The following is a 118,741-nucleotide window of genomic DNA, read 5'->3' as shown; positions in this document are numbered from 1 at the left end:
AGTCACTTGACTACACTTAGTAACACGATACGGGGCAATTGGTCGTGGGAAGGGTACATGAATTAGAGGCAACAGTGCCCGTAAAGTAAAAGGAACCACGGAACAAAAGGAACCGACTGATCTTTCAGCCTGATGAAGCGTCCCGGAGAGGGCGTGAAACGTCGCTATTCCGAATTACAAGTAAATCCAATTGACTAGATTTACTGATAGTTCATGAGATACTTTACCTGGATGACTGAGAACATTCACAGACATGTCTTTTTATCATCTTTGAGTCACTATTTATATAATTGACTTAATGTATGAGTAAGGCAAACTGACTTTAAGCGAAGTCTTAATTGTTGACTCAATAATAATATCAATATTGCAAAACGTGAAGCGATGGATACATTATACACTGTATGCTGCACCAGTCCTTGGAAGGCCGCACAAGCTGCACAAGACAACCAAGAATAAATTCCAAACGCTCGTGCCATTGCCTATTGCATGATGAGACTGGCGACTACTAAAGCTTCTTTGAAAAATCCTGGAGTCTAATACCGAAAAGGGGTGGATATTAAATTGAGGGGTCAAAAAGTACTACATTTTTAGGGTAAGCATGCATTAAAATTAGGGTTGTCTCTGGTTATTAGAGTTTACTCGATTATTACACTTAGCATAAAATGTATTATTTGTTTAGGGGTGTTATTACATTTTAATAGGGTAAAGGTGTATTAAACTTCGGGTGAATTGCATTTAGGGTCGATATTACATTAAGGGTTAAAAATTTATTTCGTATATGGTCGATATTACATTTAGGGTTGTTATTACATTTAGGGTTAAGGCGTGTGACATTTAGGGTCGTTGTTACATTTAGATATTACAAGTCGATATTACAAGGGTCGATATAAGATTTAGGTTTAAAAGTTATTACATTTAGGGATAAAACACGGGTAACCGCTAGTGTCCAGCCGTGCACATTAAATAATATTGATAATAATAATAATTATAATAATAATTTTAACAACAATAGTGATGATAATATTAATAACATTAAATAATATCAATAATAATAATAATAATAATAATAACAATAACAACAACAATAATGATGATAATATTAATAACAATAATTAAAAAAATAATAATAATAAGGTCTACCCGGGGTAGCCTCTTTAGTGTTGCCACTGCTATACCAGAGGACCCTGTAATCATTATTACCCTAGCGACACATTATGATATTTCATGACATTTCACCTCCTTGTAAACATCGATTATGCTACTTTGCAATTATTTTGTATTATTTGGATATGGAAACACATCACTTTTTGTAATTCAGTATTGACTTTTTGAACAAGAAAATTAACATCATTGTGGGCAAAAAATACACTGGTATCGTCAGCAAAATGGATAAAGGACAGTACATCAGATGCCTGACAAAAATCATTAATATAAGCAATAAATAATAGTGGCCCTAATAAACTTCCTGTTGATAGAAAAGACATCGTTCTACGATATCCATATTGTCAAAAGGGCTAACATTAAAAGACCATCCCTTGGGAATGGTCCAAAATTACACCTACGCTCACGCCCCCTTAAGACAAAACACAGATATAAGCAATGCAAACACCGTTGTTCTAGCGTGGACGGTTTTAAAAGTAGTCCCGGCAATACAGCAAATACACTTTTTATCAATGAAAAGTCATGGAAATGATAGAAGAGGCCTAACTTTACAAGATCTATACATTGAAGAGGATGCACATCAAATGGCAACCCTGTGGGATGTGCCAAAAAATATTCCACCTTCACGGCAATATAAAAAACATATAATATCATATAACGCGATTATTATGTCCCAAACGTACATGTTTCAAAATTCCATCGTGCCGTATAGCAAAGGCACTTTTGTTTCCAAGAAATACAACTAATCAATAGAGGAGACATTGCTCTACATAGCTATATTGTCAAGAGGGTGAACATTCAAAAGTAATCCCTTGGGAAGTGCCCAAATTCACACCTACGCTCACGCCCCCTTATTACAAAACACAGATATTAGCAACGAAAATACAGTTGTTCTAGCGTGAATGGTTTCAAAAGTAGGTCCGGCAATACAGCAAATTCACTCTTATATAAATGAAAAGTCATGAAATGATAGAAGAAGACTTGCTTTAAAAGATATACACAATAAAGAGGGTGATTATTGAAGGGCGATTCTGTGGCGTGTGCCCCCCGAAATGCCCTATATCCTCTTGGCAATATAGAAAACATATAATATCATATAACCACGATAACGCGAATACATATGTTCCAAACGTATACATGCTGTCAAAATTCGATCGTGCCTTATAGCAAGGGTACTTTTGTTTCCAAGAAATGCAATGTAATCATTACAGGAGACATTGGTTTGGTAGATACTTTATTTTCTGCAAATCAATATATACATAGATTGAATAATCGTGAACATGGGAAACATACAAAGTATATTTGAAACAAGAGTCGTTTGACTTGCATAAACAACGATATAAAAGGAAATTAATGATATTACAGTATGCATGTCTATGCAGCTGGAATTACAATTAAAATATTATATTTAAGAAGTGATAATGCAGAGGGCCGCCATTGTAAGCATTGCTTGAAAAGATGGCCGGCCCGAGGAAAAGGTAGGTATATAGGTAAATTGGTAACAATACAAATTCTGCTGCGAAGATAGCAGGGGAAAATAAACTCTGATGTGTGATGGTGGTGAATGTGCGTGCGAGTGCTTGAAAGTGCACAGGGGCAGATAGGCTGGGATTTAGAATAATAAAATTGGTTTGCTGGAAGAGGGAATGACTTACGATGTTGCTACTATCGGGAGACCAACATGAGTCATATAAATTATTCGTGCTTAATTCGTATTTGAAGTATACTGTGATAAACATTGGTTTACAATACTTATATAGTAAAAAGGGGTGTACATTTAAAGCGGCCCCTTGGGAGGCGCCCAAAGTTACCCCCTCAACCCCGCGTCCCCATATGCAAAACGTGCATTATGCCAACGTGAATACTGTTTTTATAAATGTACTCTTACAGTTATCGCTAATTTGCGTTTTATATAAATTATTTTTATATGACCAATTCAAAAAGGCATCCATCGTGTTCAATGACCTACAAAATATAAGCTTATACATTTAAATCTTTAAAATTGGATAACGGAAAGCTGAGATCTGTCAGTGTTCTCTCATTACAGGTGCTAATTTGCATATTATGCAAATTTTACTATTTTGCCCCACTGGATTTTTTTGGACTTTTAAGTATGATGTTCAGGAGGCCTCAACGACTTGTACTGCAGTGAAATTCTTACTGTTGCAATTAGTGGTAGGTTACCCCCTAAAAAGCGCTAGATTGACTGGACTATATTATTGATATCCCACCCCCGCAGCACAGGACCGATAGAAAAGCATTACTTAAAACCCTGTGCTGAGCGATCACCTGTGTATCCGATCCTGCCAGCTGTTACCAAAAATATATGAAATATACTTTAAAAATAATGTTTATAGCTGTCACATCAGACCCATACGGTAACGCGTCCGGGTCCTTAAATTCAGCTGTTCTGTTTTGCAGCTGTGCTGATTATATGCATGAGGATTGAGCAGCTATTGTGGAAACCATCGCGAAGGACAAGTTTTATAGAAAGAGCACTCCGCGATGAGAAAGCAACAGAGGATCGACCCAGGCACACCATCTTCAAAGCCGTGGCATACCGTCAAAAAAGTTTACTACCTCATGAAGAATCAACATCTAAAGTTCTAGCGAAGGAGGCATATTACCTGACGGATGACCACACACACTGAGAAATGAAAGTGGTCCGCAGCCGTTTAGGAGCTTTCAAAGATCGGGATGGAGCTTAACCTCGTTTCTTAGATGATAAACAATAAATGGACGAAAACAGAGCTCCGCACAAATTCTTTTACTCAAGTTAGATCACCGTGGTATGCGTATTAGGCCTACATGCAAATTATCATGATCTACGGTTTCGCCATTCGTTTTTAACGAAATAGTAAATGAAATCTGGTAATTGCAAATTCAGTGAGAGCGTAGTAACAGTGTCAAGATGTACTACAGCGCTATTGGAAGACTGATGACAGTAATAATAATAATAATTATTATAATAATAATAATAATAATAATAGTAATAATAATAATAATACGCTATCACATAATCATAATTAATGGGATAGCGTACCTGCCGCCATAGAGCCATTTGTAGTTTATGTAATAATGTCTATCATTACTATCATGGAAACGAGTGACTGTAATGTGATTTGTTTTTACGCAATAATTAAAAAAAGTAAAAAAAAAAACAACCAAAAATTGTATGTTCTATAATATACCAGTAAAGTTGACTTTGAATCTGGATATCTATTCCGTATACATGGACATGATTTGATGTATCTTAAACACGGCAACAAGATTCTTCCAATAATAGTTCAAAAAATGAATACATCCAAGTGTATCAGACACACTGGACCTGATATTTGGAACTCTCTTTCTTCAGAAATTCGAACTTTAAAGTCTATGTATTCTTTCAAGAAAGCTGTAAAGACAATGCTGCTTTCTGGATATCAGTGATCTTATAATGTCATTGCAATTGTATTGTATATGAAATTCCCTCGTGGAATTATCGCCGTTCTGAATTTCTTGCGTAATGTTATGTAACCGACCATGACCTGTAACTGTTCACCTGTACCTCGGTAAGAAAATACTTTACTATTCAGTTATCCAGGTGATCTAATTTTGTGTATTTGCGAAAGCAGACAGACCTCTCCCCTCTCCTTTCTCCTATCCTATCTCTATGCAAGTCATCCCTCCCCTATTTTCCTATATATTATGTATTATGTACGAGGGCTGCATGCAAATCAAGCATTGCTTAAGCTGTAGCCCTTCTGCGTTATTCATTGCATCGCTGATATGTTCTTTTGTACATTGTAAAGGCAATGAAGAAACTGTATTGCTGTATAGGTAATGAAGAAACTTACTATGTTAGCAACTAATGTTTATGTATATCCATTTATATGTATGGTACCATCAATGTATATGATATATATGTGCATGTATCTGCATGAGCAATGATATAATGCAGGAACCAATAAAATCAAATCAAATCAAATCAAATCAAATCAAATCAAGTGTCTTTCCAAGCACACGGATCCTATCATCGAATTTTGAGTTTACCTTGAATTGAATGATTTTATGTATTATTGATTACATCTCTGTTTTGTTTTCGCTTTTGTTTTTCACTAAGGAAACATGAGATGTGCTGAAACGTGCTGCCTAGTTTCAACGAAGTTCAAAACCCAAATCACGAGGCATGGTGGTGGGTTTAACTTGCCTATCATAATTTGCATGGTAATTAGCGTGATGCATGTATTATCTTTGGTGTTTAACTGTATAAAACACATATTAGTAAGAACAGTGATGGCAATAAATCGAGTGCACACAGTATATGCAAGGGGGATCGATGGAGACGAAGGTGAACGACATAACGGTGGACATACACAGTCAGTCCGCAGCACGTATGCTAATGAGCCGATCCGGCAAGATTTATTCAGCACTCTCGTTGACGATCTTTGCGTTCCGAAGGTGTCTCTTGAGTGCGAGATTTTGCGAGAGTTTGACAGGGCTTTGGTTTTCACAGTGCAGCGACTTTTACATGTATTCATTATGGTTACAAGTCACGATAAGTTGTTCCCCAGACTTTGATTTTTATTTTGAAACCAAATATGCGTATAATATCGGTTCTTGTCATGACGTTATAATCAGTTGAATTTGCGTAAATTTCACCTGCTTTGCACGGAAGATATTGTTATCTACAGTTCGTTTTTGGTTCCTGACCGGATTAAGAAACCGTGGATTCTGATTTTGGCTTTTTAGTAGAGAGGAAATTTAGATGCTCATCATATATTGGAGTCAAGGAGACGCAAGCATGATTTATACTATTTTTTCCGTTTTGAAATGTCTGTAAAATTCACTCCTAAGCCGGAAGTATGCTCCACACAAATTGTACAGTGGCGCGAAAGAGCTCTCTCATTGGACAGCGCTTGCATTCGCGCGCGCTGTACCTAGCTTCTAGCTTCTGTCCGAAGCACAGATATCTACACGCGTGCCTATTGACCGATTCGGGTTCGTTGAGGGCAGCAGACAATTTGTGGCACTGGGCGCAGCCATTAGCTTCAATTGCGGTATCCCAGCCGACCCCCCACCCTCCTCTCCCCCACCCCCGAGCAACATGTTTATTGCGCACTTAGTAGCAGGAGTACACGCACTTGTAACAAAGGTTCGCGCACTAAGCAAGCATTCGCGCACTCAGTACGAGACGCCTATTGGCTATTAAAAACAACCATGCATCAGTTTTTCATTCTGTGCGCGTGAGAGGGGCGGGGGAGAGGGAGGGGGGGGGGGGGGGGAGGGTCGGTGGGACACAGCAGTAATGTCGCTGCCCATAGACCGGGGGCCCAGAGCATTTATTCAGCTGAAAAGGGTCACACTTTTTGATGGTCTCATCATGTAAGGATGTGGCCAAGGATCAATAAAATGAATTGCTGGCAAGTCACATCCTGTACCGTAAGCCTAGGGGCCACAAAAAGGGACCCCGAAAAATGGATTTATTCAGCCGAAGGGGGTCACGGACAAACGTTGGTGGATATTGTTCCTTTGGGTGTACTTATCATGAAAACAGCAATGCCAGCTATTTTATCCTGTACGGGGCCCCAGACAGTAGCCCCAAAGGGCCCCACATATATGGTGTTACTCAGCTAAAAAGGGTCACGGCTAATTTCTTTTGCAATGGAAGTAGTTCCCATCAGAGATATCCAAAACACCAAAGCCAGCTATTTTATCCTGTACGGGGCCCCAGACAGTAGCCCCAAAGGGCCCCACCCCCCATAGGCCTACGTACAAACACACACAAACATTGCTTTTATTCAGTTGAAAAGAGTCACGGCTAATTTCTTTTGCAATGTAAGGAGTACCAATCAGAGATATCCAAAACACCAAAGCCAGCTATTTTATCCTGCACGGGGCCCCAGACAGTAGACCCAAAGTGCCCCATCCCCTATAAGCCCTACGTACAAACACACACACACACACACACACACACACATTGACTTTATTCAGCTGATAAGAGTAACGGCTAATTTCATTTGCAATGGAAGTAGTACCCATCAGAGACATACAAAACACCAAAGCCAGTTATTTTGTCCTGTACGGGGCCCCAGACAGTGGTCCCAATGTGCCCCCCTTCCCCCCCCCCCCCCCAACACAGATATACTCACACAATAGTTTCATTCAGCTGAAAAGGGTTAATATATTATAGAAAATGATTTTATCCTTTACATCGATACTTATCGGAATGATTTCGCATCCAAAACTAATGTAGACGAAAATTATGATAATGAATGTTGTGAGGATGACTATTATATGACTATTATATAATCTTAAAGCTAAATCCAACAATTGTGATACGTTACTCAATTTCAGCCATCTTGAACATAATTTCAAATTTGCCCTTATGTCTGTTCCGTTTTTTTCCATATCCTCGTTGCCCAGGTGATAAGAAATACTCCAAAAAAAAAAAGCAATACATTTGACAATACCGTATGTCCGTAAAAGCAAAATCACAACGAGACCCTCCGGAATGGTAACTTCAGAAATAGTCAATCAATGCAAATAAAATTTCAGGGGACGAAACTAGACACATTTTACCCACATCTTATTGAAAACCCCATCTGATTTACTTAAGAGAAATGAGAACATTTGTATAGAGCATGTAAGGAATCCCTTCCCTCCAAGTTCTGCCCATTGTGTTCATACGTTATGCGCTACCACGAGCATCCATGAGTGCTAAATTTGAAAGAATCAGATCCACATTTCTCTGTAACAACATAACCAAATTGAATGGGACTTTCTGCAACATATAGCTCAGATGTTTTTATTAAGACTCTGAAATAGCATTTAGACGGTCTAATCATATTGGACGTTTTCAATGCAAAAAACGGATGGTATATTGTATATATAAATATATATATATATATATTTTTTTTTTTGGGGGGGGGGGGAGGGGCTGGGGACATACTTTATACCAGTTCCAAACGCAATGTGTAGCGTATGATTGATATACGTTCAGTGGAATTGTGATGTTCATATTGTATATATATACCTGGAGGCCTACAGATAAACCTTTTCTTCCCTTCCAGCATGGGATGATTTCCAGATTGTGCTATTTCATCTGCAGTCATCAGTTTGGGTACCCTGGAAACCGTTTGTCCGTTGGCCAGTGTCACAGTGCTGCAAATCATTTTCATTGTCGGGCAGATTTCCTGTTCATTTTCTTGCTGCAGGAGGGCCATGGCTACTTCTATCATAAGAGAGAGAAAAAATAACCCCAAAAGTTAATGTAAATTATTGTTATGGTTAAGATGCCGTGGAGACAAAAGGTGCAGTTATAGTAAAATCAAAGAGCTTATGGGTTATGAGGGGGAAAGCAGCAGGGTCATAAAATTGTATGTAACTATCACAATGATCACCTAATACCTCTATTCTAGAGATTTCTCTTATCAGTCATTCATCGAAAGCTAAGTTTGTTGCTTTCGGCCATCCACAGAAGTGCATCGGATCGCAGTCTGATGAATTCGACTTGTGTTGGTCGACTATCAGGTCAGCGTCAAACATGTCGGGCGGGTGTGCGATCCGATGAGGCAAGATCGTCCGATCGATTATTAAGGTCACGCGCAATATGTCTGACAGGTCTGACCCTCACTTGATAGTCGACCACCTAAGTCGAATTCATCAAACTGTGACCCAATACACGTTGGTGGGTTGCCTTTCATACTTTCGACGAATGACCAATGAGAGAAAATCTCTGTGGAAGGAGGGCATTAGATGCTCGTGGAGAAATTCATGCAAGGCCTACTTTGTTAAAGATAACATTTCCACAAAGTCTAATTTTCACCTTTGCCATTTTCGTTTTCACCCTACCTAATGACACCTGACATATATTTTTTATGTCTGAGTTGAACATGCCCTTTGTGTTTATTTGTCTGTTTTTGATAGAATTGTTCTAGGGGGATAATAGTAAGAATTATTGTTTATTTAACTGCGAATTAAAAAAAAAAAAACATGAAAATTAATTCGATCCTGATACGCAAGTGTTGCCAAAGTCTTTTGTCCTAGGAAGAGAGCATACCCCCTATCCCCATGATATTGTAAAGAAATTTCGACTTCCCACTTTTGAGTAAAACATTGATTCTCTGTTCTAAGAAATGTGTGTAAAATTTGCACATTATTTGACTTATCGCCACAGAAAAGGTAAAAAGACCTTTGCAATGCAAATGCAGATGTAATTGCAAATGATTCGTGTTGGCTTCTGTTGACTTGTATCATCCTGTGAAAAATTTTTTCTCCAATCCAAGATTCTGTCGAGGACATCATAATCTGTCCGTTACTGGTAAAATACTGGTATATCATTAACGAAGGGCACTGGAATGCACTTCCCCTAAACTATAATAAGCATAATTGACATGATGATATCATTGCTAAATGGGATGAGGCAACGATGCAATTTCATGTCAATTCTCCTAGTTAATAGACAGGAACGGAAACAATTATTCATTATCTCACTATGCTCCCATCCCCAACCCTTCTGTCTGTTTGTCTGTCTGTCAGTCTGTCTGTCTCTCTCTCTCTCTCTCTCTCTCTCTCTCTCTCACCCTCCTCTTTGTCATTTTGAATAATTATCATAATAGCATCACTGCATGTGCCGAGGGAGTAAAGAGTGAGACGGTTGTTCTTGTCACAGCACATTGAAATTACCTGTTTCATGGCTGATGCTCAAGCGATCAAGGCAACTACTTTTATGAATGTTAACAATTCTAGCAATATATCAAATTGATATTTCCTTGTGAGATCGAGTGCTCTTTGTAATTTTGGAGTCACAACTACTAGAAAAAACAAAACAAACCCAAACTAACTAAGAAAACATATATATTATCAGCGATTGATAAAGAATTTTACATTTTCATGACCGACCACATCAGCTCTGTTCTTTTATGCCTTCGCTACTCATCGTTTATATATATATATTATATATATATATATATATATATATATATATATATATATATATATGTATATAATGTATATTTAATAATATATACTATGACCCGCCACGACAAAGGGATCCGAAAGTCGATGGCGGCTGAGCCGAGAAAATCGAGTTTGAGGTCAGATCATCAAAATCGGTAGAAACCACCGAATTTCTGGTTTTGGCATAATTGTGTAGTCTAATGTTTGCTATCTTTTACCACATTTTCGGATTAATAACCAAGGGAAAGGCAAGAAATTAGCGTTTTTCTTGGCCATCTAATATTTTCTGATTCTGACACTCCGAATGTCAGGACGAAATTAAGATAACGAAATTCTTTATTCGATAAGAAACAAGAGAGACATCCATCTTTTATGTATTTCATTGCTCTTTGTTCTTATTAAAGGAAGGTTTGCATACACGAGCCGTAACATGGACAAGACGCCGAAATAATAGACTCCAAATTCACCTTGTTAATAAACGGGGTGAAGGGTCTACAGCAGAAGTGTGGACGTAGATCGTTACTTTAACGCTAAATTTGTTTACTATTTATGTATGTATAATGATATTCGTATGACAGTTTCATCTTAAAACGAGTTTTGTCCACTCTTGTAAATATGAGGTATTTACGATTATACAGCTCATAGAAAACAATTATTAATATGAAAATGTGAGATACAATCATTATACGAGAATATTCCTTGTTATAACAAGTAAGGTATCACTGGATAGGTTTTATAGGTTTAATTTGTTCTGCATAATGATGGAGTTCTTTTGAAATGTTTGAAAATAGCGTTCAGCCGTTTTGCGATCATATACACACATAATGTGTATATGAATTAACAGTTTTGATAAAAGCTGGTCAGCGTGCACTCTGCTCTTTTTTTCAGAACCTGTCCAACTCTGTTTCCAAGTTTGTCACATTTTAAGAGTTTATTTTTACCATGTTACTAAGAACGCTCCATTCATAATCATCCCAAGCATTATCTAATCGTCATGCGATCATATATTTTCGTTATCAAAAGCTATAAACCTTGAACTATGATGCACAACTTTTGATGTATGAGCCACCACATTCGCTGGCGAATTTATGTCAACATGAACCAGTTTACATCTTTAAGTACTGCAGAAGTGCTGAACCAGGGGGCTGTGGTTTCTTGAAAAGTCACAAAAACCAAACAACCAAACAAACAAATCGAGTGCTGAATCTTGAGATTCTTCCAAAAAAATATAAAGTGGGAGGGATTGTCCATTGAACCTCGAGCACATTCCTCCCCTGTCATGCCCATAAACTCTCTCTCTCTCTCTCTCTCTCCCTCTGTCACATACACGCCCCCCCCCCCCCTCCTTTGCAGGTATGCTTTTTGCGACTTGTCAGTGTTTTTTTTAATTTCACAACTTCATTGATGTAGGCATAAGGTTTGATCTTCTTAGGGAGTCTTGATGCCCGAAGCTGAGCATTATTTTAACGTCCTTCGAGAGAGGTGCGTGTGTGTGTGTGTGTGTGTGTGTGTGTGTTTTACTCTTTTTTTTTTGGGGGGGGGGTGGTGCTACATTTCGAGCGTGCTGAATTGGAATCTTGGTGATGCAATACTTGGATATATTGATATGATTCTGACATATTGAATACAAAAAATATGAATTCCCATCTATGTCCTTTAAGACGGTAAAGCACTAATCTGGATGACGATTCTTTGCATTCTTATGCCTTTTGAGAAGTCCAAAGATTGCCCCCAAATATCTTGAAAACTGAAATCCATTTTTTTTTACAAACGATAAAGTGTTGAAAATAATAATATCAATGGTTTTACCCAATACCAATTCTCGGTACATCGCACCATCGTTAAAGGAACAGTATAGTATTGACTGAGGCGAGATTTCAACTTTTAACTTTTTGTGAGATACTTATAGATCCCACTCGATATGAAATGTTAAAACGCATGCAATTCTAAGATGACTTAAACGTTTATTTGATGAAAATCGGTTTCAGTGAAACGGCTGATATATAAAATAAACAAAATAAAGCAAAGGAATCCTAATAAAAAGTGGGTCCCACAGTTTATTGGGATTGCTTTGTATCGGATATCTCAGCCATTGCAACACCGGCTTACGTCAAACCTTGAATTCCTTTTAGAATTGTATATGCTTTTTCAATTTCATAAGAGGTTTCTCATCTCTAAAAATAATCATCAAAAAGTTGGAAAAATTAAGCCCCTTCTCAACAGAAACTGTACCATCCCTTTAATGTCGAGCCCTGCGTTATGTCATTGATAAAATAATCCTTTGGAATTTTCCTTTCTTTTCTCTTTTATCGTGATCAAATCCTAGTAATCCGAAGATATGTAGTGGGAAGTTATTATACAATGTATGGCACATATTATTAAGATATTGTTCTCACCACATAAGTGGCATTTAGGACATCATAAATCAGCATAAGTCAAAATGTATCTAAGTCACAGAGGCCCTGTCAGCATTATTTTTCTGAGCGTCATGAAAGCAGATTTATTTACCTTGAAGAAAAAAAAGTCGCTTTCAATAGCAGACTTACCGCAGAAAATGACCATCAATGTAACTTTGTAGAGAATTCCTGTCATAGCTGCTGATGAAATCCACTTACCTGACGTCAAAATGAAGTTGTTTTCTCACACTCAGATAGAATTGTACAAGAAAAGAATAGGTGTATGAAACAAATATCACACCAATGGAGCAAACGAAGTAGGTTTTGTTCTACTGTCGAGAGTTACCAAAATTATGACCAACAAGCATGACAAGCGTAATACGAAATTCCCTCTATGATTTCACGTTCACCTGTCGTGTAACAATGAAAGGCTGTAAACCGCTTGCAGGTACATTACGACTGCGGGAACTTCTGTGTGAGTTGTTGATGCGCGCACGTGTGTGTGTGTGTGTGTGTGTGTGTCCGGAGTTAATGACCGCAAAAAATCTCAATACCCAAAAGTTGTGCCACAAATCCACCCTCCTCTTTTTTTCTGGCTAAGATATTAGTTGTTGTTGTTTTTTTATTTCACCATTATATCAGAAGGTCAATCAACACTTTAGATTTTTTTTTTCTATTTGCAAATTATTCCTAAATTTCTCGTTGTCTTGTTGGGAGAATACACAAAATATTGTCGTGATATTGGGAACCGCTCCTCAGTAAACTTTATTTTTTCATAGTAGGTGAGCAACATTAACTTCATAATAGGGCCTAGTCTTGAACTAGTATTGTATATTTACGATACGATTACTGGCGAACACACAAACTGATGGACGAACGGAAAGATGGACGGATAGACAACCCAAAAACATAACCCCTTCCATCAAGGCGTTGCTTTGTTGCGAAGCCATAAAGAAACTTACTGGGATACAGTTTTATATGAGATCTCAATGAATGCTATAGTAATCTGCCTAAATGAGCATATAGAAATATGGTAACCCGTGAAGTCAAACGGGTCGCATCAAGAATATTATGTTATCACATGAGAAAATTTGAAGATGCTGCAGGTAATATAGAAGTGCATGCAAAAATTAAAGTATAAAGTAAAGTATACTTACATGTAGAAATAGCCATTGTTTGATATTTTTTTGTTTAGTAATAGATGTGTAATTCATGACTAAAAATATATAATTCTTTAAATTATTTCCTTTTTATTTTTTGTAAATATTGGTTTTGATCTGTCCATCAATACGTGGATGGTTTTGTTGAAAGAAGAAGTGAATATGAAACGCATATGACAGAGAATTACAACTGCATTTTCAAACCCAACATTTCCAAAACAGTTACCGATATTGTTTGTAGTTTAGCTCATGACAAAAGTTCTGGGTTTGATGGTGCGAAAAATTATCAAAAAGAACATATATATATATATATATATATATATATATATATATTGGGTTTTCCCATCCATTTTCGCACTTTTGTCATTCAATTTTTGTTCACACATTTTCATGAATTTTTCATTCAAATTAGCCAGATGCTGTTGATGTTGTCGACTCGTAATTTGCAGTTTTTCGCATCATAATGCATGAAGCAAACTTTAAATTTTGTACCCTGGAAAGCAGCAAACATAATTATGTTATCCATTCTTTGACATTAAACAGGCTACAATTCTACACTTAAAACTTTGTCTTTAATCATGTTTGCCTAGAAATCGTTTGTCAGTATTTTCGTATGCAAGACGGTACGTCTGTTTGTATCAGTGTGTACTCGGATTGATTGTGTGTGTGTGTCTGTATCTGTGGTTCTGAGTGTGTATGTGCGTGGGGGGGGGGGGGGGGGGCACTTGTGTGTATGTTAACTCCTGAATGTAAAATGTGTACGATTACAGAAAAAATACATGAATGACTGGGAAATCACACCGGATAGAGATATGAGACTAGTATGAATGAAAATTTAACGAAAATGATTGACAAAAGACATAATAGATCCTGCTTTTTTGAGTGCTGCGAGTGAGACTGTCGAATTTGAACTGTAAATGACGAAAATGTATGCCAAATGACTAAAGTGGATGGACTTTATTTGAAAATGAACGACGAAAGACGAATTTGAAAGTAAGATTGGCCTATTCCCGATATCCCGCGACGAAATTGAAGTAAACATGTGTGAAATTGAATGAAAAAAGTTTGAAAATGAATGGGAAAACCTATCCTGTATGACTGTGACGGTTTTAATTTGTTAATTGCAAGTAGCATTGTATCGAATCAAATGAAATTAGCTTACAGCGGTTCCAATATATAGACTTTGTCCTGAAGAAGAGATATCAAACTATCCATCAATATCAATTTTACATGTATTTTGAAAGCTGTTAAGAAATGTATGCCATAGATTATGAAAATTCTTAGACACATGCAATATATTATGTAAGTCTCAATAGATTTTCCAAATGGACACTCAACATCTGCTTATTCAGCTTTCTCATCTGTGATTAATATATGTATATATATATATATATATATACTCCTGGAAGAAACCTTAGGGAGACGTTCGTGAAATACATACCTTACAGCGACAATATGGTAAACTCTGAAAAGAGTGATTTTGTCATAGTTTCTATTTTTGCATATTACGTTAAAACATTGGAAATGAAGATCTCTTTTTAATCCGAAATATAAATTGGAACCAAGAAAATTCATTTCAGATATCTATTCTAAAAGTGATAATTTTGTCTCCTTTAGGTTTTCTAACCCAAGAGTCCACCTTTAATAGGGAGACACTTTGAAAAATAAGTATCTTAGGGAGACCTTTTTCCATAATGTGCCAATATCAAATTTCATATTTATGTATCACATATTAGGGAGACAGAGTTTAAGTACACACGTATTCATATACATATTGACAGCAATACGTACATTATTTTTTTTTCTTCCTTCTTTTTCTTATTATTTTAATAGCATTTCTGTTGCTATGCTGTTGCTATTGTTCACAAGGAAATATTCAATTCTTATGTTGTTTTAATGATTAAGTACTCGTAACTTAAAGTTTCATACCCTTCCCCGTAAGCTTAACCCTTTAAAGCCCATTAAGGGGAGGGGGGCATTGAGCCCGTACCAGATTTTCATTTGCCTTTCCTTTGCCCTCTATCCAATTTCAACCAGATTTAGTGACTTATCCTAACATCTTATTGCAAACATTTCGATATACATTTAGCTCTATTTGATATTGCTGGCTACCATGGCAACCATAAACTGATAACCATGTCAGTCAGATTCATTTTTTTTTCTGTTCCACTTTCAATTAACAAAATTACAATGAATGGAATGGGCGTTTCTGGGCTGAAATTTGCTGGAGAAGCAACATGTGAAGTGATTATGGTCCTAAAAATGTTTTTCTTATCATGTCCATTGTTTGTATGTGACAAAAGCATCAAACGTTGATAGCGAAAATAAAAAACCCGCTTTTTACAACGATTGCCCTTCTATAATGTATCATTTTGATTCTTACACTCTAGTTATGCCTGTAATATCATTACATTATCATAATCAATTATTATCTATCTACAAACTCAAAATTCCAATATCATGCAAATGTGAAATGTGATAACTATACACGTACGCCTACCTATCCCAGGTCACAGGTCTCAAAATGTATTTTTTATGTCATATGAATAGCGCTCCATGTGATGATCTTGAGAAATTTCCACCATAGCCAATAATGAGATTCTACTTACTTATCATTTGTGGCAAATATGAGAATGATTGGTCTATAATAAGACATGTATACCGAGATGAAGATATTACACAGGAAAATCATGTTTTTAGCATATTTCTTATGTATTTCTTTATCGTTTCTCGTAAATAGCGCCCTCCATGGGTGACCATGAGAAAATTCAAATGTACGGTCATGCAGCATGTGAGTTGCTCTATCCATGTGCCAAATATGACGGTGATATATTAAATGATTAAAATAAAAAGTTAGCCCCCCCCCCCCCCCCCCCCCCGGGCTTGGGAAGGGTCAAAATAGCTTGGGCTTTTTTTTTTTTTTTTTTTTTTTTTTTTTGGGGGGGGGGGCCTAAATCCTAATAAATCCTAAAATCTGTCAGATGTTGCCACAGACTATAGGTGACCCTGCATCACAAAACGCACAGAAAGTCGCCAGACATGAAATTTTAGTTAAGAGCATAATCTAAAATAGCAGACTTTAAGTTTTAAAATGATGTATAACTCAAATCAAATGGACTCTCCTAACATATTTTTATCTAAATATTGAAATGAAAACACACACTCAGGAAAAGTGTGAACTGAGAAAAGAGGCTCTGAAGTGCAGTGTCTATTCAAGCACTAACTAAATCTTTACCAAGCCGCGCTGGCTGTGCAATGAATGGGACAAAAAACAGGATGTAAACCACAAAAGTAACAATGATGAAGAGATTATCAGATTAAACTGAAATTGAGCGTGCCTTATCAACATATTTTGTTCATAAATGATGCTAACTTTCAAAGCAGTAGCATCATCCTTTAAAAAGTTATCAGAGTTGAAAGTGAAGAGTACGCACAAGGTTCTTAAGAAATGAAAAAGGGACTCTAAAAACACACCTGATAACACTATTCTACCAAAACATGTTCAAGATAAACTGCTAAAAAACACACTTTTCTACCCGTTTTATGATCCCAAATTTTAGCATAATGTAGAAGAAGACTTGCTCTTTCAGAAAATATGAAAAACTCAAGATCGCTTAAGTTGGCCCATTTCACTTATTTTCAGTCCTCACACAAAATCAGTGTGTACGACTTTTTGTTCGTTTTGTGGTGCACGGTCACATAGTGTCATGGGTGTCAATCGTAAGAAAAAAAAAGCTCGCACATTTGTATTTGTAGTATTTTTTTTTTGACTATTCTTCCATGATCAGTACGCAAGCTTATACAATTTGCAAAATCTCACGATTCAATGTTTCAGAATTTAAGTAGCATGACAATGACCCTACCACGAGTACAAGGCATGGGCGTAAATACTAGGGGATGGGGGTATGAATCCCTCCCCCCCCCCCCCCCCCGAAATACAGGTAACAGAACTGAACAGTATTCTATCTTGTAGGATGTTGTGTAAATACATATTTTTCTCAAGCGCTGAAGAAAGTAATAATCGACATACACTGTAAGGAATGGCCCAGACGTTAACAACGTCAATAGATATAGACCTACATGTAAACATGCTATGACGCGAGCAACTCGGGACCATCTGCAAAATATGTACGAAAAACAAACAAACAAACAATAACAAAAACTATACCGCCATAATTGAACCCTCTCCATTAATTCCTGAATCATTCCTGAGAAACGATGATGACTCTGCTGACTCAGTCAGGATACATCTATGGGTATACTAAGGGATGATCAGGGGCGTCGAATCTATCTGGGGGAGGCAAAGGGGCATTTGCCCCGCCCCTATGGGAGTGTTTGGGCAGACAAATCATTTGTCCCCCACGAATTTTCAAGATGAGGACAAATCTCGAACTCTCTTCATGGAAAATTGACCAAATGCCGCCAGAGCTATGCCCCAGATCGTTGAATTGCACTCATAAACCTGCAAAAGCTCCGCTATATACTGGATCCCTTACAATATACTTTGTACACTTTTGAGATTGACGTATATTTCCAAATAATTTATCACAGAGTGTGCAGCAGATCTTTCACTGATACAAAAGCTCCCTCATATGCAGAGGGGTCGGTGGGGGGGGGGGGGGGGTTCCCCAATAAAAGTATCGTGGACAAACATATCATTTTGCTCCTCCTCGTAACTCCCGAGATGTGGAAATGTTCTTACCTTTTTTTTTAAATAGAAAACTGTTTTTATATTTCACCAAAAGATGGCGGAATTTCAATTCTGAAAATACAAAATCTCCTTCGAGTAAGAGGGGGATAGGCCTAGGCCTACCCCCTCCCATACCCTCCCCGTACACTTCAGATTGACAGATTTTAAAATGTTTCATCTAAAGTGTGCACCAGGTCTGTTACTTCAATTAAAAGAAAATGCAAAAGTTCAGTGGGTGGGAGGAGATATCTAGATGCTTTCAATTTTTGAAGGGTCCCCCCCCCCCCCCCCTCAAAAAAAAAAAAAGTATACACTTCTGGGATTGAAATTTTCCCAGATTACCTTATAAATGTGTTTGCGACATATTTTCATCTGAATTCTAAAAATGCAAGGGGGTACCAAACATATAATTTTGATCCCCAATGATTCCCGAAATGAGGAAACTTTTCTTGCGTTTTTGGATAGAAAACTGTCCAAACATCTTATCCAAAGTGTGCAACACATTGCAGAATTTCAATTCTGAAAATGCGAAAAAAAAAATATCTCGCGTGGGAGGGGGTACCCCCTCCCCTTTCGGTCCTTTTCTTTTTTTCTTTTTAGATTGCAAGATTCCCAAAAGTTTTATCTTAAGAGTGCACCAGGTCTCTCACTTCAGTTACAAGAGAGAACACGACAGATCCATCGCGGTGGGAGGGGATATCTTCTTTGAATCCACCTTTTCCTCGCTTTGTTTCCCATTAAAAACCTTATAGTACATTCTGGGGATTGACAGCTTTCCAAATTTTCCATCGAAATTTTTTCATTTGTATCTGTATTCTAAGAACGCAAAAGCCCAGTTCGTATGCAGGGACGTAGATTCTGGACGACGGGGGTGGGGGCAAACATGTCATTTTGTCGCCAAATAATTCCCGAAATGAGGAAAATTTTCTTGCGTTTGTCTAAATATCTTTTCCAAAGTATGCACCAGAATGCATGCAATGTAAAATCTCTTGTGCTTACGAGGGGGATCGTACCCCTCCTAACCCCTCCCGCTCTGTGTCCCTTTCCTGAGCCTGTTGCATGTGACCAAAAAAAAAAAAAAAAAAAAAAACTCATTCAAAATTGTTTCATCCAGTAAAACAAACTGGTGACAGAACATTGAGAGATATATTTTTGGAATGCATGTGCAGCTTATCATAATCCTTTCCATATTAGTTCCGACTTCCAGTTGTTTTGCTGGTTAGGAAACATTGATGTGTACACTATACGTAAAAGATTACAGCCGAAATAATTTATGAAATTATCGTGATGTCCATTATTATTTCACACTGTATCTTTACAAATGAATAATTTCATTCTTTCAGAATGGTCCGTTATAATGAGGAAGAGATAGGCGTAAAAAGGATCACGAATTCAACCATGTCGTCTACCTTTCCAGAACGCATGTATAAAATGCGAAGGATTTTGGGGAGAAAAATACAAAACGCATTTTCAACCCCTGCTGATGCAGACATGGAATACAGCCTAAATATTTAATGTAATCATCGCGATCCCGCTGGGCGCACACAGCGTAAAATAGATTACGAGTTCAACCCTGCCGTGCACACAACACACGCGAAGAGATTTTTCGGAAGAAAAACAAAGAACACGTTTTCAACCCCTTCTTTTTTATTCTTTTGGCTACGGTATCAACTCACAAATGATTCCTTCTTATTCTTTCTCAATTATAATGATATATTTACTTGTGTAATGTAATAACGCAAAGTGCAGACATGGAATACAGCCTAAATAATTCATGTAATCATCGCGATCCCGCTGGGCGCACACAGCGTAAAATGATTTTGAATAATGCATGTTACTCTGCTTGCACCCATGTTCAGAAAAAAAGTAACAAACGTTTTTAATACAATATGACTTTGCTTATTAAAATTGTATACTGTGTTTCACAAACGATATTTCTATTCTTTCAGAATGGTTCAAAACAAGAGGAAGAGATAGGTGTCAGTGTAGAAAGGATTACGAGTTCAACCCTGCCGTGCACTTTTCAAGAACGCATGCACAACACACGCGAAGAGATTTTTCGGAAGAAAAACAAAGAACACGTTTTCAACCCCTTCTTTTTTATTCTTTTGGCTACGGTATCAACTCACAAATGATTCCTTCTTATTCTTTCTCAATTATAATGATACATTTACTTGTGTAATGTAATAACGCAAAGTGCAGACATGGAATACAGCCTAAATAATTAATGTAATCATCGCGATCCCGCTGGGCGCACACAGCGTAAAATGATTTTGAATAATGCATGTTACTCTGCTTGCACCCATGTTCAGAAAAAAAGTAACAAACGTTTTTAATACAATATGACTTTGCTTATTAAAATTGTATACTGTGTTTCACAAACGATATTTCTATTCTTTCAGAATGGTTCAAAACAAGAGGAAGAGATAGGTGTCAGTGTAGAAAGGATTACGAGTTCAACCCTGCCGTGCACTTTTCAAGAACGCATGCACAACACACGCGAAGAGATTTTTCGGAAGAAAAACAAAGAACACGTTTTCAACCCCTTCTTTTTTATTCTTTTGGCTACGGTATCAACTCACAAATGATTCCTTCTTATTCTTTCTCAATTATAATGATACATTTACTTGTGTAATGTAATAACGCAAAGTGCAGACATGGAATACAGCCTAAATAATTAATGTAATCATCGCGATCCCGCTGGGCGCACACAGCGTAAAATGATTTTGAATAATGCATGTTACTCTGCTTGCACCCATGTTCAGAAAAAAAGTAACAAACGTTTTTAATACAATATGACTTTGCTTATTAAAATTGTATACTGTGTTTCACAAACGATATTTCTATTCTTTCAGAATGGTTCAAAACAAGAGGAAGAGATAGGTGTCAGTGTAGAAAGGATTACGAGTTCAACCCTGCCGTGCACTTTTCAAGAACGCATGCACAACACACGCGAAGAGATTTTTCGGAAGAAAAACAAAGAACACGTTTTCAACCCCTTCTTTTTTATTCTTTTGGCTACGGTATCAACTCACAAATGATTCCTTCTTATTCTTTCTCAATTATAATGATACATTTACTTGTGTAATGTAATAACGCAAAGTGCAGACATGGAATACAGCCTAAATAATTAATGTAATCATCGCGATCCCGCTGGGCGCACACAGCGTAAAATGATTTTGAATAATGCATGTTACTCTGCTTGCACCCATGTTCAGAAAAAAAGTAACAAACGTTTTTAATACAATATGACTTTGCTTATTAAAATTGTATACTGTGTTTCACAAACGATATTTCTATTCTTTCAGAATGGTTCAAAACAAGAGGAAGAGATAGGTGTCAGTGTAGAAAGGATTACGAGTTCAACCCTGCCGTGCACTTTTCAAGAACGCATGCACAACACACGCGAAGAGATTTTTCGGAAGAAAAACAAAGAACACGTTTTCAACCCCTTCTTTTTTATTCTTTTGGCTACGGTATCAACTCACAAATGATTCCTTCTTATTCTTTCTCAATTATAATGATACATTTACTTGTGTAATGTAATAACGCAAAGTGCAGACATGGAATACAGCCTAAATAATTAATGTAATCATCGCGATCCCGCTGGGCGCACACAGCGTAAAATGATTTTGAATAATGCATGTTACTCTGCTTGCACCCATGTTCAGAAAAAAAGTAACAAACGTTTTTAATACAATATGACTTTGCTTATTAAAATTGTATACTGTGTTTCACAAACGATATTTCTATTCTTTCAGAATGGTTCAAAACAAGAGGAAGAGATAGGTGTCAGTGTAGAAAGGATTACGAGTTCAACCCTGCCGTGCACTTTTCAAGAACGCATGCACAACACACGCGAAGAGATTTTTCGGAAGAAAAACAAAGAACACGTTTTCAACCCCTTCTTTTTTATTCTTTTGGCTACGGTATCAACTCACAAATGATTCCTTCTTATTCTTTCTCAATTATAATGATACATTTACTTGTGTAATGTAATAACGCAAAGTGCAGACATGGAATACAGCCTAAATAATTAATGTAATCATCGCGATCCCGCTGGGCGCACACAGCGTAAAATGATTTTGAATAATGCATGTTACTCTGCTTGCACCCATGTTCAGAAAAAAAGTAACAAACGTTTTTAATACAATATGACTTTGCTTATTAAAATTGTATACTGTGTTTCACAAACGATATTTCTATTCTTTCAGAATGGTTCAAAACAAGAGGAAGAGATAGGTGTCAGTGTAGAAAGGATTACGAGTTCAACCCTGCCGTGCACTTTTCAAGAACGCATGCACAACACACGCGAAGAGATTTTTCGGAAGAAAAACAAAGAACACGTTTTCAACCCCTTCTTTTTTATTCTTTTGGCTACGGTATCAACTCACAAATGATTCCTTCTTATTCTTTCTCAATTATAATGATACATTTACTTGTGTAATGTAATAACGCAAAGTGCAGACATGGAATACAGCCTAAATAATTAATGTAATCATCGCGATCCCGCTGGGCGCACACAGCGTAAAATGATTTTGAATAATGCATGTTACTCTGCTTGCACCCATGTTCAGAAAAAAAGTAACAAACGTTTTTAATACAATATGACTTTGCTTATTAAAATTGTATACTGTGTTTCACAAACGATATTTCTATTCTTTCAGAATGGTTCAAAACAAGAGGAAGAGATAGGTGTCAGTGTAGAAAGGATTACGAGTTCAACCCTGCCGTGCACTTTTCAAGAACGCATGCACAACACACGCGAAGAGATTTTTCGGAAGAAAAACAAAGAACACGTTTTCAACCCCTTCTTTTTTATTCTTTTGGCTACGGTATCAACTCACAAATGATTCCTTCTTATTCTTTCTCAATTATAATGATACATTTACTTGTGTAATGTAATAACGCAAAGTGCAGACATGGAATACAGCCTAAATAATTAATGTAATCATCGCGATCCCGCTGGGCGCACACAGCGTAAAATGATTTTGAATAATGCATGTTACTCTGCTTGCACCCATGTTCAGAAAAAAAGTAACAAACGTTTTTAATACAATATGACTTTGCTTATTAAAATTGTATACTGTGTTTCACAAACGATATTTCTATTCTTTCAGAATGGTTCAAAACAAGAGGAAGAGATAGGTGTCAGTGTAGAAAGGATTACGAGTTCAACCCTGCCGTGCACTTTTCAAGAACGCATGCACAACACACGCGAAGAGATTTTTCGGAAGAAAAACAAAGAACACGTTTTCAACCCCTTCTTTTTTATTCTTTTGGCTACGGTATCAACTCACAAATGATTCCTTCTTATTCTTTCTCAATTATAATGATACATTTACTTGTGTAATGTAATAACGCAAAGTGCAGACATGGAATACAGCCTAAATAATTAATGTAATCATCGCGATCCCGCTGGGCGCACACAGCGTAAAATGATTTTGAATAATGCATGTTACTCTGCTTGCACCCATGTTCAGAAAAAAATCACAAACGATATTTCTATTCTTTCAGAATGGTTCAAAACAAGAGGAAGAGATAGGTGTCAGTGTAGAAAGGATTACGAGTTCAACCCTGCCGTGCACTTTTCAAGAACGCATGCACAACACACGCGAAGAGATTTTTCGGAAGAAAAACAAAGAACACGTTTTCAACCCCTTCTTTTTTATTCTTTTGGCTACGGTATCAACTCACAAATGATTCCTTCTTATTCTTTCTCAATTATAATGATACATTTACTTCTGTGATGTAATAACGCAAAGTGCAGACATGGAATACAGCCTAAATGATTGATGTAATCATCGCGATCCCGCTGGGCGCACACAGCGTAAAATGATTTTGAATAATACATGTTACTCAGCTTGCACCCATGTTCAGAAAAAAAGTAACAAACGTTTTTAATACAATATGACTTTGCTTATTAAAATTGTATACTGTGTTTCACAAACGATATTTCTATTCTTTCAGAATGGTTCAAAACAAGAGGAAGAGATAAGTGTCAGTGTAGAAGGGATTACGAGTTCAACCCTGCCGTGCACTTTTCAAGAACGCATGCACAACACACGCGAAAAGATTTTTCGGAAGAAAAACAAAGAACACGTTTTCAACCCCTTCTTTTTTATTCTTTTGGCTACGGTATCAACTCACAAATGATTCCTTCTTATTCTTTCTCAATTATAATGATACATTTACTTGTGTAATGTAATAACGCAAAGTGCAGACATGGAATACAGCCTAAATAATTAATGTAATCATCGCGATCCCGCTGGGCGCACACAGCGTAAAATGATTTTGAATAATGCATGTTACTCTGCTTGCACCCATGTTCAGAAAAAAAGTAACAAACGTTTTTAATACAATATGACTTTGCTTATTAAAATTGTATACTGTGTTTCACAAATGATATTTTTATTCTTTCAGAATGGTTCAAAACACGAGGAAGAGATAGGTGTAGAAAGGATTACGAGTTCAACCCTGCCGTGCACTTTTCAAGAACGCATGCACAACACACGCGAAGAGATTTTTCGGAAGAAAAACAAAGAACACGTTTTCAACCCCTTCTTTTTTATTCTTTTGGCTACGGTAGCAACTCACAAATGATTCCTTTTTATTCTTTCTCAATAATAATGATACATTTACTTGTGTAATAACAACACAAAGACTGCTCATAAGTTTGATTCCTTGGTATATGCGACTCCACGCTTATGTTTTTCTTTGTTTTTAGTGCGTACGTTGATAACGAGGAACCAGTTATAATTCGGCGGTCCCACGGACCTCGTTATAACGGGGTTTCACTGTATATGTTTCTGGCGACTGGCCTGTCTTGCGAGTGTGACTGCGATATTGATTTCTAAGCTTGAGGAGACAGGTCAAATGATATTTTGCTTCCATTGTAATGACATCTCCTACGACTATTCTGGCCATTAGTAAGGTGTCATTGAGCTCTGTGATCATGTCAATGATATTTTTATCAGCGTCGGATGTTGACACTTCATGGAGGACATCCTCCACCCTCTGCTCCTTTCTCACAGAAGAAACATTTTTGAACATCTCTGCGCTTGGTGAGCCTTTTTTGGTCTTTATTTGGGGTGTGAACTCTCTTTTCTTTGGCTTCTCCACTTTAGATTTATTGAATTGCAAATGGTAAGCTCTGTGCCATTGAGCAGAGTTTAGTTGTAAGAAAGCTTTCAACACTTTCTTCGTTCCAAAACAGAGTTAAACTGGAACAGCATTAATGACTCGGAACTGTTCGACATTCGACAGGAAAGACTTGTAGGGATCTGTCTTGTCACCACTTGCCCTTGAACTCTTGAAGGGACACTTCAAGGGTTCATCGGTGTCTTGCTGGCAAATTACGCAACGATCCCACTTACCATGATGGATTACATTCTGAAAAGCAAAAGTATTGGAATTTAATCCAATTATCGTATAAACCTTTGAATTCCATTCAATCATTTCACTTAAAGGACAAGTTCACCTTCATAGACATGTGGGTTGAGTGAATGCAGCAATATTAGTAGAACACATCAATGAGAGTTTGAGGAAAATCGGACAATCCGTTCAAAAGTTATGAATTTTTGAAGTTTCTGCTCAGTCACGGCTGGATGAGAAGACTACTATAGCTTGTGATGTCATATGAGTACAACTACATAAAGAAAGTATAAAGAAAATTAAAGATATTCTCACTTTTCTCACATAATAAAAGAACACTCGACTTCTCTCCTTCAGAAGTCAGGGGAAATAATATTACCCCTAACATAAGTCAGTAACATGTCGAAGAAATGTGCACTTTATTGAAAACGTCAAGTTTTGTGAAATTCTCTTTTTATTTTCCTTATATTGTTGTACGCATGTGACATCATGCACTGTAGTAGTCTTCTCCTCCAGCAGTGATTGCACAAATACTTTAAAAATTCATAACTTTTGAACGGATTGTCGGATTTTCCCCTAACTTTCACTGATGTGTTCTACTAATATTGTTGCCATCACTCAATCCATATGTATATGAAGGTGAACTTGTCCTTTAAGGTGGATTGGAGTAATATTGTCATGTATTTGGCAGCAAAGACATTTTCTGGTGAAAATTGATCTCTAGGTATGTACATTTATGATGCCTTGGGCTGTTACAGCAGAAAACACATATACATGATAAAGGTAATCCTCTGGGGGGAAAAAGGACAAAGCGACTATGCCAGTCAGCTAGTTTCTTTCGTCTGATGAAACATTCTGCAAAACAAACCTCCCTCATCCCACAAAACTTCAAACATCTGTAAACACAAATATAGATTATGGCCAACACAACTATGACAAGACATCGTGTACATTTTTCTGTCCTCATTTGGTATGATTATCTGATTCAGTGAAATTCCTGGTAAAAGATAAAGTTCACCCATAATCTCAGAAGGGAAGTTTTCGGTTGCTGAGACACGTTTCGGTGGCACAAGAAGAATAATGCAGTAGCTGAATGTAGTCAAACATCCTCACTAGTGGTTTCTAAGATGTCTATCTTTGGCTGTTTCTAGATGAATAACTTATCTCAGCATGACCTTCCGTGGCACAACAGGAAGTTGTTCGTGGTTTAAGTAATTAGTTAATCGATGACCATTCAATTTCATGCAATTTAGACCTTGCTAGATTTACGATGGGAGTCAAAATACTGTTTTCTAAAAGACTGCAGTACAATGCACCCCCATTATAACAAACGTCGTCGGGACCAGCAGTTTTCTTCCCGTAATATCGAAATTTCGTTACAACCGAACAGTAAAGTATTAATAGAAGGATATATGATAGCTTTGGGACCTGGTTTTTAACTTTAAACGAAAACGTTTATAATGACGAAAATTATTACCACGTTCGTTATTACAAGGGTGCACTGTACCTGAAAACAGTTCAAAATCTTACTGCACAATAATTTCAGTGTAAAACAAGTCTCAGATTATGGGAGAAGCAGGGACAGATGCAGGAATTCCGTGAGGGGGAGGGGCGCCTTTACAAAAAAAAAAAAAAAAAGGGGGGGGGGGTACGTGCTCCCCCGCTATGTTTTTTTTTTTTCTATTTATTTCTTTTATTTCAACAAAGAAGAGGGGCCGGTGCGCCCTAGTTTGCAGGCACAAACCATTGTTGGTCGTATTAGGAGTCTGCATGTGCCAAGACTAATACACGCAAAACTGCACTGTTGAAGCTACAACACAGGGCCTATGGGACAGTGCCGAAGTGGTGCATATAGTAGTCTTGGCGCAGACTCCTCTACGACCAACAAGGGTTTGTGCCTGTAAACTAGGTGCGCCCCCACCTGGATCCACTATATAGGAAAACCGCTTATGTCAGAAACTATTTTCTTTTTAAACTGTATACATATATTTGATTGGTATGTAATATATGTATTTATAAAATGGGTTCAAGAATGTAGCCAATAGGAAGCGCTGAAATGAGTCACATGTGCTTTGGTTACTCAGTCCCATTGCACTGCGTGTTAAATCCTATTGCCGATCGTCTGTGCGCGCGGCGGCTCCTGCATCACGTCATACGCGCTGTCAATCCTGTAAACAACTTCTAGTTCGGACTGCCGGCCGGCCGGCCTTTCTTCCCTTGTGCATGCATATATATTGTGTGGCGTACGTATCATACGTACAGTGTACAGTAGACCAAGCGTTGTGGGACCGGACGCGTACATGGAGTCACTTTGAAGGGCAAATCCAACGATTTAGCAGGTTAATTATCACGCCGTTTTCAGAGTATGTTGTCTAGTAGGCCTATATGAGGAGTCTATATCAAGTCTTTAAGGTAAAGGGTGCATATTCTATGTAAAATAAGTAAGTTTTCATGCGGGAACTTAAGTGTCCGGAAACCCAACCCCCCATTATACTTATACTGTATGTGCGGGATTTCCGAGTGCGACGCGCGTAAATGTTTGGGACGAACATCTTCGGACGTCTTGACCCACAAAGGTACGTGAAAAACGCTGAAAAATGCTGTTAGTTTTCGAATTTTCGACCCATTTTATAAAACAAATGACGCACAGGATTATTTCGTGGCGTTAGTGGAGGCGTAGCTCACTCTCGGGTATCTACAATGTAGTGCATGTTTCACAATTGTAAATACCCTCGAGTGCACTATACGCCTACACTAACGCACTCTATCCTGTGCATCATTTGTATAATCATATTTGATCGGTAATTAATTCCACCAACTCCATGTTTCATATGGTTTGATGTTGATCATGGTTTCAAGTTTACGTTAAATATTTTCAATCCATGAAAACATAAATCAATTCACAACAGATCTGAACCTATATGTCACCATATTCCCCTATATATTACGCAAATACGGTAATAGAGAAATATTGAAATTCAGCATTTTCACCCTAAAAATAAAAAAAAAAAAAATCCAGAGGGCTCCTGAGTAGGTCCTAGGGGATCACCTCTCCAAATTTGGTGATTGTATCCGCCCTGTAACGGTAAGCCCAAATTTTGACATTAAGCGACCTATATGGGGGCCGGGGACAATATTCCCCCCCCCCCCAATATTTTTATTGCCAACTGCCCCCACCCTTCACGAGGAAAAATCAGGCGATTTATTAGGAACACATATATTTTACTATCTCTGAAACCTGCGGGGAATGATTGTGCATATACCACCCCCCCCCCCCCCCCCTGCTATCTACGCCCCTGCTTGGTGGGGAGGGGTGCTCTGGGAGATGGGAACAATATGTTTGCGAAATATGATATTGCTGTAGAAGTAAAGGAACGACCATAATATACATAAATGACAGGTTTATGAACTGAGCTGCCTTCTCCCCCCCCCCCCCCCCACCTCCGTAAATCGATCTATAAGCTTGACTCTTGTATCTTTTTTTTTCTAGTTCTTGCAGCTTGTCAAAAAAGTTAGTGCTAGTGGCCGTAGATAAAATCTATGCCCTCTCCCCATTCCGCCCTTGGTAAATCAATGCTATGTGTTGATATCACATTTTGTTGAGAAATGCTTATGATAATACTTGTGTCAATTGTCAACGCTTATTTAATGATTCTATTTTAAATTTCCAGAGTGAATGGCTCAATAGTCCATGTCTTTGATTTGGTTTTAATCCCAATTAGTTGCATAATTTATTTTCAGTTTTTCCACAAAATTTCAAAATGTCAAATGAAGAGGCTTATTTACTGTCGCAATTTATTCCTATAATTTAATATAATTTCAGATAGTTTAAGATGTTTTAAAGAGCAAGTTGCTGCCTTCCGTCTGTCAAATACGTATTCCAGTACTATTCTTTCCATGATAACAATTTGTGGAATATGGCAAATAGCTTAAAAATCAGGAAGAATGTCAATTTTTCCAGATATTGCTGTCGTGTGGAAGAGAAACTCAGTATGCAAATCCACGACGCAATGAGGTTGCAAATGTCGCAAAGAAATATGTATATTGACTTGCCGAGTTTCAACAACACGGCTCCTTGTCCCCTTGTCCAAACAACTTGTCATCTTGTTTTCTTGTCCTAAACATGTCGACTTGGAGAGTTCCAACAGCTCATCATCTTGTCTTCTTATCCCCCAAAAGTCAATTTCCGAGTTTCAACAACTCGTTATCTTTTTCAACTCGGCCTCTTATCCCAAACAACTTGTCATCTTGAAATCTTGTCCCAAACAAGTCAACTTACCGAGTTCCAACAACTCGGCTGCTTGTCTTCTTGACCCAAACAAGTCGACTTGCCGAGTTCCAACAACCCGTCATCTTGTATTTTTGTCCAAAGCAAGTCGACTTGCCGAGTTTCGACAGCTCATGATCTTGTCTATTCGTCCCAAACAAATCGACTCAACAACTCGGCTTCTTGTCTTCTTGATCCAAACAAGTCGACTTGCCGAGTTCCAATAACTCGGCTTCTCGGTATTTAACTTGTCTTCTCGTCTTCTTATCTCGTCATCTGGTTGGCGCTTATAAGCTTCCGTAGATCGCCAAACGAGCGTGAAGGTTCGGAAGCGTCGTTAATCGTTCGCGAATATCGTTTTTACTTCAAACCGCAAACTGTTCGCGTACTTTCTGAGGCATTCTCACGCACGTTTAGCGCTTGTTTGGATGACCTACTTTTTCTCCAAACATATTGTAGCATATATCTGAACAACTATTAACAACTATATAGTAAAAAAGAAATTAAAGACCACCAAAGAGAAAGAAATGTTTGATGTACAAAATATCGCAGAATCTAAAGTATGCCAAAACTACATCTGAAACTAGAGATTATGTGTTGGAGAAACTGCCCCCCCCCCAAAAAAAAAAAAAAAAATCAAAATCAAATGATTTACTAGTGGAGATAATTTATGTCCCATGAAAAAACTCTAGGCCAGCACACAATAGAGAAATGAGAGAAAAAGAAAGGAAAATTTCAGGAAAGAATAAAAAACTCAAGACAGCTCCCACCAACCCTTGGGTACATTAAAAATTTGGGTTGTTCGCATTTCCTTCGTGCGTTCTTCGTGCACGTAACATGCTGTACTTTATAGCAATGATACACACGACATTCGCACATAGTACGTCGTGAGAACTTCGCACAAATTGCGCAAGAATGGTTTTCAGCTTCATTGTCGGAACACACTCGGAGAAAAACTTTTCCGAATATTGGATGTTTCCATTCTTGTCCTTCGCGAATCGTTCGCGTGCTTGGACTTTTTCAAGTCGATAAAACACGCAAATATGCATAAAATTGCACAACTTACAACATCAAAATGCAAAAAGTTTTCATCGTGGGAGGAGGACACCCCTCTCCCTCCCACCCACCACCGCCCCCGCCCCCTCGCTCCCTCCGCTCGCTCGTGTTCATGATATTCAGTGTAACGCCCTCCCCACCCCCCCCCCCCCACCCCACCCACCTTCGCTCGCTTCCGCTCGCTCGGGCTCGGTTGCGTTCATGATATTCAGTTGAAGAATTAATACAAGTTTATTTAAATGATGCTATTAAAGGTAAATTGTTCAATAATACATCAAAATTCATTGCCACCTTAAACAATTGGGACTATTTGAAGTCGATAAAACACGCAAAAACATGCATCAAATTGCACCATGTTCAAAATCAAAATGCAAAAAGTTCTCACCATGGGAGGGGAGATAGTCCCTCGCACGGTGATGATTAATACAAATGTACAAGAAGTTTATTCAAATGATACAATTTTATAGTTAAAGTTGTTCAATGATAATCTACCTCAAAATGTACTGCTACCTTAAACAAAAATGCCTCAAATTGCACCATGCACAACATCATAATGCAAAAAGTTCTCATCGTGGGAGGGGACCCCCCCCCCCCCCCCTCGCTCCCTTCGCTCGCTCGGGCTCGGTCGTGTTCATGATATTCAGTGTAATAATTAGTACACGATGTTTATAAATCATAATATATTATACGCAAAAACTTTCAATAATAATCTATATCACAATTAAGTGCTACCTTAATGATGTGGGACTGTTTCAAATCGATAAAACACGCAAAAATTGCATCAAATTGCACCATTTACAGATTGAAAATGCAAAAAGTTCTCACCGTGGGAAGCGGAAGGCCTCCCTACACCCTCCCCCCTCGCTCGCTTCGCTCCCTCGCATCCCCCGGCTACGCCGGTGATAGGCCTTCACAGTTATGTCGCACAGGCGGAGCAAGAGCTGAAATACCCCGATTTAGTCATTCAATTATATTCATTTTCTTTTCTTTTTTGTATTTTTTGACAGAAAAATGCACAATTTCACCAAAAGTGTGCACCATATCGCTGGAATTCGGGTCTGAAAATGCAAAATCTTCCTCTTGTGGGATACCCCCCTCCCACACCCTTCTCCCGCTTGGTCGCTCCTCTTCCTGGCACAGATATTTCAAACACAGAAAAGGTCTTCATACTTTTAAGGTCTGATTTCCCGCCGAAAGTCATCTGACAAGCAAAAAAACAAACAAACAAACAAACAAACAAACAACCAACAACAACAACAACAACAACAAAAGTATTTATATTTTTGCTGCCACTTTCCTCCCACTTTTTATTTTATACAAAAGAGTGGAACATTCAATCCCTGTGAAGTGTGTGTGTGTGGGAGGGGGGCACCAAGCTTCTCTCTCTCTCTTTCTCTCTCCCCTCTTCCCCCCCCCCCCCCCCCCCCCCCCCACCAAGGCTGCGCCGGTCCGGTTATGGGCTTGCAATCGTGGTGATGGTGACTATCGCCGATCATCGATCCCCCCCCCCCCCCTCCCCCCACTCGTCAGTACAGATTTACGCCGTTGGTACAATGTACAGAATAACGTTAGTAACTGTCTATATTCTAGGTGTTTTCTTTCTTTCTTTCTTTTCTTCTCCACACGTTCTGGGTGCAAGTGTTTTGGTCTTGCCGCGACATTATCATGCAACGGCGCGCGCGGGGGAGGCGTACGTAGCGCGCAAGCGGACGAAAAGCCTATCGAAAGCGAACAGTGCGTAAGGGTCAAAACGTGCAATTTCGGGGGCCGTTTTTCAATTAAGTGCATGTTTAATGAACAACTCGGAAGTATATTTGATGATACCAGTACCAGAATGTATAGAAAAGATATATTTGTTGCTGCCACCTTTGTAATGAAGATATACAGTTTCCTCTTCCCACAATAGGCCAAAAACTAAAAGTCTCCTCTATGTCGCTTTATAACCCCTACAGATATACACGATGAGAACAACTAACCTATCCCGTCTTCCACCTTTAAATCATAATACAAGACCGAGTGGTATTGCAGACTTAGGTTGGTTCCCTCTAAACGAAAAAGAGTGCAAAAGACGCCAACATCCTTTCAGCAAGATGGTACAAGGTGTAAAATCATTAAGGAGACAGCAAATTGTCTCCTTTGAGAAATTGTCTCCTTAATATCCACATTATAACTCCTATTTGTCTCCCTATTGTGGGCGTCAGGCAAATATATATATATATATATATATATATATATATATATATATATATATGGAGACTGATAATAGGCAAAGAAAGCTCACGAGACCGACACAACCGTGACGCAAAATAGGCTCACGAGACCGACAGGATGAACAGCGCCATCTGCATGTCAATTGCAGATAAGTAACCGTACAGGGTGTTCCATGAAGGAGAAAATTATATACTGCGGTAACAACATCGTCACGCTTTCGAGGGAGAGATTGTAACTAATTGAACAGCACCATCTACATATCAACGACATCGAGTATGTATTCCTTTTAGGGGGCAGTTCTGTCAGCCTTCGGGGAGCGACATTGTTAACATTTTTTAAAAAGAAAATTGTCCTCTTCATGGGACCCCCCCCCCAAAAAAAAAAGAAGAAGAAGAAGAAGAAGAAGAAGAAGAAGAAGAAACGAAGAAATGTATGAAAAATAGAAGAAAACAACAATGAATGGTTTCATTTTAAATGCCATCGTGCTATTTCAATAGGCTTTCCCAGTTTCTAGGTAGACGAAGGACAGGATGTAAGCTCTTTCGCCCTTTTCTCCTCGCTTCACTAGGTAAGTAGGCCTTATCAGATATCCTATCCTTCTACTTTTACCGGCCTGCTTAAAAGTTCAATTCTCAGTTTTCTCTGTTACTATAATGTATAAATCTAAAGGATGAAAACGTTTTACATATATATTGCAAAGATTCATCTAGATTTGTAGCTTGTGTTTGCAAAGTTATTCTCCTCAAATCAGTGCATTTCTTCATGAAATAGAATAGCTATTTCCAAGGATGCATCTTCTTTTGGGAATCCTTAACACTACCAAAATTTTCTTCAGAAATGGGCATTATTAAACCTCACTGAAAATGTAAATAAAGTTATAGATATTGGACAAGTTGTTGTTGTGGTTACCCTCGATCTTTTAAAGGCTTTTGATATGGTATCCTTTGATATTTTGATTGAAAAAATACGATTTTTCGGATTTTGTGAGGATACTATACGCTGGTTTGTAAATTATTTCAGCCAAAGAAAACAACAAACTGTAATCAATGGTAATGTTTCAAAGGAGGGTGAGGTGCTCTGTGGGGTCCCTCAGGGAAGTATTTTGGGACCTTTGTTGTTCATCATGTAAATGAATGATTTGCCTCGGGTAGTTAGAAATTATCAAGTGTCGCTTTATGCGGATGATACCTGTATTTATTATGCATCCACTGATCCTATTGAACTTGAAAGAATTGTTAATGATGATTTACGTACCGTGCATGAATGGTTACTTCATAATAAGCTTATGTTGAATGTTAAAAAATGTAAATGTATGTTTATACTCTCTAAAAAAAATCGAGTGAAAATATTCACTCTAAAAAGAGTGAATACAGAAAAATCGAGTGAATTTCGAGTGAAATTTGAGTGAATTTTGAGTGAAAATGTTCATTTTCACTCATTTTGGAGTGACGTCAGGGATCACTCAAAAATCTTCGAGTGATCCCTGACGTCACTCCAAAATGAGTGAATATGAATATTTTCACTCAAAATTCACTCCAATTTCACTCGAAATTCACTCTTTTTTTGTATTCACTCTTTTTAGAGTGAAAATTTTCACTCGATTTTTTTTTAGAGAGTAGGTACTAAGCGTAATCGTAAAAAATTTGAAAATGTTAGTATAAGAATTGATGGTACTCAGTTAGAAAAGGTAAAAAGTTGCACATATCTAGGTGTAGTCATCGACTCAGAATTCTCTTGGAAACCACAGGTTGACAGCGTAAAAAGTAAAGTGTTACGTAATTTGTACGCTTTAAGAAGGGCAAGACCATACATTGACCAAGACACCGCATTAACCCTATATAATACAATGATTCGTCCTCATTTTGAGTACTGTAACACCATCTGGATGAAACCAAATTCTGGTCACATAAAAAGACTGCAAATACTTCAGAACAGAGCCTTGCGAACTGTTCTGAAAGTGGATCATCGTCACAATAGACGAGATTTGTATGGGATGCTGCCTATTGACTGCCTCAGTGCCAAAGTGAAAAAAAAAAGATCTTGTTGTTTTTATTTACAAAGTTTTGAATAACCTCTTGCCTGATTTTCTGACTTATCAAGTGAACGTAAAAGTATCTAATTACAATCTGAGGAACTCGGCATTTAAAGTATTGTTGCCAAAACCAAAGACCAATTTCTGCAAAAGTAGTACTGTTTACATAGCAGCTCAATTATTCAATCAATTACCGGAAGCCACGAGATCATGTACAAGGTTAGCACAATTTCTGAAGGATATCGATTCTGTTTTTTTACTTGATTTATGAGTTTTTCTATTTCTGAGTAATATCTTCTTCTTTTTTAAATCACTTCCTTTCCGAGATTTTTTCTTCTTCTTACTGCATTCTACTGTCAGACTGTTTTGTAAAGAGTGTTGTGTATATATTATGTATTTTTTTTTCATCTTTTGTTTCGTTATACCGATTATTGTCTATGTATTATTCTATACGTTGATTGTACATTATGTTTTTTGTACAGTGTATATCATACAGACTTGCTGAAAAACAGCCTAACGGCTGAGTGCAAGTATTTTTTACCCGTGTTTAAATAACACAAACAAACAAACAAACAAACAATACCTTGATATTATAGACGATTACATTATTTTCTGTGAATTTATACTAAATCTATACCTTTGCAGATGACTACGCCCCCTTCTCCATATCATGTAAAGCAGGTGTGCACTGCAACATTGACGATGTTGTGTAAACTTCATTTCACAGCTGGATATTTTTCTGATTGGTTGATCTGAATGTCCACATCATTTTCGTTTAGTAGTTGTTTACCGGGATGTGTTTTGCGGAAATCGAAACGAGGGTGTGTAGGAATTTTTGAAATTAAAGTGGAAAGATCTCAAGTACACTTTTACTGAATTTTGTTTATTTTTTTTCACAAACACTCACGCACGCGAACAAAATTAAAGATCTTGAACAGTTCGGGGGTGGGGGGAGGGAGGGCCACTGACGGGACAATACAATACCCTTTCTTTTCTTTTCTTTTTTTAAGTGAAGGTGAAATTCTTATTCCGAATCAATTTAGATTTATGAAAAATCATTCTACAGATTACGCCATTATTCAACTTTGTGACAAAATAATTGAAGTTAATATTAATAAGTAACATATTATTGGAATTTTCGTGGACCTGAGTAAGGCATTTGATACTATTGATCAAAAATTCTTATTCAAAAAATAAAACATCATGGCGTTCGAAGAATAACCTTGTTATGGTTTACCGATTATTTATCAAACCGTGAGCAATATGTTGATTTTTGGCACTGAGCTCCAGATGACAGGAAAGCTGAATCTAACAGATCTTTGAATAAAGTGGAGTTAACTTTAAACAAATGAGAATCATGTCTTTTGCGGTTCTCATAATGGTGAATATTGCTATTGATATTAGAAATTTTCATTATGTGCAATGGAACCAGGTTTTGAAATAAAAGAAGCCGAGTGGTATATGGTAGGAATATAAATAAAACATAAAGAGTCTCCAAACAATCCCTCAAAAGGTCGTTATAACTGAATGATTGAATTACATTGTATTCATGAAAAGTTGATCTCCCTTATTTTATATCTAAACATCTTTTTGTTTTGCGCGTGTGTGTGTGTTTCCTCACAAATCTGACTTGCTATAATATATGCCAGTATAATACCTCAGACATTTTGTCAGAAGGTTTAAGAGAACTTGCATCCTCACAAGGCTTGTAAAGCTTTCCTCCAAGTTCTCTTTTTCATTTCACTTTTAATTTTACCAAAGGCTGGATTCCTCAATTAAATATCTGAGTGCGTTATTCTGTTATTATGTCCATTATGTTATATTTTCTTATCAATTATTGTATGCTTTTTTCTATGAGAAGTTTGCTTCCGAAAGGTGCCATATCCATCTTTTTTTCAATGGATTTAGCGCCTTTTGGAAGCAAGCTCTTCATTTATGTATGTATGCATTGTATGTTTGTTTGTTGTTTTTTTTATCGTAGAAATGAATAAACAAACTGAACTGAACTAAACTGAATCCAACTCGACATTCCAAAGATTATCATTTTCACAATCCCAAGCTAATGTTACACTGTAGCTCACAGATCAATTAGACACCATGGACCAGACGTTCGAAATAACCTTCCTGAGCAAATAAAGGCAACCACCAAATCATACTCTTCTGAGACACTATAGACAAATATCTTTTATCGAAATATAATAATGTATGAGTGATAAGATATGTCAGGGTTCTTGTTTTTACTCAAAACAGTTTGTACCTGTATAGTAGGAGTTTAGTAATTTGCAGCATATTATAAGATTGATAAATGTAAACAGAAATATGTAACAAACATACATATGACACATAATCATTAGAAACAAATACAATTATGTATTATATGACAAAACATAATTGTATTTCATGGCATGCACAGTACAGCACAACACAGCAAAACTGCACAGCACTCACCTCGGCTCAATATCATAGTATAGAATGATTATTGAAAATGAATAAACTATAAATGTTTTGAATTTTTCCCTCTATTTTAGACCTTACAAATTACTATGATATTTTGGGTTTCATAATTGATTTAATTTTGTAGATATGTCCTTTATGTAAGTCGAATTTAAAGGCCTCGATCAATGTGAAGCTGCTTCTTATGATCGCGGTCTCCTGCTTTTCCGTTATAATGTCGAAAAAGGCTCAAGTTCAAAATCAATTAATTTAAATCCCCTCTTTTTTCAGAGTATGTATGTATTTCGAGTTAAGACAGTAGGCCCTATGTTAGCGTATGCGTCGTGTAATGTTCGTTTCTAAATGTTCTAAAATGTGTGTATTCTTTTGTTATGTGTAATTTGGAAAAAGGCATAAACCAAACCAAACCAATCGAACCAAACTTTCCTTTTCCATCTATTATCTTTCTCATGCCATTATCTGGACACCCTATACAATGAATTGGTCTATATAGGTGTCGCTGTTTATCCTGTCGATCTTGTGGGCCTTCTTTGCCTAGTGTTGGTCTCGTGAACCTCTTGCGAAGTGTTGGTCTCTATCATGAGCCTTTTAATCCTAGTGTCGGTCTCGTGGGCTTTGTTAGCGCAGTGTCGGTCTCGTGTGCCTTTGTGAGCATCATGGGCTGTATAACTCGTGGGCTTATTTTACTTGATGTCGAACTGATGTATTACTTGTGGGCTGTATGACTTGTGAGCTGTGTAACTCGTGGGCTGTACACTGGCGTAGCCGGGGGGGGGGGGGGCGATGGGGGCGGTCGCCCCCCCCCCCCCCCCCCCCCCCCCTAAGATTTGGACCGGGGATTTGGGAGGCGGGAAAAAATGCGTGTATACTGTATGCATGCTAATGAAGCGGGTCTGCTTTGCAACCTTTCATCAAATAAGATTTTTTTTTTTTTAATATTTCACTCAAAGTGTGCACCAGATCGTTGAATTTCAATTCAAAATGTGCAAAATCTCTCGTGCTTGGGAGGGGGTATCCCAAACCCTCCCAAACCCTCCCCCTCTGTCCCTCTTTCCCTAGCTAAGTACTTTTTTTTTTTAGATTTACAAAAAAATATAAATAATTCTGAGTGCACAAGACTTATCTCTTATATTCCGAAAACTCAAGGTTCCCTCATGTATAAGGGGAATTTCCCCTTTTTATAATCGACCCTTTCCTCCCTCAGCCCCCCCCCCCCCATCAGTTTTTTTTTTTTTTTTTTTTTTGGTGATTTCCCAAATGTTGATCCCATCAAATATGCGTATACGAGATATCTCAATTTCAACCTTAAAAAGGCAAAAGCTCCATCGGAAGGGAAGGGTGGAGATAACACTCGCCCACGCCTTCTCCCTGCTCACCCCCCCCCCCCCCCCCGCCATGCATAGAAGTAGACTGTGGCTATACCCAGATCGCTTTATTTCAATTCTAAAAACGCAAAAGCTCCACGAGCGGGAGGGGGAATCCCCCTTCCCCTAAGCTCTACCTCACTAGACTTTATACATACACCCAGATGGTGCACATTCGGAATAAGAGCTAAATTCCGTGATTTTAACACTTCGATGAAAAGGTATTGCACCAAAAATTTGCACCAGATCGCTGAATATCAGGTCTGAAAACGCAAAATCACCTTCGTGTGGCAGGGGATATGCCCCTATCTACACCCTCGTGTGCATGCTTTTTCTGTTTGATTGCTGAACAGACAGCGTTCATGATATTCAGTGTAAGAATTAATACAAGAAGACTAGTGTATTTAAATTATACCATTTATAGGCAAATTGTTCAATAATAATCTACACTAAAATATACTGCTATATACCTTAAACAAGTGGGACTGTTTCACGTCGATAAAACGCGCGAAAACATGCATCAAATTGCACCATTTGCAATATCAAAATGCAAAAAGTTCTTATCGTGGGAGGGGGGACACCCCCTCCCACACCCTCCCCTCCCCCTTCGCTGTCTCCACTCGCTCGGGTTCAGTCGCGTTTATGATATTCAGTGAAAAGAATTAATACAAGAAGTGTATTTAAATTATATCATTTTATAGGCAAATTGTTCAATAATAATCTACACTAAAATATACTGCTATATACCTTAAACAAGTGGGACTGTTTCTCGTCGATAAAACGCGCAAAAACATGCATCAAATTGCACCGTTGGAAAATCAAAAAGCAAAAAGTTCTTACCGTGGGAGGGTGGAAACCCCCCTCCCACACCCCTCCCCTCCCCCCTCGCTCGCTCCGCTCGCTAGGGTTCAGTCGCGTTCCTGATATTCAATGAAAAGAATTAATACTAGAAGTGTATTCAAATTATACCATTTTATAGGCAAATTGTTCAATAATAATCTACACTAAAATTTACTGCTATATACCTTAAACAAGTGGGACTGTTTCACGTCGATAAAACGCGCAAAAACATGCATCAAATTGCACCATTTGCAACATCAAAATGCAAAAAGTTCTTACCGTGGGAGGGGGGACACCCCCCTCCCACACCCTCCCCTACCCCCCTCGCTTGCTCCGCTCGCTCGGGTTCATTCGCGTTCATGATATTCAGTGAAAAGAATTGATACAAGAAGTGTATCTAAAAATTATACCCATTTATAGGCAAATTGTTCAATAATAATCTACATCAAAATAAATTGCTACCATAAACAAGTGGGACTGTTTCACGCCGATAAAACGCGCAAAAACATGCATCAAATTGCACCATTTGCAACATCAAAATGCAAAAAGTTCTTATCGTGGGAGGGGGGACACCCCCTCCCACACCCTCCCCCCCCCCCCCTCGCTCGCTCCGCTCGCCAGGGTTCAGTCGCGTTCATGAAATTCAGTGAAAAGAATTAATACAAGAAGTGTATCTAAATCATACCCTTTTATAGGCAAATTGTTCAATAATAATCTACATCAAAATAAACTGCTACAAACAAGCGGGGACTGTATCACGTCGATAAAACGCGCAAAAACATGCATCAAATTGCACCATTTACAACATCAAAATGCAAAAAGTTCTTACCGTGGGAGCGGGGACAACCCCCTCCCACACCCCCCCCCCCCCCCCCCCCATCGCTCGCTCCGCTCGCTCGGGCTCGGTCGCTTCGCTCCCTCGCACACTAACCGCCCCCCACTAAGATGAAATCCTGGCTACGCCGTTGGGGCTGTATGACTCGTGGGTGTCGGTCTCGTGATGTGCATCCGTAGGCTCAGGTACGCTCAGGCAATCTTGCTCATTTATCAAAATCACCAAATTTAACAACAACAAAAAGAAGTTTAGTAATTCTATATTACAGCGTAGCCTTTAATCAAGCTTACTGAGATTTAATATATGTCTGAAAAAAAAATGATACCTTGCACTGGCGCGTATAGGAGGAAATGCCATGTTTCAGCCATTCATCGTCATGGAAACTGGTTCTAGACAACTTTATGTTTCACGAATGTCTGTAAATTGAATTGCCTAACCATGCTTACAACCGGTTTCAATCCCCTGTCCTACGCCTTGTGCGATGATTTCTTGTCTAGAACCAGCACGGTAAGCGATAGCATGAAGAGTTGTGGCACCATCACTTCGGAACTACTATTGAGTGTCTTTAAGTGGTCCTGAGCGCCCCTTTGTGTTGTTAGAATATCTGTCTCACTTGTTCGTGGTGCTAACTCCGTGTGTCTTTCTTTATTGGAAGTGGAACAAGTCTACTCCGATTTCTCAAAGGAAACCCCTGAGTGAAAACAGCAACATTAGTATAACGCATCAGTCTCTCGTCAGTGAAAGTTTGAGGAAAATTGGGTAATCGATGCAAAAGTTATGAATTTTTAAAGTTTTGGTGTTGGGACCGCTGGATGAGGACACTACTAAGAGGTTATGACTTCATGTGTGGACAACATAATCATAAAGAAAATATAAAGGGAATTCCACACACACAAAAAAAATCACCTTTCTAGTAAATGAAAGAGCACATGATTAACCGCTTTCAGAAAGCAGAGAGAATATTTGCTAACCTTAACATATGCCAGTATCCAGTTGATAGAATATGTATTTTTCATCAGAAATGAATTTTTGTGTACACAGCTATCACATGAGTGTTAATCAAATAAAAATTCCCCAACTCTCCACAAACTCGCAAAGCTTCCAGATCGATAGGTCGTGTGGTACAATCTAGTGAGTGCATATCACACCCCAGGTGTAAGAGGTCGAGCGGAGCACGGCAATACTATACTAGTCTAGGACATCATTACACACTGTTGAGAACGTCTGGCGCATCCCGGGTGCAGCTGAGTACCGCAATTGTGATTGTTAGTTTTAATTGTGCTCTCAGACTTGGATTTTAGACAGTTCGATTGGAGATTTTGAACGAATTGAGCGGGGTTGATCACAAAAATGTCGGTAAAATCAGACAGAGTGTTGCAGGAAATTGGCAAAAATTGGCCCTACTTGGTCATTATCCTCGTACCCATAGTATTCTGTCCCGTCGCGATAGTCATTAACAATGCGGTAAGTTCAGAAAGTTGTGTTTATCCGTGTAACCGATTATTTATTTTATTTTTGTTCCATCATTGTTCCGTCTCATGGGCTGCGTTCGAGCGCTCCAAAGCGAACCAAAGCGAACTGAACCAAAGCGTACTGTACCGAACTGTGCCAGATTTGAAGCGTTCGAGCGCTCTGTCGACAAAGCGTACTTCACGAGTTATTATTAGGAAAGGTCACGCATATTTGTAGCAAGAATGTCATCCACCTGACGCTTGAACTACTTACAGCTGTCGCGAACAATAAGAATGTTTTTGCATTGTGACGTATGCGCATGATACGCGCATGCTTCACAGCGAACTTTTGGTACGCTTTTGATCCGCTTTTTGAGCACATCGGGAAGAGGGGTCCACTTTTGGCTCGGTACAGTACGGTACGGCACACTTTAGGAGCGTTCGAGCGCTCTTCTGGCGCGGGTACGGTACGGTACAGTTCGTCGAATAGGACAGCTCTCGAACGCACCCATGTTCTAGCGTTAGTTTCTTTTCATACAAGATTCAAGATTCAAGATTCAAATTCATTTTCTTTTCCATCAAAAAAGGAAAGAAAAAAAAAACCAACAGAGAATATTATTATATGTGACCGTGCACCACAAAACGAACAAAAAGTCGCACCCCTTGATTTTACGTGAGGACTCAAAAAAGGTGAAATGGGTCAAACAAGTCAATATTAACTTTTTTCATATTTTCTGAAAGAGTTACCCTTCTTCTACATTATTCTTAAGTTTGGGATCATAATATGAATGCGAAAATGCATTTTCAGCATTTTTTCTACATTCTTTTTATGTACAGTAGTGAGATCAAGTATGTCTTAGAGGTCCCTTTTCATTTCTTGATAACCACTGGCAAACTTTTGGTTTACATCCTGTTTTTTGTGCCATTCATCGCACAGCTAGCCCGGCTTGGTAAAGATTAAACGCTTGAATAGACAGTTAGACCCTGTGCTTCAGAGCCTCTTTTCTCGGTTCACACTTTTCCAGAATGTGTGCTTTCTTTCCAATATTTAGATAGGTTAGGAGAGTCCATGTCAATTGAGCTATACATCTTTTTAAAGCTTAGAGTCTGCTCTTTCAGAATCTACCCTTAACTAAAAATCAATGTCTGGCGACTTTTTGTTAGTTTTGTGATGCAGGGTCACATAATGTATAATATATTTCTGGCATAAGATATTTGTAATAATTGCAACAACAAAAAAGTGATTTAACAAAGTACATGTGAAAATGAGGAACAGATTCAGAAAACTCAGTTGCATCTGTTTTTGTAATATATACATATGCATATAATGCAAGTTAATTAAGGATGGGGGTAGAAATGGAGGGTCCCACTAAGAAGGAAAGCTTGTAGGATATGGGGCCCTCAGAAAATACACAAAATAGCGAGTAATGAATTAAGCTACAAACCGATATAAAACAAAATTTAACGAACCAATGCCAACTGAAATGAAATCAAATTGGGAAGGGAAAAAAAGATAAGAAAAAACTACAGCACTTGCCACCGTGGACGCAAGTAAACTGGATTCCATGATTTAAGAGTAATGATAAAGTATAACCTGGATTGAATACACATACTGCAAACAATTTTATACGTAATTATACCGGTAAAAATGCGGAAGAAGGAGAGAATAGACACCATGGTATCTACAGAACAATAAGAGGAGCATTTGGGGAGGACTTGTGTTTAACAGATTATTTTTCTCTAATAAAAAACAAAATGATTACAAAATTGTTTGATGTGTGAAGGAATGATGACTTGACTGAGATGATAAAAAAAAACCACTAATTCAGTTGTATGTTATAAGATTTCAATAGGAACAATTTTGATTTGTTCTTGAAGGAGTTCAAAGTTTGAACTGTTGTTATGTCTTTATAAAGTGAGTTCCAATATTTTGGTCCATCGTAGATGAATGTGTTCTGAGCCAGGAAAGTTCTCAAACATTGCAAATGGAAATCAGTCAATTGCCTTGTTGGATAATAGTGAATGGATTGATTTCTTCGAAACATTGTTTGAAATATATTTGGAAGATTGATTTCATTATCATTATGCATAAGTCTGACAAGTCCTAAGTTTAACGAACACAAACATTTAATTTTCAATATTTTATGTTAAAAAAATAGCGGATCAGTATGAGACAAAAATGCAGTATTACATAATGATATGGAGTGATTTCTTTGGTGATAGAATCAATTTAACTAAGAGTATATATAATATAAATATGGAAATAATTGGAATGAATATGAGCAGGGACGATAAAGGAAATCAAAATTTAAGCTTGTATACTAATTTTTCGTGAAATACTGAATCTTTATAGCTTGATTCTAGTCACTCCTGAAAATTGAATGAGTTCAAAGACTCAGAGAGATCAGAGATCATCTATTCTCATAATCATCCGGGTATGTGTACCAATTGTCAGTGTTTGAATGCACGGGGGAAAAAGTAATGTCAATATTTGTGCGCGTTTGTACCTGAGTTATAAAGGCATGTTATACCGACCCAGTTGATTAGATAAAGGGGGCAATGTAATCCATACCAAGTTTCCATACAAGTAGTATCAACATGACACATATTATGTGACCCTCAATTCTGTACTCTGAAATTTGGAGACACGTGAAATGTCAGACGATAAGACAAGAAAAAGTTTATGGATTATGGTTGCTTTACAGTTGTTTTAGTAATCAACTTTCTGTCTCTCCTTGGGGCAGTGAATATTACAGCTTCATTCATAGCCACATAGATAAACAACATAAAAGTTTTTGAATTCTTTGCAAACATTATAAAGTGTTTTTCATACAAACATAGAGTATTAACTTATGTCATATACTACAATACGATGTTTATTCGTGTAATCTTTAGGACTTGCTATACCAGACATTATTCATGAGCGACAATCTAACATATTGGCATCGTAAAATGGATAACTTTACAGTTTCTACCACCTCGTCATTTTCACCTATTGCTTTCCTTTAAAGGTTAAGTGTACCTTTAGGAGCAGTGATTTGAAAAAAAATGTTCAAGATATCACATTTGATGCATAATATATCATTATGTAGGTCTGTTGTATCACTTTGCAATGAAGCATAAAATATAAGGAGATACAGTATCAGTATTTTTCTCAGTAAATCATAACTGTAGCCGGTTTAGTCTGGAAGCATTCTTCTTACAACTATTGTTCACATATTGTGTATTAAACAATACATAACATCGATTATAGGGATTCAGTTTTTTACAGTGGTTGTTTATACCCTTAATTCATATTTCAAAACTATTTTAAAGCACTAAAGGTGGGTTTTTGTTCCATCTGCAAATGGAAACTTATGCCTTTAACGTTAAGACTGTGGTATATTACATCTCTCTTTCTCTCTCTCTCTCTCTCTTTCTCTCTTGCGTATTCTCTCGTGTATATAATAGGAAGCTATAGGAGTTAAGCGCAGAATTCTGTTACAACTCATCGGTAGTAACAGCAGCAGTAGTTGTAGTAGTATTAGTATTAGTTCTGTCGGAGTACTAGTTGTATGAGTAGTAGCAGTAGTAATATAGGTTTTCCATCCCAATTTTATCAAATTTGTTTTCGGATTTAATGAAAAGGCGTTCAAATTAAGGCACAACAGAAAAACTGTGTTAGGGAGATATCTTCGTCGCGACGATATGAGACAAAAGATCGTCGCCAATCGTCCCCGACGATCCAAATTTTGGGCCTCATGTGCTCATTACTGCGCTCTTTTTGGCTCATTATAAATATCAACAAAAGATGGTTCCGACGAGTCGGAACGAAGTCGTCTCTTTTCGTCGCGACTAATCAATTAAGGAGGTCTTTTGTCGATCGGCGAAGCGTTTCAGTGATTGTTCAAACGTCGCACATCGTCCCCGACGACTGCGTATTCAACTTGACTAACCGTTTTGTAAAGGTTTTGGTGATGGTTTCGCGTCGCTCATCGTCCCGACGATTGACCATTGAATTTAAATCACCGTTCCGTGGCGAGTTTGTTAATCCATAATTGTTCAAACGTCGCACTTATCGTCCCGACGATTGTCCATTCAACTTGAATCACTGGTCAGAGACGCGTTTAGTAATTGTTAAAGCGTCGCGCATCGTCCCTAGGCTTGCCCTTTGAACTTAAATCACCGTTTGGTATGAGTTTGAAACGTCGCACATCGTCCCGACGATTGCTCATTCAATAATAGAAATTGCTCGATGCTGAGGTGTTTATTTTTTCTAACATCGCGAGTGGTCCCGACGATTGCCCATTGAATTGAAATTGTCGTTCAATGATTGCCACCAGGGTAATTCATCTTCTATGAAGCCTTGCTCTCATGTTTGCCATACTTGTCTGTAAACAATACAAAAACATCGTAACGAGATCCGATGGCTGTCAGACTCCCGAAATTCTTGAATGAATCATGAAAAAAAAAAGTGATGAACGTACATTATTATCTTTCCACAAATTCAGAGCTTGAAAGAAAACATCCGGCATTTATTTTATCAACGTACGGAGTTCAATATCATTGTTATTCATTTCCGAACGTCAAAGCAAATTTCCGACACTTATATTAACATCTTTCAGAGCTGAATGTTATTGCTATTTACTTTCGAACGCACAAGCAAATACCCGGCATTTATTTTATCATCGTACGGAGTTGTATATCATTAGTAGTCATTTCCGAACGTCAAAGCAAACATGCGATATTTATTTAATCACCGTACGGAGTCGAATATTACTGTTATTCATTTCCGAACGCAAAATCGAATTTCTGACATTAATTTTAGCACCGTACGGAGCTGAATCTTACCGTTATTCAAATCGAAAAGTATAAGCATCCTTGGTATAAGCAAACATCCGACATTTATTTTAGTACCGTACGGAGTCGAATATTACCGTTATTCATTTCCAAAAATAAAAACAACATCTGACATTTATTTTAGCATCTTATACGGAGTCGACTGTTACCGCTGTCCATTTCCAAAAGTAAAGGCAAACATCCGACTTTTTTTTGGTGGCCCGACGTGCGTTTTTGGTGGCCCCGGTCCACCGAGCCACCGTTAGTGTCGAGCCCTGGTGTACACCTCACTAACCTCAGCTTGTTGGGGAAACTTATACTGCCATACGAGGGGAGATGCTTTCATCTCTTCTAGAGAGCTTCCCTATGAGCGAATGAAAATCTTTGTTTGGCATTTTCATTTCTATACTCCATAATAATAATTCGTTGTTTCCAAACATTTTCATGATGTCGGTATTTCAATATCATAATATTTTTCTTAATGTATTCCATTTTCATTCCTTGACCAAAGTCAGTATGTCCGCCACAAGTACGGTAATCGCTACGTTTCGCGCAGTGCAATATGTGCCGAAGTGCGAAACACGTGGTTATCAAGTTCAATGAAACGCGCCGTCCATGCGTGCTTCTTGTTTGGTTTCGTAGTAGGTCCATGGTTACGGCAAAGACAATAAACGGAGGAGGCACTCCGTATAGTTTTTTTTTTTTTTCGTTTACAGTAAACAGTTGACATTCGATACAAATAAATTAATAGTCACGTCTTTTACTGTTTGATGATCGCCAAGTCGGGAAGAAGTATCTAGAGGAACTTCTCAGTTGATATGTCCGTGACGTTCATTCTAATTTTCACACGCAGTGGTACGCAGATTTTATGAGTGTGAGATCGAAAGAAGTTTCAATATATGTTGCCATAATATTATGTAGGCCTACTGTTGTGTAATTGGGTAGGTATAGCTCTTACACTATAAACTTCAGCTTGTTGAGGCGGCATCTAGGAAAGCGATATTTTCTTCGGCATTCGGGACCTTTTTTATATCATCATTATTTTTTTTGACACGTGATTTGATTGTAAGTATGAAGCGACGAATAACCCCTTTGTTTTGTTTTAGTGTTAACATTAATGTGTAATACACCAATACTGTTCAACATGTGGTTTTTTTTTTACTGTTAAAGAAGCCAAGATAAGGCGACATTTTAATAGAATTATGCCGTTCGGTCGGTTTACAGACTGCTTATAACCTGAAATAGTTGCAGTGCGCGCATTTTTTTTTTTGGGGGGGGGGGCCACCTGTTTTCGCAGAAATTTACACTAGAAGGGTTGTCAGTTTTTTTCTTCTGCCATTATTTCCTCTGATATGATTTGTCGTGGCCATTGTTGTTGTTGTTGTTGTTGTTGTTGTTGTGTTGTTGTTGTTGTTGTTGTTTTTTATCATTCATGGGAGGGGGCAAACAAGAGTGAGAAATGAGGGAGAGGTGAAATCAGAACAAGGAAACATCTGTTCATTTAGCTGTCACTATGCCAGCAGTAGTAATTGTCATCACCATTGCTATTCAGATCAGTTTTATAGTCATATCCTATAACATTCAATACACGACTATCATCATCATGACATGAGAGAGAGAGAGAGAGAGAGAGAGAGAGAGAGAGAAAAAAAACCGCCACCCGTTCAAGGGCGTATACAAAGCAAACGAATCGCAAAGTAGATCAACGGGGGGGGGGGGGGGGGGCGTTTCATCAACGAGTTCGTCGGAGGTTTTCACCGACAAATTTGCCATCAGCCAATCAGACGCAAGGATTTCAGTAGCTTTTAACAGTTGTCAGTGTAAATCACTGACAAAAAGTTTCATGAAACGGTCCCCATGCAGGAAGGTGGAATCATAGTACAATATTCCGTATGGCATACCAGCAATACAAACAGACACGTTACTGCAAAATAAATGATAGAACACAGCAAGCGAGCAGGCTAGAATCAAACCTCCTTTTGTAGGAAAGTCCAACAAAAGTCTTACAACATACCTGTAATAGGGGGTTCACACGTACACAAATTAGCATGTTACAGAACTCAATTTTTGTTACCCTTTAGCAAACTCCAGTCTTTTGCACATGTGGACACACACACACACACACACACACACACACACACACACAACAGAAAATTAGTGCGAACCAGTAGCGCGATGCATAACCTCAGAAATCTTGCTGATATTTCTGAATGAGCGCGGTATTTGCCCCGGCAGTACTCGAACGGTCGGGTTTAGAAACTTGATTGAGTTCTTTTATTCTCATCATTAACAACAGCGTGCTCTCCACACCACTGTGAGGCACAAGAACAATAGTTTCATCGATTGGCAATAAGCGGGTTATTTTCTGTACGTGTGAACGGTTGCAAAAAAAAAAACCCTCAACTTTCCGAGGGTGGCTGGAGCGTCTGAACCAAAAAGTGTACAATCCTCGCGTGCACGCTCTTTTGTCTGAGAAGTTGGAAAAAAAAAACCTCGAGTATTGGAGCATGTTCAATAACGCGCTATTTTGCACATCGTGAAGGCGGGAATTGATATATCAGACTCAGCATGGGGGGGGGGGGGGGGGGGCTGATGAAATCTAGCATTAAAAGAATGAACTACACTGACATACTAAAAATGATGAAACTGGACATGAAGTTCATGACCTCTATCCGAGTGCCTCGGACACGGGAAGTACTATGCATGTATCTACAAGCTACATTAAAGTAAAGCATAATGATATAATCATAAACGCTGCGATTCGAAGTGTTCTTCTGTTTTGCTTTCAGCAATAACCAAAACTGTATTTTTACGCTCGATTCACAGTGGAGCACTAAATAAATCGAGTGTATAATATCAATACTAACTCTTTAACTCTTTATGTGCCACGTTCGCACCTCCGACTCAGTCGACGGCGTGCCAACTTCGCATATTCTGCTAAACAAACAAAGCCGCCAAGACGGATCAATAAACCGCTAATTACTGCTAATCCCGCGGCACAATAGGTGGGTCTTCATCAGCTCGAGCTTGAAATATAGCGCGCAATTGGGAGATCAGAGAAGTCAGCCCGAAGTGAGCTGGAATGTGTTAGCACGCTATAGCGAGAGTTAGCTGGCTATAGGGCTTTTTACACTTGTAAATTTTTGCTTAGCCCCGGACCAACGGTGGGGCTAAGGGGGGGGGGGGGGGGGGCTTTAGCCCCACCGTTGGTACGGGACTATCCTTAGCCCACTTTCTGTTTACACTCGTTTTTGCCAAAGTGGGCTAGCCCCACCGATAGTACGGTACTATCTGCAAAACAAACAAAAAGTCGCCAGACATGAATTTTTAGTAAAGACCATATTCTGAAAGAGCAGACTTTAAGCTTTAAAATGATGTATAACTCAAATCAAATGGACTCCCCTAACCTATCTAAATATTGGAAAGAAAGCACAAACTCAAGAAAAGTGTGAACTGAGAAAAGAGGCTCTGAAGTACAGTGTCTATTCAAGCGCTTAATCTTTACCAAACCGTGCTGGCTGTGCGATGAATGGGACAAAAAACAGGAAGTAAACCACCAGAGTAACAACAATGAAGGGATTATCAGATTAAACTGAAATTAAGCATGCCTCATTAAAACATTCTGTCCATAATTAATGCCAACTTTCAAAGCAGTAGCACTATCCTTTCAAAAGTTATTAGAGTTGAAAGCGAAGAGTGTGGACAACGTTTTTCAGAAATGAAAAAGAGGTTCTAAAGCCACACCTAATCACACTATTCTACCAAAAATGTTCAAGATAAACTGCTAAAAAACACATTTTCCTGCCCGTTTTATGATACCAAACTTTAGCATAATGTAAAAGAAGACCCGCTCTTTTAGAAAATATGAAAAAGTCAAGTTCGGCTAGGTTGACCCATTTCACTTATTTTCAGTCCTCACGCAAAATCAGTGTGTGCGACTTTATGTTCGTTTTGAGGTGCACGGTCACATATGGCCCTGCAAAATAGCAGGGGTTAGCACCGTAATTGCGGTGCTAGCACAGCAATTGCGGTGCCAAGCAAGTGAGTGTAAACAGAACGAAAAAATAATCCTGGGCTAAGCGACGGAGACGAAGTCCGACCCTCACTGACCAATCAGAAACGAGGTAATCAAGTGCTGCCGGTGCGTGCGTGTACGTGTACAGTACACAGCGTAATTATGAATATTCATGTGGTTTGGAAAGTCCGGGGCTAAGAAATACGAGTGTAAAAAGGTCAGTTTTCTCCTTAGCCCCGGACAAGAGATAGTACGGGACTAATTGGCGAGTGTAAAAAGCTGAAAAAATTGGTACGGGACTAACGATAGTCCTGGGTCAGAGAAAGTCCGGGGTTAAGAAACATAAGTGTAAAAAGCCCTTATCTTTCAAGAAATCCCAAGATATCGGGGGTTTATTTTCCGATCGGAATAGCGCGCTGCTAGGGTCTTTTGGAGCGAAATTTGAGAGGAATTTTCTGATCGGGCAAATTCTTCGGATCAGGAATAGCAGGTTATCCCGCAAGCTCGAGCTGGTGAAGACGCACCTAATGAAAGCGTTTCTCGTGCTTTTGTTCCTCTCATACTAACATACTTGCATTCTATGTGGTGAACGACTATCAAGCGATGTTCCCAACTAGATTTACTCGTACATTCTATGTTTCTGTCACGGTTTAATGTGCAAAAGTCATGCCTTTATAGTAATGTAGCAACTGGTCATTACAAAAAAAAAAAAAAAAAAATTGAAAATAGAGTCGGCATACAATTTATATCGAAACAAAGCTTGGCATTCCTCCTTAATTTTGCCTACTATTACGCCCATCTTAACAGAAATTTGTAGAAGTTATACAAATTGGAAAAACAGAATTCTTTCTCAAAGCATGACTACCTTCGTGTCTCAGAATAACGTGGCACACAGGGTGTTTCCACCATGGCACATAAAGAGTTAAGAAGCAGGCCTGTGATTTCTCTATTTAGTCTGTTGAAGTATCTCATTGATATGATTTTTTTTTCAGTCAATTGTCGTTTAATATCATCAACACAACTATGAAGTTTGCAGAGCTCTTCGACGTTGGGTATTTGGTAGTATGATTATGTAAATTTGAGTATCGTAAGATATCTTCACGATCTTTCACAAATATTTCTTTAAATAATGATCAATATTGGATGCCCGCGTTCTACAGCTGATCTAAATTACAGCGAATTATGTGTCCTGTTATTGGAAACCTTCACAATACCGCAATTTAACCGTCAAACGCAATAGAAATGCCACAACCTAAGGATTTGAATCCTCGTTCATCATTATGGTTTCTATTAATGAAAAAGAAGGGACAGAACGAAATGAGATTAAGACTTTTATGTTAGTGAAATTGATCACTCTCAGCTGCATATATTTTGAAGGAAAATTAATGATTTCGGACATGTGTTAAAAGCATCGTCGACAGCGCGATGCTGCTCCATTTGGCATGTTTGGTAAAGCCTATTATATCCCCTACTCCATTCCCCCTTTCTTTATGAATTTTGGGGATCACATAAGGGTACGCGCTCTTTTGAAATGAGTCAAGTCTTAGTTAGGCATATAATCTTACCTTTACAGTGATCACACTAAAGAACCCGATTCCACATCATTCTATCTAATCAGAGAATCGAAAAAGATAGCTTTTCTAATTGATGTTTGTTGATAGACCAAATCAGTGTATCCGTCCCGTGATTGCCTATCAGTGACGTAACAGCGCGAATACTATGCCCATACAACTGCTTGTGTTATCATAGGCCTAATCAGTTACACTAAGAAGCTGTTCGTGATGTGTGGTGTTTGCACCAAAATTAGTATGTAAAATTCATACAAATTTTACACTATTAAAATGGCTTACATGATTTCTTAGCTAGTTGGCAAGAGGGATACCCCAACTCACAAGCGAGCGCACCCACTGCGAGCTGTGTCTAAAACGAGTCTCGTTGTGTGTGTTGTTGAATCAGCGTGTCTTATTCGATTCTTCTTGTATTGTTCCGCCAGGATGGTGTCTTTCAAGACAGCTGGACACTGCTTTCATTGTTCCTTGGACGGTCAAGCCTTTCATTATTATCGTGGTGAACTTCACTAATCGTCCCCACGCTAACGTACAAAGGAAGGAAATGCTTTTATTATGTATCAATGCACGCGTAATACCATCAGTATAGGCCTATAAAACGAAAGTTTGACTTTATGTCCCGAACTGTAGGCCCTGTAATAGCAACTATACATGAAGTCAAGTATGGAAACGATGGATTCCCACTGCCAATCAAATCTCTCTCGACAAGGACGCGATCGGAATCGATCTGGATGTGATCGATCTACCTTGATCGACATTGGTTTTGGCTTCCTCCTATACACGATATTTTTTAACACTCTGTCGGACTATAGATCATAACATGCAGATTTGATCGGCAGTGGAACCCAGCCCTAAGGCGGATTCTTGTTCGAAAAGTAATAGCAGAAAATATCCTACACGAAATTCAGCATTGCATATACCGAAAGACAGATAGAGAGGAAAACATCGAGAAAGTAGTTCCAATCTAGGATTGAATGGATGGTATATATATGTAACTGAATGCCATAAAAAGATAGATAAATAAATGAAGAAATACAGCTCCAAAGTTATTCGCTTTGCGACGACCGCCACGTACACAATCTGAAAGCGAAGTTGGCTGTATGATTACATATTGCGCATAATGTCCGTTGGTCTGCCGAGGCGGTTGCTCAACCAAAACACGTAGCATTACACTCTTAAAAAGAAAAGGGTAAAACAGCGTTTTAAAAGGGGCGAGGAGCGACAGCGTTTTCAAAATGTTGTATTCACCCTTTTTCTAGCTGTATCTAGCACATCTAACGTTGGATTCAGCTGGATAGGTAGGGTGAATGCAACATTACCTTAAAAACGTTGTCACTCCTCAGCCCTTTTAAATGTTGATTTACCCTTTTCTTTTTAAGAGTGTAGGAGGCTAATTTCAATTTCAGATCGAACAGATATAGTCACGAGTTGTTTTGATCGATGTCATGCAATTTGCCGTAATTCGCGATAACGGGTTCGGTTCAAATTTACGAAGGTGATCGGAAATTCTATTTAGCGTTCTCGTCATTTTGGTGCAAGTTGGTACTTGTTTAATTTGATAAGTCCTCATGGGTATGAAAATAGGCCCTACACTAGCGCCTGATTCTCTTTATTCGAGACAGTGTGTATATTGGTATTGTGCCATCATCACACTTGTGCTTGTTTTGTTCAAAACAAACTGTCTTTTTCTCCATCCTTTACACGTTACTTTCAATACGCAGTAGTTCAAAGGATGTTTTGATATACAGGAAGGTAAACGAGTAATTGCTGTTCGATCACCGCGATCCCCTGACTTCCAGCTAGAGCCGCGTTGGCCAGCACGCAATGCTAAATCCCTCTAACCAAAGATTCTACGGAACAGTATTACCCAGTGATGAAAAAAAAAATCCAACAAATCTTTATTTCCCGTTTTTTGTTGTTGTTTTTTCTGTCTCAAACACTGTCATTTCTCGTTGTAAAGTTATCTTTCGACATTATTGCAATAGTCGGGTAACGGGAAAACAAAACGTAAGGATTTTGTGTTTGATTCCGCACATATTCTCTTTATTTTACATATGTAGAGAAAGAAAGAAAGAAAGAAAGAAAGAAAGAAAGAAAGAAAGAAAGAAAGAAAGGAAGAAAGACAGACAGACAGACAGAAAAAGAAAGAAAGAAAGGAAGAAAGAAAGAAAGAAAATGATCCCATGCTCGTCTAAAGAAGTTTAAGCTTTTCACGCTGCAACCTATTAGGTGACGTCTATTCGGTGTGGCGCTCTCTCACAATGAGTACTATGTCGCACGTGGAGTTTTCCAGTAATGAGCCAGAGATGAAGGGGATGCACTACTCGGGTCAAATAGGGAAGTTATTTAATGACGGATAATGATTCCTTGGTGTTTTATTTATCTGTTCAGAAAATTTCAGTGTGAAAAATTAGTAAAAGTGTCCCCAATCACGGTTGCTTTGAGATATTTTTTTTCCGTTACATTTTTTTTTTCCAACCATCGACTTTACGGTGCGCTTTGCACCTATTGTTCTTGCCCGATCGTAGCCTTTTGTCAAGGCCCTCTCGCTGTAATGGGCGAGCGAAGCGAGCCCAGCCGACCGCGCCAGCGCGCAACCCCACTCAGCTACATTTGGGCTTTCTTCACCATACAGCAAGAGGGCCTTGACAAAAGGCTGGCCCGATCGAGACTCCGCTTCCGTTGTAGAGCATAAGATGCTAATGAGCATTGCTCTTGACCCCATTGAAGACAAAAGGCATAGAGCGTGCGGCGGCGAGGGCTTTAGAATTGCGCAATACTGATGAGCTGAGCAAGACTCTGATCGGCGATATACACGCACCACATTTCATGAAGTGGTGATTGGCATGACGCACAATGGCGTTTGAAAAGTGTAGACACAAAGTACGATATGTATATATATATATATATATATATATATATATATATATATATATATATATATATGTGAGATATTTTATAACAGCTAAAACACAAAATAGCGAACTTACGACAGCTCTCCGTGTGTACATTTACAAAGGTTATTGGATTCATCAATAGATAATTCATTCAAATAATGATAATAATCAGCTGTTCCCTACTATGTGACAGGCTGTTCAAAGTTTATCTTTGGAGATATACAAGGTTAATTTCCTTTTCGCAAAGACAATTCGTGTAATAATTCATTCGCTAATTCGCCAAATGAATATATGTGTACTCTTCCCAGTCCAAACACTTATTGAATAAGTTATTGCCGGCAGGGAGAGAAATCGGAACAATAACTGATGCCCATTTTTAACTCGTGTTCTCTTTGTGAAATCTCTTCATCAGAGCACTTTTAGAAGTAGGGCCTATTTGAGAAAATGACAGAAAGCTTTGTCGCTACACAAAATGTGTTTGTTAAATAAGAATGTTTTTTCGTGTAGTACGTGTACCTGACAGTTCAGAGGTCAAGTGTGCAAAGAATTTGCCTCAACAGCTTTGCGAAACTCGAATCAGTTGCCTGTATTGAAATGTGTAATCAGAATGAAAATACTCGGACCTTCACGCCTTGTAACTGAGTACCACAGAACCACACACAACGAAACACACACACAAGAAAGGTGAGCTTCCTGCAATCTCAAGGAATGGATAATCAAGCAGCCATCATCCTTTCTTCGCCATTGATAGCAGGAAGTGACGTAATGGAGCGATGCTGTTGGAGAATCTGCATAAATGTCTGCTACAAGTACTATGTACAAAAAAAAAAAATCAGACCCCCTTTGTGTTCATGTTTTGCCAAAACAAAAGAACCACAGTCAGTGAGACGCTAACTTACTTTATGTCCTATAAACCAGGGCTCCACACTAACTCTTATTTTTGGTGGCCCACAGGTAAACATCCGTCCTTTTTTGGTGGCCCGATCAGGCCACCAAAGTCTTCATTTCTGAAATTTTGGTGGCCCGATGTGCGTTTTTGATGGCCCCGGGCCACCGGGCCACCGTTAGTGTCGAGCCCTGGATAAACTATGGTTACTATAAGTTGAACGTTGAAACTGCCTTTTGCCTCCAGGCTTTTATAATAGCATACAAAGCTTTTATTGTTTGCCTGTATAAAAAAGGCGGGAATACATGTACACCCTTCTCGCAATCATCCTGATCTGATAACAGAGTGATACATTTTTTTTTTTGTTATCTTTCCCCCGACCAAGACCGATGCCATTAAAAAAAACAAGATCAATGCCATTAAAATAATGACCAAACAAACAAATAAACAGATCCATGCATATAACGAACAGAATATGCGTTTGTTTCATGTTTGTATAGGTTATCTCTTGATAATTGTTTTTATACCGTTTCCTAATAAGTACCTCTAGCGAAAACCCGACTTTTTTTTCTTTTTCTCAAGGAGGGAAGTTAACTTCAACGTAAAGATAGCTTACAGCTACATGCAAATGGGGCAATCATACATTCGCATTGTCAATTGTAAATTTGTCGGATGACGCTTATAAACGTTTGATGATTTTTGTCTCCTAAGGCATTTTGGTTATGATTACAGACGTATCTATTTACAAGACATAAGTGATGGTTTAAAGAATTGATCTTCAATTTAGCAAGGATTAGTCTTATAAAGTCATGAATTCCCTTTACCCATCATGGTTAATGGAACTGCGACATCGTTGAGGTAACCACACCTTTCAATTTTCATAGTTCAAACCTAAATCGTAACATAATCAAAACACAAGCAAAATATCTCAAAATGCTCAGAGGATGGCATGAATCAAAACTTTTTACGGAGATTGGATATGGCAATCTTTATTGACCTATATTTAATACAAGTTTTCCACAGCTATAATTTCCGCCTATGATAGCATTCTGATGATTTCGATTGCGTTTTGAACTCGTACCGAGCTATACTATCGAAACAGCTTTGACCTTTATACATGTAGTTCAATATGAACGAGTGTTTCGGACTCATAACCAACGTTCGTAATCGTAACCACACAGTAACAAATCAAACGAATATTGAGTAACGACTATCTTTATACATAGGCTGCCTAACTGATCACATGGTTTGACTACTACTTCAAGCAGGCTGAAAATAAAAGAAGAATGAATACACTTTTAATAATGATACGATGCTTTACAGCGTATTCACAGTATAATGTTTGCTTGCGTTTCTGTGTGCAATACGGACGGAAAATAAAATGCAGATGGATGCTATTAAATGCTAACACCCAACGCATCCAAATGTTTTTGAAATACATTTCATTGTTTTACTATACTGTTTGAAACGTCGAATTTACGAGTCCTTTAAAGGGTTACTACTCATATTATCAGGCAAAAATAAAAGTATTAGGATTTCGATTTGCTCGCAAGACTAACGATGCTATGGCGATCGTTCGCAGCAGTGACAATCCGCTTCAATAGATCTATTCAATTATTCTGTTTTCATTGAAAGAGGAAGGAGAAGTCAACTTTAAACTTCATTAGTTTTCTCGCCTTTTAAACATGTTTTCATGTATCATGCGTGGTATCGCTATTCCTTCTCATGGTAGTGCGTGAGATGGAGCGTGAACGCCGTCGCTAAGCAGGACTGCTTTAGCGTTTCGTCCGAGAAAAGAAACAGGTTGTAAGCCTCTCTGATATACAATTCAATGGTACGCGGCAGTTTCTTTTTGAATGGACTCCTATATTGTACTAGCTACTTTCAGGAGATTAAGATGACCACGCGCTTAACGTTTCACATAATAAAAGAACCTTCTTCATCCCCATCCCGACAATAGAAAGCGTCGCCTAAGCAACCACATCCTGTGTACCACCGATGCTTTTCGTCCCGTCTCTTTCGCGTATACTACTGGGAATGTCTAGACCATAAAGTCTTTATAGATCCGAGCATGAATCATAAGAGGGCTTGCTCCAGTCGATTTGAGCGACATCATTAGTCGTCTTTAAGATGACAATAGCCTTTCAAACACAAAGTTCAAAATTGATGCGCCCCTCTAGCCTGAAATAACTATCATTCTCATATTCTATATAGACACTGAGGTGTCCACCGCGTACAAAAAAGAGGGAAATTTGGCTCTTGCATAAAAATGGGCCAATGGTGCAATTCTAAGCATACTAATTCTTAGTTGTAAACTTACTAGACATTTGATAGAATGCATGGTACTGAAAAAAAGCACTTTGAATATGTTTAATGTAACAAACCGTTGTCAAGAATAACTCTATTTGATATCTAAAGTCAAGAATAACTCTATTCAATATCTAAAATGGCGCATGTCCATTTTGATACATAATATATATACTGAAAGTTAACGTAAAAGACGAAAATCGCAAAATTATAATTAAAGATTACAGGTAACAGTGTATCGTATAAGACTCGATAACTTATTATGATAACATCCATAAGTCGGCTTTCATTGCACACTATTCCGCTGCTATCAAAACGAAACTAATCTAAACATGTAAAAAAGTACAGCCTCAGTATTGCAGTTTCATCAAATCAATGTGCTACATGCTGATAAACTGTCCGCATTTTTTTTTTTTTTTGTCGAGGGGCAGAGAAGCATATTCAAGGTGTTAAGCATGAAATAGTATAATTGGTTGAGATGAGGATTCAGCTATTAGCCTTTTTACAGATACAACGTACTTTGAAAAGAAAGAAATATTAAAGAGCATACAATTCTGACAGGAAATCAAATTTCATTTGGTGAAGATCGGTTCTGAAATGGTAGAGATATCCAGAAACAAAGTGAAACATAGCGATCCTTGTAAAAGGCGGGCACCTATATCTCAGCCATTTCAAATCGCACTTCTCTTTGGGTTTTGGATTCACGATGAGCCCTTCCTGTCATACTAAAAAAAAAATAATCATTGTCTGATTATGTCAATTACTATCGCAGTATTTCAAAGTGAAATGAATATCCCTACTAACTAGTTACTACCTGTAAAAGTGGAAATTTTCGCGGTGTTGAAATTTTCGCGAATTTCGCGCAACCAGAAACTAGCGTGAAAATAAAAGCACGTGAATATTTTTTGCTTGCTGTATGTTCCTGTGCGTGATGTCTTTATTCCGCGGAATTAAAAACACGCGAATCTCTTCTTACCCGGCCAAACGCGAAAAATTAGTCGCGCGAAAATATCCACTTTTACAGTACATGACACAAACATAATGATGTCTTGAAATTTGTTGTGAAGATGATAGATGAATGTTACAAAGAGATAGGAGGTAGAACATATCCTAACCGCATTCATGCAAGACTAATGATATTGTAGCAATAGTACCCTCCCCCCCCCCCCCAAAAAAAAAAAACAACAACAACAACCCCCGCAATAATCATAATAATAACAATAACGATAACAATGATGATAATTGCAAAAAAGTCTTCTCTATTTAGAGTAGCCTCTTCAATGCTATCAGTGCTCTAGCTATCAGAGGGCCCGCCTGACATTATTATCGTATATAGAGTTGCTATAGGACGGAATAGGACGTAATCGCTGCGGGGAGGGAATTGAACTCGGGTCCTTCGACTGGGAGTCGTGAAGCTTAAATATCCACCGTGCCACGGCGCCCTCGCCCCCCCCCCCCCCCCCCCCCCCAAAAAAAAAAAAAAAAAAAAAAAAGAGGAAAACCAAAAAACACCCAAACAAAAAAAAAAAGAAAAAAAAAACAATGTTATTTGGCATAAAACAGTCATGATTATGCTTGATTTTTATGGTTCATCCCTGCAATACTGAAGATTTGCGATTCTTAATATCATTAAAGTATCCGTGGCATAAATAATAATTATGCTTATTGTCGCTGGCATTCAATGCATATAGTGTAGGCAAGAACTTCCACTTGCATGCTAATCTCTTGGTTCTCGGGAAATTTGCAAAATTATCATGCACGCAATTATTCCTCGTTTTACAGTAAAACCTTGTGTTCGCATGTTGCAACTTAAGCGGTAAAACAATACAAAACCAAAGGCAAGGTTAAACTTCGTCTTCTTTACACATCATTCTTAGGATGATCACTGACATGACAATTTTGTGTGTCCACCGCTTCAGAAAGATTAACTGTCTTATAATTTGATCGACATTGTGGGATTAACATCTGCAGGAAGAGAACCTGAAGCATATTCCAAAATTCGGTTCAAATATATTAGGCGCCAAATCTTCAAATTTCATTCTATGTTGACGAATTCATATACACGGACGAAAGGAGAATGGTTAGCAATGTATACAAATTTCCGTCAAACTTCCAATGGCCCATTTAAAATATTATGCAACATGTAGGTTAATTGTCAGATCATCAAGTGATCAGCAACAGTGTGAATACCGCTGTGCCAGCGTGTAGTCATCACAACAAGCAAGAATAGCTTTTTCGTATAATGTACAAGCACGTCAACAGTACGCGGCAGTTTCTTTTTGAATGGACTCCCGCTATCTACTTTCAGGAGATTAAGTTTGCTACGCTGAACGTTTCACGTTATAAAAGAACCTTCTTCATCCCCATCCGGACAATAGAAAGCGTCGCCTACATCATCATCCCCATCCCGACAATAGAAAGCGTCGCCTAAGCAACCACATCCTGTGTACCACCGATGCTGATGTTGTTCTTTTAGTTTTGTGGAGCTCTCTGCCGGGTGTGCCGGGTGTGCCGGGTGGGCAATTTACTCCAAAAAATATATTCAATTTAAATATACACTTAAATTCAATTATAAAAACCTACACTATACTTCTAATTATTTACAAAATCTAATAATAATAATAATAATAATAATAATAATAATAATAATAATAATAAAAATAATTATATATATATATATATATATATATATATATATATATATATATATATATTTACAAACGAGATATTTACAGAGAAAGAAAGGGGACACGTTTTAAGAAAAGATATCGCCTGCCTATACTCCTGCACCGACATGCAGGGTTACGCCGTTCCCGTCGGCAAGCAGGTAGAGGACCCGCCCGCCGACGCCGGTGAAGTCTCGGCCTTTCCCGGGGGCAGGCGCCTCTAGTGTTAGCCTATATGATAGGCGGGGATATCATGGAAGAGGAGGGATGATAGAAGAATAGAGGAAAGGGTGAGGACAGAACAGAGAAAACAGACACCGATGCTTTTCGTCCCGTCTCTTTGTTGGGTATGTCGGAGCACTAGACCATAAAGTCTTTGTAGATCCGAGCATGCATCGTAAGAGGGCTTGCTCCATTCAGTCGATTTGAGCGACATTATAAGTCGTCTTTAAGATGACAATAGCCTTTCAAACACAAAGTTCAAAATTGATGCGCCTCTCTAGCCTGAAATAACTATTCTATATAGACACTGAGGTGTCCAACAAGTTCAAGAAAAGGAAAATTTGGCTCTTGCATAGAAATGGGCACATGGTGCAATTCAAAGCATAAGATACTCATTCATAATTGTAAACTTACCCCAACGTTTGAAAGAATGCATGTAACTGAAAGAAAATATCTTTAATATGTTAAATGAAACAAACCATTGGAAATCGGAGAAATCTCTCCACCTGAAGCTTAACAATATATTGTTATATCAATAACAGTCAAGTTTCTTTACAACTCGTCGTAGCTACCATCAACCTTCTTGGCGACCATTTCTTCGCACTCAGCCGGAAAAGGACAGCTGAAACAAGTTCTGCAGTCGAATTCCCGTTTGAAAGCTGGACAGAATCTCTCCTCCAGCTCTTAAGTATTACAGGACGACATAGATTTTAGCAATTATATTACAACCATCACGAAGGCCGACGACCAGTTGAAGTAAATGCCGCAACAGAATAAAAAGGCAAACCCGGTGTTAAAATACAAAGATTTGATTCAATGGTGTGTCAAAGAACACAAATATCAATGTATTCTACAGCAACAAAAATGACAGAAGTTAACGGAGTTTGACAAAGAACGACGACCAGCTGAAATAAGTATTAGAATGTTAGTCTAGTTCCCGTTTGGAAGTCGGACAAAATCTCACCACCTGATGCCAAACAATATTATATCACTAACAGTCAAGTTTCCTTACAACTCGTAGCTACCATCTTTTAATATCATCACAAGCCCCTTTTTACACTTTCACGGATTGCTTCACGGATGACCACGGATCGTCATCCGTGGTGTTCCGGCATGCAAAATATCGATTTTCCTTTCAATGCCGGTGTGAATACAGTCCCAACTGGTTGTCTACACGGACAAGTACGGAAGCTACAAGGACAAGTACGGTGCCTACACGGACAGACAAGGAATGAACGCGGACCACAGCGGAAACGATACGGAGCTAACACGGATATCAAGGAAGAGCACGGATGCAACTGGGTCCCTTCGCGGTGTTTACGCGGATATCCCCAAAAAGTTGACACATTACATTTGCTTTTTCTTTTGATACTTTATCATTCTTGGGCGACATGCTTCCAGAGCTAAGTAATATGTAACAAGCACACCAGAAAATCTACAGCAGATTACATACGCATCTGCTTGTCGACATCATAAAGGCATATCTCTTTGTTGCAAAATGTCATTTTGCGGGAACATAACAACATAAACAAAGCAAAACAAACTAAGACAAATCAACCCCCCCCCCCCAAAAAAAAAACAGCAAGAAGATGTGTGTGGGTCACTTGAAGATTCTCATGCGATATAAACCTACTAGAGGAGTCGATTGGCTGTACTGATGGGTGAAGATGTGAGCAAATTTCATTGACTTTCTGAGCTTGTATTGGCAAAATATACACGAATTTCTCATCCCGGATGGAGCCAATGCTAATACGGACGTTCCGATGTCTTCACGGAGGCAACACGGAGTAGCCGGTGCCTACAAGGAAGGAATACGGATGCAACACGGAGTAGACGGTGCCGACAAGGAAGAGTTTGTATTGATTTCCATCCGTGATGTCCGGGATGAAAAATTAAGCAAGCTCATTTTTTTTTTCGGCGGACATGCCGGATGATCAAGGATAATGTCGGATGACTTCACGAAGTCAACACGGTCATGCCGGAAATAGTACGGATGATCCCAGACCGACGATCCATGGTCATCCGTGATGCAATCCGTGAAAGTGTAAAAGGGGCTTATAGCGACCAATTCTTCGCACTCGGCCGTGAAAAAAAGAGTTCCGCGTGTGTGTGTGTGTGTGTGTGTGTGTGTGTGGTTTATTTTGTATGTGTGTGTGTGTGTTCCCGAAGACATCATCTCCCGAAACATAATGGCAAGTGAAAACATTTGCATAATTTTCCTTTGGTGCTAGTTTCTGGTTGCGGAAAGTGGGCGAAAAAAAAATCCGCCTTTAGAGTAAAGTTAAAAGGCGAACGCAGATGACATTCTATGGTATGTTGACAACATGATATCAATTTTTTTCTTTGTTTTGTTTCTTTTTTCTAAGAATAAAAAACAATAAGAACAGTTAACAGGGATCGACAAAAGCGGGATGGACAGCTGAAACAAGTTCTTCAGTCGAATTCCCGTTCGAAAACTGGACGGAATCTCTCCTCCCGCTCTAAAATTTTACAGGACGACATAAATTTTAACAATTATATTGCAACCATGACGAAGGCCGACGACCAGTTGAAGTAAATGCCGCAACAAAGTAAAACGGTAAACCTGGTATTAAAATACACAGATTTGATTCAATGATGTGTCAAAGAACACAGAAATCAATGTATTCTATGGAGCTACAAAAATGACAGAAGTCAACGGAGTTTAACAAAGAAAGACAACCAGCTGAAATAAGTATAAGAATGTTAGTCTAGTTCCCGTTTGGAAGTCGGACAAAATCTCTCCACCTGAAGCTTAACAATTAATTCGATAACAGTCAAGTTTCCTTACAAGTCGTCGTAGCTACCATCAACCATCTTAGTAACCAATTCTTGGCACTTGGCCGTGAAAGAGAGTTTCGTATTTTACCGAAACCAAGACATCATCTCCTGAAACATAATGGCAAGTGAAAACATTCGCATAATTTTCTTTTTGCGCTAGTTTCTGGTTGCGCAAAGTGGGTGAAAAAAAATCCGCCTTTACAGTAAGGTTAAAAGGCGAATGCAGCTGACATTTTAGGTATGTTGACAACATGAAATCAATATCCCTTTTTTAGCATAACAAACAATGAGAACAGTCAGCAGGGATTGACAGCTGAAACAAGTTCTGCAGTCGAATTCCCGTTTGAACGCTGGACAGAATCTCTCCGCCCGCTCTAAAATTTTACAAGACGACATAAATGTTAACAATGATTACAACCACGCGAAGACCGACGACCAGTTGAAGTAAATGCCGCAACAGAATAAATAGGTAAACACGTTGTTAAAATACAAATATTTGATTCAATGTTGTGTCAAATAACAAAAAAAAAAAATCAATGTATTCTACAGCAAAAAATATGACAGAAGTTGTCGGAGTTTGACAACGAACGGCGACCATCAAATAAGTTTTGCAACGATGGTCAAGTCTTCGTTTGTAAGCCGGACAAAATCTCTCCGCCGTGTTTCCTACGCGTAAAGACAAGATAATACAAATTCAATGTCTATCGACTGCGGTCAAGTCTCCTTTCACATCGCCGTAACTACCATTTGCACAAAAGACAGAAAGTCAGCCTGTTATTCACAATTATCTATAGCAGCGAGAATACTTTTTTTTTTTCTCGTGAAAACACAAAACTTCCCATTCATTATCGTACTCGGCATTGCGAATCATATCACCCAGCGGATTAGCTGTAGCCACGCGTTTTGGACGTTGCTCGACGATGGAACAGAGACGGAATTTCGGTGGTACAGTAATGGTAATTCGTCGGGACGATATGCGACATTTTAGATCACACGGATAACAGGCTTTATGCTGTGACAAGTAAAGCTGAACAAAACATAAACTTGAACACGAACGGCATTGAAACGAAGCCATATAGTCAGAACGTCTCCCGACGGTTGAACAATGATTCGTCGGGAACGATATGCGACGTTTTTAACAAAAGAAACGCAAGGCACAATAGAAGCCGAACTTTGAAAATAGCTAGTAAGTCGGGACGAAGAGCGACGATTAGTGAAAGGGAATCCTTTCTCTATCGTCGCTTATCGTCGGGACGAATAAACAAAGGTATGAATAGAAAGTACGTGTATTCATATGCACGGTTGCTTATTCATATGCACGTGACGCCTGTTCATATGCAAATCATCAAACATGCACAATGCGACATCGTCGCGACGAAGATATCTCTCTATCAGGTTTTTCTGTGGTGCCTAAACCGATTTTGGTCACTGTTCTACTCTCACGGTTCATTCTAATTCTTTGAGTATTCAATTCTATTTTACGTCATTCCTTTAAGATTGTATTTCATTCAGGTTAGAGAGAAATTCATTTATTCTAACGACTCAGTTGGCATTCAATATCGCTCCAGCCGGATAGACGTTCAAATTTGTGCCAAAAGCCAGTTTCAATTTCATTTATAGGAACACAACTTCCCACTTTGAACGTTCGAATCAACATACACATCTTCTACGGGCCTTTTTTTCACTGTCATTACGATTGGATGATAGAATTTCATTTTCATTTCAAAGTGTCATTTAAAGGGGATGGCTAGTAACTGATCAGTGGGAATCAATGGGAATGATTGGGGATGATTGTTCCAATCCTTGTGGGATTCATTTAAGAGTACATTATGTATCTCTTGCTGTGTGAAAATCATATGCTTCAGAATGGTCTCATATTAAAGTAATGTGCAGTTCAATGTTTCCATGCAGGTTAGCATACCTGTATAGTGTCGGGGCGATCGTTAACGGGCCGTTAACGATCGCCCCGACACGAATAAAAGCAACAACGAAAAAGACTGCCCATACTTTGTAATTTTTTGCCTTGTGGTGAATTTGAATTCCTTAACTTTCTCCACGGCGGTGCTGATGAGAATTTGAATGCATTGCACTTGCATCTTTAATCTGAATGCCTTTTTACACCATTGTGTGAAAAAGTCATGAAATCGCATGCTGATCAAATTAGATTGAATAAGCTAGTTACCTTTTTAAATGTCCATCTCGGTGATCATTCTAATTCACTCGAACTTGAATGACCGCATCGCTCAATCGAATGCAAATGTGATGAATTGGGCGGGAAAACCTATAGGCCTAGTATACTCAGCAAGAGTAGTAGTAGAGGTAGTACAAGAAGAAGTAGTATGGGTAGTAGAAGCAATCGTAGTCGTAATAGTAGTAGAAGGAGTAGTAGTAGCAATAGTAGTAATAATAATAATTGTCGTAGAGGTTGTATTACAATGCTCCTTTCTTCCCGTCCCTTTCGTCTTCTTTTATTCATTTCGAGACAGACGCCTTTAAATTGGCACATCTTTACTGAATTTGTGCTCTTGAACCACCTAAAATTGTAAACAGGCTCCCAATATGAAATGGCCCCCTTTCTTTTCTGCTAATCTTCATACTTTGCGTCAAATCTTAAATGGAGAGTTGACCTCTCTATCAATATTTTCGGAATCACCAAACACTGGTTATCTTTATCAAGCATTTTACACTTGTGGAAGAGCGTAAAGATATTTTTCTCTCTCTAACTTTCCATCTACAACGTCATGCAAAAATATCCCTGAGTTCATTATTCTAATGTGAATGGTAGGAGAGTCACTCCTGTAAACAGAATGAGTTCGAAGACTCAGGAAAATCATGGATGATTTATTTTCACATCCGAGTATGCTTACCCCTTGTCAGTGGTTGGATTCACGAATAGAGTATAATATCGATATTTGTGCACATCTGTGTTGAAGTTCAAAAACCTTTTATACTGACCTAGTTCATCAGAAACTTGGGGCAATGCATATATATTAGAGCAAGTTTCCCAGCAGTATCAACATGACACATAAAAAAATGTGACCCTCAATACTGTGTACTTTAGAATTTGAGACAAATAAAATGTGTAGATAAAGAATAACGGAGAAATAAGACGAGGAAAAAGTGTTCGTGACTGCTTTATGGTTCAGTGCAACCTTGCGACAGGCTTTTACAGCTTCCTTCATAGACTCATGTTTAAACAATATAAAAAAAATTCTATGCAAACAGTATAATGTGGTTTTTATTCAAACATAGAGTACTAACTTTTGACATAAATACACAACAATGCAATCTCCAGGGCTTGCTATACCATACATTTATGAGATAGCAACGTAATATATTGGCAGCGTAGAATAGATAACTTTAAAATATCATTGTCTACCACCTCCTCAATTTAGACATTGTTTTCTTTTAGGTTATACTACTACTACTACTACTAGTAGTAGTAGTAGTAGTTGTTGTTGTTGTTGTTGTTGTTGTTGTAGAAGTTATAGTGCAATACTTATTTCTTGCCGTCCCTTCCATCTTCTTGTATGCATTTCGAGACACACGAGTTTTTAATGGCACATATTTATGATTTTGTGCTGTTGCATTATCTCACGTTTTTTCTAATTTCCAGTACAAATCAATTTCATATAACCACTTCTCGATAATGAAATTACAAAATTATTGGCAGTAAAACAACTAATAAGAATACAAATATATAGATTATACACCCTTGTCTTTTGATTGAATAAAGAAAAAAAGAGACAAACTAAACCCAAATGTGTATTGTCATTTATCATAATGATAATATGAGGATGTCACAAGGAAATAATAGAAATATGATGGGGCCTACATAAAAGCTGTACCGCTTGTAAAACTGTAGGTAACAGGATCCCAATATGATAAAACCCGCTTTCCTCTCAGCTAATCTTCATAGTTTGCGTCAAATCTTAAATGGAGAGTTGACCTCTCTATCAATATGTTCGGAATCACCAAACACTGATTATCGTTATCAAGCATTTTACACTTGAGGAAGAGAGTGAAATTTTTGTTTTCTCTCTTTAATTTGCCATCTAGAACGCCATGAAGAACCCTCGCTTGGTTTATTATTATTTTGGGGATAGTGAGAGTTTGAATTGAGAGTCACTCATGAAAACAGAATGAGTTTGAAGACTCAGGAAAATTATAGATGATTTATTTCCACATCCGAGTATGTTTACCCCTTGTCAGTGCTTGGATGCACGAATAGAGTGGAAATAATGTCGATATTTGTGCACATCTATGCTTGAAGTTCAAATTCCTGTAATACCGACCTAGTTATTCAGATATTGGGGGCAATGTAAACTTGAGCAAGTTTCCCAGCAGTATCAACATGACACATAAAAATATGACCCTCAATATTGTGTACTTTGACATTTGAGACACATAAAACGTGTAGAAAAAAAACCTAAGAGAAAAATAAGACAAGGACAAAATGTTCCTGGCTGCTTTACGGTTGTTTTAGTAATCAAATTATCATCGCAATCCTGTAGCAGACTTATGCAGCTTCTTTTAAAGACACATGTTTAAACAATACAAAAATGTTTTCTTTGCAAACAGTATAATGTGGCTTTTATACAAACATAAAGTACTAACTTTTGACATGAATACACTACAATTTCCATTCGTGCAATCTTTGACAACTTGCTATAACATATTTATGAGATAGCAACGTAATATATTGGCATTGTAGAATAGATAACTTTGAAATATTCTTGTCTACCACCTTTTTACTTTAGATACTGCTTTCTTTTAACATTATATTAGTAGTAGTAGTAGTAGTAGTAGTAGTAGAATTTATATTACAATACTCCTTTCTTACCCTCCCTTTCATCTTTTTTATGCATTTCTAGACACACGCCTTCTTAATGGCACATATAATGATTTTGTTCTGTTGCATCATCACATACGGTTTTAATTTTTAGTTCAAATCTATTTTATATTTCCACTTTCTCGGTAATGAAATTACAAAATGATTGGCAATAAACCAACAAGTAAGAATATAAAATATAATACAACCATTTTTTTTTTATTGAAGAAAGAAAAAAAGAGACATACTGAACACAAAATGTGTGTGGTCATTTATCATAATGATATGAGGATGTCACAAGGAAATGACAGAAATTATGATGGGGCCTACATAAAAGCTGTACCGCTTGTAAAACTGTAGGTTACAGGATCCCAATATCATAAAACCCGTTTTCCTCTCAGCTAATCTTCATAGTTTGCGTCAAATCTTAAATGGAGAGTTGACCTCTCTATCAATATTTTCGGAATCACCAAAACCTGGGGGGGGGGGGGGGGGAGGGGGGGCTTGTCTTTGGGTCACCCATTCCTTTCTTTTTTCTTAGCAAAAAGTTTTAGTGATCCGCCCCTGGCATGTGATTCGTTCTAGCGTGGAAAATCGGGTAACGTGCACAATTTGTCGATTTCCCGACAGTCGATTAAAAAAAGAAAACATTAACAAGAGATACGCAAAAATTACGATCCGGTATGCTATTTCTGACGAATCTTTTCGGCTAATCTTTAGTATTTTCGTTGTTACCCAGGTGAAATCATGATATCGCAGCGTTATTTCACACATTTCATATGCATTATGTGCACATTTTAGAGCATAAACCGACAGTTGTGTAGACATGTCAGAACTATTGTATGTGGTCACTACATAAGCGCTGCTCGGATCAGAATTGTGTGGATATTTCCCACTTCTCTTATACTAAAAATTTAATTTGTCATGAGGATTCCGCTTTGCATGGGATAAGGTGGAAACAGCCAGATCAAACTATTGAACGTGGGCCAGAAACATTATAATAAGACTAGAGAGCCTTCATTGGCCTTGTGGGGGGTTTGTTATTGCTGTTTTTCTAAATAATGCCTATACATACTATGTTTGTGAACGGATATCCGGTGCCTATTGCTGCAAGTTCAACAAGTTACATGTCATTCTGCTTCAATGTGTGTTTGGGCTTGGTGATACTTGTACAATAGAGATTATATGTCAAGGATCGGACAAACTTGAGATAGAGAAAATAATTAAGTGTATAATCCTTAAAATACCATAATAACATGATTTTTATATTTCATTTAGGGTATATCGCCTTTAATGTTATACCACTGCAACACAGGGCCCTTTCATTGTTAGTACTCTGGCGTTACCAGGCAGCCATTTATGGAGCTGCGTCGAGATGGACATGTTTGAGTAAACACATTTTATCCAATGATTGATGCGATTCGAACTCGGGACCTCCGATTGAAAGTCAAGAGTCTTTTTCATTATGCTGCAGTGCTTCCTTGTACATTTAACTCTATCTGTATGTACCTTTGACAATTTGCTTGCATGCCGTGCCGGTAGTATTTTGAGGTAGTAAACAAAGGCTTAAGAGAATTTGTTTTTTGTTTTTTATTGTTCCATATTCCACATTTCAACAAATACATAAAACATAAACATCACAATACAAAAGCCTGGATGAATTGTCAAGTACAGCTTATAAGACAATAAAACATGTGAAATATGAGGAATCTACATAGAAGCATTGCTTGTAGGGTGTAGATTCCCAGATGCGGATGTGAGATTATTTCTTACTTGGTTATGTAATTTAAGGAATGACGATTTGTGAATTGGAGAAATATAAACGCCAAAAAGTAAAAAGAAAAAGAAAAAACAAAGAAAACAATGTCCGCGGCACAGACTTCTTGAGAGTTGCGTGATCACCCGAGCGAGGTACAAGTCAGATGCAGTGTACAATAGCAGAGATACCAAATGTGTACAAAGGAAGTTCAGGAGATAATATAGAAATCACGAGCGAGGCACATGTTACATAATCGATAATGTCAGTAATGTCAAGTATGAACAGAGAATGTCGAGGAGGATTGAAGAATAGCTACAGATATGAATTCAGAAAAACTAGTTAAGTTTATGCTTAAATGGATAAAGAGACTGAGATTGGATTATTTCTCTATCCAACTCATTCCAAAATTTCGGTCCTGTAGCGGTTATTGTTTTTAAAGCAGATACGGTTCGTACAGGAGAAAGATGAAAAGAATCTTTTTGTCTAGTAGGGTAAGAATGAACTTCAGTATTTTTGACAAACATCGAAGAAAACACATCAGGGAGACCACCTGAGTTTACTTGATACATAAATGACCCGATATTAAAATGATATAAATCCTGGATCTTAAGTGTTCTACTGGAAAAGAATAAGACATTAGTGTGTTCCAAAAATGTGGCGAAGTTAATTATCCGTATAGCTCTTTTCTGTATTAATAATAAAGAATTAAGTCTAGTTGTACAGCAGTTTCCCCATGCCCGGATTCCATAACCTATATAAGGCAAAAATAGAGTAGAATACAATGAATGCAGAACATGTTTAGGAAAATACTGTTTTAACTTGTACATAACACCTACATTTTTGGATAGTAATTTACGCAAAGAATCAACATGAACTTTCCATGTCAACTTACAATCAATATAAAGACCAAGGAATTTTAAATATTCCACCTGGTTCAATTCTACGTCGTTTACAACCAACTTACCCGGTAAAATATTGATTATATTGCTAAAAACCATAAATTTTGTCTTGGTCAAATTCAATGACAATTTATTAGCCTGAATCCACTTAGATACTGATTTTAATTCAGTATTTATGGTATTCAGTAAAACATGAGGGTTTCGATTTGAATAAAAAATGCTGGTGTCATCGGCAAAAAGTAGAAAATAGAGCAGAGAGGACGAGCTGCGAAAGTCATTCATATAAAGAATAAACAATAAAGGACCTAAAAGGGATTCTTGCGGTACCCCACAAGTTATAGGCTGTGAGCTGGACACATGGCCATTCAAACTAACAAATTGAGTTCTTCCAGTAAGGTAACTTCTAAACCACTCCAAGGCCCTCCCACGAATCCCATAGTGTTTTAATTTGTATAATAATATTTCATGGTTGATTGTGGTGTGTCAAAGGCCTTGGAGTAGTCAAGAAAGATACCTACTGTGTGACACTTGGCATCGATCGCTTTGATAATTTTCTCTATCATGAGTAAAATAGCATGAATTGTGGAATGCTTTTTACGAAATCCAAATTGATTTTCATCTATTACATTACAGTCATTTAAGAATCGGAATACACGTGTGTACACAATCTTTTCAAGTAATTTAGAAAAAGAAGTTAATAACGATATTGGTCGATAATTTCCCAGTTCGTCCTCTCGGCCCTTTTTATATATCGGGATAACTTTAGTAATTTTCATCCTAGTAGGCACTACACCGTTCAGTAATGACAAATTAAATATATGGATGAGAGGTACAACAATCTCATGTACAACATATTTCAGAAGATAATTAGAAATTCCATCATAACCAGTACTTTTTTTGGCTTTAAGATTATTTACAATGTCAACAATTTCGGATTCTAATACAGGCATAAAAAACAAAGATTGATTATTGCGATGACTTAAATACGTAGAAAAAGGTATATCCGTTTCCGGAATACCATCAGCTAAATTAGATCCAACCTTCACAAAATATGAGTTAAACGCTTCAGAGATTTCATTATCATCTCTTAACTCGATGTCATTTAGACAAATCTTATGGATATCCGATTTATTTCGTTTCTTCTGAAGAACATTATTGATAACTTTCCTAGTGGATTTAATGTCCTTCTCATGGAGAAGAAACAGTGAAGAAAAATATTTCTTTTTTTGCCTCACGCAACACAGAAGTAAGAACATTACGATAACTAGTATATTTGCTTTTAGCAGCATCAGTTTTTTGAGACTTGAATATATAAAAGAGCTTATTTTTCCTATTGATAGACCTCAACAAAGATTTCGATATCCAGGGGGATCGTGGTATCTTTTTATAATTTGATCTAGATTGTGATCTTATCGGAAAATGAAAAAAGAAAAGAGGAGCGATCAGATCAACAAACTTATCATATGCATCATTAGGCTCATTTGCATTGAGAACCACTGACCAATCAATATTTAACAGGCTTTCCTTAAATCTTATGATATTTTGTTCAGACATAACACGAGCTGTAGAATTCATTTCCCAAGTTGCAGGCTTAAAGCGATTTAGTATAAATGGACTGGAAGCAAACACTGGGAAATGATCAGACATATCCGAAACTATTATACCTTGATCAGTTGGATAATGAATATTAGTGAATATATTATCAATAATTGTATACGCTGAATTATACAATAATTGTATACGCTGAGAGACCTCCAGATAATTTTGAGACTTTTGAATTTGAACGTCTATAGATTGACTATACTGCGTAGAATTTCAGACTTTAAGCTTTTGGGATAAGGAATAAGATTACCTTCAAAATTTATAGCAAATCACAAAGCATTCATCACGAATTTAATACACACAGGTAAACTTGTTGGCCAAGTCGTCTCATAATGATTTTTTTTGGCTACATTCCTGCAATATGTTAATCTCTCGTGAAATGTCATCATCCTTTTTCGGTGTATCGTATTGTGGGTTTTGCAGAGCGTTGAGTTATGTGTTCAAGGACCACAATAAATTTCACAAATCTATTCACGGCCTATTAATTTATGCCATGTTAATGTTGTGAATTTATATAACTTGTCGGGTACGCCACCTTAAAGAAACATTGCAAATTTATTTGAAATATTAAACTGTTTCGATTTTTCGAAAGATATACTCTCTAGGCCTGGTGTAAAACGTTCGTCTCCCACTATATATACGTAATTATGAAGAAATTAATCTGAAAAACATAGAGGTATCAGATAACGCTTCCTCGCCAAAATCGGAAAAAAGGCTTCCGAACTAATTTATGATAATGATAAGTAGAGACGTAATAACTAGGAAACAACACAGTTGGCACACAACGACCAAACTAAATTTGTATACACTACCTCGCCAAAATCGGAAAAAGGCTTCCAACCTAATTTATGATAGTGATAAGTAGAGACGTAATAACTAGGAAAAAACACAGTTGGCACACAACGATCAACTAAATGTGTATACACTATCCATGCGAAATAGCACATGAAAGATGTTACGGGGAGGATTATTTGGCAAAGTAATGCAGTTTTATGGTGATATGTTCCGATTTCTACAGTAAGTTTAGTAAAGTAAAGTCTGAGAAAGGTACCATCGTGCCAGTTTCATACGTTAAATTAAGAACAAGGAGAAAAATTCAAACGTGTTCCACTGATTTTCCCCCAATTGACACTGCAACCTGACGAGGGTGGACGGGTTCCTTTGTTGCGGAATGCCAAGTATCTGCGTGTGGCCAAACATTCTTTGATAGCATGCTCGGAACACTCAAAAGATGAATGTTCATCGTTTTAACTTATATCTACAAGGGAAACCAATTTCCTCTTCATGGCCACAGATTTATCAATACATTCATCGGGGAAGTTTTCCGAGCATATCTAAGGCCGCGTTTATAAGATTTTGCGTTGTTTCGTTGAATCATTGTTTTGAATCACTGTTTTGAAACACTGTTTCAAATCACAGTTTCGTCAGGAGAGCGTTTATAAAGGCCGTGTCACACCATTCCGGGCAAGCTCCGCGGGCTTGTGGCGAGGAGATAGTTTCCAGCACGTAGAAGATTTTCAGCGGGCGAACAAGAATGTTTGCAATATTCATGCCTTGTCATACCGTACGAACTTCTGCGGCTCTTGCCGCTCTCCGCAGTTGGTCCGCACCTGACAGTATCTAGCGCGTAGTTGCCCGGAGGTGCTCACGCAAGTCCGATTTAACCGCAGCCAAGTTTTGAGCATGACCAAAACTTTTTCCGGGTGAGTCCCGGGAATGCCCCGTAGAGGTCCACGCAGAACGCCAGTACGAGACCCTTAGCGGCAGTACTTCCAAGGCAATTCCCACGCAGGTACTTCGCAGTCCCGTATGCAGCCAAGATAATGAAATTCAGTGAGATTTCAGCCATTCCATTAGAGGAATTCCTTCACTGAGTTGTCAGCCCCCACGCGACTGGTACAAAGGTCACACAGTATACTCGCAAGCATAACGCGTCCAGCAAGTAAGACACATGCGCTGACTCGCTCAAATCCTTTTCCGCCCTCAGGAATGTCCGGTATGCTAGAAAATCCCTACACGTAACAAGCCCGAGTAGCTTGCCCGGAAAGGTGTGACAGGGCCTAAATACGGTTGCGGGTAAAAAAATATGCGTGCGCACCTCCGGGCGACTACTTTTGAGATACATGCTAGGTACTGTCATGTGCGGATATCTACGGGGACCTCCTGGTAGTCAAAATTGTTCTTTGCAAGTCGCACGCAAGGCTGGTGTGACACGGCCTTTAAGGCCGTGTCACACCACTACGCGGGCTTTTGGCGAAGAGGTAGTTTCCAGCACGTAGAAGATTTTCAGCGGGCGATCAAGAATGTCTGCAATTTCCATTCATGCCTTGTCGTACCGTACGGGGGAACTTCTGCGGCTTGACTTGAGGGGAAACAAATTTACTCCCCGGAGCTCTCCGCAGTTGGTCCGCACCTGACAGTATCTAGCGCGTAGTTGCCCGGAGGTGCTCACGCAAGTCCGATTTAACCGCAGCCAAGTTTTGAGCATGACCAAAACTTTTTTCTGGCGAGTCGCGGGAATGCCCGTAGAGGTCCACGCAGAACGCCAGTACGAGACCCTTAGCGGCAGTACTTCCCAGGCAATTCCACGCAGGTACTTCGCAATCCCGTATGCAGCCAAGATAATGAAATTCTGTGAGATTTCAGCCATTCCATTAGAGGAATTCCTTCACTGAGTTGTCAGCCCCCACGCGACTGGTACAAAGGTCACACAGTATACTCGCAAGTATAACGCGTCCAGCAAGTAAGACACATGCGCTGACTCGCTCAAATCTTTTTCCGCCCTCAGGAATGTTCGGTATGCTAGAAAATCCCTACACGTAACAAGCCGAGTAGCTTGCCCGGAAAGATGTGACAGGGCCTAAACACGGTTGCGGGTAAAAAAATATGCGTGCGCACCTCCGGGCGACTACTTTTGAGATACATGCTAGGTACTGTCATGTGCGGATCATCTACGGGGACCTCCGGGTAGTCAAAATTGTTCTTTGCAAGTCGCACGCAAGGCTGGTGTGACACGGCCTTTAGATTTTTTCTCCGAGCGTGTTGGGGCTCTCGCTCAGTCTGTGCCATTGCGCAACTTACTCTGCGCACTTTTTCCTCGGCAAAAGGTCAAACAGGGTGCGCGCAAGGCATTGTGACGTCACATAAACAGTGTTTGAGATCGCGGTTGCGTTTATAAGATTTTTGAAACACTGTTTCTACAGAAACACTGTTTTGAAACGCACTATTTTGTGCGATTTGAAACAGTGTTTCAAAACACTGTTTCAAATCACGGCTAGCGTTTATAAGATTTTTTCGAGCTAGAGTTACTGTTTGGCCAGAAACAGTGTTTCAAAACACTGTTTCTGGCCAGAAGAAAAATCTTATAAACGCACCCACCCACACGCAGATACTTGGCATTCCGCACGAAACGAACCCGGCCATGCTCGTCGCCGGTAACCCACAACACGTCTGATTTTTTTCGTCCTTGTTTTTAGTTTAGCACATGAAACTGGCATGGTGGTCCCTTTCGAAGAGTATAATTTCCTAAATCTGTGATACTGAAGAAACCGGAACATATCATACTAAAACTGCTTTAATTTGCCAAAAAAAAAATACTGATAATAATAATAATAATCCTCCCAGTAATATCTTTCATGCGCGATTTGCATGGATAGTAAATACATTTACCTTTACATTTACAGCTGCGCTGTTTCCTAGTTATGACGTCGTCTCCATAAAATCAGATCGGAAGCCTTTTTTCCGATTTTGGCGAAGAAGCGCTCTCAGAATCTGCAGTTATTTCTTCATGATTATGTATATATAGCGGAAGACAAATGTTTTATCTCTCGAGTTTATCTTTCGAAGAATTGAAACAGTCTAAAATCTTCAAAAAATTGCAGTCCCTCTTTCAAGGAGACCTCCGGATGATTTTCAGAACATAACAGCTATAAATTAATTTTACTGAATACAGAGTTTCAAATTTATAGCAATTGGGATGAAGAATTAAAATGTTTTTTTAATTCATAACAAATTGCAATGAACAAGGATTTATAATGACATGGCAGCCTCAACATAAAAATGCATGAGTTGGGGCTCAAGGAAGCAGATCAAAAGAAGAAGGTATCCATAGATTATACACGGGTGAACTTGTTAACCCGATAAAGCCCAAGCTATTTTGGCCCTTTCAGGCCCAAGGGGGACACATTGTGCCCCCCCCCCCATATAACTTCTTTATTTATGATGTGTGACCTTCATATTTGGCACATGGGTAGAGCAACTCATACTCTGCATGACCCAACTTTTTTAATTTCTCAAGGTCATTCACTGAGGGCGCTATTCACCAAAATGTAAAGAATAACATGGAAAATACGCTGAAATCATGTTTTTTTTTTCTTTTTATTTTTTATCTCCAGTAGGGCCTATATATGTTTTTATTTTACATCGATCATTTTCATATTCATCAAAAAGGAAACGCAAGTCAACCTTGACTATTAGTTATGGTTGAATTTCTCAAGGTCAACATGTGGGAGCGCTATTCATTACAATATAAAGAAATATAATGAAACCTATGACGTATTGCTTGAAATGGGTATATATATTGGTATCACATTTCAAATTTCTAAAATATTGAATTTTGAGTTTACAGATTGATAATATGATAAACAAATGATAATTACAGGCAAAGCTTGTGTGAAGATAACACATAATAAAAGGGTAGTTTTGAAAAATGCTGTATTTTCGATTATTTCTATTATATCTATTGTGTGATGTCTATGTCATGAAAGAAAGGAAATAATACGAAGACCATTTCAGGGTAATTCACAATCATATTTACTTCACCATTTGGTCCTTCAGCAAATTAGAGCAAAGAAAAACCCCATTTCATCCATTATCATATTGTTCATTGAAATTGGAACAGAAAATCAAGCAAATCTGACGAACATGGTTGTTCGTTTATATATATAGCAATATCAGACATAGCTAAATTATATATCAAAATGTTTGCAATAAGATTCTAGGAAAATTCACCAAATTTGGTTGAAATCAAGTAGAGGGTGTAGGAGTGGCAAACGAAAATATGGTGGGGGCACAATGTCCCCCCTCCCCCCCCCCCCCCCTTAGGCTTTATAGGCTTAAGCAAGTGGTATTGTAATGGAATTACACTGATACATTTTTTCTGAAATATGTGAGGCTTCCATGTCATCAACACTGTTCAGTGTAAGTTGTTTAAGATTTTCAGTGTTGGTTTCGCTGCTCAAGGACTACAATAATTTCAAAATCTATAATGGCTACATGGAGCTGTCGATTTATGTACTAGCTTGACCTACATGATTTGAAATTATGAACATCGTCTGGAATGCCATTTTCACCCTTGCAGATATATATATTTTTTCATCCTTGCAGATTGGTTACACAGCCTACTCAATCCTCATCATGGCTTCCTACTGGATGACGGAGTGCATCCCGCTGGCCGCCACCTCCCTCCTCCCCATCTTCCTCTTTCCCGTCTTCGGCGTCATGCAGTCAAAGGATGTGTGCAGCAAGTACCTGACCGAGACCAACGCCGTCCTCATCGGCGGGCTCATGGTGGCCGCGGCGGTCGAGCACTGGAACCTGCACAAACGCATGGCCCTTCGAGTGCTCATGCTGGTTGGAGCGAAGCCGAGATGGTACACCCATATCACCTTCACACCATGTTCTTTGCTATCTCACAGAAATGTCACTTCAGAATTACTGTAATCCGCAAATCAGTGTCTATTCCTTTCATGAGGCATATACAAAAAAAAAAGTGTTTCCGTAATTGTAATACGAAGTGCAAGCCACCTACTCAGATCACATTCGGTAAAATACAATTGAAATAATTTTCAAAATGTAACTCAATAAAAAAAAAAATTCAAAATGATGTAAGAGCATTTCTTAACCTCACATCTCGAACATTATACAAATGATGCACAGGATAGAGTGCGTTAGTGTAGGCGTATAGTGCACTCGAGGGTATTTACAATTGTGAAACATGCACTATATTGTAAATACCCGAGAGTGAGCTACGCCTCCACTAACGCCACGAAATAATCCTGTGCATCATTTGTTTTATAAAATGGGTCGAAAATTCGAAAACTAACAGCATTTTTCAGCGTTTTTCACGTACCTTTGAGGGTCAAGACGTCCGAAGATGTTCGTCCTAAACATTTACGCACGTCGCACTCGGAAATCCCGCACATACAGTATGATGGGGGGTTGGGTTTCCGGACACTTAAGTTCCCGCATGAAAACTTACTTATTTTACATAGAATATGCACCCTTTACCTTAAAGACTTGATATAGACTCCTCATATAGGTCTACTAGACAACATACTCTGAAAACGGCGTGAGAATTAACCTCCTAAATCGTTGGATTTGCCCTTCAAAGTGACTCCATGTACGCGTCCGGTCCCACATCGCTTGGTGTACTGTACTGTACAAAGTGTACGTAAGTAGAGTATACGTACGCCAAACCTGTGCCACACATGTTATGCACAAGGGAAGAAAGGCCGGCCGGCCGGCAGCCCGAACTAGAAGTTGTTTACAGGATTGACAGCGCGTATGCATGCAATTCAAAGGAGCCGCCGCGCGCACAGACGATCGGCAATAGGATTTAACACGCAGTGCAATGGGACTGAGTAACCAAGGCACACGTCACTCATTTCAGCGCTTCCTATTGGCTACATTCTTGAACCCATTTTATAATTCACATTAACAATCCATCATGTCCTTTCTCCTTTGTGCATGTTATCAAATAATTTTCTATACACGTTGACTTGTATCGTTCTGTGAGGATTGTGATTTTATTGGATACAGTTTCGTTACTTCTTGGGCTCGTTAAGATAAAGTTTCGTTCATACGAACATGAAATTGAGGTTCGTTATTCCCAAGGACCGTTAATCCTAAAATTGAATAAGGTTCGTGACTCCAAGGGTTCATTCGTAGGCAACTTCTTTTTAATTTCGGATTAACGAACCTTTGAATCAACGAACCTTATTTCATTTTAAGAATAACGAGCCTGTGGATCAACAAATCTTATTTATTTTCGGCTTGAGGTAGCTGGAATCTTCAGGATAATAAACCTTTTTCGTTTTCGGATAAATGAATCTTCGGAGTGACGAACCTACCATATAACGCCATAAACGTTCGGATTAACGGACCCTATTTCATTCTTGGATTAACGAATACGTATAAGGTATAAGGAAAGTGTTTTTTTTTTCAGAATAATGATCCTTCGGAGTACCGAACCTCATTTTGTATTCCTTTTAACGAACCTTCGGAATGTCGAATTACATTGAAAGGTTACATGTATAGGTGCTACAAAAAGCATTTCCCACCGTCTTTTGATCCTTAATATTAACTGTCATTAAAAATTATTAAAAATTATACATCAAATAACACTGTCATTGATATTGATCTATATCGTTTTTATATCTATTATTAACATTATGTATGTTATAGAATGTAGCATTGTCGACATAATGTATACATTGCAAAGCATGAGATTTCAGGTGTATTATAAATGTCGTTTATTGTGCATTGTGAGGTTAATAACATAATTTATGCACTTGAAGAGTTTGTTTGCAAAAACCGATAAGTCCATATTTGTCGAATGGAGATATTTGCCATTAAAGGTCAAGAAAAATAAAGAGAATAATAAGAAAGTTTTTGCTTCTTTTGACCATAACTTCAAAAATGTACCTTTATATGTAGTGACCAATGTATCATTTAAAAGGAATCATTTTGTACTTTAGGACAGAGACCTTACTTCAAAATCTTCAGAAATGGAATTATCGGTTTTTGCAAACAAATTCTTCACTTGTTTTCTACTGAAATGCAAATCTCTACTTGTATATTACTGTTGATAATGGAAAATGATGAACTCTAAAAATCAGTAAACCCTCGCCACTTTTCTTCATCTTGCAAGATCGATATCACCATTTCTAATCTGCTATGACTGAGAACTATTGTCTGTTGCTCTCACCATTGTCATTTTTACTGTCCTTACTTCATCTCAAGGTTGATGTTCGGATTCATGATCACCACTGCCTTTCTATCGATGTGGATCTCGAACACGGCGACGACGGCGATGATGATCCCCATCGCTCAGGCCGTTCTCGACGAACTTCAGGACGCCCCCGACGTCACTAGTGATCATAAAGATGACGACGCGAAGAGAGACGGAGTGGTAAAAATGGGCTTCTTAGCAATAGGATATGTTCTGCTTGAACTATACACCATGGTGCATGGAAATCAGTGTGAATACTGAGTTCAGTGATGCCTAACACGAAATGATTTTTTTTCTTGCCATGCAATGATATTTTCACATAAAAATAATGCAGCATGGAGAATATGGAGGGCTGCATATTCGCGGACAAGAAAAAAAAAAAGAAACATTTTTCCTCCCACCCATGTGCTATGTGGGTTTTATATTTTGTTTTGTTTTGTTTTGCCCTTTGTTTTGCCTTTTTGTTGTGACGATTACTCATCACTCTTATCATTCTCTTTGCTTCACACAAGGATGGTTAATGTGTACTAAGAAATCTGTATACTTTTTTTTTTCCTGAAAGTGCTAACTGCGCAAAGAAATATTGATATCAGGGCCGGTGCCTCGTTTTTAAAAGTAGGGGCCAAGTTTAGAGTTCTGGTGTCTCAGACAAGCTGTTAGATGTGACACCGGCTTTCTGACAGCAACTCCCCCCCCAAAAAAAAAAAAAAAAATGATATATATATATATATATATATATATATATATGAATATAGTTATATACATGTATATGTAAATAAATAAATAAATAAATATATATATATATATATATATATATATATATATATAACATTTTTCTTGTGCCACTTCCGGGGTAAAGAAGTTGGGGGCCCCAAGTGGTTAAACCCTATTTGTATTCCTATGTATTATGCATAAAAGTGTGCATGCTTGTGTGTGTGTGTGTGTGTGTGTGTGTGTGTGTTGGGGGGTGGTGTTCGCCCCCCCCCCCCCCCCCCCCCCCGGTTGCGCTGGCCTTGGATAATACGTGATGTCTTGGTATTGGATTTAAGGAAATGAAGGTATGTAAGCTTGAAAAGGTGTGCCACGTACATGTTTCAACTCCCTTTCAAGCTAACAAAATTAGGTGAAACGCTGTGTCTTCTTACAACCTGCTGCTGCTAATGTCAATCTTTTCACACCTTAGTCTTTGTGCTTTGGTCTGTTCCTTCACGTAAATTAAATGTACTCGTATTCTATCAGAGCAAAAGTGTTATGTACATACATGTATTTCTACATATTAATTTCTTTCGTGCCTTTCAAATTGGACGTCATTCCAAGCGGTATAATGATTTGATATTTCATTACACTATCCTGACAATAGATTTAGTTTTATTTCTTTGCCAAATTACTACTGATCACTAAATGTTGTACAGAGTGCATTACAGGAATGCACACTCCGGGTGACCGCACTGTCACTTGTCATGGCATAGGTTTGGTTGAAATTACAGTAAAAGGCGATTACATGTAGCTCACAGAGGCATTGTGTCAATCACCCCGGTTTGACCCTAATTTCGACCAATTTATTTGACTTGTTATTCTGTATTCATTGAAACTTCATCCATATTTCAAGCACGTAATATATGATTCATGATGGCGTTATTTACCTTGACAGGAGCCCAGAAAAACGGAGTATAGCGAAATCCAACTGATGGATATCTGCACCGGTGACGTTGATGATAGGTAAGAAAAATACGATAACTGTTCAATACATACAGGAGCGCAACAATATGACCTACAGGTGGGAAAATAATTCATGAAGAACGGTCAGATTTTATTACGTCTTGCCCATGGAGGCTTACAGTAATTTCACCTTATTAGTCATCCTCGAAATAAAAACAGAATATGGTCTTACCTTAGATTACAGAAAAATTTTGTTTTAAAAACATTGATATTTCATTCAGCGATGTCAGCGTTTCTTTTCATTCTTTTGAAAACCATACAGGCCTGGGATAGTTACTTTATGTAAACTGTATTGAATATTGAGATTTCTTGTGGCATCGGTGTATAAGGATTTGTCTACATAGAGTAAATATCAAATGTACATTGTACAAACACTCTTTATGCTCTAAGAAGGTATTAGCCACTTTCTAGTTCACTTGCTGCAGATACGCCTTGATGAGATTTTGAAAACAGGCATCCGATCAGTCAGTGGTAATGATTGTGTTCAATTTTGAATGCAGAATTTCAAAGCCAAAACCTTCCTACTGACAACATTTGACTGAGAGAAATCTTTAAAGAAGTTTTGATTGTATTTTGTCAAAACTTGGAGTCCTTGCGCTTGCATGAGCACAACACCTCAGACCGTTTATCATGGCCTAAGACATGAGGGACGTTCTACATACCGTATGCTTAAACTGTGCCTACGTACGTGAGACTATATTCCTGATGGAAGGGGAAAAAGCTACTACGGGTGGACGCAATTTTCAATCTATAGACAGGCCTATAAGTATGACAAGATATACCACAGTAGTTATGAGGGAGTTGCATAAGATCATCGAAAAAGAGGAACGCGCAGTAAAATTGATGCGAAATAATTGTCATTGATTTTTTACGTCTAGAAAGCGTGACAAAGATTCTCTTTGTTTCAAACACCGCGCTCCCCCATTAACTGCAAAATTCAAATCAACTTTCACTTCCAATATCAGAAATATTTTTAGCAGTCGATATTTGTATATTACTTCAATAAAAAAATGCAATGACCCGACGAAGCTAGTAAGTGCTCAGTTGGATTACGTCGATACAAGTGAAAATTCAGGCACACCATTATATAGATAATGACTGGCGGGGGAGGGAATTAACATACCGAATGTTCCACTCGAAGGGTTTGAAATGCTTTTTAGGGGGGTTATAAGTCCCGAGACGAAGTTGAGGAACTTATAGCCTCCCGAAATAGCATTTCGAACCCTGTGGGTGGAACGTTTGGTACATGTTCCCGATAACAAATGTCATCATCTGTTATATCATTATTATGGGTTAGTCAAATCACACTTTCGTACGCATTACAATAACCGTCATCTCCTTTTTCACATTGTATAGAATATGCGAATTTATCCTATCGACTGCGTGAAAAATATGATCGTTCAGTCGTTTGTCATTTTGTTACGTGAAAATGTTTTCCCATGGGAGAACATTACAAAAATGTTCTGCCCATGGGCGAACATAACCAATGTGCCTCAATCACGCGACTGTGTTTAGCCAATCACTAACCGGTATTTGACTAACCCGTTAATTATAACAATACTTATTTTCTTAATTCGGTGATTCACATGTGCATAAACAAAGTGCAGACATTCCTATCTCCAATTCATATTTCATCTCACAATTTTCAGTTCCCATGAATCCGGCGTGGTGGATGATGACTTTTCTATGGTGATCGCACCACCACGACCTGATCCTGAGGCCGACGATCAGGCGGATTGGAGCAAGTCAATTAGGTAATTCACATGCTGCATAAACAAAGTGCAGACATTCCTATACCCAACATATCGTTGGAATGTCATATTCTCTTTAAAAACAAAGTCTCTCTGTATTCAACATCACCAAAGCAACTACTCGTTTCATCTCATAATTTTCAGTTCCCGTGAATCCGACGTGGTGGATGATGACTTGTCCATGGTGATCGCACCACCACGACCTGATCATGAGGCCGACGAGGCGGATCGGAGCAAGTCGAAGAACGAGTATCGGCTGCTCTGCAAGGCCATCACACTGTGCATCCCTTACGCCGCCACTATCGGTGGCACGGCCACGCTTACCGGCACTGGACCCAACCTGGTTATCAGCACCCAAGTTCATACGTAGGTATAGGTCTTGACAAACTTCACTCGTATTAAGGCGGTATCACACCTCCTTGCTCATATCACCATTTTTCAAAGTTTATGCGTACCTTAACCGTAGCTGAAAGCGCGTAAATGTTGCACAGCCCGACAGAAACATGACCTACCAACCAAGCATTGCTGTTTATGATACGATGGGCCGATAATAACAGCTAGCGGCAATCGTTAACACGACAGAGCAGTATGTAATAGACAAAAATACATCATTCAGATTGATGACTTTTGATGGGTTGTTTTTATTGCTGTTGGAGGACAAATTGCCCTTCATTATGTTCATGGACGTAAATAAACACCGATTATGCATCGGCGTAAATCCTTAACGAGGAGTTGGGGGGGGGGGGGGGGGGATGATCGGTGATAGTCACCATCACAATCGTGATTAAAAGGGACCATAACAGGACCGGTGCAACAGTCGGAGTGGAGGAGGGGAGGAGAAGCTTGGTGGGGGCTGCCCTCCCCCCTCCCCATCAATCGATTTTTTGTTTGTTCTTGTTTTTGTTTTGTTTTTACTTGTCAGCCGACTTTCGGCGGAAAATTCACCTCAAAAACATGAAGACTCTTTTGTTGTTGTTGTTTCTTTTTTCTTTTGTTCGTTTGTTTTTTGTTCGTTTTTGTTTGTTTGTTTGTTTGTTTTTTTGCTTGACAGACGATTTGGACATCCCTCCCACTTTCAAAAACGTATAATAGCGTTAGCCTGCGCATAATGCGCAAATGAAATCGATAAAATGGTAATATGGATATCCATTTCTTTGTATGTAATGATATAGAAGCTATTTTCCTTTACTGTTAAAATACAGCTGTAGCTATTGTGTTTCTAAATTTTCTTGGTTTTAGTTAATTAAAGCAATCATCCCCAGGGGCATCGTTCCATTTTAACGATAGGGGGAAGGGGAAAACATGGACAATATGTGCGAGAGAGCGGGGCGACCGAGAGAGAGATGGGAATGGGAGGGGCAGGGGCGTCGATCCGTTTTCACAAGGGGAGGGGACTTGGAGTTGGAATATCTTTGCGAAGGAGCGGAGCGACCGAGCAGAGGGAATGTGTAGATCCTTCCTCCAACACGAGGAAGATTTTACATTTTCAGGCCTGAAATTCAGCAATCTAGTGCACACTTTTGGTAAAATTTTGGATTTTTCTCCTATCAAAAAAGTAAGAAAAAGAAATATTCACAGATAATTAAATGATTAAATCGTGGTATCCCAGCTCTTGTTTCGCGTGTGCGATATCACTATGTAGGCCTACTAGGATAATGATACATGGGGGTTGTCAGCAGAAGGGAAAGGTGTGGGAGGGAGTAGCGCACTCCCACATGACGGAGCTTTTGCATTTTTAGGATTGACATAGAACGATCTGATGCCTACTTTTGTGGAATATTCGGAAACTTGTCAATCCCCAATAAAAGTGTGCAGAGTTTAAATCAATGGATGGGAACAGAGCGAGGGAAAGGTAAATTAAAAGAGGATGAGGGAATTTTTAAATCTATGAGAATTGAAGCACATTGAAGCACATTTATGAAACATTTGGAAATCTGTCAATTTAAATGAGAACTAAGTCTCTGGGAAAAGGACCGAACGGGAGAGGGTGTGAGAGGGGTATCCCGCTCCTATACCGCGTGAGAGATTTTGCATTTTCAGAATTGAAATTCAGCAATCTGGTGCATACTCTGGATAAAATATTTGGACAGTTTTCTATAAAGAAAAACAAGAACATTTTGCTCATTTTGGGAATTATTGGGGGATAAAAGGTCACGATTGCTACCCCCCCCCCCCCTCCCCGAGGATCGACGTCATTCACACGAGGGAGGCTTTTGCTTCTTGGAATATAAATTCACATAAAAACCAATCTCATAAACACATTATAGGTATTTGATGATGGAACTCGGAATGTTGTCCATCCTCGAAGTGTACTGTTTTTTTTTTTTTTTGTTGTTAAGGGAAACCAAGTGGGGAAAGGGTTATTAAAAGAAGAAATCTCCTCCCACTCAGCTTAACTTTTGGTTGTTTTTTTTTTTTCGGGGGGGGGGGGTTCTTTTAACTATTAAAGTGACAGACATGGTGCACACTTTAGATGAAACGTTTGGTAATTTGTCAATCTAAAAGACGAAGTGTGCTAAGTCTATTACAGGAAAAGGACCAAACGACTATCTAGGAGGGTGTGGGGAGGAGGTATCCCCTTCCCACTCGAGAGAGTTTTGCATTTTCAGAATTGAAACTCAGCAATGTGGTGCACACTTTGGAAAAACAAATATTTTGGACAGTTTTCTATCACAAAAAGCAAGAAAATTCTCGTCATGTCGGAAATCATTAGGGAACAAAATGATACGTTTCAGCCCTCCCCTCCCCGTCCTGCAGGATCGACGCCCCCTGCATACGAGGGAGCTTTTGCATTGTTAGCTCACCTGAGCCAAAGGCTCAAGTGAGCTATTGCGATCGCCCTTCGTCCGGCGTCCGTCGTGCGTCGTGCGTCGTGCGTAAACTTTTAACATTTTCATCATCTTCTTGAAAACCCCAAGACTGATTTTCATCAAACTTGGCAGGTAGCATCCCTAGGGGGTTAGAAACTCAATTTGTTAAAATGGGCACCATGCCCCACCCAGAGGGCCCCCAGGGGGCCCAAACCCCCCAAAATTAAGGAATCTGTAAAAATCTTCTTCTCTAGAACCAGAAGTGATAGAGCTAAGTTAATACTATGAGTTAGTACATTAATGACTGTACTTTCAAGTTTGTTCATGGCAGAATCAGGGGTCCCCCCCCCCCCCTTGGGACCCAGGGGAGGGGGGTGAGGAGGGGTCCTAATGGGGCCTAAATTGTACATTTTTATCTTCTTCTTGAGAACCCCATGACCCATTTTCACCAAACTTGGCAGGTAGCATCCCTAAGGGGTCAGGATCTCAATTTGTTAAATTGGGCACCATGCCCCACCCAGGGGGCCCCCAGGGGGCCCACACCCCCAAAATGAAGGAATCTTTAAAAATATTCTCTAGAATCAGAAGTTATAGAGCTAAGATAATACTATGAATGAGTACATTAATGACTGTAGTTTCAAGTTTGTTCATAGGTGATCCAGGGGTGCCCCTCTTGGGGGTAGGGGTGATGGGGGTGGGGGTGGTTGGGAAGGTCCAAATGGGGGCCTGAATTGTACGTTTTCATCTTCTTCCTGAAAACCTCATGATGGATTTTCGTCAAACTTGGCAAGTAGCATCCCTAGGGGTCAGGATCTCAATTTATCAAAACGAGCATGCTAAAAAAATGCATGCTCTAAGGATTAGAACCAACACTTGCTGTCGGGCGAAAGCTCGGTGGTCTAGTGGAGATGACGCCTGTCCGGTGATCAGGAGGTCGTAGGTTCGAATCCTGCTCGAGTATGTACCCCCATGATTTTTTTTTTATCATGGCTACTACTAAAACACTGATCAATTCTGTGCTTATTTAAGTCGATGTAGGGCAATTTGTCAATCAGTTGCAAACTCTCTAATGTTCTAAACTCTCTCCCGTACATATACAGTCTTTACGGTCCGGAGGCAGGGCTGAACTTCGGCACGTGGATGATGTACGCTTTTCCCGGGATGGTTGTTTGCTTGTTGCTCTGTTGGATCTGGCTTCAGATCATGTACCTCGACTGCTGGTAAGCAAGCAAACATCTCAGTCAGCTGTCAACACTTGGGCCCGAATTCACGAAGGTGGTACAAATGAAACCATGGTTTAAACCATGGACAAAAACCATGGAGCGCCAAGTGTCGCACGGAATATTTCGTTACGAAATTGGTCATTTTTCGTCAACGAAATGACCGTTCCGTAAACGAAATTATCATTTCGTGGACGAAATGTTCATTTGATTACCAAATGTTGTCATTTCGTTACAAAATAATCATTTCATGGACGAAATGACCAATTTCGTAACGAAATATTCCGTGCGACACTTGGAGCTCCATGGTTTTTGTCCATGGTTTAAACCATGGTTTCATTTGTACCACCTTCGTGAATTCGGACCAAGTTGAATAAAAAAGCAAAACAATCAAACAAACCTTTGATATACACACTGAGGAGAATACAAGAATTCACCACGGGATACGAAATGAGTGACCGCTGGCCGCGCTAGGCAGGTGGTCGCTATATAAAGGATTTTTAAGACAGCAATTTCGTGGGGATTTTTTCAGTGGCCGCTATGAGCAGGTGGCCGCTATAAACAGTTGACGGCTTATAGATAGGTTGCACCGTATGTTATTTGAGACTGACAATACAAAGGAAAAAAAGGAAAAATCTTCAGTTTCCGGTAAAGGAGGTTGCTTAAAAACAGAAATTGTCATTTATCATTTTTTTAGATAATAATGTAATACTACTTGTCTAAACTCTTCGTCATTGAATATATTTTGAGAGTCTGTTCAGACTTATGGTTTATTCATTTATTGTTGTCTATGTCATTATTTGATATGACAGCACAATCATATACGTTTGGGATGTTATGCTTAACGTGAAAAGGACTTAATGGCATGCTTAAGCCCTCTGCATGCAGGGCCCTCTGGCAAAGCAGTGGCAGCACCGAAGAGGCTACCTTGGATAAATAAAACCCCTATAATCAATATCACTATCATTATTATTATGGATATATATAGACATACCATCTCAAAAATATCCAGAAATGGTTGTCATGACCACATGGGCCCCATTTCATAAAATATATTAGGTTAACAATTCTTCCTAGAAGGGCAAGTTCTCGTGGCAACAGCCAATCAGGAAAGACGATTCTTGTCGTTACCATGTCATACTATACTTGCCGTTGCAGCAAAACTTACCATCATGTCAACTTCCTTTTGTAAAAATGGAACCCAGATATTGTGGGATTCCTTGACTTAGTATATATAAGAGAATATCAAAATAGATGATTATAGAAGCAACCTTTCACGACGTGACTCTCTAGGCAGTGTGTCATAGATGAACTGCTAACCCGATTTAAGTATATAAAGCAAGAGAAAAAGAAGGAAAAAAATTCAATACTTACCTATATAGCTTGCCCGCAAGGGTGAAGGGCGATTACAGCATTGGAGTTTTCAGCAAACAACATGATTATTGTTTCTGCCCAGTTCTGTTTTGAACTTGATACATTCCTAACAGTTCTAGGTTTATCAGCTATCGAAAACAGAGTTCTGCCACGCTGGTTTATCTCACGATTTCCGTGTGAGAAACCTTTTGCTGTTGAAATAAGCACCACTATTTCGACGTGAAGGAAGTTGTATACAATCCTGACACAATATTGACAAAAAGGTTTAGAAATGTCAACTTTTTGGTAGTATTTTTGAATATGACATTTTCACGAGTATTCGCGAAATCCTACCTTTTCTCATTTGAAATGTTTCCTTTCTCTACACCATGCAGTTGCTTACAGAGGACCAGTAAAAACATCGGAAATGCTCAGGAGGAGTGTGCAAAGGCGGTGATACGGAAAAGTTACGCGGAGCTGGGCCCAATGTCGTGAGTAGGATATACAATTATTAAGTTTTCTTGTGTTGCTCCCATCGATTTTCTTTTTCCGGAGGCTTGTTGCAAGGGGTGCCTGCCACGAGTCTGATAAGCACGAGTCTTATAAAACCGCCCACGAGCCACGTGCACAATAGGCAGATAAAGGCTCATGAGTCAGACACTACAGGCAAACAAGGCCCACGAGTCCAACTTTCGTTACATTACGGAGCTTACTGTACGCTATGTTGGTCTCCTTGATCTTTTCTTCTTCTATTTTCCCCAATGTCTGACTCGTTGATCTTGTGTGCCAAAGGTTGGACTCACGGGCCTTGTTTGTCCAGTGACGATCTCATGGGCTGTATATGACTTGTTTCTGCTGTATGACTCGTGTTTTTTTTTTCTCAATGTTGAGCTCGTGGGCGATGTGACTCGTGGACATTGGGCTCGTGGGATGACCCATTTGCAAGAGCAGACGAGCTGATAAATCTGGATTTACCAAGTTCCAGCAACTCGTGCTGTCTGCATTTTAAGCTCCATTGCATTTATGCATATTTTGCCTTGACTTCAGAAACAAAAAATTGAATGTTTTAAGAAGAGCAATCACCCAGCATTCGGAGCATTGCGAGTTTTGGCAGCGTTCAAGTTTTCTGTCAGTATAAATCAGGCCTACATTATAGAATATAATGTTGTTATGTACTAACTCAGTGGGTGACAATTAGTGCCGAGGAAGTGCTAGCGGTTTTTGTGCCGTGATGATCTTGATCTGTAAAAATATGTACTTGTTCGTTAAACTTAATGTGATGTCGGAAACGTGTTTTAATGTAATGGCCTCAAGCGCATTGGTTAGAATTCGTAGGAACTGATGGATGCGCTTATTAACTTAATTGCGTCGTAAATTGTTTGGTTATAACAGTGTTTTATAGTTCTCTGTATAACCAGAAGGTATTCAACGTATCTCTGCTTTAGATGTGGACGTGCTATGTAAAAACAATCTGCTTCTACAATGGTTCCCACCACACACAATTTTATTTATCTGTCATGAATGTAATGTACTTGAGAATAATTTCAGTTGATTTTGTGCCATGTAAATGCTATTTGTACATTCGGCACTTATACCTTATAATTTATGTGTTTGTCATGGACGGATGTTGTAAATACAACACTGTCTGATTTGTGTGAAACTTAATAATAAATGAAATGAAATGAATTGAATTGAATTGAAATGAAATGAAAGGAAGTGAAATGGAATGGAATGAAGTGAAATGAAATGAAATGAAATGAAGTGAAATGGAATGAAGTAAAATGAAATGAAATGAAGTGAAATGAAATGGAATGAAATGAAGTGAAATGAAATGAAGTGAAATGAAATGAAATGAATTGAATTGATATAAAATGAAAGGAAATGAAATGGAATGGAATGAAGTGAAATGGAATGAAATGAAGTGAAATGGAATGAAGTGAAATGGAATGAAATTAAATGAAATGAAGTGAAATGAAATGAAATAAAGTGAAATGAAATGGAATGAAATGAAGTGAAATGAAATAAAATAAAATGAAATGAAGTGAAATGAAATGAAGTGAAATGAAATGAAATGAAATGAAATGAAATTGTTCATTTTTATTTCATTTTCACCCCCTGAGAAATTAACCCGGACCCTTCCCCGGTCCTAATCCTAATCCTCATCGTAATCCTGAACCTAATACTAACCCTAACTCAAACTCCTAACCCTAATCTTTACCCTAACCTCACCACTAACCAGTATTTAGCCGGGGTAATTGCCCTCTGGGGTAATTGCCCGGGTACGGATTCAGTTGATATTCATATCGAAGTAGACGGCACCATTTTGTGTGTTCACTTCATGCATCTTCATTTTGAGTGAACATACGACGATTTTTTTTCTCTCTCATTCACACACACACACACACACACACACACACCTTCTTTCTCCCCTTGCTCCTCTTAGATTAGCCGAATGGGCGATCCTGTTTCACTTCGTTGTTCTCGTGCTGCTCTGGCTAACACGAGATCCCAAGTTCGTCAGTGGTTGGTCCGTCGCTTTCGAGGATGGGTGAGTTTTATTATACACTGTATGGATAGTGTTTACAAATGGCAAGCACAAGTCAGGCTCTACCTGTGGATCAAAGTTCTACATTAGAGTCCATGCCCTTCTCTGGCCTGAGTGTCCTTTTAATTCTTCGCTGCCACTCATTCCCGCCTCAATTTGTACCAACTACGGACATTTCAGATATCTCTTGCGCTTTATCTGCAGTGTAAACGAATTCACGTTGAAGGAAGACAAAACAATAATACATATCCACGGCAGAGCACTTCATAAAAAGTATACCCCTGCAAAGTGCATACTGTTGTATAGACCATTATTTTCTTTTCATTGAAATTGGTCGCGTGTCGAGTGCTACGTGAGAAGTGATCCCTTCTCGGGAATAAACGATTTTAATTCTTTCAGAAGGAGGCATATCACAACACTAATCCTAAGATTTAATGAGGTTAACAGAATCAAGACCTTCCTCTATAATATGGCCCTCTATTTTTTCCTTGTGTTTGTGTATTAGACCAGTATCTTTCTTTGTTCACAATAATATGCAGACTTAATTTCTGTAGAGTATACAATTAATTTGTCGATGTCCCACACATTTAAATTTAATGTAAAGCTTCTTTGATGATCTAGATAAAGAAACTTTGAACATTGCATCCCGAAATTTCAATTGTGGTGTTTGAAATTGACAAATATTGCAATCTACCTATTGTATACGTTTGTTATATTAAAAAAAGGTTTATTGATCGTTAATGTTCTGTTAAGGCGTGCTGTAGTTTTTTTTTTTTTTTTTTACATGTTAACAGTAAAACAATTGTTTTAACACATATACAATAAGGCTGATGAAAATATGCTTAGTATACTTTAATTCCTGATACGCATAAGTGTTTTTAAGCAAACAAGTGATTAAAAAATGCATTTGGTCCTAAAGATCCGAGAAAAAAGTAAATAAAGTCTTTAATGCGGAGCTTGAACTCTTGAAATAAAAATCACTTTCGAAACATGATTAAACGAAGACGATCACTATTTGGTTGGGAATCGCAAGTCTTAGTGGGCTAATTATCTTTGGTTGGTCAAAATATCTATCCGTCTCGTATTTTTGCAGCTATGTGACCGATGCCACGTCCGTGATGTTCGTGTCGCTGCTCCTCTTTATGTTCTCTTCTCGACTGCCTTACTTCTGCTCCAGACAGGGACGAAACGGTTACAAATCCTGTGATATCAACCCTGTGTTCTACCCCAGTTCTTTATACGGAAAACCATGTAATTGTACGTGTTTGTAGAAACAAAAGCCTTGTGAGATGGCACTAGTTAACCTCTTCGAGAGGAAATGAAGAGTTTGTTCGCAAAAACCGATAGGTCCATATTTGCCAAATGGAGATATTTGCGATTAAAGGTCAAGAAAAATAGAGAGAATAATAAGAAAATATCATTTGCTTCTTTTGACCATAACTTCAAAAATGTACCTTTATATGTAGTGACCAATATATCATTTAAAAGGTATTATTTAGTACTTTATGACAGAGACCGTACTTCAAAATCTTCAAAATGGACTTATCGGTTTTTGCGAACAAACTCTTCAAATATTCCCCGAGTACATTCTGTAGTGAATGCAGAAAGAGACACCACGTGAAAGTTTGACAAAAATCTGACACTGAATCTGTTTACTGTAGCGATGCATTTTGGAAACAGATTTTCGTTGATTCTGTGCTCTTCCGTCACCTCTTCAACTGTCAATAGAGGAACAGAAGTATAAAGGAAGAGAAAGTGACTTGGAGTTAATATTTTTCACTGAAACGTGTTGAAAACCTAGCGAGATTTATAAAGTACTGTGTCAATCCTTTCCTGGAAAATGCACATATGGGCCCGAATTCACAAAGGTGGTACAAATGAAACCATGGTTTAAACCATGGACAAAAACCATGGAGCGCCAAGTGTCGCACGGAATATTTCGGTACGAAATTGGTCATTTCGTCGACAAAATGACCGTTTCGTTAACGAAATATTCATTCAGTTGGAAAATGTCATTTCGTTACAAAATATTCATTTCATCGACGAAATGACTGATTTCGTAACGAAATATTCCATGCGACACTTGGCGCTCCATGGTTTTTGTCCATGGTTTAAACCACGGTTTTACTTGTACCACTTTCGTGAATTCGGGCCGAGGTATTTAAACTTGGTGATTCTAGAGAGAGATAACTGCAGGGGCACATAACATTCTTACCATCTGGCAATGTCATGTGGACTTATGTGTACCATACACGGACTGCAGCAGATTTTATTCCACCCTTTAACTTCTCTTGCCCAGATCCGTCTGTTAAACCTTCACGGATTACCCCTATTCTAACCTGGCCTGTTGTTCATGAGAAGATTGCGTGGAACGTCGTCCTGCTACTCGGGGGCGGAGCGGCCATGGCCGAGGCCTGCAAGGCAAGGACACCAGATTTAAGTTTTTAATTATTATCCTGCCGCGTTTATATTCTGACAAACATCGCAGTCATAAATCTGCACCAAGATACTGAATACATCAATCTTTATACCTGTCGTCATTGAAAAATCTCCCTGCAACTCCAACCCGATGTTTTACATCCCGGGGGCATCACGGGGATTCCCCCATCAGTGTCCTCGGCATTCATCGAGGTTTACTTCGTTTTCGGATGCGAAATCACACCAGTCGATGTCTATTAGTCGCTTGACCTGATATTATTTTCGGTATTAGTTTGACATTTTTCGCATCCTACCAATCAATCCTCATCTTACTTAGACGGGAAGTGTCCGCTTTGTCATGATTGACTGCCAATGATTGATGTGTCAGCCATATTATGTAGACGTGGAATCAGGTATTCAAACTTCTGACTATAACTTTTTATTGTTTTTCCTATCGTCATGACAAAACATCCAAGCTGTTACTCCCTCATCGATTGAAAAACTGTAAAAGTATACATCTGCTTTCATGTTTTGCTCAGTGACAATTGTTCACTAAATAATAAATTTGACAGCATTACGTCGCACCCTAAAGAAAATCTGGCATAGAATGCCTCCGACACATACACACACACACACACACACACACACACACACACACACACACACAATTTACTTGATATACTATAGAGGTCTGAGCTGAAATGTGACAGCGGCCGAACAGCGCAAGCACTGTGCTGCTTGACGTATAATTTATTGTAGCATTGTCCTCCGGGAAGACCTTGGGGTGTTTCATCAATATAGTCAGCGCTGAAAAGTTGTCAATCTCTGACAATTTCAGAAAAAAAAACCCTTGCTTTTGATTGGCTAAGGAGCTCTGGTCACTGACTGTTACTAAGGTGATTTTCGGAGACTGACAACTTGTCAGGGCTGACAACTTTGATGAAACGGTACCCAGGCTGACAAAATCAAACGTCTTGATTCCATGCCAGATGGAGCTTTGTATATTATCATGAGTCCCATAGTGAATGCGATGTCATAGAGATGACCCATGATAAAGTTGACAGCAGAAAACCTTTCAAAAAAGCGCGAGTAAAGTCTGGCAAAAGCATTTTTTTTAACAAATAAATGAGCTTGACGACACGTCGGTAATGTGGTCGCTACTTTAATTATTTCAGTGAGCCCACTAATTGAGGATATCGTCTTTTGACGATTTTCTCGTCCTCAAATTCATTATTGATTGCTCAATATTAGATTCATCTGTAGTTATAGGGCACGCACTTTTTTTTTTTACTGATTACGAATTCTTATAGCTCAATTACAATACTCGAGCCTTACAGTGGTAGAAAGCTATGCATTTGTCATGATTTCTCATCCTATATTAGATGGTGCACTTTGGTAATGAGTTGGACACCGCAGATTCACAGCAGAATTCTGACGAAAGAAAATATAAAAGACTTTTAGAAGATTCGACACCAATAATGCATGATTGACAAATCTATAAAACTATATACTACCTGCTGGATAAATGTGCTGCAGAGTATCCACTGACTTTTGACGGAATTCACACTAGCGAATACTTTCAATTTGCATATTGCTCTGAGACCTATGATTTTTCGTTCGTTCGTTATTCACCATTATAGGTGTCTGGCTTGTCGGCATGGCTTGGTAGCCAGTTAACAGTGTTTGGAGGGCTTCCCCCTGCGGCTATGGCTCTCGTCATCTCGACAATCGTGGCCGTCTTTACCGAAATCACAAGCAACACCACCACAGCTACCATCTTTATCCCAATATTCGCAGAGCTCGTAAGCATTCAATAACTTGACATCCATTTTATTTGATATCGATATCTCAATCATCATCACAACAAACTGCAATGAAACTTTTCACGTGGACTCTGGAAGGGCATTTTTTAAGATCTAGAAAAATAACGACGTGGTAGACACATAAGCACAAAGTTACAATTTGAGCAAGTCGCTGTTTGCATAGAGGGTAAAAAGAAAATAAAAATTTTGCATATTTGTCTCGAATGGCTCTTTTCCATCGCTATATTGACTTTTGCCACCATTACAAAGTATGCATTGTTTTCCTCATCATTATGATGATTCATATTATATATAGAAATATAGGATATATATATATATACATATATATATATATATATATAGAGAGAGAGAGAGCGAGAGAGAGAGAGAGATAGATATACAGATATATAAAAGTACATACATGTACTCTCTAAAAAAAATTGAGTGAAAATATTCACTCTTAAGAGTGAATACTAAAAAGAGTGAGTTTAGAGTGAATTTGGAATAAATTTTGAGTAAAAATGTTCATTTTCACTCAATTTGGAGTGACCTCAGATATCATTCGAAGATTTTGGAGTGATCCCTGAGGTCACTCTAAAACGAGTGAAAATGAACCTTTTCACTCAAAATTCACTCTTTTTTGTATTCACTCTTTTAAGAGTGAATATTTTCACTCGATTTTTTTTTAGAGAGTACATATAATTTATCTTACTTTATGTCTTTTTCTTCATACAAATTGTCATACTATTATAACCTGTATGATTTGTATAATGTATTACCTTTTGTGTATAACATTGGTGGAAACAGAAGTATATTAATATTTTGAATTTAATAGAAAGAAGACAATTTGAAAGGAAAGAAAAATACCTGTTCACATGGCATGCCCTTATTTAAACAAAAAAAGCGTCGATTGAAATACATACTTGCCTAATCGGCATCGTGTTTGAAATAGGACGCCATCTTGTGATAAGTTCTTCTCGATTTCGATAATCAATTAAGACTTACGTTGAATATCGGTTTTTAGGTGAAACAATCGTAATGGTTTGCTGGATAGATCGCACAGCCTCTGGGCCGAATGCATAAACGCTAGCAATTGCTTGTGCTAGCATTTTACTTGAATCCGTATGCATAAAAACAAGCAATTGCTTGCGAGCAGAAGCTTTTGCTAGCAAGCACAAGCAATTGCTTGCTGCCTGCAAGCAATTGCTTAGAGACCAAGCATTTGCTTAAAAACGTATGCATAAAGCATTCCTTTTGCTTGTTCTTGCTAGCAATTGCTTACGATTTTCCAAGCTCTGTAAAATGAGCTTGAGCTTTTGCTTAACTGGGACGTTCCCTTTTAAGTATCATTTTTCATATAAAAAAAAAGAAAGACCACACTTGTGCAGGATTGGTATAAATCTAGAAGAAATTACTCCTAAGTAGTGTAAGAAACTTTTGGTTTCAACAACGGGAATGTCCAGTGGTTAGCACGCAAAATGTGATGAAAAACTGGTAGGATGTCTGACTTTGGTGGAGGGCAAGGAGACCTCACTCCACGTGCGATCTGGCAGATCCGGGCTACTATACGCAGTGATGGGAATCATGCCAGTACGTGTGTGTGTATAGATGTGTGTGTGGGTCTGTGGGTGTGCTTTTATGAGTGTCATTTCATAGCTCATTTGCTATGTCAGGAAATGTTTCCGTACACACATGCCCTTTCAAATACATGCTGTCACACTCGCCTTTGTTCTTTTGTTCGCACAGGCGTGACGTCCTTTTTGTTGAAAACGCAAGCAATTGCTTGTGCGGGACAAGCAAAATGTATAAGCACAAGCAAAAGTTTATGCATATGGATTTAGGCAATTGCTTGAGCTAGACCTTTTGCTAGACGAGCTTGTGCTTTTGCTTGAAGCAATTGCTTACAAGCAATTGCTTGTTTTATGCATTCGGCCCACTGTAATGAATATCAGCCTACGTTTGCGTTGATCTAAAAACGGGCACATCAAGAATGTGTAAGTGGCTGCCGCATTCACAGCAGTGTAAGAGTCTCTCTGAAGTCAAACTGGCTTTTACATCTATCCAATTTACCACGAATCAATAAGAATATAAATGCAATATTTCTCTCTCATCTATAAAGCTGAGGCCTTTACTAATCTTCTGTCGGCACGTGATATCATAACACTGTTCTTGTAGAGTGCAATTATTAGGGATCGACGCCATTGATGAAATTATGTTATTGTTTCGAAATCGAAAGACACTCCGTGTGTGCTTTGTTTGTTGTAGAGCACCAGTCTTGGAAGGAACCCGTTGTACATGATGCTCCCAGCCGGCATTGCATGCTCCTTCGCATTCATGCTTCCGGTGGCCACGCCTCCAAACTCCATCGCCTTCGCCCACGGGCAACTCTCCGTCATGGATATGGTGAGTACAATACTGTACTTCGACAAAACAATTAGTGTAACCAAGGAAGCTTAAGAAAATGGAGTAACAACAGTCTCATTCCCTTTGATCCCATGTTTTATGCCGCCACTCAGATAAATTTGTAGTTTGTGCTAAACTGGAGCTGCCCAATAGATAGGAAGACAATATTGATTTATGTGTTATTGCACCATGACTCGTCACTCTCAAAGGAAGATATGTCTTTATGATGGTAATTACTTTTCGCCGTCCCTTCTTACAAAACAAGCGGTACATACATGTAAACAGACACGGGGATGTGCGAATAAAAATTGTTCAAAATTGATGAAATAAAAATCAAAATTATTCGACTTTACATGACTTTACACTAATATGACATATAAATAAATGAAGAACTATACTTGAAAATTATACAATATCAGTTTCATTTGTCGGCGTTGTAGTGAGGTACAGTTTCATATATTTTCACGACATACAGCTCAGGTTTACATTTTTGCACATTATCCTGGACAGGATTTACTTTTGTTTCATATGCTTTCTCATTAAGTGTACATTAATTTAATTTGACAAGTAAACAAGCAGAATATAGCCGATATTATGCTATAAGTTAAAAATTAATCTTCAGATTGCTCAAACAGACGGCGGCATAGAACCCCAGTCATCAAAGGCACAAGTGCACCTTTGGAATTCTTCTGTGCATCAATAGAAAAATGAGGGCTGTTTGAATAATAACAGCCAGTTGGAACTCCATTTTTTAAACCTCCTTGGTGTGGCAAATAACGAGGAAAAAAAATAGATAAGTAGCTTGCAAAAAAAACCAGCATAAATGTCATTTAAATTATTATAATAGACCTATTATAATGTCTAGTTGATTTATCGATACGTCGATTTACATTTTTTTCTCTTCTCGGTTTCGGTCACTGCAGTTTGTCGTTCATGCCGAGATGAATACAAGTCACTTTGATTGAAACTGGTATTTTGGGGGTAGTTTTTGTCGCTGACCTCATGTAAAAGGCCAATTGTAATGCGGGACCAAAATCGGCCGCGCATTTGGCCAAGTTCTGGAGGTAGTCTCGGCAGCGGCCAAGCCGCGGCCGAACCCGGCCTTTTCTCACTGTAAACACAAACTGGGCCAAATGCGGTACCAAATTAAGTCTGGCTTCCAGACCCTCTGCCCGTACTATTTCGCTATTCAGGATATTAACGCCCTCAATGTCGAAAACTAGTATAGTGGTTTTGTCCTGCAAAGGATTTTTCCTTCGGCAAAGGCCTTTGCCGAACGGAGACTTCGTCGCCGCGGAGTCCAGAAAGGGTTGGCAAAGTGTCTGGAAGCCACACTATACCAAATTGCGTTTGTTTACAAGCAGAGCGCGACTACGACAAAATATTGAAAGGTTTGAATTGAAGAAGAAATTTACAGGAAATAATATCATATAAATTGACTGTTTTCCATCATTCAATGTTATTTTGATTACTTTCTGACATAAATAATGCAATAAAGTTGTCTCTGCTTTGAATATAAGAATCTTTATTTTTACCAAATTTGAGCACTGGAAAAAAGTTCGATAAGGCTACGAAAAGTGTCAAATCTGCGACGTCACCAAATGTGTATGCAACCCAGTGGGATTTACGTATCTATAGGCAAACTGTGTGCACTTTTCAGGGAATTTGTGTGTAATTTGTTTTCAATCTAGAATAAATCGTCCGCCAAAACTATATATTCACGTCGTGAAATTGTTTGTTTGTGTTCATTGGAATCATTTTTTACACCCATAAATCTACGGAAAAACAAAGTTTTAAAAGCACAAAACCTATCGTCAGCTCAAGATTCACGATCGCCGTGATCAGCTGTTCCTTCGTACAGCCACAATTTTTACTGTTATTATTGACACAACAAATCGATCATTGTGGGGGAATTGCGTATAGCTGAGGTAATCTTACATACTCATGAAGGATGATAACTAAGTCAAAGAGCTGTAATTGATTGGAAATCATTTTTACACCCATAAATTTACGGAAATACGTTTGAAAAGCACAAAACCTACCGTAATCAGCTCAAGATTCACGATCGCCGTGATCAGCTGTTCCTTCGTACAGCCACAATTTGCTGTTATTATTGACACAACAAATCATTCATCGTGGGGGAATTGCGTAGGGGAGAGCGGGGCAATAACGGACGTGGGGTAATAACGGACACTAGTACTTCACCATCTTGCCGGTAGGTGGCGTGATCCAGACTCCGCCCATATTTCGCTAGACGAATAACGTAGACATGTGCAAAGTGTCAGCTCCACTCGTCCTTTATTGGCGAAATTATCACAATTAACGGTAAGTAAACCCATCAAAATAAGATATTAAGCATTATATAATCGATCATAAGTATATATTGTTATCGATAATGAGTGATGACCCTATGTTCGAAAGATTTGGTGTGGATTGGGATTGTTGTCAATGAGATGTGAGCAAATATTTCCGTGATTGTTTTAGTGTAGCCAGGGATTATTAGTCGAACGTCACTTGGGGCAATGACGGACATATGTCCGTTATTACCCCAATATGTCCGCTATTACCCCCTAATTTTTTTCTCTTGAAGTTTTCTCAATCAAATCATTTCATGTGATGATTAAAATACCTATTACTGTTTTTCAGATGGTGAGAAAGTATAAAGCCACAGGGAAGAGAAAGTCGTGGACGTCCCAGGATCTTCGAGCCGCATTACGGCAAATCGAACTAGGAGAATCCGTGCGCCGAGTGGCTGAGCGATCGGGCATCCCAAAGTCCACACTCCATGATGCAAAAAGTGGGAAAAACAAGCATGCAAGACGACAGCAAGATGAATGTCACCTCGGAAAGTACAGCGTTTTTACGGCCGAACAAGAAGCAGAGCTTGCAAATTATGCAATGGAGGTTTGCCGTTCATTCTTTGGACTCTGTCCCGAGCAAATACGACACATGGCGTATGAATACGCCGAAAGAAACAAAATCAAACACCCTTTCAATCCTGTGACGAAGTTGGCTGGGAAGGATTGGTTTGCGGGGTTCCTTCGTCGAAACGCACAGCTTGCTTTGAGAACCCCAGAAGCCACTAGTTTTGCCAGGGCAATTGGGTTCAATAAAACAGCAGTTGGGAGGTTTTTTGACAATGTCAACTCTGTTCTGAGTGAGAACAACATCAGCCCTTCGCGGATCTATAATGTCGATGAGACTGGACTGTCAACATCGCCCAACATAGCAAAATCTGACAAAGTTGTGGCTGGAAAGGGACAAAAACAAGTCGGAAAGCTGACCAGTGCAGAAAAGGGGCAAACTATAACGGCGGTTGGCTGCATCAGTGCATGTGGCACATATGTTCCACCCATGTTGATATTTCCGAGGAAGAATTACACTGAAGCACTCATGAATGGATGTCCTCCGGGATCTACAGGGAAGGCCTCTGAATCGGGTTGGATCAACAGTGAGCTATTTGTCGATTGGTTGAAACATTTCATTTCGTTTGTTGGTGCTACTCCAGAGAATAAAGTCCTCCTCATCCTCGACAACCATACTTCTCATGCTACACTGGGTGCATGGAAAACCTGCCGCGACAATGGTGTCGTGATGGTCTCGATACCTCCACACACATCACACAAACTGCAGCCCCTTGATCGAACAGTATATGGCCCCCTAAAAAATGCGTTTGCCAGACAGAGCTCCAACTTCGTAAAAACATTCAAACGCAGGATCACTCCTTACGATGTTGCAAACATATTCAACAAGGCATACTCCAAGATTGCGACTGTAGACAAAGCAGTCTCTGGATTCCGATGCACTGGCATATGGCCAATAAACCCTGATGTCTTTGATGATGAAGAGTATGCACCGGCAGATACACTTATGCCTCCAGAACCTCTGCCCGTGAATACGGCTCCTCAGGTCACAGCTCCTTCCGGGACGAATGACGTTACTCCGGTCACAGCTCCTTCCGGGACAAATGACGTTACTCCAGTCACGACTCCTTCAGGGACAGACAAAGCTGCTCCGGTTACAACTCCTTCGGGAACAGACGAAGCTGCTGCAGTCACGACTCCTTCAGGGACAGACACAACTGCTCCAGTCACGACTCCTTCAGGGACAGACGAAACTGCTCCAGTCACGACTCCTTCAGGGACAGGCGAAACTGCTCCAGTCACGACTCCTTCAGGGACAGACGATACTGCTCCAATCATGACTCCTTCAGGGACAGACGAAGCTCCCTCAAGGATGAATCTGCATGCAAATGAAGCTGCAAACCTCAATGCTACCCCACCTGATCTCCACCAGAATGAAGAGGATACAGAATCAGATTGTTCTGTAGGCGAAGGTACAGCTGAAGTCAGCATGGATACCAGTGATGATAGTCAATCCTTTTACGAGCTCTTTCCTTTGCCTAAAGGGCAAGGGAAACCATCGAGTAGGCCAAGAAAGCGTAAGGCGGGACAATCCGAAATCATCACATCCACGCCAGTTAAAATAGTTCTCATGGCAAAACAATCAAGAAAGGACAAAGTACAACAAAAGAAACAAAATCAGGCTAAGTCAAACAAACAAAAAGGAAAGATACGCCACCAGACAAACAAACAAACTGTGAAGAAACAAAAGGCGAGCGTCAAAAAAGCTGGAAAGAAGAACATGAAACCAGCAAAAAGATGGTTCTGCATCTTCTGCAAAGAGGAGTATCTTGACCCCCCTACGGAGGATTGGATTCGATGTGTCCGCTGCAACAATTGGGCCCATGAGCATTGTACAGACTACGGGTCAGGTGCAGGTTCTGGTGGATATGTTTGTGACTTATGTCGCTGATCAATCCACTCGGTACTGTTTCGGAAGAAATTTAGATCAAAATAAGTAAATCTAATTACTTTCCGGCTCTGCTGAGATGCAATGTGAACATTGATTGAGTATGTCCAGTACAGAACGATATGATTTCATAATTTCAGTTGTATTTCGAGGCAAATAACTAATTATGTGCTCACCTCTCATTCATTATTTATGAACTGCATGCATAATTAGACATATTTTTTTAATAATCAGTTTGACTGTTAGGCCTATTCGTCATTAAAGGTAGTGGATCTCATTTGCAGCCCCCCAAAAAATGATACTGAATAAATATCCTGGTAGGAAGAAGCAAACACCATTTAGAAACTCACCTGAGAAAATCAGAACTGGAAACTAACTCTAAGTTGAATTATTATCAATAAATGTGATTTTTTAATCAGTATGAGTTATACTTTAATTGTCTCCCATTGCGCGTGTGTTAAAATCAGTAAAAAACTACTTCAGATTTTTATATCGCATTTAAATGTTTTACAACCTACAACTTTGAAAATTCATACATTTTATCAGAATAGTACTTTCTTCATTCATGCCAAATTTCAAGATGTTTAGAGCTGGCTTGCAAATGAGATCCACTACCTTTAACAAGCCTTAAAATTTATGCTTTTAAAATAGTTGTTGTCATTTTCAAACTTATCATTTATCCTATCCACAAATTCGAGGTAGGAGGGGGTGGGTGGTTACATCCCCAAATTAGGGGTATGAAGTTGAATTTGTTATTGTGTTGGGTTGTTTAAAGTTGTATTTTACCTTTCCGATACTATTCGTAATGTAGTTCAGCAATTTTATATCAGTTGCTTACACTTGAAATATGAATAAGAGTAAAATAGTGTAGAAAAGTGTGGAATTTTACAACTACGGCCGAATAGTTCATAATGTTTAAAACAAGCGAAATATTTGCATATAGTGTTCCCGACCCATTTTCAGAATTTCTATCATCTTGAAATGACTGTAGCCTGTAGGTGTACTGAAATTAAAAAATTTTAGGAGTCGTCTCATAATTAAGTGTACAAAATAATGTAGTTTGAATTTAAAATGATTTTGAGATGAAAAAAAAAATGCCCGTCTTGACCATTACACAAACTAAAAGAATGAGTCAGAGACTTGGAGATGGAGGAGTGGGGGGGGGGGGGGGGGGGGGGGGGGGCAGTGGCGTAGAAAGAGGGGGGGGGGAGGCGTGTCCCTTTTTCTCCCACCCCATTATTGATCATTACGTCGGAAAAAATAATTTAAGACCTGCAGCCGTGTTACGTTCTACTTAGTCGGTAATTTTGCCAGTTCATAAATAATATGCCACCCCCTCCCCTATGGAATTCCTAGCTACGCCACTGTGGTTGGGTTTCTTAGATATAAGTTACACACATTAGAATAGTACTTGTATTTTACCATTTTTGAGTTCAGATGTGGATTAAATGCAGTTATCAACAGCTAAAAACAATACAAGGGTAAGCGTCCGTTATTCCCCTTTGTGTCCGCTATTCCCCTCATAGCTGTCCGTTATTCCCCAAAGAGGATGGGGTAATAGCGGACAATGGCAATTTCTTTCAACAAAGGTAACTCAAAATTAAATGAGCAGTTTCATCGGTTGTACATGTCACACCATGCGTATACCTAATATGTATATCCCACAAAAGAATAAAGAGTGAGGGCCCTTTTGTTGGCTCAGAATGGGAATTTTAAAAATTTGTCCGTTATTGCCCCGCTCTCCCCTATAGCTGAGGTGATCTTACATACTCATGAAGGATGATAACTAAGTCAAAGAGCTGTAATTGATTGGAAATCATTTTTACACCCATAAATGTACTGAAATAAGACGTTTGAAAAGCACAAAACCTACCGTAATCAGCTCAAGATTCGCGATCGCCGTGATCAGGTGTACGCACAACAGTACCAGCAGAATCGACAGTGGAGAGGTATTCCTTGATGCCGTGATTTCAGCTTGATTCTTCTTCGAAATGGCATGATGGAGGTTTGTTAGATAAATGTGACCTTCTTTTTCTCTTGTGTGTTGGTTTAAATTCTAATTTCTACCTCAACTTGCTAAAATAACAGTCTAACAAGGCGGGAAACTGCAACATTTCCGTGCTAAGCAGCAGTCACGATACACGTATTGCATGCAAGCATGCACTGCTGCTGCAGCGATCCCCATAGTATAACACGTAGGTTGCACGTATTTCGATCAAGTGCCTTGGTATTAAACAAGGCTGTTTACGCGTCTGGGAGACGATTTACATAAACTTCCGCATGTTTCAGACGAATTTATGAATGAAAGTGAGTAGCATGGCATCATGCCATGACCATATTTGGAATAATCAGAGGTAGAGCTTGTCACAGGAGAAATGTATTTGGTTTTTTGTTTCTATTTTATTAGAATATATACCAGTGAATAGAGTAGGAACAGTTGCCATTGCTGGTGTAGTATAAGTGCGTTGAAATGTGATGAAGCGCGATTTGTGTTGTAACAAAATGACGAGTGTGTTTTTTTTTTTAACCCACTGCAGAAAGCTGTGTGGGGAATGCGATGAGACAAAAGCGATGCGACAAAAGGGTGGAATTTCCACAGGTGCCAGATTCCGCGGGCGAGCCGTCCAGGGTTTCTATGTAGGACATTGTGTAGTTTGTACATGATAGGGTAAGAATATTTTAAGTGTGTGACAGACTGAGCAGGGATGTGGTCGAAGGAGGAGTCGTAGCAGAACCTCGCCAGTTATTAATCCTTTTAAGCCAGTCTGGACCACTTGAAGCCAGGGTTCTTTTTCCTCTCCACGGAGAAGAATACTATCCATACAATCAGCAGTAAGTACTCTCGGTTATTTGTGTATTTCTTTGTTTTTTTATATACAGGAACAATAATGATGTGACATGAAACGCATTATTTGTCATGTATGCCGTGTGATATTGAATATCACTAGCGTGATGGTGAAAACAGTGTTATAACAACATGATATTATTGAAGTTAGGTATGAATAAGACTGATACATTGATGTGTACTGTTTAGAGTACATGTTACATCGTGCTATTATACGAAATTGAGTATTTAAGCATCAAGATTTATGTACAAAAAAGTCAGATGCCCGTAGTATGTAAGGTTTCGTGACACTGCTTTGATAATTTAGATGGCAACTGGGTTTCGGGACTTCGCCCCAAAGTCGGCAATGCCATTCCAGATGCGGTGAAGGTTGCTGTCAACTACGATACCGGCCAGTGGAAAACCAGTTCACTGGATGTGCTGAACGTTGGCAAAATTACGCTCTTCAATCCGCCTGTCGACACTTCTGTATGCTTTTTCGCGTCCAGCAACATTGGTGATGTACACTGACAATTGAACACTGGATATTTCATGTACGGTACTAGGAACAGTGGCCGAACAAGTTAACTGGTGATGTTATACGCCCGATTATATTTGAGTTGGCTCATCACGTTGCAATTTGGAGAGGAGTGAGATGTTCATTAGTGCCTATGATACACGTCAACAATATATATTTTTTTCATCATATATGGTGCGACCGTGAGGTGTTTTTTTTTTTGTGTGTGTGCGTGCATGACTGACAAGATAAAGGGATAAGAAGCCCGAATGATTATTAGCTCAGCAAGAGCTTGTTGAGTTTATGTCCCTTTCACGTGCACGCCTTCCTATGGCGAACTGTGAGTGATGTTTCTGGAAGTTTGTTTGAGGAACCGTGTATAGTGAGCTCGAGCATTTGATGCTCCATTGTGATGCTCTTTTCGTAGCATTTGGAGAAGGTTGAGTGAATAATATATATATATTTTTGTTGTTCGATAACATAGGTAACTTAGAAGTTAAACACTTAATGATATATCAGTAGGAGGATATTTAGTCGCTTCATGTGTACCACTAGGACCATATACGTGGGGGTGGTATATAGATGTTAATGGAGTAACGATTACCGGCCGTGTGTATAGTTACAATTATAATTTCTACCCCCCCTCTTTTTTGAGGAAGTGTTACAAGTGTTATCGAATCGTGTAAAACACGAGTATACTAGCCTATGTTAGTTAGCTAGGTCCCATACTCGCCCTAAGTGAAAGGTGAGTTGCAGAAGTGGTGTAACAACGTACTGCAACAGTTGTAACAGTAGTAAGGGCGACGGAGTGGTTATTGATGTAAAGATATCACGGCAGGTTCATATCAGGAACCTGAGATATCCCATAAGGTACTTGTGTATGGATTTGAGTATCAAAATTCGTGTACACGAATGTGCAACTCAGTTGATGAGATATATGTTAACGATATTTTGAAGTTGTGAAGTCCTGAGGGTTGTTGTGGTCGAATAAACACTACAGATTGGTTGAGATACTAGATCAGTAAGTGGCATGTGTGATTATATCCGACTCTGGTTTAACCCATGTGACAATTACTGGGGGCACGTCCGGGAGAAAGTGTAGCATGCCATTTACTGTCGCATGGGTGTGATATAGAACCCGAGAGTCGTTTTTTTTTTTTTCTAGTAGGGGGAACAGTAACTTGGCTTCACTTTGAAAAAAAAAAAAACCAGGACAAAACAACGAATAAAGTATCAAAATGGATGTAACCAAGCTCGCGGAAACTGGTGAGAAATTAGGATTTAGTGGATCTGAATTAAGAGCGTTTGTCAAAGAACAACAAGACATAGCGAGAGACGAGCGAGCAGAACAATTAGAAATAAAACGAGCTGAAAAGGCAACTGCCGAGTTAAGGTTGAAAATTGTAGAAACTCAAGAAAATGCAAATGCATCCACTTCCACCCCGGAAGTGAACAGGCCGAAGGCTAGGACCCCCAAGCTGCCACCATTCTACGCAGAGAAAGACGATCTAGATGCATATTTACAACGCTATGAAAGGTATGCGCGGAGCCAAGAGTGGCCCCAAGAAGAGTGGGCTATAAATCTGAGCGCGTTGTTAACTGGTAGTGCGCTGGAAGTGTATGCACGATTGTCGGCGGCAGATGCAGACAACTATAAGGTGCTCAAAGCCGCGCTATTAAAGCGATTCCAGTTAACCGCAGAGTCTTTCCGTCAAAAATTCCTCACTTGTAGACCAGAAAATGGTGAGTCAGGGCATCAATACGCTACCCGCCTTGAAAGTTACTTAGAGAGATGGATTGAATTATCAGGGACTGCCTTCACGTTTGATGGGCTGAAAGATCTACTCCTTCGGGGACAATTTGTAGAAGGCTGCCCACGAGAACTAGCTTTATTTGTGAAAGAACGGCAGCCATGCACGCTAGATGAAGCTACTTCTATTGCTGAACAGTATCTGGAGGCGAGGGGCGGTACCTTCAAGCCTTCCCCTGCTCCGCGAGCTAACGCTCCTAGAATGCTACCTGGAGAGACGAAGAGGGCTCCAGGTAAGACAAATGCTAACGCGCGATCACCGTTTCCCCCTCAGACGCAGAACCAGCGACAGTGCTTTTTGTGTGGTAGGCCAGGTCACCTCGCTAGAGACTGTCCAAAGCCAGGAAACACTCAATCCCCACCAACATGTTTTGTGTGTAAGAAACCGGGACATTATGCAAGGGACTGTAGATTAAATCCCAAGAATGTCGCAGGGATGGTCGCCCATGGTATGTGGTCTGAGATGCCCCGTGAAGAATCTAACTCCTTTCCGGGTGAGTATTACTCTTCACCCCCCTTCAACCCCAACGACAACTTACAGGGAATGATGAGCGGAGACCCTACTGTAAGTAACGCCGTCATCCCTCCAGAGGTAAGTTCCTCAAATAGAGTAGAAGCTTCATGCATGGTAGTAAAACTCCCACCGAGCGCTCCGCAAGCATGTTGTATGGGCCCATGTGGCGACCGGGTGCAATTGCCATGTGGACATTCACTGCCCATGTTGAGTGCGGCGTGTAGTGAAAACGTCGTGAGAAAGATGCCGGTGGTGATTGGTGCCGTGGGAGGTAAACAAGCCACAGTTTTGCGGGACAGTGGGTGCAGCAGTGTAGTGATAAGAGAGGATCTCGTTGATAAGTCTCAGCTGACAGGTGAGGAAAATACGTGTGTTCTGATAGATGGCACAGTAAGGAAGCTACCTATAGCTATGATCAATGTTGACACACCATATTTCACTGGCAGTATCGAAGCTTTATGCATGAAGACACCATTGTATGATTTGATCCTAGGCAATCTGGAAGGTGTACGAGCACCAGGCGATCCGGACCAAAACTGGACCTTGTCTATCAACCCGGCTGGAGCCGTGGAAACTAGAGGTCAGAAGAAACAGTTGGGTAAGCCATTCCGTCCGCTGAAGGTACCTGCACCCCTCGAGGAAACTGTCACACCAGCATTGTTGAAACGAGCCCAAGCAGATGATGACAGTCTTCGAAAGCTCAGGGAATTAGGGAAATCACAAATAGAAAAGGTGAGTGACCACTGTGCAGTATCATCTTTCTTCTATGAAAATGGCATCCTGTACAGAAAATTTCATTCACCCAAAGTCGAGTCAGATACTCTTTTCACACAAGTCGTAGTCCCAAAGCCCTATCGTGCCCAAGTCATGAGAGCGGCTCATGAAACCCTGCTTGGAGGACACCAAGGCGCAAAGAAGACCCTAGACAAAATACTCTCGAACTTCTTCTGGCCAGGAATTACTGGAGATGTTTCGCGATATTGTAGGTCATGCGATGTTTGTCAACGCACACTTCACAAGGGTAGGGTTCCAAAAGCCCCTCTAGGAAGAATGCCCCTCATTGAAGTACCCTTTGAGCGCATTGCTGTCGATATCGTGGGCCCAATACACCCGATGACTGAGCGCAAGAATAGGTATATACTCACCATCATTGACTATGCGACGCGATACCCCGAGGCCATTCCACTGCCTAGCATAGAAACAGAAAGAGTTGCTGAGGCCCTTGTCAGTGTTTTCACTAGAGTAGGGATTCCTAAAGAGATGCTAACAGATCAGGGTTCGCAGTTTACCTCTGAGGTAATGAAGCAGGTAAGTAATCTCCTGTCTGTAAGGCAAATTACCACTTCACCCTACCATCCCGCCGCAAACGGCCTAGTGGAGCGGTTTAATGGAACCCTGAAACAGATGCTCAAGCGTATGTGTTCAGAACGACCCGTTGACTGGGATAGATATGTTGAGCCACTCCTCTTTGCCATTAGAGAATCACCTCAGGATAGCTTAGGCTTCTCTCCCTTTGAACTCTTATATGGTAGGAAGGTGAGGGGCCCAATGACCATCCTTCGAGAACTCTGGACGGGGAACATAGAGACAGGTGAGACCAAAACAACATGCCAATACATGTTCGACCTGCGAAACAGACTCGAAGAGACATGTCATGCAGCCCGAGATCAACTTCAAAGGTCAGCATCTAGGTATAAACGCTACTACGACAGAAAGTCTCGACAGAGACAGCTGGAAGTGGGGGACTTAGTCCTCCTTCTTCTCCCCACGGACAGGAACAAGTTGCTCCTCCAGTGGAAGGGTCCGTTTGCGGTAACAGCCAAGGTGAGTGACACAGACTATCGAATAGATGTAAAGGGCAAGTCAAAAGTGTTCCATATCAACCTGCTCAAGAAGTATAACGAGAGAGAAAGTTCCCTTCTCATTTCAGATCCCTCAGCTGACGTAGCGTGCACAGCGGTTCTTGAACCAGATGACAACGAGATGACCAGCCCCAACCTCCTTCCGGAGATGTCAAACTCATCCCTACTCCAGCCCTACCCAATGGAGGCCAAAGAATCACTGGGTGATGTGGACGTAAACAACGACCTGACCCCGAGTCAACAAGCACAGGTAGGTGAACTCATGGGAAAGTATGAGGATATTTTCACTGATATTCCTGGCCATACCTCCCTTGGTGAACATGGCATCGAACTCACCGTAAAGGAGATCCCAAGATCAAAACCCTATCCAATTCCCCATGCCCTAAGAGAGACGGTTCAAGAAGAGGTGAGGACAATGCTGTCACTAGGGGTTATTGAACGTTCAAATAGTCCGACCGCCTCGCCTATTGTTTTGGTGAAAAAAACCAGACGGAAGCAACCGCTTCTGTGTGGATTTCCGACGACTTAACAAGGTGACTAAGTTCGACTCAGAGCCAATACCAGATCAAGAAGAGCTGTTCACTAGGCTAGCATCCGACAAATTCTTCACCAAAATCGACCTTAGCAAAGGTTACTGGCAGGTCCCAATGTCTGAGAAATCTAAAGAGCTAACAGCATTCATAACACCTGATGGTTTGTATCATTTTAAGGTAATGCCGTTCGGCCTAGTGAACGCGCCGGCCACCTTCAGCCGGCTGATGAGAACCCTTCTCAGTGGACTGAAGGGAGTTGTCAACTACATTGATGACATCCTTGTACATTCGGACACATGGGAACAGCACCTCGACACCCTGGGCCTACTGTTCCAGAGGCTGAGGGACGCGAACCTCACCGCAAGGCCAAGTAAGTGTTCAGTAGGTCATTCTCAGGTCGAGTTCCTCGGTCACGTGGTTGGACTCGGCCAGGTCTCACCTCGACCAGGAAAGGTGGAGTCGATCATGAAGGTAAGTCGACCAGAGACCAAGAAACAACTCAGATCTTTGTTGGGAATGACGAACTACTACCGTAAGTTCATCCCGAATTATGCAGCCATCGCGGCACCCCTCACAGACAAAACAAAAAAGGCGGAACCAAACAAACTGGAATGGGGGGTCCCTCAGGAGGTTGCGTTCAACACTCTCAAAAACAAACTTGACAATGCACCTATCCTCCACCTGCCTGACCTAAGCCTTCCGTTTGTGTTGAGAACAGACGCCTCAGAGATCGGTGTGGGCGCGGTCCTACTCCAAGCCCACGGGGATACGAAGTTCCCAGTAGCCTACATTAGCAGGAAACTCCTACCAAGGGAGAGAAACTATTCGACCATCGAGCGCGAATGTCTAGCGATTGTGTGGGCCGTTAGAAAACTTGAACCATATCTCTACGGCAAGGAGTTCGTGCTAGAAACTGATCATCACCCTCTCACGTACATGCAAAGTGCAAAGGTGATCAATGGACGAATCATGCGATGGGCGCTTGCCCTACAACCATATAGGTTTAAGATGGAGGCGATCAAGGGTACCGACAATGTCGGAGCAGATCTCCTGAGCCGCATGTAGTCAGTGAAAAGAAAACAAAAAGTGGAAGTGTAAATACATTTCTTGAAGGGGGAGTAAAATGTCACAGGAGAAATGTATTTGGTTTTTTGTTTCTATTTTATTAGAATATATACCAGTGAATAGAGTAGGAACAGTTGCCATTGCTGGTGTAGTATAAGTGCGTTGAAATGTGATGAAGCGCGATTTGTGTTGTAACAAAATGACGAGTGTGTTTTTTTTTTTAACCCACTGCAGAAAGCTGTGTGGGGAATGCGATGAGACAAAAGCGATGCGACAAAAGGGTGGAATTTCCACAGGTGCCAGATTCCGCGGGCGAGCCGTCCAGGGTTTCTATGTAGGACATTGTGTAGTTTGTACATGATAGGGTAAGAATATTTTAAGTGTGTGACAGACTGAGCAGGGATGTGGTCGAAGGAGGAGTCGTAGCAGAACCTCGCCAGTTATTAATCCTTTTAAGCCAGTCTGGACCACTTGAAGCCAGGGTTCTTTTTCCTCTCCACGGAGAAGAATACTATCCATACAATCAGCAGTAAGTACTCTCGGTTATTTGTGTATTTCTTTGTTTTTTTATATACAGGAACAATAATGATGTGACATGAAACGCATTATTTGTCATGTATGCCGTGTGATATTGAATATCACTAGCGTGATGGTGAAAACAGTGTTATAACAACATGATATTATTGAAGTTAGGTATGAATAAGACTGATACATTGATGTGTACTGTTTAGAGTACATGTTACATCGTGCTATTATACGAAATTGAGTATTTAAGCATCAAGATTTATGTACAAAAAAGTCAGATGCCCGTAGTATGTAAGGTTTCGTGACACTGCTTTGATAATTTAGATGGCAACTGGGTTTCGGGACTTCGCCCCAAAGTCGGCAATGCCATTCCAGATGCGGTGAAGGTTGCTGTCAACTACGATACCGGCCAGTGGAAAACCAGTTCACTGGATGTGCTGAACGTTGGCAAAATTACGCTCTTCAATCCGCCTGTCGACACTTCTGTATGCTTTTTCGCGTCCAGCAACATTGGTGATGTACACTGACAATTGAACACTGGATATTTCATGTACGGTACTAGGAACAGTGGCCAAACAAGTTAACTGGTGATGTTATACGCCCGATTATATTTGAGTTGGCTCATCACGTTGCAATTTGGAGAGGAGTGAGATGTTCATTAGTGCCTATGATACACGTCAACAATATATTTTTTTTTCATCATATATGGTGCGACCGTGAGGTGTTTTTTTTTTTGTGTGTGTGCGTGCATGACTGACAAGATAAAGGGATAAGAAGCCCGAATGATTATTAGCTCAGCAAGAGCTTGTTGAGTTTATGTCCCTTTCACGTGCACGCCTTCCTATGGCGAACTGTGAGTGATGTTTCTGGAAGTTTGTTTGAGGAACCGTGTATAGTGAGCTCGAGCATTTGATGCTCCATTGTGATGCTCTTTTCGTAGCATTTGGAGAAGGTTGAGTGAATAATATATATATATTTTTGTTGTTCGATAACATAGGTAACTTAGAAGTTAAACACTTAATGATATATCAGTAGGAGGATATTTAGTCGCTTCATGTGTACCACTAGGACCATATACGTGGGGGTGGTATATAGATGTTAATGGAGTAACGATTACCGGCCGTGTGTATAGTTACAATTATAATTTCTACCCCCCCTCTTTTTTGAGGAAGTGTTACAAGTGTTATCGAATCGTGTAAAACACGAGTATACTAGCCTATGTTAGTTAGCTAGGTCCCATACTCGCCCTAAGTGAAAGGTGAGTTGCAGAAGTGGTGTAACAACGTACTGCAACAGTTGTAACAGTAGTAAGGGCGACGGAGTGGTTATTGATGTAAAGATATCACGGCAGGTTCATATCAGGAACCTGAGATATCCCATAAGGTACTTGTGTATGGATTTGAGTATCAAAATTCGTGTACACGAATGTGCAACTCAGTTGATGAGATATATGTTAACGATATTTTGAAGTTGTGAAGTCCTGAGGGTTGTTGTGGTCGAATAAACACTACAGATTGGTTGAGATACTAGATCAGTAAGTGGCATGTGTGATTATATCCGACTCTGGTTTAACCCATGTGACAGAGCTTTCTGTAGGTACCAAATGTGTCAGGGTTCAACGCAGAATATCTAAGACACGATCGCCAAGAGAACAGTCATTTTCGCCGTAAGCGAAGGCGATTTGGTCTTTAGACGTAAGATTTTGGCCAACTTTTGAGATTGACATTCCACTATTCTCCTCAAAATTCCACATTTTGTAGGTTGTATTTCAAAATTTTGTTGATATCAATCAGAAGCTAGAAAATTTCCCCTCCAACGTGATACCAAAATGTCAATTTGGTCCCAGAGGTCATTTTTTGACCTTTTTCGGGCTGTAGCGCCAAATCACATTTCGGGTTTTGCCAGAGCGGGTCTCATAGCCGTACGGCAAATCAGCTCATACACATTAGGTGACGTCGCTCAAATCCGATGTTTCTTGTAGCGAACGGAGCTACAAATGGTCATGGAAATTGGGTGTTTCTTCAATCTCAAAAACAGTTTGGGGGTAAAGTTACATTGTCTAAAAGATATCCAGTTTTGTTAACTAGCTTCTTAGCTTTCCGTAGATATCAAACTTGTCATATTTCTAGATTCTCTATAAATTTCTGCTTTAAGGACGTTCCTCAGTTGAGTTTGTGCGCATCCTAGATGCGCAAGTTGGCAGTGACGTAACAAAGAGCGTAGAAGCGCACGCACGAGTGATGAGCTGAGCTAGCTGAGCTGAGCAGCTGCTAGAAGGTCGAGCTAGAGTGTGGTACTAGTACGTACGGATACCCGACAGCTCCCCGCGGCGGCCGCGCTGGGCGGCCTCGCTCGGCTCGCGTGCAGACTGTACGCGTGTCAATCTGAAGTTTTCCACGCCTGCGTCCACATAATAATCATCACTGCTGTGTAAGGGAAATAATAACAAAAATGCACATGGACCTTCCTTTCTGAATATTTTTTCACCATATCACTGCAACTGTGAAGCGTTTTTGTTCTTGTTTTTTGATTTTTTTTTTGAAAAAAAAAAGGGTTTTGAGTTAGCCGCATGATATTCATGCATCCTAGCAAGGTATATCCCTGCATTGATTCCTGGCCAGATCTGGGGGTCTTACGATGATTTCTGTCGCAAGGATGCCCTGTTAGCACTAAAACGAGCACATGAACCCCCCATTTTTACAATAGTTCTGCATTATTAAGTAACCCTTCTTCTACAATTTGATAATGACAGCATGACATTCATGAACCCCACCTAATCAGGTCACACACGATAGGTTCCTGACCAGATTTTAGGGTCCTAGGATGATTTTATATGGGGGTACTGCCAGCACAAAAACTAGCAAATGAACCCCCACTTTTTATTGTTTTTCTGGAATTAGTAAGCCTTCTTCTACAATTTGGTGAAGTTTCGTGAAAATGCCATGGATTTTGAGTGTACAGCATAAGTTTTATGAACCCACCCTGTCAGGGCATCCCTGCATAGGTTCCTGACCAGATTGTGGGGACTTACGATGATATATGTCGCATGGGGGCGCTGCTAGCACAAACACGAGCCCATGAACCCCACCTTTTATTTTTTTTTCTGGAATAAGTAAGCTTTCTTCTATAATTTGATCAAGTTTCGTGAAAATAACATGGGTCTTGAATGTATACAGCATAAGTTTTATGAATCTTGTCCTTTAGCTCACCTCTATAACAGAAAACATCGATGAGAAGGATTTTAGAGATTTCGGTGTTTTCTGCCGCGTGAGGGCGCTGCTTGGTCAAGAATGAGTGCGTAAACCCTAACTTTAAAACCTTTTCCTCGTTTTGGGTACCTTTTTCTGCAATTCTTGAAAATTTGGAGAAAAGAACTTGGATTTTGAAAGAATTATATGGGCATTTAAGTTTGTCATTGCAGATTTTGTTGCTAATCATGGTCTTGATCCTGTAACGCTATCATTTTGGCACAGGACGGCAGTTAAGTCATATTCTTCAAAGTCCCGTAAAAGAAGAACAAGCACATGAACCTATAGTTTTATTAACACATTTGGGCTTCGGATGGGTCAAAGTTACGGTATGGAAAGTTTGAAGGAAATGACATGGATTTCACTTTAACTGAGGAACGTCCTTAAAAGCCCGGGCCGAGCCCGGCACTGTAAACGGATAGAATTGCGGGGCTCGACCCCGCAATTGAGGTCGGGCTCGGCCACGGCTCGGCCCAGCCCCGCACTGTAAACGGGGTCTATAACGCCTTAAACCTTGAATTCCTTTGCATATAATCACCAGCATTGTATAAGTATTATCAATAGTAATAGCAGCAGCAACAACTAATCTTGGTATGTTTGTGGTGGTCGTGGTTGCTCATTATTATCCGCGTCATAACCACGTCATAACGTCGTGATTACTTTTTTTTTCTTTTGCAATGGAAAATGTTGTATGGTTCCTTCTTCGCTATCATACCACTCGTGGGACTTTTATCTTGTAGGGTGTTTAACGATCTGTCCTTAATTCCCAGCTGGCTGAATGTCAAATTGACACTTGTACCAATTTGTATAATGTATACTTTGTTCTTGACGGAAATTCAATGTAATTAAACATTTACATTAAACTGAATTGAGCTGAAAGTATAGCAGCAGCAATATATGTTTGTTGTTGTGTTCGTGGAAGCCGTGGTTGTTCATTGTCATCCACGTCATAATCACTCTCATTATTGTTGTTTTCCTGATCTGATCTGACAGGCGAAGGCAGGGCTGATGATGAACATTGTGTGTGTCCTCGTCTCCAACCTCAGTCTGAACACGCTTGGCGTCTGGGTCTTCGACGTCAACACCTTCCCGGACTGGGCCAACGGCACCACTCTTCAAGCTTAACCGACCTCTTCAATATAGTGCCTTGAATGGTGTGTGTTGTTGGTTTTCGCACTCACATTGAACGTCTTTCATGCATTTTTTTAATATTTTATTTAGAGAATGGGAGTACCACGGAATGGAAAGGCTGGCCCGCTCGGCTTGATGTCCACGAAAATTGGCTTATAATCAGAATAGCATGCATGTGCAGAATAAATATGGCGATGTAATTTTCGATACTCTTGTTGTTGTTGTTTTTTTTTTTTGGTTTTTATTGTTTCATTATATGATATGCAAATTTTAATCAATGTTGTTGAAAAAAAAAAGATAAACAACATTAACAAGGCAAGTGCCATAATGTGTCTCGCCCATTCGCGTACAAGAAAATGTACTCGAAT

General features: G+C 39.2%; 2 protein-coding genes across 2 annotated transcripts; both read left to right on the top strand.

Annotated features, from left to right (window-relative positions):
- The first annotated feature begins 42,130 nt into the window (after positions 1-42,130).
- LOC139713481 (Na(+)/citrate cotransporter-like) lies at positions 42,131-118,473 on the top strand. Its single transcript, XM_071625209.1, has 14 exons — positions 42,131-42,244; positions 78,886-79,151; positions 81,523-81,691; positions 83,163-83,230; positions 84,880-84,984; positions 85,126-85,347; positions 88,892-89,011; positions 90,760-90,855; positions 92,808-92,912; positions 94,003-94,100; positions 95,209-95,330; positions 96,968-97,129; positions 99,395-99,532; positions 118,236-118,473. Exons 1-14 carry the CDS (start codon positions 42,131-42,133, stop codon positions 118,365-118,367), a joined length of 1,917 nt encoding a protein of 638 aa, XP_071481310.1. The 3' UTR covers positions 118,368-118,473.
- On the top strand, positions 101,702-104,960 carry LOC139713488 (uncharacterized). Its single transcript, XM_071625216.1, has one exon. The coding sequence runs from the start codon at positions 102,149-102,151 to the stop codon at positions 104,345-104,347; it is 2,199 nt and encodes a 732-aa protein (XP_071481317.1). The 5' UTR covers positions 101,702-102,148; the 3' UTR covers positions 104,348-104,960.
- Positions 118,474-118,741: the final 268 nt, after the last annotated feature.

The sequence above is a fragment of the Diadema antillarum genome, unplaced genomic scaffold (genome assembly GCF_040938485.1).
Source record: "Diadema antillarum isolate AM-2024a unplaced genomic scaffold, OU_Dant_1.0 seq00001984_RagTag, whole genome shotgun sequence".
Lineage (NCBI taxonomy): Eukaryota > Metazoa > Echinodermata > Echinoidea > Diadematoida > Diadematidae > Diadema > Diadema antillarum.
Note: the sequence above shows the minus strand (reverse complement) of the source record. Positions and strands in the feature narration are given on the sequence as shown.

Excerpts from the sequence above, each read along its gene's own strand:
- LOC139713481 (XM_071625209.1), top strand. The coding sequence starts at position 42,131 with ATGTCGGTAAAATCAGACAGAGTGTTGCAGGAAATTGGCAAAAATTGG. Across the intron at positions 42,245-78,885 it reads CGATAGTCATTAACAATGCG|ATTGGTTACACAGCCTACTC; the intron begins GTAAGTTCAGAA and ends TCATCCTTGCAG. Across the intron at positions 99,533-118,235 it reads AACTCTCCGTCATGGATATG|GCGAAGGCAGGGCTGATGAT; the intron begins GTGAGTACAATA and ends CTGATCTGACAG.
- LOC139713488 (XM_071625216.1), top strand. The coding sequence starts at position 102,149 with ATGATTAAAATACCTATTACTGTTTTTCAGATGGTGAGAAAGTATAAA.